Below are 109,618 nucleotides of genomic sequence, written 5' to 3' on the forward strand. Positions count from 1 at the left end.
AATGAATGAATGAATGAATGAATGAATAAATAAATAAATAAATAAATAAATAAAAGATTCTCTCTTTCCAAAATCTTTCAACTGCTGAGAGGATCAATCATGACAATGAACTGCTACTCAGAAATTCGGTTTTTATCACCAGTGCTTATGGAACTTTCTGGATCCTTAAAGGCAAATAATGTGGCCTGCCCAGTGGGACTTAGCTTTGACCAGAGCACTGCTTCCTTCCCTGGCTGGGGTCAGGGCTCCCTGTGGGGCCCACAGGTCTGCCCCTGTGACAGAGGACAGGTAGGGGGAGGAGGGAGAGAGGACCTTTACCTCAGCAAGTTTAGATCTGTGTGGGCATGAGATGACCCTCTCCCAAGTCAGCCACAAACCCTTCTGAGGGACTGACTCAAAACCCTGAAAGGTGGCCAACATCTCATTCACTGTGCACTGTGCCCTCAGGACCTGGATTCTGGACATGTCGGGCTCAGCCCATTACTGGAAGGAAATATAGGGACTTTGGGAACAAGAAATCCTGGGTTAAAACTCTTAGCTCTGGCATTTACTCGTAGCCAAATTGTGTCAGCATAGTGAAGAAATATGTGTACAGCACCTAACAGCCTTGCTCAGAGTAGAAATGCCAGCTTTGCTTCTTGTCCTTTCTGCTTGGCTTTTGGCATAAGAACTAGGCCAACAAATTCAGCCAAATGGCCAGAGTGGTAGGAATTATGACTGTATTCTCACCTTGCCCCAGAAATCTTCTGGCAAAAGAAAATCAAACATGACCTCCAGTGACAGCCTCTTGGTCTTTTACTTGCCTCAATACCTTTAATGACCTGGGAGGCTTGGGAGATAATGAGATATAACTGTGCCTTTAAGTAAGGAGATCTCCATCCCTGGACGCCTGGATGGCTGCAGTTGAGTGTCTGCCTTTGGTTCAGGTCGTGATCCCAAGATCCTGGGATCGAGTTCTGCATCGGGCTCCCTGCATGGAGCCTGCTACTCTCTCTGCCTATGTCTCTGCCTCTCTCTCTGTATCTCTCATGAATAAATAAATAAATAAAATCCTTTTAAAAAACAAAAACAAAAAAAGATCTCCATCCCAAAGAGCCTCACTTCCACAAACCAGCTGCCGGGGAGAAGAGCCCTGTGGGTCCTGTAACCTTGGGAGACATGATCCTCTCAAAAAGTCAAGGCTCCATCCTTCTCAATCCAGCAATGAAGATTATATACTGACTTTTTTCTCTGCTAGTTACTGGTAGTATGTCATTATTTAGAGATATATCAAAGTTCTCATCTTTCCTATTAGAATTTTCCTTAATTGTTCTCTATTGCTGAGATGCAGTTGAGAAGAGATCAAATACTGGAGGAGATATAAAGGGGAAATCACTAAACAGATGGAGAACGAGGTCTCTGGGGGCTGGGGGTTCACAAACAGAGCAGGCTGCTGTGCTACAGGAAGGAGCCTATGGTGAGGGCAAATGACAAATTAGGGAAAAATGTAGCATAAGAAACAGGGAAGCACTGCCCTTCACTGGGTAGTTAAGTCCGGGATAAATTGTGCATCAAAATACAAATATCCCAGAATTCTGTGTATAATGTATCAGAATTGTCCTAAGATACACATAGATACATGTTACCAAGGATCCTTCTTTATTAGGTCTGGTGATCTTGAGATCAACTAACAGACACACAAACAACTAAGCAAATGTCCAAGGGAAAAAGGACGTACATATGTGCTCAGTTTATAGCCTTCCCCGCTCCAGCATGCCTTGAGGGTCCCAGAGGCCAGGAGGCAGCTGATAGTTTGCCATTATCTGCCATTCCAGAAGAACAACTTAAAACAGCTGTTTTAGCCACTTCTGCAAAGTAAGGAAATATGGTTCCTGCCAGCTCCTTGTCTAAACAGAAACATTTCAGTGATGCAGCCAGTAAAATTGGTAGCCTTTGACTTCTGGAGGCTGGGACAAAACCTGCTTTGCTTGCAAATAACAGAGCTGATTATTGTCCAGCCTTTGATGGATATTTGGCTACTGCCCCAAACTGTATAATTGGTATCCTCTGCTTCTGTGAGCCAGAAATACTAGAGAGGAAGCCCTGGAACTACCACACAGGGAGGTGTATGCTATCTGGATCTGGCTAATTAGATAATTTTCATAACCTAAATGCATTGACCAATAACCCAAAAACTCACTCCAGGCTTGAAAGAATTCATCAATGTATTGTCTGTGCCAAGAGCCACGTCTCTGGCCTCTCGTTTGGTTTCCAGCTCTCCTTTGCAAGTGGGAGACATAGTGGTGAGTTCAGAGGGAAGGCAGGGAGGGCTGGGAAGAGGAATCCCAGAGTGATTGGCAGGTGCCAGGAGCAACACCTGTCCCTGTCACATGCGGTAATCTGGCCCTTGGTGAGTTCCCGATTGTACTGTGGAAAGACTTATCAACCAGCAAAGGGGGCCGCTGGGAAATAGTGACAATTCAATTGTCTTTGTCTCCCTTAGAGGTACTGTTTAATTAACAAATGAAAATAATCCAGAAATGGATACCAACTACTTAATACATAAATTAATAACATGCCATGAGTTGATTATCTAAGCAGTTCAGTCTTGAAATAACAGCTCTATTTGATGTGAGCCTGGGAATTCTAAATAAAGGCTTCTTTTTTTTTTTTCTTTTTCTTTTTCTTGTTTTCTCTTATGCCGTCAAATAGAAATCTGAAAGTTGACAAAGCCTCGGCAGATCCCAGTCTCGTGAACAAGCAAACCGACCACCAGGCTGGGGAATGCCTATTGTACGTCTCCTCTGCCCGGAGCAGATACCAAATTAAAGGGTGGGAGATAAACACAGGTACTTCCACCAGCTTCCCCGACCTGTGAAGGCAGCATGCAAGAGGCATGTGTAAATTCTGTTCATGAGGGAGAGAGCAAGAGAGTAATTTTCTACGTGTCCTTAAACTCATTATTTGTTAATTAGAAGAAAGTATGCCACGTTGAGGGATAAATCCCACCATCCTGAGAGGACCAGGAAAGAGGACGTCCCTTCTCTGGCTCTAGGGGATCCCATGATTTAGAGAGAAGCCTTCCAGCATGTTCACCATTCAGCCGGCTCATCAGGGAGTGCTTTAGATTAACAAATGCAAACATTCTAACATTACTGGAGGGATTATTACATCGTGTTAAATATTTCATTTGTCTGACATCACCCTACTGACTCACTGCTATAATTTATTAAACCTGCCTCCTGGTAAAATTATTTGATCGTTTTTCGCGGCAGGGCTCAACTTTCAATAACCTCTTCCTCCATACCTGCAAACATGTTTCTTCATTTTTGCTTCCATCAAGGTTCCCATAAGTGGGAGGTGGTCAATCCTGACTATGTGAGTGGAGCAGGTGGACAGGCTGAGAAGTCAATGGAAAGGGGCAGAGGCGGGGTGAGAGTACATCAAAGCTGGTATGGATGGACATCTGGTCTTCGTTGGACAGAGTCAGGACTCAGGCAATGAGCATGCAACTAAGGGGCAACCCACAGATGCAGGCAGAGAATGGACAACTTTCAGCCTTAGAGCTATCGGGACATCCCAGTCAGAAGTCATCAGCAGGGCTGGTCCCAATGAAAGCTTCTTGATACAACAGCAATGCATCTTTTACCTTTGTCCTCCAAGTTCATTCATTCTACACTTGAGTACTTTGCCCATTCATTTGATGACTGTTTATAGGACACCTACCATGTGCTAGCTACTCTAGAAACTATAATCAAGGAATGCCCCAGAACTCACAGAGTTACACAACCAGATGAAATCTCTACCTTGTACTTTGTGCTAGGTTCATGAGAGACATCATTTCCAATCCTTCCAGCAACCCTGCTATGATAGATATTATTATCACTATGTTATGGATGACATGTTAAATCCCCCTTTTGAGCTTGCCCAGTCAGGAAGCCACTGGCCTAGCATTTGGACTCAGATCTTTGTGATACAAGAGCCCGTGCTTTTTGCCATGGAAGGAGGTCCTACTCACCTGAAGTAAAGTGTAATGACTGCTATCCTTCACTTAGTTCCGCAGAGTCAAAGGACAGTGTATATTCACCTAGGACTTCCCGTTGAAGGAATTAAAAAACTGACATCATCTTTTGTGCTCATCAGGGTCTCAAGGTGTTCAGGGTTTCCTTGGCCTTGCTCACAACTACATCCTTGGTTTCTTTTGTTGGAATCCAATTCCATAGTGTTTTGTATCCCTTGAACTACTACCCACCAGGAGATTGGGTCCATGTTCACTGTAGGAGGCTCTTTTCCAGACTTTGGGAAAAAGGAAAAAGCATGGTTATTGAGCAAATTATTTCAGATCAATTGCGGATGTTGTCATTTTCAGAGTTTTTCAGTAACTTGTATAAAAAACCCCTATCTACCACCTCAAGTGATGATGGGCATGTTCAGACCTTTGTGTGGGGCATGAGGGAAGTGCAATTCTATCTGTGTCTCAGAGACAGGCCCACAGAGGTCTGAGCTCATGTGAAACTTCTGTAATTGTAACTACATTATTATACTGAAGCATTTTTATTTGTAAAGTACAAATGATCCTTTCAATCCCAGTTGCAATTTCATTGTACAACCCTTTCTGTTAAATGGAGCTCAAAAACAGCCTGCAGCAGTGTATAAGAGATGGCCTTGCCACTTCTGCATGGCCTTGGTCCTTTATAGCTGGGCGCCTTACTGCCCCTCCCCAAGTGGCACTGTTTCTTCCATTACTGCTCCCTTGTGGTTTCCCGAGTAGATTCTTTTGATTATATCCACCAGGATAGATTACGCAGAGCAATGTAGTTTATCTTACAAGCAGTTAACTGATCCACTATGACCTCAGAATAGACAGGGAGAAAAATAATGCTGTCCGGTGATTTACATCTCAAAAAAGAATGATCGTCTTCCAAGTAAACAAATCCACTTAAAACAATGTATCTCAAAAAAAAAAAAAAAAAAAAAAGGAAAAAGGAAAAAAAAAAACAATGTACTCTCAACTATTTAAAAATAGAATAGCATATCAAAAGCTGGATAAAAGTAGATTAAAAAAAGAATTTATGTATTTATTTGAGAGAGAGAGGAAGAGAGAGAGCATGAGCAGGGGCAGAAGCAAGAGGGAGAAGCAAACTCCCTACCGAGCAGGGAGCCCAATGTGGGGCTTGATCCCAGGACCCCAAGATCATGACCTGAGCCAAAAGCAGATGCTTAACCAATTGAGCCACCCAGCCACCCATGGATAAAAGTAGATTTAACAAAACATCAACAGAGGCCACTTCTGGATGGTGAGATGGGGGGTAATGTCAAGTTTCTCATTGATACTTTTCCATCTTATTTAGTGTCTGTGATAAGCATGTAAAAATATTATAATCAGAAAAAAATACAATAAATATTGTGGTAAGGCTTATTTATGAAATTTTACCCCAAAACATTTGCATTTAAAATGTATGATATGCACATATGAAGTCACTTGAGAGCTACAGATGTAAGTTGACATTTCCAGTCTCAATCCCAGGCTTTTGTCTCAGATATCCATGACAAAACTTGAGTGATGATCCTACATAAAACAAGTACAAATTCTGGGTATCATATTTTGAAGAAAATGTTTAAGTGCAGCAGTGACTTGGGAAGTGGGAATTCAAAGAGGGAAAGGAATCACCAAGGCAGGTATTTCAAACCAAAGTATTTGCCAAACCTAGAAGAAACTGAGCTTAAATTCTCATAGTTTTGAGGGCAAGAGGAAAAGGAGACAAAGCCTGGGGTCTGCCCATCGTGAGAGGTCTGCCCATTGTCCAGCAAAAAATGTCAACTCCAACCAAATGGCTGACCCTCAAGACAAAGGTGAACTGAGAGTAAATCCGTATTCCTTTCCAAGGGGATAGCTATAGAGGTATCCTGTCCTAAAGATTTGAACAGAGTAGTGAAACATATGTCCACCTTGGATTCATACTAACATGCCAGGTCTCCAGCAGGTGTGCAGCCAAATTTGCACATTATGGGAAGTCTAAAGCTCTAATCATATACATCAGCAGAAAGCCATCCCAGGCAGGTGAGGCATGCAAGAACCAGCAAAAGCAAATGCAAATCCTTTCTGGAGGAATCTCTTCCCCACCTTCAACCTAGGTTTCAAAGAATTGCTCTACTTCCTTCAGATAAAACTCCACAGTCAAAGATCACAGTGATGATCATTTCTGTTGCTTTGGCAAAAAATTAGCAGAACTGGAATAAGACAGTAGATATTAAAGTGACCAGATGAAGGATAGAAAATAAGTATGTTTAATATGTTAAATGACGTAGGAAGAAAAAGGATCAAAAATAGTAATAAGGAAAAGATTAGAAAGAAAGCCCTAGGAGATTGGACTAAGAACCAAGTAGAATATCTATAAATTAAAATAGAGCAATTGAAATTAAAAATTCAGTGAATGTTGTTTAAGAAATCAAGATTTAGCTAAAGAGAAATTAAGTAGGTGACATATCTGAAGAACTTTTCTTGAACTCAGCCTCGTGAGAAAAAGTGATGAAAAATATGAAAACAAGGTTACAATATGATAGAGTGAGAAAAATCTAACAAACTCTGGAGTTTCAGAAAGAGTAGCTAGCATAGAGAGAGGCAATCTTATCACTGCTGAGAATTTCCCAGAACTGAGGAAAAACATTTATCTACAGATCCAAGAAGCTAGTGAATCCCAACCAAACCTGGGAAATAAAAACACTAAGACACATCATCATGAAAGTAAAGAACAACAAAGTCAAGGGAAAAGATTTCATGAAATCTGCCACAGATAAAAGATGAACTGCTGGAAACAACAACAACAACAACAACAACAAACAAAAAAAACAAAAACAAAATAAAACAACATTCAGACTGACAGCCAACCTTTCAAAACAAAATAAAACAAAGCAATGGAAGACAGTATCACAGTGGAAAAAAAGATTCCAACATGCTAAAAGAAAATAACAATCAGCTTAGAGTTACATACCTGGCAAAAAATGTCATTCAGTAAATTAGGACGAAACAAAGATATTTTTAGATAAATAAAAACTAATAGCATTTTCAGTAATGACTAACATACTCTAACCAAAGGAAATTTGAAAAAAAAAATGTACACTAAAGAGGAAATATGATTGTCAGGTGGACATCTAAGCTGGGCAACAGAATGATTTTAAAAAGGGGGGCCTAAAATTGGGACAAAACTAAAGATAGACTGTATTAAGCAATAATAAGAGCGTCTTATGTAATTTATTTTAAAAAGAGATCAAACTAAAATACAAAATGTGAAAAACAGCACATAATAAGCAGGGAGAGGAGTGATCAGAACTATTTTAAAGACCTTGTATAAGACAGTAGAGACATAGATTAACTCTAGACTTTGATGAGTGTTAGTAAGAAAAATATGTTGCATAACTTCCCAACTAGTTGAAGGGAAAGTGAAGTGAGGGGGGAAATTTTAATTAAAAGGACGCAATAAAGGAGAAATTTGTAGATGGCAGGACAAGTAGAAGCACCCTTCAGAGATATTGTGGGTTTGGTTCCAGATCACCACAATAAAGGGAATATTATAATAAAGTGAGACAAATTAGTTTCTTGAGTTCCCAGTATGTATAAAGGTTATTTTACACCATTCTGTGATTATTAAGTGGGCAATAACATCATGTCTAAACAACAAAGTATGTACCTTAATTTAAAAATACTTAATTACTAAAAAATTCCTAACCGTCATCTGGACTTTGAGGGAATTTTACTCTTTTTTATGTTGGAGGGTCTTGCCTTGATGCGGCTGCTGACTGACCGGAGTGGTGGCTGCTGACAGTTGGAGTGGCTGTGGCAATGTCTTAAAATAAGACAACAGTAAACTTTGCCATGTTGATTGGCCCTTTTTCTCACGAACAATTTCTCTGTAGCATGCAATGCTGTTTGATAGCAGTTTACTCAGAGTAGAACTTCTTTCAGAACTGGAGTCAGTCTTCTCAAACTCTGCCACTGCTTCATAAACTATATTTATGGAATATTCGAAATCCTTTGTTGTCATTTCAACAGTCTTCCCAGCATCTTCAGCAGGAGTAGATTCCAAAGAAACCACTTTCTTTGCTCATCCACAAGAAGCAACTCTTCATCCATGGAAGTGCTATCATGAGATCACAGCAACTCAGTTACGTCCTCAGGCTTTATGTCCCATGAATCCCAAATGTTCTTAATGGCATCTAGAATGGTGAACCCTTTCCAGAAGGTTTTCATTTGACTTTGCCCAGATCCATCAGAGGAATCAGTCCATGGCAGTTACATTACATCCTTACAGAATGTATTTCTTAAATAACACGACTTGAAAGCCAAAACGATCCATGGGCTGCAGAATGGATATTGTTTTTTCAGGCATGAAAACAACATTAATCTTGAATATCTCCATCAGAGCCTTGGGAGATCAGATATATTGTTAGTGAGCAGTAATATTTTGAAAGGAATATTTTTTAAAGTAATACTTTAAAAAATAATATTTAAAAAATATTTTTAAAAAGTAATATTTACTTTTTGAAAGTAATTTTTTTTTCCTGAGCAGCAGGTCTCAACAGTGGGCTTAAAGTATTCAGTAAACCATCTTGTAAACAGATGTGCTGGCCTCCAGACTCTGTTGTTTCATTTCCAGTGAACAGGTAGAGACGATTTAGCATAATTCTTAAGGGTCCTAGGATTTTCAGGATGCTAAATGAGCTTTGGCTTCAGCTTAAAGTCACCAGGTTCATTAGTCCCTAACAAGAGAATCAGCCTGTCTTTTGGGGTTTTGAAGCCAGGCATTGACTTGTCCTACCTATGAAAGTTCTAGATGTAATCTTCTTTCAGTAGAAGGCTGTTTCTTCTACAATGTAAATCTGTTGTTTAGTGTAGCCACCTTAATGAATTATGTAAGCTAGATCTTCCTGACAACTTGTTGTAGCTTCTACACCATCACTCTGCTTCACCTGGCACTTTGATGTTACAAAGATGGCTTTTTCCCTTAAACCTCATGAACCACCCTCTGCTGGCTTCAAACTTCTCTTCTCACCTGAGGCTTCTTCACGTCTCTCAGCCATCACAGACTTGAAAAGAGCTAGTATCCAAGATCTATAAAGAACTTATTAAACTCAACAGCAAAGAAACAAACAATCCAATCATGAAATGGGCAAAAGACATGAAGAGAAATCTCACAGAGGAAGACATAGACATGGCCAACATGCACATGAGAAAATGCTCCGCATCACTTGCCATCAGGGAAATACAAATCAAAACCACAATGAGACACCGCCTCACACCAGTGAGAATGGGGAAAATTAACAAGGCAGGAAACCACAAATGTTGGAGAGGATGCGGAGAAAGGGGAACCCTCATTGCACTGTTGGTGGGAATGTGAACTGGTGCAGCCACTCTGGAAAACCGTGTGGAGGTTCCTCAAAGAGTTAAAAATAGACCTGCCCTACGACCCAGCAATTGCACTGCTGGGGATTTACCCCAAAGATTCAGATGCAATGAAACGCCGGGACACCTGCACCCCGATGTTTCTAGCAGCAATGGCCACAATAGCCAAACTGTGGAAGGAGCCTCGGTGTCCATCAAAAGATGAATGGATAACGAAGATGTGGTCTATGTATACAATGGAATATTCCTCAGCCATTAGAAACGACAAATACCCACCATTTGCTTCAACGTGGATGGAACTGGAGGGTGTTATGCTGAGTGAAATAAGTCAATCAGAGAAGGACAAACATTATATGGTCTCATTCATTTGGGGAATATAAAAAATAGTGAAAGGAAATAAAGGAGAAAGGAGAGAAAATGAGTGAAAATATCAGTGAGGTTGACAAACCATGAGAGACCCCTAACTCTGGGAAACGAACAAGGGGTAGTGGAAAGGGAGGTGGGCAGGAGGTTGGGGTGACTGGGTGACAGGCACTGAGGGGGGCACTTGACAGGATGAGCACTGGATGATGTGCTATATGTTGGCAAATTGAACGCCAATAAAAAAAATAAATTAATTTAAAAAAAAAAAAAAGGAATTGAAAAGAGTTAGGGCCTGGCCCTGGATTAGGCTTTGGCTCAAGGGAATGTTGTAGCTGGTTTGGTCTTCTATCCAGAACACTCAGACTTTCTCTGTATTGGAAATAGGGCTAATTTCACCTTCTTATCGTTCATGTGTTCACTGGAGTAGTCCTTAAAATTTCCTCCAAGAACCTTTCCTTCACGTTCATAACATGGCTGTTTGGGGCAAGAGGCCTAGCTTTCAGCCTATCTCAGTTTTTGACATGCCTTCCTCACCTAAGCTCAGTCATTCCTAGCTTTTGACTCACGATGAGAGATGTGTGAGTTTTCCATTTATTTGAACACTTGGAGGCCATATTATGGTTATTAATTGGCTTAATTTCAATACCGTGTTTCAGCAAAAAGGGAAGCCTGAGGAAAGACAGGGAAACAGAAACCAGGGAAACTGGTGGATGGAGCGGTCAGAACACATGCAACATTTATCAATTAAGTTTGCCATCTTACATGTGCATGGTTCGTGGTGCCCCATGACAATCACAATAGTAACACCAAAGATCGCTGGTCATAGATCACCATAACGAATATAATAACAATGAAAAAGTTTGGGATATTGTGAGGATCTCCAAAATGGGACACAGAGACACAAAGTGAGAGCAAAGGCTCTTGGAAAAATGGCTCTGGTAGACTTGCCCAATGCAGGGTGGCCACAAACCTTTAATTTGTTAAGAAAGAAAGAAAGAAAGAAAGAAAGAAAGAAAGAAAGAAAGAAAGAAAGAAAGAAAGAAAGAAAGAAAGAAAGAAAGAAAAAAGAAAAAAAGTAATATCTGTGAAGCTCAATAAAAGGAAGCACAATGAAATGAAGTGTAGAACCAAATAGATAGTAGAAAAAGATAATCTCAATTCCACATAGAATTTAGAGCATCAATTCTGGGCCACTGGGGTTATTAACCTTGGATGTAAAGGTAAATGGAAAAATCAGAAGTTGATTAGCTTCTTTCCTCAGGACACTGCTGGGTGGTTGATAGATGGAATGTCTGCCTCTTTGGGACAGATTAATCTTCTTTGCAAGCACCCTACCAACAAAATCCTACTGAAGCAAAGATTGAGTCCTGTGAGTACATTCATGACATTGTGGGAATCCAGTGTTCACAAAGGAACAAACCTCAAAGACACAGTCCAAGGGTCTGTGTTGCAACTGCTCAGCTCTCTTGTTGTCACGTGAATGCAGCCGGAGGCAGTATATAAAGGAACGAGTGTGCTGTGTCCCAATAAAACTTTATTCACACAAATAGGCAGTGAGTCGTATTTGATGTCTAGGTCATAATTTTCTGAGTTTGTTTTAATTCTAAAGGAATAAGAGATGCTGTACCTCATCTCACAGAATTGATTCCTGTTTGGAAAGTCCCTCCTGTAATACAGTCTCTGTGGCAACTGACCTGCTGACCACATGTAAGAACCACTTTAGGCAGTAGAGGGGCTGTGCCAGGGAAGTCACACATTGCCAGATGGTGGTCATGGTGCCACAAAGCCAATGTCACCAAGAGAAGGGATAGTAGGAGCTGGTCACTCAGTCAGGTGCCATCCTTTGCCACATGTATCACTCATACCTACAACTGTGCTAAGGTAATGCTGTGATGTCAGCCCTGGAGGCTATGGACACCCCCTGGGTGATGTCCCAGTACAGTAGAGGGATTAACTTTGTCTAAGTATATCGATTAATATAGTGGACGACAGGTGGCTTTACCTCAGGATCCTTGAAATTAGAAGCATGGCAAGAAGCCAAGAGGCCACTGACACTAATCCCCTTCAACCACTCACAGGGAATTCCAGAACAGCATTTCAAATGTGCAACCTGTAGGGATATATTATCCCAGAACCATGGGTACAGCTTAGAAAAGGGGAGAAGGGATCCCATGGAGGGTCCTGGGATCAGAGAAGGCAGTAGCTGACTTGGGTCTCAACCAAAATGCCACCCGGTGGAGTGAAGTAAGAGGAATCTGAACGGAAAGCAGAGGCAGATACTCAAAGGAGACCTTTGGGAAACGTGATGAGCACGAGCCCTGGAGGAAATGCAGTGGGCTCGGGGTGGCTGAGCGCAGCTGGTAGGAGGCAGGAAGGGGCTGAGAGTGGGGTTGGCACATGGGCTTCTGTGCCCCCCCCCCGTCCCCGCAGGTGCCCCCACGGAGCCACTGACCTGTCTCCCCTTCACTGTTGCTCTCTCGCCCAGAGGGGCGAACTGCGCAACAGCGTGCCTGGATTTGCACCGCTCACAAGAATATCCAGGCCATGGAAGTTCCCATGGGATGACACTTAACTGTGCCCCACATTTAATGCATTTCCCCCCTTTAGACTTGGAATACATAGTGCAAAAAGCGTGCGCTACGTCGGCAGCCAGAGCAGCTCCCGTGGAGCCCGTGGGACGTGCGGGCGTCATCCATCATCCATCACATTCGGCGTCTTGATCCAGTGTGTTCCGTCTGAGGCTCGAAATGACGGAGCTGCCACCATATGTGAGATCTGCCCTCGCTCTGTCTACTGTTTCATTTCATCCTTGATTTGCTATCACTTTAGAGGGACTGAGCGCGTTCGCGCAGGGCTGAGTGGGCGTCTAAAGCACGCCTTAGACCGCCTTCGACTTTCACAGCCAAACTTTGTTAAGAGCTGCTACCACTGAAACCAGAGTGTAAAAATATTTGTATTCGTTTGTTGGGGAAAAGTAATCAGTAGAATAGTTCTGCAATGTCTGGAGACCTGTTTGAATTGGAAATGATAGACTCGGCACCCTGGGGACAGACCTGCGCTCCGAGCTCTGGAGTGGGGAGCGCAGCGGAGCGCCCTGTGCGCGCGGCCCGGAGCGGGCCTGGGGAGCGGCTCCGCGCAGCCCGAGCCCCGGGACCCGCCGCCCAGCGGACAGGGTCCTTCCCGGCAAACACCCAGGAAGTCGGTGACCGTGCTCGCAGCAGCCGGGACACTCTGGAGCCCGGGAGAGGAAGCGCCCAACGAGGTCACCTGACTCCGCCATCAACCACCAGAACTCAAAGATCATCTCCGGAGAAATGTGACCTGGGGGACGCACTCCGCACAGCTGAAGCGCAAAGCCTGTCCTTGGACTTAGCTGGCGGCGATGGCGCAGACCTCATGGCTCTCCTAGAGGAACACACTGGTTGTGTTGCAGGAAGGGGCTGCTCTAACAGTGACACTGGGGACAGTGCAGGCAGGAAGGGAAGAAGCAGAATGTACAAGGGGGAGACTTCCCAGAAGCAGGATGGATTCTGCTCCCAAGGCTGGGCAGCTGTGGAATCAAGGATGGGCAGGGGTCAGTCCACCTGGGCCAGCTCCTTAGGGACCTTGACCCACCCCTGGCACCGGTGCTGGAAGCTTGTGACACCCAGCCTGGGTCTTATTCCCTCTGCTCCCACCCACCCCTCCTTTCTCGTATTTTCTCCAACTTCAACTCACACTGACTTCCAGTTCTCTCCACAAGGGTCCCTTCCTCGATGGCTTTAAATGACGCCTCCTGTTCCAGCGGATCCTGACAGTCCCCTGTGATACATTCACTGAGCCACAGCCCACGCGGGGAGAGGCATTGGCTTCCTCCAGGCTTGCTGCTCCTGACACATGGCTCTGGGCAACGCTGTGCCCCCCCCCCCCCCCCACACACACACACTTTCTTCATTTAAGGAAAATAACCAATTCACAGGGTTGTTGTAGAGATTATTTAGGAGAGATACATCACTACATGGTTCCTAGATGAGGATTCATATTAGGGGAACTGGTAGTAACCAAAAACTATCATGGGCATTCTGGAATATTAATGATCTCTTTCTTAAATACACGCTCAGCTTACAAACTAAATTTAACTGTCAGTAAACTGTATAGCTCCCTTGACTTCAGTCTTTTCTCATGAAGTTGTGAGTTGAGAATTCTTGTGTGTGCCAGTAAGGGGAGATATCCAAGCACAAAGGCAGCGGATCCCTGGCCTGCATGATCCCGATGCTCCCCGTAGGCAGATGAGTGTGACATACCTGAGAGACAGGACGGATGGCACAGCAGTTATGAGGGAGGTGACTGGTGTCAGACACACCTGGAGTCAACGCCCAGCTCCTTCAATTATTAGATTGACAAGTAATTTATGCTCTCAAGTCCCAGTGCCCCAACCTATAAAATGGGGGTAAGAAGAGTGCCTACATAATGGATAGACATCTTGTCAGAATAAAATAGACCTGATTTACGGTAAGTACTCAATAAGTGTTACTTATGCAGTGTTATGATCACATTTAATCTTTATTATTATTTATTCCGTGTACCACCAAGAAACATATGTAGCTAAACGACAGCAACTGGATAAGAGTCCTCTGTCAAACAAACAGTAAAAGAGATGATACTGCCTATGGTGGCCAGTCTGTCCCCAAGCTAATCATTTATTTATTTAACTCATGACTGCGAGTTTAATTATGCATGCACTGTTAATGTTAAAGTTAACCTAAATAAGTGATAAGCGCTTCCTATGTTTATTTTTTACTCCTCAAGTACAATATTTTTTAATGAGCATAACTTTGTTTTGTATGAAAAGGCACTATTAGGAGAGATATATCACTACATAGTTACTCGATGTAAATCCGTTCCTAGATGAGGATTCACCGATACCCATATTAGGGGAATTGGTAGTAATACCAAAAACTATCAGGGATACACATATGTCATTTGGTGGAATAACAATTTTGAACTAAGACACAATTTCCAAATTAATGATTTCTAATAATTAGGTGTGAATGTATTCTGTACAGTGTACTAAGTCCTTAATGTGGGCCAGGGAGAAAGTTGCATCTGGAATAATTTATCAGTGAAATAAGGCAGATATGCCACCCACTGTCCTGGGGTGGGAGATATTATAAATTACACATCAGTGTGTATATTATGTGTACTTGCATATACACATTACATGTGCACACAATCACATACACAAATACATATAATTTCGATTGTGGTGAGGACTATGAAGAAAAAGTCACAAAGGAAAAGGTCCTAGAAAGCTTTTCTGAGAAAGTGTATTTGGGCTGAAATCTGAAGGATGAGTAGCCGGGCAAGACCATCCCCAGGGGAGGAACCAATGTGTTTGAAAGCCCTAAGATAGGCCAGTGTCTGGCCCCTTCCTGAACTAAAGAAACCAGCATGGGTGCACATTCATGAGAGGACAGAAGGGAAGGTGCTGAGTCTGAAGAAATAGTTGAAGCTAGAGTTTGCAGAGCTTCCTAGATCATATTAAAGAGTTGGGATTTTATTGCAAATACATATTTTATTGAAGGACTTCAAGCAGCAGCCTACCATGATCCAGTTTACATTTTTAAATATCCCTCTTAATGCTTGAGTGGAGAATGCATGAAAATGAGGCCAAGAGAAGGAAAGAGGGGATCAGAATGAGGCATGATGATGGCGTGAACAGAAGGATAGCAGTAGAGGCTGGGAGAAGGGTTTGGGGGTGAGCTCTCAGGCCTGGGTGGTAGATGAGATGAGGATTAAAAGAGTCAGATGACTAGAATGAATCTCAGGTTCCGGGTGGATGGAGGTTGCTATTTACTGAGATGGAGAACAAGGCACAAGGATCGTATTTTATAAAAAAAAAGATCAAGAAATCAACAGACTGGACTGTTTACATGTGGGTGAGCCCCCAAGTTCCTGGATGTGTTTGAGCACAAATGTTTCTTAAAAATATGTGAGGGGGAGAAGTTTACATTTGATGAATTTTAAGATTTGTTTGTTCTAAATCTAGAGTTTGCAACTACAGGATAAATGTTAGCCTGGTAAGATTAAGACAAGAATATGCACAAAGGTTTGGCCATCCCTTGAACTATAGAATTATACACAATATACAATTTTTATTACCTTTGATATTAAACTAACTGACACTTCTCCACATCATACGATATTGTTACATTATATGAAAATTTGGATTTTAAAGATAGGAAATACTGTGGTAACATTACTAATAAGGCCTTACTTTTGTGCAAAATTCAAAATAATGTCAATCCTTTAGGTTAAAAAAATCAAGAATTATGATTTCAAAGCTGATAAATCCTGTGAATTTTGAAGTGTGTTTATATTGCTTTCCTATGGCTGGTAAACAGAAACTCTGATCATTCATTTCTAGAATTAGTGATGAATTGTGAAGTTTTGAACTAAGATACTGAGGAAAGCATCTTCACCTGCAGTGAGACTTTCAATATAACAGAATTACAGGATTTTAGCTTAGAAATGATCTTTTCACCCCCCATAGATGCAGCTTTATACAATGCTATGCACTCAGTAGAATTAGTGAACTGAACCATCTTTCCTTCCAAATATATCATATATATTCTCAAATGTATTCTTTTAAAAAGGATCTTTCTTCTCTTCCCCTTTGTTTTTTTCATTTTCCCAAAGTGTAGATTTAAAGCAGATTGTTAGCATGTTTGTAGATGGTGTTTAAACTTCGGTGATACGTGGGGAGAACAGCAAGTATCAAATCAGAAGTTATTCCTTACATTTCTATTCCCCCAAGGAGAAGAAGCTGCAAGATGGAGAAAGGCCTGTCATCATCAAAACACATTGGAGAAAATAATTTCCCAGTGAGAAGATAAAATTCTGTGGGTTGTCTCTGCAGTTTGAGCTAACAGTGTCAGATCTGTTCAAAAGACCTCCTATTAGCAAGATATAAATGACAATTAGATTATTTAACCAATATGGGGCGGGGGGAGTCTCACATACATGCCAGTAGAACTTTATCTTTGTTTTTCAAAATTGTTCAGCAGTTTTATTTTCTTTGAATATCCTGAGCAGAAAAAAAGAGGAAATAATGGATCACATCCTGTGTTGATCCCAAGTCCCCTTCTCTCCATGACTCGTGTAAAAACCCATCGTAACACATGGAGGAATTTTTCTGCCCCACATGTAAGAATAAAAATCTAAAGCCCCATAATCCCTCCTTGTGCATGACTTTATGGTGTTTCCAAGCCTGTAGAGAAAAAATGAGAGGAGGCCAAGTGGAAGATGGTATTTAGCTGGCATTCCAAAACAAAGCTGTTCCCTTCTACTTAACCTGGAGAGACATTAGTAATTCAAACCAAGGAAAGCAGTAGATACACAATATAACCGGCAGTAACAGAGAAGCTTTCTGAGGGGCCTTTGTCTTGCAGACCCATCAAGACGCCCTGGGGATAAAGCAGGTGTGAAGGGAAGAGAAACTGCAGAGGCAAACTCCAAAGTTCAGACAGAAAATCTAATGTGAATATGGGTCTGCTGTCCCCTCATTCGGATTTTAAGTGTGTGGCTTGCAAACTTACTGTTGTTCCCTAAGATCAAAACAAAATAAAGCACATGGAGAAGGGGAAAGAGGGGAGGAAGATGAATTGAGATTTAGCCGATTGTATTTCAGTGAAACTTGAGTGATACCCCAACAAATACGGTTCCTTGGTGATGGATTAAAATCATCTGCCAATTAGGAAGTAGACAAAGGCAGTTGGGGCATAAGCTTAGGGACATTTATCCTTCTATGATCTAATTTCTATGTGACTAGAGAATGTCTCTCTTCCTATCAACCAATAATTTCAGGGGTTTTCACAAACACAAGTCTGAGATCTAGACATAGTAATATTCCATTTATACAATATCTGGGAAAAAAACAAGCATTACCACCTATAGGAGTTTTCCAGATGACCAAGCATAGCACTTAGAGTACCAAAGGTTAAAGAAGAATTGCCAGTTCTGACTGAAACCCTTCACAGTGAATGCATCTTTCCCTGACTTCTATGTATTATGCTGTTGATTTGAAAATGTATATCTTTAATTGACACCTCTCCCCTGAACCCTAGATTCTTTATCCTACTGTCTCCTTGGCAGACTCAGCTGAAATCTATTTATCATCTCAAACTTAACATGGTCATCCTCTCCCCTGAACCCTTTCTTTCTCAACAAATGACAACTTTATCCTTCTAGTTGCTCAGGACAAACACACTGAATTTTTTCTGGATCTCTCTTTTTCTCTCTGTTTCTGTGTCTCCCTGTCTCTCTCTCCTTCTGCACATTCAACCCATCAGCAATTTCTGCTGGGGCTATCATTAAAATATCTCCACAATTGGATCACCTCCTCCACCACCACCCTGATACAAGCCACTGTCCAATATCTGTCACTTGAGATATTGGAATAAATATCTTCCAATATTTCTTGTTTTTAAGAGAGGGAGGAGGTGGAGAGAGGTAGACGGAGAGGGGAAGAGAAACTCTTAAACAGGCTCCATGCCCAGTAGAGAGCCTAACATGGGACTTGATCTCACAACCCTGGAGATCATGACCTGAGCCAAAATCAAGAGTCAGACACTTAACCGCCTGAGCCACTTGGGTGCCCTGGAAGAGATGTCTAACTAGTCTTTTCTTTTGACCCTGTTGTCTGTTCTCAATCCAGCAATTGAAGTAACTCCTCTAAAATGTTAAGTTAGTATGTGTTTTAAAAAAATTTTTTAGTATGTGTTTCTTCTCCATTTAAAACTTCCAATGCTTCTCACTTCACTTAGAGCAAAAGCTGAAGTTCTTCCAAAGGGCCTTCCATGAGCCATCCATACCAGCAGTATGACCTCAGTGTCCTTCCGGTACTCATTCCATTCATGGACACGCCAGGCACACTTCTGTCCTTCCACATGCCTTCTCTCCCACCTAGAATATTTTCTCCTACAATTCCTACCTGCCTTACTGTCTACCTACTTACCTACTGGTAAGTCTCTGTTCCAACATCATTTTCTCTGCAACTTGCCTGACAACCTGATAACAAATACCTTTCCAGTCCTATTCCTTCTCTCCTGTCACCTTGCTTTGTTTTTCTTCATACATTTATCATTGTCTAACATAGTGTGTGTGGGGGGAGGGTATGCATGCATTCATTCATTACCTGTTGGTTAAAGGTCTCACCCATGAATAAATGAATAAAATCTATGATACTAACTCTGGAATCTCAGCTATATGTTGAATAACAGAGATCGACCTATAAATGGCCTCCTAACAGAGTAGCCTTATTCCACTTGGGAGGACATTGTGATATGTCTAACATCTTGTCAAAGGGTTGTTTGAGGAGCATGAATGTCTAAAAATTAGATGGGGGCATCTGGGCAGCTCAGTCAGTTAAGCATCCAACTCTTGATATACGCTCAGTTTGGGATCTCAGGGTTATAGAATCGAGCCCCATGTTGGGCTCTGCGCTGTACACGGAGCCTATTTGGGATTCTCTCTCTCCCTCTACCCCTAACCCCTACCTCTCCCTCTGAAAAGCAAAAAATTACATGGGTTCTTCCCCTGGCTGGCCTGGACAATAAGTTAGTGGGGCCAGAGCTTTACCTTTCTTCCAGAGGAGGGAATGGTATTCTAGATTGTCTTCTCTGGAAACAGTAAGGTCCATCCTTGTGGCAAATCCATGATGGCCAAGGATTTCCGGTGCTCTATTGCTGGTTTTCTTAGAAACTCCTAGCATCAAAACCAGAGAGACAGGACCAAAGGGTCTGACTATTGTGCTCAAGATTTCCCTATGAAAAGGGAGAATAATCAGGGAGGTGAGTTCTCTTCCAGAAAGGCATACCAGCCACAGGTGGCCAGCATGGAGGTAGAATCTGAGGGCCTGTGGCTTCTCTTCTCTTCCTTTCCTCATAAAATCAACTCTCTGATTCATGCTTAGGGGCATCCCCAAGACCACTTTCAGGTTCAATGATTTGATAGAAGGACTCACAAAATTCAGAAAATCTGTTATACTCATAGTTATGGTTTATTATAGCAAAGAGACACGAGTCTGGATCAGCAAAGATAAGGGGGCATATGGCAGGATCTAGAAGAGACCAGGCACAAGTTCTCCATTGTCTTCTCCTACTGTACTTGTGTGACGGTGTCAAGTTCCCCTGGCAAAGATGTGTGACATGTACAGAGTATCTATAACCCCAGGAGCTCACCTGAGTCTTGCTGATTATTTGATTTTAGTGGGAGTTGTCATGTAGGCAAGGAGCTCCCCTGTGGCTGACTTAGCTCCTCTATTTCTGGCCTCTCCAGAGGGCACAATGACCCCATGTTGTGAAGGGCCACGCCATAAATCACAGTGTGAGCAAAGACTATCTGGGGTGGCCCAAGTCTATACAAAGACACCAATCAGACGGGGCACTCCAAGGGCTTAGAGGTTATTTCCCAGGAATTGGTCAAAGGCCAGGCTTTTCTTTGAAATGTGCAGCTTGAACACCCTAGCCCTGCTGAGTGGACACTTTGCTGCACACATGCCATGTAGCTTTGTCAAATTCATCCTTGGCCTTTGCACAGTGGGTGATAACTGTGAAGGAACTGGCCTCAGGTGGCATAAAAAAAAAAATGCATCTGTTCATCCTGACCTATCAGAAACAGAGTTAGTTTCCTCCTTCGGCTCTAGGAGAGAGTCCACAAAAATGCTATTTTAGATAGTGAATTAATAATAAGAGCCTGGCAAGTTCTTTTACAAACTAAGTGATTAAACTCAATTTTCTAGAGCCAACATATTACATGGCCAGATGAACAATGAAAATTTTCTATAACAAACATTATATACATTTCTGGGAGATTAAACAGATTTCTAGTTTATTTACAATAGACATTTAAATCATGATAATAAGAAAATATAAAATATGAAACCATACAGATTTGTACCCTTCTTGGCTAGATTCTTTGTTTAGACTACTTCTGTGGTTCCAGAATGAAAACATTCCCTAACCTTGTCGTTTGTATCTTGGCCTGGGAGGATCATACCGGAACTGCACTTTGAATTCTCTGTGTACTTATGGCAACAAAATTATTCAAGAATTCTCATCAAACACAACCATAACCTACCCTCTTATAAGGAACGTTTGTCAAAAACACATGCAGGTTGTTAATTTCCAATTTCCACAATATCGATATTATCAATTCATGGCTTTGACTAAAGCAGTGGAGGCACAGAGAGGACCACTAGTAAGCGGCAGAGAAAACCAGGGGAGAGCTATTTTGCAGCCTTATGTGGGTTCATTTGCAGAAGTTGCTGTTGAAAATTTATGCCAAAATTCAAATTTGACTCATCTGCACATGTGGACAGAGAAGTGCTATGGAAGAGGCATGAGTTTTATCACAAGAGTTCAAGTCACACTTTGGAACACAGATGTTTTTTTTTTTAAAGAGGAAAGATTACCACTCCCAAATGCTCAAGTTATGTTATTGAACCAAATCCAATAAGCTTTTTTTTTTTTTTAATGGAAAAAAGGACAATTATGAATTCTTTTCTCTTCCAGAAAAACAGGAGGAGTTTTAAATCAACCAGTCAACAAAGCCAAACAGGACTATTTCTCTGAGCCTCCAATCCAATAAAAAGTTAGAAGTGGAATCCAGACAATCTGGAGGTCTGCAAACTTGAATCAAAATTAAATGATATTTTCTGTGGTGCCGCAAGGAGATAATAAAACGCTCATACTGGTCTTGACCAATCTCCTCAATGTTTTTGCTTTTCTTGAGTAATCACAATGATTATAAGCTCAGCTGCCTATTCACTGAGGCATTAGATAAGGGGAAGACAAAGGAAAAAACAAAACAAAATACAAGCAGAATTTTAAGACTGAAGAAAGTTTAAAGTGAGTTCACATTAAAATAAGTTTAATGACTTCACTTTACAGAAAACCGAGGCCCCGGGAGGTTAAATCATCTGTGTGCACTGGTTCGCTTCCTTATTAACTCATTCATTCATTCAATACATTATCATTGAATATCTTCTGTGTCCCGGATGCAAAGATAAGAGTCAGCAAAGAGTTCCAAGTCTGATGGCAGAGCCAGGCAGGGAAATCGGCACACCCAGGTCGTCACTGAGTCTGGAATACAGAGCTTTTCCCATGTTCCAGTGGGACCCATTCTGCTAGCCCACGTTTTCTCCAGTCTGTCATGTGATAGGAATCACCTGGAGTGCTTGTCAGACCTACACATGCCGGGCCCTGCCCTGGACTTCCTGAATCCGAAGATACACCAAAGGGACCTGGGATTCAAAATTTTTAACAAGTGCCCAGATGAATCTAATCGCCCTGTGCCAGCCAGGTTCAGGGACCTCTTACCTTTAACTTCCCTCTCTCAGTGGGTAGGTGCCACCATTGGCTTAGGAGTCCCACATCACACTGTTTAGGAAAGAACCTACATCAGCATTTCTCAGCACAGCCTCAGCTACAGAATGACCGACAGAGTTTTAATAAAAATACCTAAGAGTAAGAAGCCCAGGCCCCACTTAATCCAGCTATATCGGAATCTCTAAAATTGAGGATTTCTTTTTTGAAGTTCCTCAGGGGACTCTGATGAACAGTCAGTGTTGAGGACCACAGCCAATCTGGGTCCTTTCGGAACCCTCCCCGCCCGTAATGAGGCTGGGGAGAGGCTTGGGAGTATCTCTGGAACCCATGGTACTTGGTGCTGCCATTACCAGGATATGCCCTCTCTCCAGCCCTGTGCTTGCCCAACATCTTAGATTCAGGTAGGAAAAAAAAAAAAAATCCAATAGGTGTTTATAAAGCAGACCTCTCTGAGATGGTAAGATTCACAAATTTTCCATCAAGACAAAGCAAAATGAAGGAGACATTGGCTCGATAGCTATCATGTCAGATGGTGTGTACCTCACACTACAGTAATCTATCACCCTCTGCCCCTACTATAATCTCACCCACATGCCTTTGTATTCATTTATGCATCTGCTAAGGCATCATCCTCCCAGGATTTAGCAGTTTAGCTGAGCCACATCTTCTTGGCCCTTGGACATGGGAGCCCCTGGAGGGTGGGACCTTGTTCCTTTGTCCCCAACGCTTGTACAGTGTCAGGATGCAGTGATGCTTGGTAAATGCTATGCAACTGACCTATCTGGCTCTCGGTGCAGAACTTTCCCTACCACCCTGCAGAGCCTCTCCCCAGGTGCATGACATTCAGGAGACAGAAGAACATAGGCTTCTCCCGAGGAGTGGCATGTCCTGGCACACTGGCTTCCGGGGAACTCCAGAAAAAAGAACATGGGTGATGACACAATGTTCCATTGGCAGCCAATAGCCTTGTAGCTTTCACAATGTATGTTTCTCTCCAGAGCATCAGGAATTACTTTGAGACTTTGGGGATGGACTCCAGTTCATCTTCCATTTTCTGTCTCGTGCTGAAATAAAGAGTGAGTCGAGAAGCAGCAGAAAATAAGCCTTCTCCTTGCAAGTAGATTCCTTTGACACCACTTCAAAAATCTGCATAGCAAGCTTCATGCTAATCGCTTTCAGTGATGTTTGCCTAATGACGCCCAAGCTCTTACAAATTCATTATGAGCCCTCTCTGCTTCCCTTTTATTACTATGCTGTCCTTTTCTTTTTAATTAGTAATGCTTTGGATTCAATGCATAACTTGACAGGTAACTTAAAAGGAACTCTTGTAAAAAGTTCTTTTCTCCACAAGGTCAAGATTGTTCCCGTTATTATTTATAATCGTTTTCATGTTCTCTGAATTTTATTTTGTTTTCTTAAAATATTTGAAGGTGCTGTATTTTGGTGTTCTTGGATTAATTATAATTACTGGGTACTGGTATTTAGTTGCACATTTCATCCAGGCTGGGTATTTTGTGTTTCTCAAGTGTATCTCACAGAGAACTGAAAAGAATTCCTTGGTGGAGTAATAAGATAGAACACATGTAGGTACTTAAATAGATATCGATGGAACAATTGAGTAGAACTTCATGTTAACTAAGTCTAACAGGTTGAATCTCTGCCTCTTTTGGTTTCTAGATCATTTTCTGAACTTATCTTCTATCTTTTCATCATTTGTAACAACATCTCAGTGACTCTATCCAGACTCCCCCTAGCCCATCTGTATTACTGAAGAGAAGCACCCCAGCCCAGCCTCATGCACCCAAGTAATCTCAGGATGCTGATACCTGCCTGTGTCTTCCAGGGACCAAGCCCATCGTCCTTTAATCTTCTTCTGTTTGTAATGCATAGCTACCAAAATGCATATTCAGTGTGTGCTTTGAGGCATATGAAATGGAATCTTAAAAAGCAATAATCCATCACCACAAGAAAGGGGCTTAGTTTAATGTGTCCCTGCAAATAATAACATAATTCCCTCTTTCCCTTTCCAGTGCCAGCATGACTTCATTGTGAGATACAGGTGCACCGCTCCGAAGTTACTCTATCTTAGGTTAACTACAGAAAGCCAGTCTATTAACTAAAGCCCAAAAATGGAGCACAATTCTTCTATTAACCATTTATTAAGTCAACAAGCAGAGAAATGGCTTCATTTTTCCTTCTAATGTGCAGCAGGTTTATGCATTTAGCGGTATTATTCCTTGAACAGATGTGTCTTTTCAAAGTCATCTTACTTTCCCATGAACGCAGGATTTTTTTCTTAATTGTACGCTTGTAGTCTGCAACAGCTTCAAAAGGTGTTTCTGAACACACCACTGAGATTGCTCCTTACAGAGAGCCAAGTGACATGAAAACCACAATATCATCGGGAATGCGAGCCGCCAGCTCCCCGCATCAAGCGCCCAATTAGTGCGTATTCTTTGGCTAAATACACTCCACAGCCAGTGCAGCCATCCTCAGCGCTTTGATTTCCAAAGCCTTAGAAATACCTGGGAGTTATTTGAATGTGACAGTATTAGAACTACAAAAGAGAAGCAAGAAGCATTCACAGTCAGTCAGCAAACTGCTGAATTTGACAGCAAAGACACTGAAGGTTGTGTCAAATTCCCTCCACATTGCCATTTTTGAACAACTATGCACGTTTACTGTTTTTTTTTTCTCAGCACTTCCCTTTATCAATAAAAAAGGAGCATTCACAAAGAATCAATATCTAAATCATATCGGGCAACTACTATTACTCGTATGATTTCCTCAACGCTGAGCATGAGAAAGAAACCCTTGCTACTATACTTTTGAAAGGTACCAATGCAGCTGGCAACCAAGTCGATACCAATTTTTTTTTTCCTATAAGGAAGTATAATCAGCTCTTGGGTCACCTTCAAAATATGGTTCCGTGCTTTCCCTGGAGTCGAGTTACTGTGAGATCAAGTGACTGAAAAAGCAAGGAGAGAAAATAAAAGGATGGTTCAGCAGGAAAGGCACAGTGCTGCTGTCCGGGCCCGCCTCTGCCCAGTGCAAGGTCATGGAAATTCAGTGTGAGCCCAAGTAGTTCTTCAGCAGCAGACAGCAACGGGTGTGATCCTGGCACATGCCGGTGTTTGTCTGACAGCTGCGTGCGCTCCAGCCAAAAAGCTGCAGTAAGCGATCTGCCCGGTTCTGCTCTGCGGAGGAAGGCTCGCCCTGCAAGTCCCACTGAGTCATGAGGTCAAGGAAGAATTCCACTGAAGTCTTTAAATAGCCTTGGCTCCAGCGGGCTAACGTGGGTGAGGCTACCGGAGTGTGCCTGTGTGCGCCTGGCAGGGACACACAGATCTCCATGCTGCAGGAGGGGGAGTTGAGAGGGGATTTCTTCAGCTGCCTCCCCGTGACACTGGTAAGATCTGTTTGCAGTGGTGCAACAGAAGAGCTCACGCATGAACGTGCTAATGGAACTCTGGTATCTGATGATAACAGCCAACAGCCAACAGGAACTGGCCTCCCTCTTTTGTGTATCGGAAAATTGACTTAGGAGTCTACTGGGAAAAGTGATTTTTCCATGGATAAGTTATGTGGACCCCTCTGAGCAGCTCCTTGCTAAAGTTGCCTGAGCTCAGAACCTGAGAGGGGGCTCCCCACTGCATTCTTTCCGGGTGGGGTGGGGGTGGCGGATGGGGAGGAAATAACTTTAGGGAACGGAGGGTGTGACTTGCTCGTGTCATGTCCTTCAGTCACCGTTCTTTGGTTACTGAGGCTTCGGGGCTCAGTCTAGTCCACACCGTCCAGTGTGTCAACCCTGCTGTAGACTTTGCTTACAATTCCCTTTAGCAGGGATCACAACCTGCCACATGTTATAGAAACTCACGTGGGTCTGTCTCTTTCTCCAGACCATGAGTTCCTTGGTAGAAGCAGCAGGACATTTATTCCTCTCAAGCTTCTAGCCCAGTGTTCAGCCTAAAGAAGGTGCTAAGAAATACATGTTTAACCAAGGGTATTAAGAAATTAGACGAGTCTTGGCAACAACCCCAAATCTAAGTCTTGACATCGTTTGCTATATTCTATAGACAAATCGGCCCCCAAACCTGAGCAGTTGGCTCTCCAGTGATCTGAAGGGACTGTGCTTTCTTCACTGCCACCTTTTCATTGGAATTTCTTTACCTCTGTATAAACTGTCATGTCTTAGGGGCTCTTGGCTGCTGTGACAGCAGTTAAGATCCGATGACCCTGGTGGCAGGAATTCTGTAATTGCTCATCCTAATGTCCATGTTTAACTAACAGCTGTGTACTCTTAGAATTAAAAGCAAAACAAACTTAATAGTTTTGCAGAGCCTTTTGTTCAAAGAACTTTTAAATGTCACCAAACTCATTTTTTAAATGTCCACATGCAAAAGCCAAGTGGCAAATATTACCCTCCTTTGAATGTGAAAAGGGTAATTACTTTTTGTGTGTGTCGCTTGCCTATGCCTCACCTCCTCTTTCCTGCCATTTGATAATTTTCTCCCCCAATTATTAGCTCACCCCTGAGACGGCAAATCTAGTAAGGGAGAAGAGAAATTAGAATTGGGTGATTTAACCATCATCTGGTGTCTCTAGAAAAGCAGAGGGATGTAACGGGGTGCCAGAGGATTGGGAAAGAAGGTTGAAACTGTTAAAATTGGTTTGTATTTATTATCCGAAAGCCATCATGCTATTCCCGTCACTCACCAGCAGACGTAAACATGAGCAGCTCGATTGTTACTCTACGGTCATTTTAGAGACACATTTCTTATGATTGTTCCCCCAGAACTCAGCGGGGGGGCGGGGGGGGGAAGCTCTGGTTGACCTGGTCCTTGCCAGCAGAGCAGGGCTCTAGCTTGCTCTTTGGTCCTCAGTGATGCTTGATGGAGGCTGATGCAGGAGCATGTCTCGGGGCTGCGCCCTGACTGCAGGCTGCCAATTCAAGGGTTGAAACCAGATGGTGTCAGTGTCTCATGCCACCCTTGGCCCACGGCACATACTTAGCAAATATCTGACTTCTGAGTCCCATTGAATCGGACCTGCTGTCAACTATCCCAAGGGCTGACTCCCACTGCTCCTTGGAAGAACTGGAATGGTTTCTCTTTGGAGAAAACCAAAGACATGTTTGGGATGAGATGAACATCACACATCATGGGGCTTCTTAGACACGTACAGAGGTAAAAGCAAACACCTCCGTAGAATGAGTGCTCAATACCATTCGGCAAATACGGACACAAACGCTAACCAACATGAACAGTAAGAGCAGAAAGCTGAGGCTGGAGCGGTACCCAGCCGACAGGTGTCCACGAGCCGGCGACCGGCTGCACCCCTGGGGCCCAGTCAGTGGTGCTTTTTGTCCTTCAGGTAACTGAAGAGCATGTCCAGCCCCCCCTCCACCAGCTCCGGCAGAGGCTTGGAAAGCGGGTTATGGGAAATGTGGAGCCCCTTGTCCATGGGGTTCCAGGCAATCCGCCCCAGTCTCCACAGCAGGTAGAGCTCGTCCGGCAGGGTCTGGATGTCGTTGTTGTTCAGGTTCAGCAGCTCCAGGCTGGTCAGCAGGCAGAGCGACCGTGGGAAGGAGTGGATGTTGTTGCTCTCGGCGATGAAGATCTGCAGGCCCACCAGGCACTGAATGCTCTCGGCGATGTTTTCCAGGCGGTTGGAACCCACATGCAGGAAATCCAGCTCCTTCAGCGCGAACACGCAGATGGGGATGTGAGCAAAATAGTTGTTGCTGAGGTTGAGCTTCCGCAGCCTGGAGAGGTCGGCGAGGCTGGCGGGGAGCTGGGAGAGGCAGTTGTGGGACAGGCTCAGGACCTCCAGGCTCCTGCAGGCGCTCAGCTCGGCGGGCAGCTCGGTCAGGCAGTTCATGTTCACGAACAGGACCTTGAGGCTCTGGAGGACGCTGATTTCCCGGGGCAGGCTCCGCAGGCGGTTCCCACAGAGGTTCAGGACCACCAGCCGGCTCAGCTTCCCCACGTCGGCCGGCACGGCCCTGAGCTGGTTGTGAGACAGGTTGAGTTTCTGCACCTCGGACAAGCCCCACAGGAAGTCGGGGACGTCCGTCATTCCCTTGGTGACCAGGCTGAAGCTGACGTGGCGCATGCCCCGCTTCAGCAGGGCCCGGGGGTCCTTGCCCGGGAGCAGGCTGTCGTCCCACGGGGCGAAGGGCTGCCTCCTGCGCAGGAGCACCATCCTCCGGGGGCCCTTGTCCCTGCAGGGAGCCCTTGACTGCTTGGCCCCCATCCTCCTTCCTCTTCACCCACTGGCCTTGGGCACCCCAGGCTGGGACAGTGTCCCCCGCAAGCTGTTGCCGGCAGGGAGCTCGCGGAAGGCGCTCAGTGGGGCCTTGCAGGTGCCCGAGAGTCCCCTCCCTGCTCCGTCCCCGAGGTGGGTGTGGGTGGCTTCTCTCCCAGCAGCTCGGCTGTAATGATACACTTGTCCCTGAGACCGCGGAACTGAACCGCTCGAGTCCCTCTGAATGCCACAAGGCAGCTGTCACTGTCATTCGGCCCGAGTTTTATTGGCCTGGTGTGTGCAAAGAGGTCACGGGGAGGCTGCATCTAACTGTCGCCTCTTGGCTTGTCTTGGGTATCGGAGCCGCCAGGTGGTAAACCAGCCCACCCCCCAAAAGAAGCAAAGCCAAAAACTGGAGCAGGCCGCGCGGGGGCCTGACTGTGCGCATGGTGGCGGGAAGGCCTCGGGAGCCCTGCAGCGGGACAGTGAGCCTCGTGAATGTAAGGATGGTCAGGTGATACCGTGCACGCCCGGTTCAAACTCTGATGAGTGGTGTAGCTGTGAGGAACTAATAGGGGGAGCCTGCAATCCTCGGGGCCAAAGGTTTCTGCAGGGTGCCTGTCACAGGTGCCGCAGTGAGGAGAGAGGGAAGGGCCCAGACCCTCCACGCTCATGTCAACCAGAGACGCGCTGCGGCCATCTCTTTCACTCTGGGCTTCTGGGTGGAGTGGGGCCCCCTTTAAATGTTTGAACAGCCACTTGAGTGGCTTATCCTAGTGAGGTTGGCCTTGGGTGCCCATGGTCCTGGAAGAACAGAGCCTCCCTGGAACATTCCAGTCAACCAATCAATCTCTCTGTCTCTCTCCCTGCCTTCCCTCTCTCCTCCCACCCTCTCTCTCTTAAATTAAAATGGTTAATTTATACCCCTAAGTATGTAGAGTTAATTATTGGCATCATGGGCTAAAAACTGCATCCCCCTGACATTTCAAATGTTGAAGTCCTCACCCCCATGTTGTGCCCAAGATCGCGAATCCGAGAAACCACCAAGGAGCCGACACCGATGCAAACACACGAGGGTTTATTTACAAGCTTGAGCTTGGGTCCAAGTGTACCGGACACAGCGGACACAGCGGAGCAGGGACTTGGACCCCGAGGTGGGTTTCAGCTTAGTTTTTTATTGGCTGGTCTAGGGGACCTCCAGAAGGGGTGGAGGAATTTCTCAAGTTCTGTTTACATTTTAATATGGGGCTTTCAATGGCATTGAGCTCTGTTCTTATTCTAATAGGGGATTCCTAGGACGTTAAGCTGTGAGCTGTTTTCTTCCTGTAACTGAAGTAAGGTAAAGTTCAGCTCTTATTCACAGGGGCCTGGGATGGCTGTACTTGTGCTAACGCTGAACTTAAAGTGCAATGGCCTTAATTTTCTCGGCCTCCACACCCCACTCTTCCCCTGGACCTCAGATGGGACTGTATTTGGAGACGGGGCCATGTGAGGACACAAGGAAGAGACAGCCATCTGTGTGAGCCAAGGACAAAGGCCTCAGAAGCCACCAATCCTGCTGACACCTTGATCTGGGACTTGTAGCCTCCAGGATGATGAGAAAATAAACTTCTGCTGTTTGAGCCACCCAGTCTGTGGTGCTTAGCAGCCCTGGTAAACAGTGGAGGAGGCAGACACATTTGCATAGGTGAAAAATCCTAAAAATAGGTAGTGATTAAGGAGAGAAGAGGTAGCAAGGGTGAGGACCCAGGCTGAGAGAAAGGGCTTGCGGTCTGGAACAAAGGCTGGCTTGGGCCGGAAGTGTGTGGCTTTTGCTGGCAGCCCTCGGCGCAGCACTTGTATATCCTGGAGAGCAATGCTGGTCCTATGACCGTGCTCTCAGAGCTGTGACCACCAAGCCAGGAGCTGGAGCTGAGCCCCTGCTGGGTGCCGCCTGCGGAATCTGCAGGTCTGTCCCCACAAGGGCCAACCTCCGGGCAGGAGGAGCAGCAGGAGGTTGTAAAACAATGCAAGGCCATTTCTCCTTCCACCTGGTATTGACCCAACAAGCCCCTGGGATTCTTGAATAAAGGGGAATATCTGGGGCTTTTTTTTTTTTAATTTTTTTTAATTTTTAATTTATTTATGATAGTCACACACACAGAGAGAGAGAGGCAGAGACACAGGCAGAGGGAGAAGCAGGCTCCATGCACCGAGAGCCCGATGTGGGATTCGATCCCAGGTCTCCAGGATCGCGCCCTGGGCCAAAGGCAGGCGCTAAACCGCTGCGCCACCCAGGAATCCCTGGGACTCTTTTTTTTTAACAGAGTACTTGAGTGTTCTAGCTCTTCGGTGGGGCTGGGTGGGTGGCGGGGGTGAGGGAGGTAATGTGGCTAAATTTGCACCCTAAGTTTTGGGAGCATACTAAGCCTTATATATGTAAATTTTATCTACAACAAGGTTCTGGTGTTAAAAAAAAATAGGTATGCATCCTCTTTCCCTCTTTCCTTCTGGGAGCATGAGAAATTATGTTAGTTCCTAAAATATAGGAGCTGAAAAGGTAGAAGCAAGAATCTACAGGTTGCTTCTTTGTGGTAATTCCCCTCCTTTCTCTTAATATGTTCTTTCTAGCTAAATACTTTTTAAGCATTTATCAGTAGCCAACATTTGTCAAATGTTTACTGTGTGAAAAGCATCCAGGGGTGGCTCAGTCGGTTGAGTGTCTGCTTTCTGCTCAGGTCATGATCCCAGGGTCCTGGGATGGAGCCCTTCATCGGGCTACCTGCTCAGTGGGGAGTCTGCTTCTCCCTCTGCCTCCTCCCCTGGCTTAAACTCTCGCAATCTCTCTCTCTCTCTCTCTCTGTCAAATAAATAAATAAAATATATTTTTAAAAGGAACAACACTAGGCACTGTACAAGCAGGATGGGAGGATGGGTACTGAAACCATCGCAGTTTTATAGGTGAGGAAGCGATGATAGAAAGAGGTTACTTAGGCACTATCAAGTCAGTTGCCCAAATTCAGGGATCTGGTCCATGGCAGAACCAGAATTCAAATCCAGTTATTCTGACTCCGTAGCTCAGACTGGAACCATCAAAAGATTCTCAGCTTACTCCTGTAGAAAGATGGAATGAATATGGCCAGGATATGGATTTTTGTTTGCAAGTTGCTAGGAAGTAGGACTGGAGGAAATAAAGGTAAAGGAAGTACTACATAATTACATGCATAGAAATAGCTATACAAATTGGCATTAATGCTTCTCACTCTACCTGCAGCACAAGTAGGAAAAGCAAAGTTAAAATGCCATTCCAGAAAACTCTAGCATAAGGGACTTAATCCTTTCCAAAACTAATTTGGTTCTTCTAGCAAAGTTGTTATTTATCAAATGAATGAGCTATGTGAATAACTGTTTCTTCTAAGTTTTTGAAATGTAGATCCTGCCATCTTAGTTAGCCATGTTTACCCAGTCTGAGAATAGTTCACCTCAAGGATGGTCATTGTGTCTGGGTAGTGTCCTCATCTGTGTAATGGGCCACTTGGGGGTAGAGATTTCCCAGAGCTCTTTCCCACTGTATCAGTGGGATTCTCACTACAAAACAGATCAGCCTAGGGAAGTGAAAGAGATTTAACCCCTTTTCTGGTGAAAGCATGCAAAATCCAAGGCAGTTTTTTTTTTAATTACAAAAAAATTTTTTTTTGCTTGCATTAATATTGGTCCCTGGAGAATAAACACTAATGGGGAATGGTGTTGGCTCTAGGATTCACTATGCAACACTTGGGCCAAAAGAGATTTCCCAAGGCTCTCTGAATGAAATTCAGTTTGGAATAAGTCTCAGAATGAAGCTTTGTTGAACAGACTTTTGAAACTCCAAGTCATGGTAAGTTGTGTGATTGTCTTTAACACCTAAGGAAGTTATGAAATAATTGAAATGTATTTAGTATGCTCGATGTGTTTACTACATTTTTGTATATTCTAATTGATGCCTCTTCCAACATATGAACTTCAACATTTAATTATTTCTTTAATTTCATTAAAATGATGAGAGTAGAAAATAGTAGATGATGAAGGTGCCGATAGCTCCCACTGAATTCATGCTAATGGAATATCTATTTTCATTATTCTTTTTATTCTCACTGTGGTTTTTCAGCTTATGTCTACACATCATATCTGTTGATTTGGGAAGAAACTAATGCATATGTTTAAATAGTATAATAAAACAATCATTTAGCTAATTGAAAATTTTAGAAATAGAAACTGTATAAAAGTATAGACAATTGGGTTATCCTCTTGTGTATGGAAATGGGGTTCTTTCTCCCACGCATATCTACCTCAATGTATTTTCTTTTACCAAAAAAAAGAAAAAAGGTCTGTCTTTGTTCTGGCTTTCTCAGAAGCAGTGCTTGAGGCCAAAGCTATGGGCTGATACTGCTTTATTGAGGAGTATAACCCAGGCAAGCAGACGTGAGTGGGATCCTGAGAAGTAGGACAGGGAGTGAGAGCAAAGTCAAGCAGTGCGTTCTGAGCTGGACACACTCTGTGTCAAGTGCAGCCTGTTCTTCAGTTCAGCAGACATTTGAGGAGAGGCTGTGTCCCAGAGCAGCCTGTGGTTAAGCATCTGTAAAATGCATGTAATGGGGAAACCCTACATACATAGCACAGTTCCCTAATTCATGGTTATTAATGGTCTGTGACTCACAGGATTGTGACGGCACATGGTACGATCTCAGTATAAGTGGCCCTAACATACACATGCCTCTGGATCCATTTCCTGAACACTCTCCATGGGTTTGATTTTTATTATACTCTTGTTAATGAACTTGACACTTTTTTTCAAGGCCAATCAAACCTGTATCCATGAAGCACCCCTCATTCATCTTTCACTCGGCTTATATCTACAGAGTATTTATTTAGTGTCAGGAGCTGTTTTGGAGACTATTTTTTTTTAAGATTTAATTTATTTATTCATGAAAGACACACAGAGGCAGAGACATAGGCGGAGGAAGAAGCAGGATCTCTGTGGGGAGCCTGATGTGGAACTTGATCTTGGGACTCCGGGATCTTGGGAGTCCTTGATCAGGACTCTGCCTGAGCCACAGGCATACACTCAACCTTGATCAGGACTCTGCCTGAGCCACAGGCATACACTCAACCACTGAGCCACCCGGGCATCCCTGTTTTATACACTCTTATAGAGTCTGTCTGATATTTAAACTACCTGAGAGGTCAATATTGCTAACCTCAAGTTCAATATGAGACAGCTGAGCTTTGGTGGGGTTAGCTGACACTTCAGGTTACAAAACTAGTTAGTATCAGTTACCAACACCACCTGGGTTGTCTGATATAAATTCTGTTCTCTTGGGCACCTGGATGGCTCAGTGGTTGAGTGTCTGCCTTTGGCTCAGGTTGTGATCCTGGTCTGGGACTGAGTCCTTCATCGAGCTCCCTGCAGGGAGCCTGCTTCTCCCTCTGCCTGTGTCCTTGCCTCTTTCTCTGTGTCTCTCATGAATAAATAAATAAAATCTTTAAATAAAATAAAATAAAATAAATTCTATTCTCTTTCTACCATGTGCCTACCCTGCTTGACTCTGCACATTTCTTAGTAAAGTGAACTGTTACTCTTCTGATTAGAATGTGCCCCATCCCTCTAGCCCTTAGCCAGCTCAGCAGAAGGCAGCACTGTATGGCAGCCAATGTCATAGGCCCTGGTTGTTGTGGCTGATGGCCTTGGGTTATAATCCTGAGTTTATTCCAGAAAGGCTGTGTGACGCTGGGCAAACTACTTAGCTTGTCTATATTTTCATGTCTTCATATGTGAAGAGGAGATAGTCATAGTACCTATAGATTGCTATGGGAATTAAATGCCTGTTCATAATAGAACAGGGCTCCGCACGTAGCCTGTGAATGGAAGCCCAACAGAGCATGGGGAAGATGGCCAATTCCACTGCCTCGTCCAGGGGTTCCATTGCGAGGAACTTCACCAGGATAAGGCCAGCCTGGTCCATTTCCTCTCCTGGAAACTTCCCTTAGCCAAACTTTACAGCAATCAATTCTTCCCATAGGAAAACGGGCTTTCCGGGGATCCCTGGGTGGCTCAATGGTTTAATGCCTGCCTTCAGCCCAGGGCATGATCCTGGAGTCCCAGGATCGAGTCCCATATCTGGTTCCCTGCATGGAGCCTGCTTCTCCCTCTGCCTGTGTCTTTGCCTCTCTCTCTCTCTCTCTCTCTGTCTCTCGTGAATAAATAAATAAAATCTTAAAAAAAAAAAAAAAAAGGAAAATGGGCTTTCCTAGAGAGGGAGAGGTGAGGGGCAGGTCCTCAGGCACATCCAAAATGAGCTGCTTTTCTTTCGAGGTCAAGCTCCTCTTGCAAAAGTGAGGATCACAGGTTTCAAGTTCCTCATCTCCCCCAGAGCCCTATGAGGACGTAAGAGGTGTCCAGTAAATGCTTGCTGAAGTAAACAAACATCTGGGGCCTGATGAAAGTGTGATGTGAGAAAAGAACAACACAGGAGGCACATTGCTGTCCTGCTTCTCAACGACTGCATATTGACCTATGTCTGCCTAACGAGTCCCAGGGAGGATCCCCCCACCTCCTATGTGCGTGGGCTCATCGCAGAAGCCCTGACATCACCTCCTTCACAGCAGATGCCAAACAAAACTGTCAGATAAGCCAGGCCCAGTTCATCTTGCAAAAGAGGCCTCTGTACCATCTCACTGAAGGTCCTGGTCCTGCTCTCCTGCAAGATGCGCAGCAGTGAGTGGGGAGTGGGGAGGCCTGGCTCTTTTAAATCCCTGTCTATATAAATGGGCTTCCTTCTCCCAAGCCTGTTGTGAGGACTGAGTGGAAAGAGTGAGGTGAGTAGCACAGCACCCCATGCATTCGAGAGCCCACTGTAATCTATCTTTGACACCGTGGCCAGAACGATCAGAAGTCTGATCCTCCCAACCCACTGCTTGCAGGTCTGGCAATGACACACCTGTGTCCACAGATACTCCTCGCAGCCTATGGTGACACACTTGCCTTTTCACAGTCTCATGTCCTACCGTCCACTATCCCAACATACACACCCTTGACTTCCCGGCAATACTGAGGTAGAGACTGACTGTCCTGCATACCCTCTGCATGTTCAGGATGCGGGTGGTCCTTTGTTATGCTGGTCTTATTCCACATGTTAGCGCCCCTCGTGCTTCACACCAGACACAGTGTCACCACCTCAAGGGAACTTTCATAACCACCTCACTTTATTCCAAGGCTACCTGGGCATCCTTCCTCCCTTCCTAGAGCATTCTGGACTTTCCCTTGACACAAACAGTGCTCACCAACTCCCTACACCAGCGGTTTTCAACGAGGGCAATTTTGCCCCTCAGGGGACACTTGGCAATGTCTGGGGATAGGTCTGCTTGTCAACCGTGGGGTTGTTGGGGGTGCTGCTGGTATCTTGTGGGTAGAGGCCAGGGATGCTGCTAACATCCTACAATGTAGAGAACAGCCCTGCAGTGAAGAGTTATCTGGTCCCGAATCTCAACAGTGCTAAGGCTGAGGAAACGGCCCATATGGGGATCATCAACTTCTGTGCCAGTCTCCTCCCCTGGACTATAAATATATTTGCTAGGGCTGGAGCTAAATCTTACTCCTCATTGTTCGCTACCCTTGAGCGCAGGAGATTGGCCAATAGAAGCTACCAGTTCACTGGATCGTGGCTCCTCCCCTGCTAAGTCTTCCTATTCATGAATTGAGCCCACTATATTCTGAGAGGGTTACTGCCCCTCTACTATGTGACCCACGTTGACCAGAAATGTAAATAAACCCTGCCTCACTTATCAACTGTTACCCAACTTCTATTTTTACAGAATTACCCTGTTAACATTAACCATTCAGGAACAGAAAGCCCGCAGCAAGGCCACTTCACTCTAGAATCTGAACATCAAGAGCTCCAGCTGGTCCCAGAAATCAAGCACTGTGCAATTCTCAGAAAACATTGAGTCTACTCTTGCTGGCCAGCTGCACTTTATTAAATCATCCCCACAAATTAAAACTGAGTTTTTAAAAAGGTTGCTTGCAGAGAGAGAGATCTATTTTGTTATTGCACACTTTTTCCTTTCAGGAAATCCCTCTACAAGGCTACCCTCAGTGCTCTCCCAGCTTGGTCTGCCCAGCATCTTCCTCTCTGTCCTCATGGAACTAAGTGACAGTGAATGCTTTTATGATCCTGCTCCTTTGGGCCCGATCAGCAAAGCACACTTCATGCTTAAACGGCATGGAAGCAAAGAGGAAATAAAAAGATGTTTTGATTAAAAGTCGAGGGAGTAATCAAACACCAAATCAGCATTCTGCACGTTAAATTTTATCAGAAAGCAAGGTCATGAATTTGAGAGCAATGAGATTCTATATAATATCCTCAGACCAGAGTAGCAAAGCTCATTAAAGATCAAGTCTCCTTTTAAGAAGTTTTAAATTATTGGAGGTATTTTAGGATAATAAATTTTAAAATTGCAAAAAACCAAAACAAAACAAAAAAAGATAGAAGCAGAGAGACTAAGTTCAGTGAAGTGAACCATTCAGTCCCAATCTGAGATGCATGCTTCTCCCATAGGAAGTTTAAAATATGCATGGGTGTGTATTTAAGATATGGGTTTGATAAATTAAAAGTTTAAAAACTTGTTTAAAAACTCCTCCAACAGGGCACCTGGGTGGCTCAGTTCATTAAGCTTCTGCCTTCTGCTTGGGTCACGATCCCAGGATCCTGGGCTAGAGCCCCACGAGCCCCGTGTTGGGCTTCCTATTCAGTGAGGAGTCTGTTTCTCCCTTTCCCTCTGCCTCACCTCCCTTCTCATGCTCTCTCTCAAAAAATAAATAAAATCTTGAAACATATATCTATATTGATCTGTCTATATATGTGTATATATAGATATATAGTATAAATATATGAGTGTATATATATATATATATATATATATATATATATACTCCTCCAACAACTTATTACTGTTTTCATTTCAGATTTTCACCCCCTCCCTGTCAAAGCAATAAGGTCAAATATAAAGGGGAAGAAGCCCTGTATCTTAGGGAGTCCACATCCAGTTTCAAATCCACGGTTACAAGTCAGGCTTTGCAGTCAGAAAGCTGAGGGTCAATTCCTAGCTCTGCCATTTTCCACAGTGAGATCGGGGCTGATTACTTAGGCTCTCTAAACCTCAGTTTCCTCCTCTGGGGGTGGGAATAATAATAATAATGTGTCATTGTTATGAGGATTAAATGGGATGATGCAGGTAAACTGCTTAGCTGGGGTCCTGGCATAGAGTAAAGTAATTGGTAAGGATTAGTGATGACAAGTATTATTACTCTTCTACTGGTTTTGTGACCTTAGACATGTTCTCAGCCTCACTGAGTGTGTTGTGGGGATTAGAAACAGAATGTGAATGGCAGTGGCTCAGAGTTGGGCTCTATTAGATGATAGCCATCACCATCAACACCATGGACATCACTGTCTTGTAGTTACCTGACGTTTTAGTGACTGCCCGGAAGCTGAAAGAGAGTTAAGGTAAGAGGCCTATATGCTTAGAAATATATACATAAATGATTGCAACTACAAAAATTATATAAGCGCATGGGCAAGAATTGAGACAAAGCAAGGAAGAATAGAAACTGGTTTTGGTGTCAGGCATGCAGATGAAGGTTTTTCCTTTTTCTTTGATTTCTACTAATGTTATAACTGTGCGATTATAATGCGCAGTTTATTATAAAATATTTACATAAAATAATATGTTTATATAAAAAATGTAGTTCATTATAAAAATTTAGTAAATAAAAAAGTTTCTTATATAAAGGCACAATAAATCCCCATATACCTATTAGCCACTGTCAGCAATTAAAAATGCCTTTCTTAATCAGGAATGAAAAAAAAAATCATGAATGAAAAATCCAAGTCAGCACTGTTGCCAATGGTCATACCTTTCATAAATAAACGAGACAATAAAATTGTCCTGGAATAAGCAGGTGAGGAATACCGAACAAAAAAGAAAAGGGTCTGGCTCAAGTCAAAACTTCACTCCAGCTAGCTCAAAGTAATCAGGATCGAGCCCCGGTGTGGTTATGCTATATCATCCCCTGCATTCATTTGACAAGCATTAATAAAACGCTTGCTGTCTACCAGGCCAGGTGCAAGGTCCTATGAATGCAAAGAAGAGAAAGCCACTGGGAAACAGCAAAATGAAGCCAGCTCCACCGAGTTCTTACTGAATTCCCACCATCAATCTAACATAGTAGTTCAATGCATGGTTACAAACAAGGGCTGTAAATCTGTCTAGGGTGTGACAGGGAGAGACAGAGGGAGGAAGAAGCTCTGTGAAGGACAGGGAAGATGGAGAGAGGTTCAGGGCAGGCAGGAGCCTGGTGTGGCTACATGGGGGCTAGGCTGAGCTAGGAGAAGAGGAGCTAGCAGAGCAGAAGGTGCTAGCACTTTGCAATGGAGGCCCAGATCCACACAGGTGAGAGGAGCAGCAGTGGATGGGGCAGAGGAGGTAGGAAGGTGACTAGCACGGACAAAAAATGGGCAGTGCACCCTTGCAGTGTTGCTCTTCTCAGAATGAATCATCTTTAAAGAGTTACTTGACTTAAAAGTTAAAGACTTAACTTTGTATAATGATTATTCTGCTCAACATAAGTGTGAAGAGGGTTTCATTGTTCCAGTGTCATACTTTTAAAAAAATACATGGCTTTGGCTATAGGTCCCCAAGGTCCAATGAGCATGCATTTGGGTATTTGCAAAATTTAACGATTTAATATTGTAATAGATTTTAAGTATCTCTTAAAAATAATTAAAAAGAATGGAAATAAGTCTATTTTTTTTTAATTTGAATTCAATTAGCCAATACATAGTACATCATTAGTTTTAGATTTAGAGGTCAGTTTTTCATCAGTTTCATATAACACCCAGTGCTCATCATATCACGTGCCTCCTTAATGCCCACTATCCAGTTACCCCTTCCGCCACCCACCTCCACTCCAGCAACAACCCTCAGTTTCTTTCCTAGAGTTAAGAGTCTCTCATGGTTTGTCTCCCACTCTGATTTCTTCCCATTCAGTTTTCCCTCCCTTGCCCTATGATCCCCTGTGCTGTTTCTCATATTCCACATATGAGTGAAACTGTATGATAATTGTCTTTCTCTGGTTAACTTATTTCACTCAGCGTAGTACCCTCCAGTTCCATCCATGTTGATGGAAATGGTAAGATTTCACCCTTTTTTATGGCTGAGTAATACTCCTGTGTGTGTGTGTGTGTGTGTGTGTGTGTGTATGTGTATCACATTTTCTTTATCCATTCATCTGCCAGTGGACATCTGGGTTCTTTCCATAGTTTGGCTATTGTGGACATTGCTGCTATAAACATTTGGGTGCAGGTACCTCTTCAGATCACTATATTTGTATCTTTGGGGTAAATACCTAGTAGTGCAATTGCTAGGTCATAGGGTAGCTCTATTTTTTTAGGTCCTTTGTGACAACCCTCTATACTGTTTTCCAGAGTGGCTACACCAGTTTGCATTCCTACCAATAGTGCAAGAGAGTTCCTCTTTCTCCACATCCTTGCCCACATTTGTTGTTTCCTGACTTACTCACTTTGACCATTCTGACTGACGTGAGGTGTTATTTCATTGTGATTTTGATTTGTATTACCCTGATGCCGAGTTGAACATTTCTTCATGTGTCTGTTGGCCATTTGTATCTCTTTAGAGAACTGTCTGTTCATGTCTTCTGCCCATTGAAGGAAATCCTTTTTTGGAAAAATACATATTTATTTATTTGAGGGAGAGTGAGAGTGAGGGGAGGGGCAGAGGGAAAGAATCTCATGCAGACTCCTCCCTGAGCTCAGAGCTTGACCAAGGGCTTGATCTCAAGACCCTGAGACCATGACCTGAGCCAAAATCAAGAGTCAGGCACTCAACTGGCTGAGTCACTCAGGCACCCCATAGAAAGAAGTCTTTAGTACTACAAATGCTTTATAATCTTTCTGTTATATATCACATCCAACTAAGTAAACTTTATTTCTACATTAACACCTTTCCTGTGTGGCATATTCTTGTCTCCTTTGCTTGTCCCCTTGCAAGCTCCACTCAGGTGTGCAGACTTCTTTCTCACACTCCCTGGGCTGGCCTGACGTCGAGGCCCATGGTGCACTGATAGGAGCCCTCATCTTTGCAAATTCCTGTGCAGTGCCTGCCTCCCTCACTGAGTTCCTGAGTGTGCAGCTTGCTTGAAATACTGAGAGTTGATGGAATCACCACCCAGTCCAGATGCTGGAAGTACAGAGAGTGGGTGGCCCAGCTTCCAGTCTAGTTGCCTTGCGGGGTAGTTAGGTGGTAAATCCAACAGCCATCTCAGGACCAACCAAGGGGTGGGGAAGAAGATATTTTGAAATTTGATTGAGTTTAAACCAAAAAATACAGCAAAATCAGTGATTTAAATTGCATTTATATGGATGAGTTTGTGTGAGTTTTCAGTTTCCAAGCAACTATGAGAACTTGGGATAGACTTAAGTTTAGTTATAAGAAAACAAGAAAGTTACTTTTTTTTTTTTTTTTTGCACAACTCAATTTGGCCAAAAATCATGCATACTATATACCTACAGAACTTTTTAAAATTCCAAAGCAAAATTAATGAAAACATTATGGGAAAGAAAGCAAAACATGCTTTTTTGAAAGGGAAAGAAATCAACCTTTGCTGTGGTTCGTGGCTGTATAAAAATTTGTGTATTTGGATTCAATTTGTTCTGCAGTTCAGTAAGTTGGAGCAATTTATTTTGGCTTTTGGTTCAGGTCATATACTTATAAATATATTTGTCCTTTGAGAAGCAAATATGCTCCAAAAGAGTAAGTCTAGAGTGGTTTTTCATGCCTCTTAAAATCTTCTTTGTTTATACACATGTGAAATACCTAGGTATAATACTCTTTTTAGAAGCTTCTGCCTCCAAAGGCGGTCTTAGAAGAGCAGGATCTCCATCCTCACCTGAGATGTTCTGGTGAACTCTCAGGCAAAGATAGGCCTACTGTGGAGCTGTCAAAGCTTAGACTTTCCTCACTTGCCCAGAGCGCCTCCAAGGCACTATTTAAGACCTAATGATGTGTTGACACTGTGGCTTTTTAAAAATAAAATGTATAAAAGTAAGGCATTTTTAGCTACGGTCCATTTGACTTCCCCTCCACTATACTTCCTCCCACTTCAGGTGGCACTAAAGTGGCAAAACATTTTTAGGATCCAGAGGACAGGAATTTGGATGCACCTTGCTTGGGTTGAACGAGTATTTATGCTGTTGTTTAAAGCCATTAAGTTTTGGAGTGGTTTGTTATACAGCAACAAATAACTGATACATGCATGTAAAGTTATACCCAGTGGATTTGGTTCCCATCAGGAATGTACTCAGTAAGGCAGTGTATTAAATTAGAAATGAGTCATACATTTTCTTTCCTTTTCTTTCCTTCCCTCCTTCCCCCTTCCCTCCCTCCCTTCTTCCCTCCTTTCTTCCTTCCCTTTTCTTCTTTCTTTCTCTCTTTTGTTGCATGGGAATTACATATTGATAAAATTCAAATAAGCCTTTTAAAATGTAAATTGGAAGATGTTTTAGAAAGTTTCAATATAACCAGTAAGAATTCATAGACTCATGATTTTAAAGTATAGGAACAGTACCTTCTTTGTTTTGTCTTTAACTTTATTTCCTAGAGAACAACAGAAAATTCAGATAAATGTAAATGGAATACTGCATGCTAATTCAGCAAATTCTACAATGTAGATGGCCTATACTCTTCAAAAATGTCAAGATCATAAAAGTTACAATTAAAAAAAAAGTGAGTCAGGACTTGTTCCAGATAAAAGGAGCCTAAAGAGAAATGACAACTAATTGCTGTGTGTAATCCTTGACTGAATCTTGGAACAGAAAAAGTTAATTTTCTCATTTTAATATAAGGACATTAATGGGATAAATCTGAAATTTGAATAAGGTTTGTAGATTAGATAAAATAGTATTTCACCAGTGTTAATTTTACTCTTTGCAAATCATACTGTGGTTATATAAAAAAATGTCATGTGTTTTTGGTCTTTTTTTAAAGATGTATCTATTTTAGAGGGAGAATGTGTGTGCACACAGCAGAAGAAAGGCAGAAAAGGAAGAGAAAGAGAGGAAGAATCTCAAGCAGACTGTCCACTGAGCATGGAGTTAGACGTGGGGCTCAGTCCCACGACCCTGAGATCATGACCCGGGCTGAAATCAGGAGTTGAAGACTCAAACAACTGAGCCACCCAGGCGCCCAAAGAGAATTTCATGTTTTTAAAAGAAATGCCCACTGACATATTCCAGAGTAAAAGGATATTATGTCTACTCTGAAATGGTTAAGAAAATATATGCAAATATATTATATATTATATGTATTATATATATATATATATAACAGAATAATGAGGCAAATAAAGTAAAATATTATCATTTGGAGATCTGGGTTAAGGATATGTAAGAACTCTATGATTTTGTACCTTTTCTCTAAGTCTGAAATTATTTCAGTTAAAGTGTTTAAAATATTTTCTTTTAAAGTAATGGAGGGGGCGTCTGGGTGACTCAGTTAGTTAAGCACCCGGCTCTTGATTTTGGCTCAGGTCATGATCTCAGGGTCATGGGATCGAGCCCTGCATGGGGCTCCACACTGAGTGTGGAGTCTGATGGAGATTTTCTTCCTTCCTTTCCCTCCACCCCTCCCCCACACACTTATGGGCTCTCTTTCTTAAATAAATAAATAATATATATATTTTTTTATTTAAAATAATGGAATTTGAACAAAATGATCAAAAATGACTACTTAAGTAAGTCGAAATTATTGTGTCTATGAAAAGCAAATGGTAAGAATCACATAGCAGTGGGAGGCAAGAGGATAGGAGCTTAAAGCTTTGAGTTGGAATGGACATTTTTTTAATGCCTAAAATGAATAAAAAAGCTGAGGAATTCACCCAAGATGTGTTTGAGCGATAGGAAAGGGGAAGTATCACTGAAGGCAGCAGCAGGAGAAAATAAAACCATTTTGCTTTTGTACCAAGCTCAGATTGTTCAATACACGAATCTCACTTTTGTGACCCAAAGAGACTCGAGAATGGGAACTCTAGAGGCACCAGGAAGGCAGAGTGGCTACAGAGGAAGAGGATATGGAAAATGTCTCCTCACAGCATGAAAACTCGCCTTCCTCTCCTTTCTTTGAATGGCCTTTGTTAGTGTTTTTAATTTTCTTCTTTTTGAAGAAACTCTTTCTTTAGAGTGCCCTAACTCCCTTTTCTGGGAAATGCACACTCCATCTCAGGGAAGTTTGCTGCTCAGTCCTCTCCTGTCCATGCTTTTATTTGATGAATCCAACCTTTGGCAGGAGGGCACTCGGTTTGCCTCATGTCTCCAGGATTCAAGCAGAGACTCCAGATGAGGAGGATTTGAAAGCTGGCAGAACTTGAAGGACCATCCAGCTAAACTGAGGAACCTCAGGGATCAGAGAAATTAAGTGAGTCACTCAAGGTCAAACAGGTCTGTAGAGGTAAAGCTGAGTCAAAAGCTTGGAGCTCCAGACATCTGGTGCATTTGCCCTCAAGGACATGATATTCAAGACCTCACAAGAGCTACTTTTTCCCCATGAACTGAGGGAAAAGCTTGGAAGGCAGTGTGTAGGGGTGAGGGGAGGAGGTGCTGGAGGCCAAGCTGCCATCAGAGCCCTGGACAGCCCCCTAGAGTCCAGGGCCTCCTCTGTGCAGCTGACAGTTGGGTTGTTCCAAATGCATTTCAAGCTCAACCGCCATTTGTAAAAGGACTTCTATAAGTTTGTTTCCTCTGCTGTTACTTGATCATTTTCTTTAAAAACACGGCATTTTACATATAGAATCATAAACCAAGAAAGAATGGAAAAGATTTGAAAAGCAAGTTCACAGAGCCCAGAGAAGAAGGAAGAGGAGGACGTGGGAGGAGGGGGAAGGAAGCTGTTGCATGAGCTTCAAAATCAAGGCCACACTTTTCCTCCATAATTTGGAAAGACTGCTTTGCTAAGTGGGGGAACTGGACTGCTGGACAGAAAAAGCTTCCAGGTAAAACCTGAGGGAGGCGGTGAACATTCAGCAGCAGACCAGGAGACTACCACCCCCATGGGAAGATGTTGGAGCCACAACAGCAAGGCAAGGGAGGCTGCACCTCTGATTATCATGTGGAAGATGTTGTTTACCAGGACCACGGCTTGCATCATTTCTTCATGCTGGCCCCAGAGTGAAATTCCCACATACCCTGCTATGAAATAACAGTACTGTTAACAGCAATTTGCCATTACTTTGTGAGTCTCTCCTTTCTCGATTAACCTCCCATCTCCCCACTTCCCTTCACCTTGCCACCATGTTTGTCTCCAAAGAGTTGTATTGATTTTTAGTAGAAGGGTGTGGGGGAGGGATGGAATGGGAGGGCTAGGGGTGATAAGCAGGGGGAATGTTCTTCACATGTAACCTGAAAAGTTTTCTTTCCAGTCCGGGGAGTCTAAGTGACTTTCTAGCAATAGCTTGGGAATTGCATTTCTGTTTCTTTTATGCTCCTTTCAAGACCCCAATTCTTTTGAAATATGTACAAATGTGTGTGTTTTCTTCCTCACCCTTGAGAATTACTTTCCTATAAACAAATTTCCAATTTAAAAAATTACTTCTTTGGGGAATCCCTGGGTGGCGCAGCGGTTTAGTGCCTGCCTTTGGCCCAGGGCGCGATCCTGGAGACCTGGGATCGAATCCCACATCGGGCTCCTGGTGCATGGAGCCTGCTTCTCCCTCTGCCTGTGTCTCTTCCTCTCTCTCTCTCTCTCTCTCTCTCTCTGTGACTATCATACATAAATAAATAAAATTTTAAAAAAATTACTTCTTTTCCAAAAAAAGTAGAAGTGAAGTGACTTTGCCTTTAAGAGACTGGCTGTGCATCTGGGGGCCTTGAATTCTTTCTGCAGATTAAATAATTTCTGTAAGGACTGGGTATGCCTCAGCTCAGAGTCTGGCTCATAGGATGTACCTGTAAGTGACAGCTGCTGTCATTTTCAGTATCTTGCTTCTCCTTTCCCATATACAAATATAGAGGTGCCTTATCTAAATGAAATCAGGGTAGGTGTAATGGACAACAGGAAGCATGCTAGGAAAATCAGGCAGTCAGCATCATAGTGAATCTGGGATCACTGTATTGTCCACCTGAAACTAATATAGCACTGTATGTTCAGTATACTGGAATTAAAATTAAAAACTCAATATAAAAAAGAAAAGGAAAGTGAATCTGCTTCACCTTCCCTTACTCTTCCCTTTCCAATATATTTGTATATATTTACATGAAATTCCAGTGTTTCTCTGTCTCTTATTCAATCCAGCATTACTGCTACATAGGAGACACTTTGGCATCTGCTATGGGGGAGGCACCAAGGTATGGACACTGTCCTTGAGACACAGCCAGGAGGAGGAGGGGGGTGATGGGGAAGGGCTTTTGCAACTGCAAAAGTTGGAAGATTGGATAGATTTTTTGCAGTGTAGTGATTTTTTATTAACTAATTACAAGGTTTACCATAATCCCAAGAATGACATTTTTCAGGTTTAACAGAGTCAGCAGATCTATCAACCAGCTAGTTTAGCCCCAATTACACCGTAGAACTCTTCTGTTTACTGGAAGTCTATAAGACATTGAGCTCTAGGCATTTTTCCAAAGAGTGGGATAGACAGTGAGAGTGAATGGAATAGAAAATAGATGGACAGAGAGAAAAAAAATGGAAAGAAGAAAGAATTATATATGGAGAAAATATGAAAAGAACATAGGGTTTAGTGACTACTGAGGAGAAGAGCTGGGAGGGGTTTGGGAAGGTTATCCTTTCTGAAAGTTATCATAGGAGAGTGACAGCTCTCAGAATCAAGTTGACACAGCGTCACCTATTTCTAAAAGAGTATTCAAGGAAGATTTTGTTTTCAGCAACTTCAACACGTATCATTTGAAATGGGCTAACCACAGTCAGGCCTTTCCACATGAAGTCCTGCCAGAAAGTTTCATAACTATCTTTTTAGAGCCAAGCAAATTATTTTTAACCAGTAGACACTAAAGACTCCCTAAAGTATGTCATCAACAGGAGTCTGTACTCTCCCATTGTTGATGCCAACCTCATAATTCAAAACAGCTGAAAGGCCTAAACATCAACAAAGGACATACAACAAAACTTAAAAATCTACCATGCTAAAGCTGGGGGGAAATCCCAGGTCTCTGGTTTACTGCCTCTGAATTTGTAGATAATTGGACAGAGATCTGGTGCCATTGAGAGATGCCCTGTGATATCCACCATCTACCAGACAGTAGAGCCTGGGCTGAACCCCAGTGTCTTGACTTCAGGTTCAGCACCATCCCACTCTCCTACATGGCCCTTTCTTGAAAACACCTGAAAGTGTAACCTTTCTTGAGGACATTATATTCTAAGCCAGAATTGAATCCTCAAAATAAAAGGACTAAGACAGTAATTGGTTGACTTCCAGGCTTTAGTCAGTAAGTAGAATTATTCTGGTCACCAGTGTGGCCTGCCTTATGTCTCAGAGATCACCCCATGAAGAGAATAGTTGCCTGCTCCCCCATACAACTAAGGTGAAAAGCATCTGGGTGGCTCATTCAGTTAGGCGCCCAACTTGTGATTTTGGCTCAGGTCATGATTCCAGGGTCTTAAGATCGGGCCCTGGTTGTCGGAATTTGTACTCCGCAGGGAGTCTGCTTGGGATTCTCTCTCCCTCTCCCTTGCCCCTCCTCATACTCTCTCTCTCTCTCTTTCTCTCTCTAAAATAAATAAATAAATCTTCAAAAAAAATAAAAACAGATGAGCTTTGGGAGAGGGAAAGGATAATTTGAGTGGCACACAGAATACCAGGTATCAGTGTGGTGCCTCGTAACCTCTCTGCCCCTCACAGAAGACACTGGAAAAAATATGTCATCATGACATTGGGGGCTAGACGGAAAATTCAGTCCACAGTGAGGAAACTTGGCTTTCAGAACCAATCTTCCACTGATTGCCTGGAGAACTTGCCTTCTCGCTCAGCCCTTGAACCTCGAGTAGAGATGCCATCTACATCAGAAGATTATGGAAGTGATTCAGTGAGATAACAGGTGTGATTGCTCATTGTAAACCAGACTTCACCACACAGATTTAAGCTATTATTATCATTATTAATTAGCACACTTTTTTTCAAAAATTCATCACTCTGAACCTTGCTACTTAGCCAGTTAGCAAATGCTGAGATAGACGTATTCAGTTTGACCAGGTTAGTATAAATTAATGGTTAAGAGGAAAGACTTTGGACTTCAGTTATTTACTCTTTCCCAGCCTTGGCTTCTTCCTGTGTGAAACGGAGATGGAAAAGCCACTTCTCTTTCAAGTCAATGTGATGGCTAAAGGAGTTTACACATGCACCGTGATTAGTACACGGCTTGCCATATGCTTAACTGCCCTCAGAATGTTATCTGAATTTATTAGCAAAAGAAGTTAAGTTTTCTCTTCCCCATGGAAAATAGACAGAATTTTGTCCTGAGGATTAAAATCTAAAGGAGATGCTTGCCTGGGCTGGTCATAGGGCCAAGCAGATGGGAATCAAGATGCTTGTGGGCTGTGCACTGGGCTACTCCAAGGCTTCTAGCACAGTGTTCCAGAGAACACTGTGAAAGCTGCAAGATGGAGACACAACCCACTCACATGTGCTGTTCACTCTAGAATCTTTCCTTTTAATCTCACTTCTCAACACAGGGCAGGGGCTCGTGGACCTCTGTACAGTATAATAGGGAATTCATAAAGTGAAGTTAGGAATATAAATTAAGATGTATTCATATCATTTGATTGGATATATTCTGTAGCTTGGAGATTTATTACTTGGTGATTTTATTTTATTATTTTTTTTTAAATTAACTTTTATTGGTGTTCAATTTACCAACATACAGAAAAACACCCAGTGCTCATCCCGTCAAGTGTCCACCTCAGTGCCTGTCACCCATTCCCCTCCAACACCCGCCCTCCTCCCCTTCCACCACCCCTAGTTCATTTCCCCGAGTTAGGAGTCTTTATGTTCTGTCTCCCTTCCTGATATTTCCCAACATTTCTTTTTCCTTCCTTTATATTCCCTTTCACTATTATTCATATTCCCCAAATGAATGAGAACATACACTGTTTGTCCTTCTCTGATTGACTTATTTCACTCAGCATAATACCCTCCAGTTCCATCCACGTTGAAGCAAATGGTGGGTATTTGTCGTTTCTAATTGCTGAGTAATATTCCATTGTATACATAAACCACATCTTCTTTATCCATTCATCTTTCGACGGACACCGAGGCTCCTTCCACAGTTTGGCTATTGTGGCCATTGCTGATAGAAACATCGGGGTGCAGGTGTCCCGGGGTTTCATTGCATCTGAATCTCTGGGGTAAATCCCCAACAGTGCAATTGCTGGGTCGTAGGGCAGGTCTATTTTTAACTCTTTGAGGAACCTCCACACAGTTTTCCAGAGTGGCTGCACCAGTTCACAGTCCCACCAACAGTGTAAGAGGGTTCCCTTTTCTCCGCATCCTCTCCAACATTTGTTGTTTCCTGCCTTGTTAATTTTCCCCATTCTCACTGGTGTGAGGTGGTATCTCATTGTGGTTTTGATTTGTATTTCCCTGATGGCAAGTGATGCAGAGCATTTTCTCATGTGCTTGTTGGCCATGTCCATGTCTTCCTCTGTGAGATTTCTCTTCATGTCTTTTGCCCATTTCAGGATTGGATTGTTTGTTTCTTTGGTGTTGAGTTTAATAAGTTCTTTATAGATTTTGGAAACTAGCCCTTTATCTGATATGTCATTTGCAAATATCTTCTCCCATTCTGTAGGTTGTCTTTGAGTTTTGTTGACTGTATCCTTTGCTGTGCAAAAGCTTCTTATCTTGATGAAGTCCCAATAGTTCATTTTTGCTTTTGTTTCTTTTGCCTTTGTGGATGTATCTTGCAAGAAGTTACTGTGGCCGAGTTCAAAAAGGGTGTTGCCTGTGTTCTCCTCTAGGATTTTGATGGAATCTTGTCTCACATTTAGATCTCTCATCCATTTTGAGTTTATCTTTGTGTATGGTGAAAGAGAGTGGTCCAGTTTCATTCTTCTGCCTGTGGATGTCCAATTTTCCCAGCACCATTTATTGAAGAGACTGTCTTTCTTCCAATGGATAGTCTTTCCTCCTTTATCGAATATTAGATGACCGTACATTTCAGGGTCCACTTCTGGGTTCTCTATTCTGTTCCATTGATCTATGTGTCTGTTTTTGTGCCAGTACCACACTGTCTTGATGACCACAGCTTTGTAGTACAACCTGAAATCTGGCATTGTGATGCCCCCAGCTATGGTTTTCTTTTTTAAAATTCCCCTGGCTATTCGGGGTCTTTTCTGATTCCACACAAATCTTAAAATAATTTGTTCTAACTCTCTGAAGAAAGTCCATGGTATTTTGATAGGGATTGCATTAAACGTATAAATTGCCCTGGGTAACATTGACATTTTTACAATATTAATTCTGCCAATCCATGAGCATGGAATATTTTTCCATCTCTTTGTGTCTTCCTCAATTTCTTTCAGAAGTGTTCTATAGTTTTTAGGGTATAGATCTTTTACCTCTTTGGTTAGGTTTATTCCTAGGTATCTTATGCTTTTGGGTGCAATTGTAAATGGGATTGACTCCTTAATTTCTCTTTCTTCAGTCTCATTGTTAGTGTATAGAAATGCCATTGATTTCTGGGCATTGATTTTGTATCCTGCCACGCTACCAAATTGCTGTATGAGTTCTAGCAATCTTGGGGTGGAGGCTTTTGGGTTTTCTATGTAGAGTATCATGTCATCGGCGAAGAGGGAGAGTTTGACTTCTTCTTTGCCAATTTGAATGCCTTTAATGTCTTTTTGTTGTCTGATTGCTGAGGCGAGGACTTCCAGAACGATGTTGAACAGCAGTGGTGAGAGTGGACATCCCTGTCTTATTCCTGATCTTAGGGGAAAGGCTCCCAGTGCTTCCCCATTGAGAATGATATTTGCTGTGGGCTTTTCGTAGATGGCTTTTAAGATGTTGAGGAAAGTTCCCTCTATCCCAACACTCTGAAGGGTTTTGATCAGGAATGGATGCTGTATTTTGTCAAATGCTTTCTCTGCATCTAATGAGAGTATCATATGGTTCTTGGTTTTTCTCTTGCTGATATGATGAATCACATTGATGGTTTTACAAGTGTTGAACCAGCCTTGTGTCCCGGGGATAAATCCTACTTGGTCATGGTGGATAATTTTCTTAATGTGTTGTTGCATCCTATTGGCTAGTATCTTGTTGAGAATTTTTGCATCCATGTTCATCAGGGATATTGGTCTGTAATTCTCCTTTTTGGTGGGGTCTTTGTCTGGTTTCGGAATTAAGGTGATGCTGGCCTCATAGAACGAATTTGGAAGTACTCCATCTCTTTCTATCTTTCCAAACAGCTTTAGTAGAATAGGTATGATTTCTTCTTTAAACGTTTGATAGAATTCCCCTGGGAAGCCATCTGGCCCTGGACTCTTGTGTCTTGGGAGGTTTTTGATGACTGCTTCAATTTCCTCCCTGGTTATTGGCCTGTTCAGGTTTTCTATTTCTTCCTGCTCCAGTTTTGGTAGTCTGTGGCTTTCCAGGAATGCGTCCATTTCTTCTAGATTTCCTAATTTATTGGCGTACAGCTGTTCATAATATGTTTTTAAAATCGTTTGTATTTCCTTGGTGTTGGTAGTGATGTCCCCTTTCTCATTCATGATTTTATTAATTTGAGTCTTCTCTCTCTTCTTTTTAATAAGGTTGGCTAATGGTTTATCTATCTTATTAATTCTTTCAAAGAACCAACTCCTGGTTCTGTTGATCTGTTCCACAGTTCTTTTGGTCTCGATATCATTGAGTTCTGCTCGAATTTTAATTAACTGTCTTCTTCTGCTGGGGGTGGGGTCTATTTGTTGCTTTTTCTCTAGTTCCTTTATGTGTAAGGTGAGCTTTTGAATTTGAGATCTTTCCAGTTTTTGAATGGATGCTTATATTGCAATGTATTTCCCCCTCAGGACTGCTTTTGCTGCATCCCAAAGATTTTGAACGGTTGTATCTTCATTCTCATTAGTTTCCATGAATCTTTTTAATTCTTCCTTAATTTCCTGGTTGACCTTTTCATCTTTCAGCAGGATGGTCCTTAACCTCCACGTGTTTGTGGTCCTTCCATACTTCTTGTTGTGATTAAGTTCTAATTTCAAGGCATTATGGTCTGAGAATATACAGGGGACTATCCCGATCTTTTGGTATCAGTTCAGACCCGATTTGTGACCCAGTATGTGGTCTATTCTGGAGAAAGTTCCATGTGCACTTGAGAAGAATGTGTATTCAGTTGCATTTGGATGTAAAGTTCTGTAGATATCTGTGAAATCCATCTGGTCCAGTGTATCATTTAAAGCTCTCGTTTCTTTGGAGATGTTGTGCTTAGAAGACCTATCGAGGGTAGAAAGAGCTAGATTGAAGTCACCAAGTATAAGTGTATTATTATCTAAGTATTTCTTCACTTTGGTTATTAATTGGTTTAAATATTTGGCAGCTCCCACATTCGGGGCATATATATTGAGGATTGTTAAGTCCTCTTGTTGGATAGATCCTTTGAGTATGAGACAGTGTCCCTCTTCATCTCTCACTATAGTCTTTGGGGTAAATTTTAATTTATCTGATATAAGGATGGCAACCCCTGCTTTCTTTTGAGGACCATTTGAATGGTAAATGGTTCTCCAACCTTTTATTTTCAGGTTGTAGGTGTCCTTCTGTCTAAAATGAGTCTCTTGTAGACAGCAAATAGATGGGTCCTGCTTTTTTATCCAGTCTGAAACCCTGCGCCTTTTGATGGGGTCATTAAGCCCGTTCACGTTCAGAGTTACTATTGATAGATATGAGTTTACTGTCATCATGATATCTATTCAGTCCTTGTTTTTGTGGATTGTTCCACTGAACTTCTTCTTAAAGGGGAATTTTAAGAGTCCCCCTTAAAATTTCTTGCAGAGCTGGTTTGGAGGTTACATATTCTTTCAGTTGCTGCCTGTCTTGGAAGCTCTTTATCTCTCCTTCCATTTTGAATGAAAGCCTTGCTGGATATAGTATTCTTGGTTGCATGTTCTTTTCATTTAGGACCCTGAATATATCCTGCCAGCCCTTTCTGGCCTGCCAGGTCTCTGTGGAGAGGTCTGCTATTACCCTAATATTCCTCCCCATAAAAGTCAGGGACTTTTTTTCTCTTGCTGCTTTAAGGATCTTCTCCTTATCTTTGGAATTTGCAAGCTTCACTATTAAATGTGGAGGTGTTGAACGGTTTTTGTTGATTTTAGGGGGGGATCTCTCTATTTCCTGGATCTGAATGCCTGTTTCCCTTCCCAGATTAGGAAAGTTTTCAGCTAGGATTTGTTCAAATACATATTCTGGCCCTCTGTCCCTTTCGGCGCCCTCAGGAACCCCAATTAAACGTAGGTTTTTCTTCCTCAGGCTGTCATTTATTTCCCTTAATCTATCCTCATGATCTTTTAATTGCTTGTCTCTTTTTTCCTCAGTTTCCCTCTTTGCCATCAACTTGTCTTCTATGTCACTCACTCGTTCTTCCACCTCGTTAACCCTCGTCGTTAGGACTTCTAGCTTGGATTGCATCTCATTTAATTGATTTTTAATTTCTGCCTGATTGGATCTAAATTCTGCAGTCATGAAGTCTCTTGAGTCCTTTATGGTTTTTTCTAGAGCCACCAGTAGCTTTATAATAGTGCTTCTGAATTGGCTTTCTGACATTGAATTGTAATCCATATTTTGTAACTCTGTGGGAGAGTGGGCTGTTTCTGATTCTTTTTTTTGAGGTGAGGTTTTCCTTCTAGTCATTTTGCTCAGTGGAGAGTGGCCAAAAACAAGTTGTATTGGGAAAAGGAGAAAAAGAGAGAGAAGGAAAGAAAAGAGAAAAAGAAAACAGAGAAAGAAGAAAAAAAAGGGGAAAAAGAGAAGAAAAAGAAAAAGAAAGAAAGGAGAAAAAAGAAAAAAATAAGGGGGGGTGGGGGAAGCAATCAGAAATCAAGAAGAAAGAGAGAAAAAAAAAGCACAAAAAAAAAAAAAACACAAAAAAAAACACGGGGGAGTATCTTCCGATTCTGTATACTTTAAGTCCCTTGACTTCCCTTGGAACTGGTCCGTGTCGCTGGTCTTCTGGGGGAGGGGCCTGCTGTGCTGATTTTCAGATGTTAGCACTTGGGGGAGCTGCTCTGCCCCTGCCTGGTGCAGGGCTCAGTGGGGGTTGTTCACCCCGTGAGGCCCCGGGAGGAAGCCACAGTGGCGGGGGCAGCTCTGGGACCCTGGAGTCAGCTCCGGCAGTAACTCCGGGCTCTCTGTCTGCAGGGCCCCGGGGCTCCCGGGCGGGGCCGCTGATCTGCTCAGCTCCAGGCAGGAGCGTCCTCGCTGTCCTGGGCCCTCCCGGCCTCTGCCTGTCCCGGGGGAGGCCGGATCCTGGGCTGTGTCCCGGCGCCCTGTGCTCCGGGGCCTGCGCTGTTGGATTCGCGCTCCCGGCCGCAGCCCCCTCCGCGGAGCCGCCGCCCGAGCCCCTCCGAGCTGCTCCCGGAGCCGCGCAGCCCCCTCCGCGCGGGAGCTTCTTCCTCTGCCCGAGCCGCCGCCGCTGAGGCTGTTCCCGGAGCCCCCCGCATGCCCCCTCCGCGGAGCCGCGCCGCCCGGAGCCCCTCGCGAGCGCCACCGCCGAGCTGTTCCCGGAGCCCCGCAGCCCCCTCCGCGGAGCCGCCGCCCGAGCCCCTCCGAGCTGCTCCGAGCCCCGCCGAGCGCTGCAGCCCTTAGGGAGCTCGGCGCACTCTCCAGGGCGCGGTTCCTCTGTTACTGTCCCAGGGAGCCCGAGGGCGTCCCCGCCTTTCTGGGATCCTGCTCCAATTCCCGGGGAGCCCCTTTCCGCGGGGAAGGTCGGTGCAGCTCCTGCTCCTCCGGGACGGGGCTCTCCTGTCCTGGGGACACTCGCCCCGGCCTCAGCCCGGCTCCTCGCGGGGCCCCTCCCCCTTGGAGGCCTTTTGTGTCTTTATTTCTTTTTCCCCGTCTTCCTACCTTGATAGAAGCGCGAACTCTTCTCACAGTAGCGTTCCAGCTGGTCTCTCTTTAAATCTCAGGCCGAATTCGTAGATTTTAAGGGTGATTGGATGGTTTTCTAGGTAATTTGTTGAGGACAGGTGACCTGGAGGCCCTGCTCCTCCGCCATCTTGCCCCTCCCCCTACTTGGTGATTTTAATTTAAATTGAAAGACCTCCTTATTTCCTTAGACTAGACATACTTAAAGATGAAGCATTTGTCAATGATTTTCTATACATAGTGCAGTCTTTTAGGGGGAAAGATGGGCTTATAATCCTTGCTTATAATCTAGATATTTTAATCTGAATATTTGATACCAGGTTAAGAATGGAATTTTTTGAGAAATGTTAACAAGTTGGCATTCTGTAATTTTCTGGGCCACACGTGTTTATGTGGGCACGTGTGTGCATATGTATGGGTGCTCTTTTGCTTCATATAGTAAAGATGCTAGCATTTTGCTTTGAGAGCCTGGGATCAATGGTCAAAGTGTGCTGGGTCAACTGGAATGGAATGTGAAGGTGCATTGGAAGCTCAGACATGCTCATCACAGAGCTGTTCCTGCTTCCAAATCTCAACCATGCCCTGAGAATGAAGACAAAAATCCTTCACCAGGCTCAGCATGAGCTGATTTTGTCCCTCCCCCTCTTCCTTGACTCTCCACTGTATCATCCATTTCCTTCTGTGACCATGCCCTTTCCAACCCAGTCACCCAGAAGGTTCTCCTCTCCATGCCCCCTCATAGGCTACATTCGCCAAACCTGCTGGTCTCCACCTGAACAAGAATATAGGCATTTTTGGTTGGGCCCCCCCCCAAATTTGTAGTCTTTTGAATATTCAAGGAGCCAAGTTAAGGTTATCTGTATTTTAGAAATTATCCACCATGATCTGGTTTCATTCGGCTGTAAAGTTGTTGTGGTTTGGTTTACCTAATTGCTTTTGCTATTTGTTTTATATTTTATGTCATTCTTTGGGAATGTTATTTTTTTAAATTCCTCACTGGCTTTCAAAAAAAACCAATTAAGGGCCTTGGGGGTGTGAAACAGAGGTCAGATGTCAAAGCCAGTATTTAAAAATTTATGAAAAGGAAATGATGAAGGAAGAGCATAAATAAGTAGTGACTGATGGTGCAAGGCTGGAAATCAGAATGATGGACAAGAGAGCAAAGCAGCACTAAGCAAGGAGAAGAGTATCTGCATGGACTTCAGAATGTTAAGTGGATGGATTCACTGGAGTATAGGCCATAAATAAAGCAATGGAGACTAGATGTCCTCAGACAAACATCACCAACCATCAGGGAAACACAAATCAAGACCACAAGGAGCAATCACCTCACACCTGTCTAAAAAAAGACAAGAGGTAACAAGTGTTGATGAGGATGCAGTCGTGCACTGTTGTGGGGGATGTAATCTGGTGCAGCCACTCTGAAAAACAGTATGGAGATTCCTCAAAAATTAAAAATAGAAATGCCTTATGATCTAGCAATTCCACATCTGGGTGTTTCTTTGAAGAAAATGAGAATAAGACCTCAAAGAGATAGCTGCACACCCATGTTCATGGCAGCATTATTCACAATAGCTAAAATATAGAAACAGCCTAAGTGTCCATTGACAGATAAATGGATAAAGAAGATGTGCTGTGACAAAGAAGGAAATCCTGCCATTTACAACATGGGTGAACTCTGAGGCATTATGATAAGTGAACTAAAGTCAGACACAGAAAGGCAAATACTGTATAATAGCACTTATATGTGAAATCTGAAAAAGCCAAATTCGTAGAAATAGAGACTAGAGTGTTGGTTACCAGGAGCTGGGGTGGGGAGGATTGGAATATTTTGGTCAAAGGGTACAAATTTCCATTATAAGACAAATAAGTTCTGGGGCTCTATTGTAAAGCATGATGATTATAGTCAATGATACTGTATCATATACTTAAAAGTTACTGAGAGAGTAGACCTTAAATGTTCTCACCACAAAAAAGAAATGGTAATTAGGTGACATGATGTAGGTTTTAGCTAACGATATGGTAGGAATCATTTTGCAATACAAAGGTGCATCCAATCAATACACTGCACACCTTAAACCTGTCCAATGTTATATGTCAATTATATCTCAATAAAGCTGAGAAGACAAATCCTTTGAACAATGGTCTAATCTGCACTATTTGATTATCTACAAGATGGACGGGGCACCGTGAGATCTGTATGGCCTTAGGTTACTGAGATGCTCCCTTTTTTTTTTACATCTTTTGCCCTGACAATCCCTAGAAGCAAACTTTTTGTTTTGTTTTGTTTTGTTTTGTTTTTTAGTGTGAAACTACTTGTGATAAACAGAAGGGAAATGGCAAAGCAGCAGTACAGGAAAGCATGAAAAATGATGCATCTCTCTAGATAAGTAGTATGTTAGAGCAATCTTTGCTTTTATGACTTCCATGTTTTGAATCCTATTTTTTGGTATGATTTCCTTCTCCTTGTGGAGGCCATAAAATTTTTTTCACATATTTTCTTCTAAAATATTAGTACAAAGTTTCAGTTTTAACTTTTTAAACCTTTAAATTTTGGATCCAATTAGAAGTTGTTTTATTTATTTTGTTTTAAAGATTTTATTTATTTATTCATGAGAGACACAGAGAGAGGCAGAGACACAGGCAGAGGGAGAAGCAGGTTCCCCACGATCCCTGGACCCTGGGATCACGCCCTGAGCCGAAGGCAGATGCTCAACCGCTGAGCCACCCAGGCGTCCCTGAAAGTTGTTTTTTGTTAGGTGTGAGGTAAGGATCCAACTTAGTTTTTTTTTTTTCCAAATAGCTCTCTGGTTACCCCAAAACAATTTAATAAACAGAAAACAATTTTCTCCAGGTTCAAAATGATCCGGGCTTTTTTATCTCTTGGTTTTCCCCATGGGAGAAGTCCATTAAATAGGAATTTCAGATCACCTGACCTCATGTTCCTGGTTGATGCGTTAAGTTGAAGGGGTGGGGGGCATGTCTTAGCTGGGAATGTTTGTCTTAGCTAGCCTTGAATGCACTGGCATAAATTTCAGGACACTTGTGCTACGAAGAAAGGAGAATCATGCATGGCAACTAGCTGGCCGCCATGCTTTGAATTCATGTGTTTGATTTCTGCATTCTTGCATTGCTATGCCAATGCTGCAGGAAAATTTAGTCGCGTTCAACACATTTAGGGTACCTTATTGAAGTGTTGTCAGGGCCGGGGCTGGGGTATATGTAATTTTACATGTTATTTGGCTATACTAGTATAATTTTTGCCTTGCAGGTTACCTTCGTAATTTGATTCCCATATATAATGTGATTCTATGATATAGTAGGAGAAATTACACGTATGTTTAACTTGGTTTGAAGGGGCTAAAGGAGGCTTTTGTTGGAAGTGTCAGTGAAGCTGATGGGAGGAATTCAACTAGATGAGGGGCTGAGGCAGAACTTTCCTGACGAAGCCGTGTAAGAAGAACTTGAAATGAGAGAACATGCCATGTTCTAGAAACCTACAAGTCTGGGATGGTTGGGATATTTGAATGATAGCAATGATTAGTAACAGAATAACTAACATATATTTGCTGTTTACTGTGAGCCAAGACCTTTACATCTTTATCTCTTTTAATCCCCACAAATGCTTTCTTTAAATACAATTATCTCTATTGAACCAACAAGGAGACCAAGACTTAGAGAAATCAAATAGGTTGTCTTAGGTGGCATAAATATTTACTGCAGAACATTTACTTTGTGGAGGAGAAATTAAGAATGATTTTGTCAAATTCTAAAAGAAATTGTGACTTGGTTGTTTGCTCTGTTTTTTCCACAGACTTCTTTATGACCAAGTGCAGGTCACTTTGATTCTCTGTGTGTCTCCTCCTGTGTAGAACGAGTGTTTGACAAAGGTTGGATCCTCCATTTGTAAACACGATGCCTGTCGCCTGCTCTGATCCTGCAAAGCAGAGAGCTCTGCCAGCAACTTAAAGAATTTTCCCTTTCTTTCTGACTCACAACTTGTCCCTGGCACATTTCCTATTTTGGGGGGCTGGCCTCCTATTACTACAGATACTATCCTACTTTCTACCTTCCTTTTGCTGCTAAACCACTGGACTAATTGGCAAATAAAGCTGGCTCCAGTTTGCATCACTGGCTTAAAACTCACTTTTACCCAACCTGTTACTGAGCAGAGTGAATGTATGGTTAGACACTTCTGGGCAATCTCAATTCAATGGCCATTTCTTGAGACTCATTTTCTTTTGTATCTGATACTATAAATTCTTTTTCTCCTTGACTCTTAGCTTCATTTGGTTTCCACAACTGTACTGGTTGTCCTCACTCTCCCAGAAACTCATTTTTCAATGTGTTCTGGCTTTTGTCCCACACTCAAATTGTGGGCCTGGTGAAGCTTTCAATCCCCAGATAAGAGCTCTTCTCTCCATTTCTCTCTTGGGATTTTACTGTCAGTGCTACATGCATGACTCTGAAAAGGCAGTCCCCTTCCTGGCCACTTTCTAAAAGTTCAAGACCACATTTTTGGCTCAGTCAGTTCTGGATGTCCACTCGCACTTCACTGAAGCATTTCAAAATGAATATAGTTAATATTGAACTTATTTCCCTAACTCTCTCTAAACCCAGATTTCTAATTTGTTATCATCATTTTACTGGGAATGGGAGCTGGTAAACTATGAGCATTCTTATGTTTTCCATCTTCCTAATCCATTAATCAATCACTAGAACGTTCTTTCTATGGATTGTTCCTTCTTTCCTTCTTCCCTCCTTTTTATTTTCACTCTTTCATTCTCTCTCTCTCTCTCTCTCTCTCTCTCTCTCTCTCTCTCTCTCTGTTTTAGTCTTACTTGTCATTCCTCAACAAATTGGTTCTAACTCTTATTGTCTCATGCCTGGGCCTTAGCTATAGTCAACTATCTAATTTCCTTGCCACTCATACTTGAGCTGTTCAATCTATCCTTCAAAGAGTTGCCAGATTAACATGGTTAAACCCCAGAAGCGTTATGTTAAGTGAAAGAAGGCACAAAAGGCTACATGCTGTATGATTCTATTTATCCAGAAGGTAAGACCATAATGATAGAAAACAGATCAATGATTACTGGGGCCCAGAGTGCGCAGGAAGAAGATGGACTGTAAGGGAGCACAAAGGAACATTTTTGGGTTCTGGCACTATTTTATATCATGATCACATGACACATATATATTTATCAAAATTCACTGCTAATTGGTAGATTTTATTCTATGAAATTTATACCTGATTTATAAATATATATCTCAGCTCAGGACTCTATGCCTTACATTCCCAGTTGATATTAATTCACTTTTGCCTATGTTACATGTATGTTAGTGTGATTGTCTTTACTGTAGTGGTCACTATCACATGAAAAACACCCATGCCTCTCCCATGTGCTGTTCTGGGTTCAGATTTGAAATCTTCCTAAATGACTTAGAAATCATCATAGCCAACTTCTGTGTAGAATGTGATAAGAGCATCTTGCTCTTATCTCTTATCACAGTTCTGCTATGCTTTTATTTAGAAAGAGTTAACATATTAATAGCTTGGAAGTTCTGAAAATAGGTTGCAATGGTCTCTCTTTTCATCTCCGTGCTGTCTACTCTTGTGTCAAGGTCCAACTTCATTTCTTTTTTTTTTTTTCCCAACTTCATTTCTACCTTCTCTTCTCTGATTGTTCCATCTCTTTGTGATCTGCTCTGATACTTTGAACTCTGATGTAAAGTGATGGAGATCTATTCCATCCAATTCTTTTGGGGGGAAATCACTGTATACGTTTGAAAAGAATACTTTGAAAATCTTCTTGATTAAAAGTGAGACTCAAAGAGAAAGAATAAGTCACAAAGAGTGGCCACCAAAATGCCTTCCAAAGAAGTTGGAATCTGTTACCTGGAGAGCTCATAGTTTGGGAGAGCAACAGTAATAAGTTTAGGTGTGCAGATTTGGAAGGCAGTTACTGGTACAGTCATTCCCATTATAGAAGAGAAAAGCATTTGAAACTCCCTTTGAAAAGAACTTTCAGAATGAGGGGAGAGAAATCAGAGAGGCTGATATGGTTGGTGGAAAGATGAGGGACAAGTCTGCGGCCAGCTCTGCCACTGAGTGATCACTTCGGAAAACACCAGTGTCTAAGTAGGACTTTCAGGTTGTTTGCTGAGGAGCATTTGATCCAACCTGCCTCCTACATCTCTGCCACCCAAGGTTCACTGAGGTTAACAGTGCTCTGGGTTGGCTCAGGGGATGGAGACAGCACGTGCAAACAGATGCCTGGAAGATGAAAGATGCCATTTGGGTTCCCTTGAACAATGCTCTGTGTGTGAGCCACTGCTCTGGGACCTCACCAGTCACATCAAGCCATATAGTCTTGTCTCAGTCTCTAGGAAGATACAGACAAGGTACATAAACAAAAGGAATGCAATTAAAGATCAGGTCCTAACTGTAGCCCAATGTGAACTACATCTCCCAGAGGATTCTCACCAACCTTGTTGCTTTTCTCGCTTTCATTTACATTAAAGGCAGCACATAACTCCCCCAACCCTTTGTTGTAAGAAGAATAATTCTAATTTCCTTCTATTTTGAAGGACAGCCTCGGACTAGGGAGTCTTGGAAGTGGGAAATAAGTGAGAACGGCGCAGTCTTAGCTTTAGGGGATTGTCCTTGTCTGGTTGGCTTTTCCATTCTGTAACAGAGTCCGTGAGAACGGTGTGTTGGTCAGCTGGACGGACGTGTGTGTAGTGGACCCAGGGAGTAATCCCGTCGACCTTGAGAGTGGTGGGAGTGGTCAGGATCACGAGGTAGGGTCCCTTCCAGCGAGGTTGAAGTGTCTGGTGTTGGTATCTCCGCACGTACACCCAGTCACCTGGCCAATATCGATGGGGGTCCAGGGGTGGCCCAGTCTCGTAGAGGGCCCTCAGCTTAGGCCACACCTGCTCATGGGTTCGTTGTAACATTTGGAGGGAGAAAAGAAGTTGGTGGTCATCAAATTCAGCAAGCACCTCAGGTTTTAAATTGGGGATAACAGGTGGAGGAAGACCGAACATGATCTCGTAGGGAGTCAGTCCCATCTTATATGGGGAGTTCCTCACCCTATATAGGGTGAAGGGGAGGAGAGTCACCCAGTCCCTGCCAGTCTCCAGGGCTAATTTAGTTAAGGTCTCCTTTAATGTTCTGTTCATCCTCTCTACCTGTCCTGAGCTCTGGGGCCTATGTGCACAATGTAACTTCCAATCTGCCCCAAGTACTAGTGCCACTCCCCGTGTTACCTTAGATATGAATCCTGGGCCGTTGTCTGACCCAATGCTAACGGGAAAACCATACCTCAGTATGATGTCTTCCAGCAGTTTCTTGGTCACGATCTGTGCCGTTTCATGTTTGGTGGGAAATGCCTCTGTCCATCCTGAAAAAGTATCTACAAATACTAGTAAATACCTATACCCGTATTTTCCAGGTTTCACCTCAGTGAAGTCCACTTCCCAGTAGGCTCCTGGGCAGTCCCCTCGGAGCCGGGTGCCCAGGTTAGATCCATGGGCGGAGGTATTTGTTAATTGGCATGCGTGGCAGCTTGCCACAATCTGTTCGATCTTTGCTCGAGAGTTTTTAATAGTGATCTTTGCATGTCGTATGAGGTCTCCCATCTTCCTTGTCCCCATGTGAGTACTCCGATGCATTTTGGATAGGACTCGCCGTCCTAGTTCCTCTGGCAGGATGATGCTGGAGTCTGCGGCCCTCCACCAGCCACGCAAGCACTGGGTCATGGGCAAGCGTTTGATCCAGTGTAAGTCAGCATCCGTAGAGTTGGGGGTGTCAGGCAGGGTCGGTGCCCCCGAATCAGGTAGTGTGGTAGCTAAGACCTGGGTCACCAGAAGGGCCACCTCTTTTGCTTTTAAATCAGCTAGCCGGTTTCCCCTGTCTGCCTTTTGGTGCCCCGGACAGTGGATGATGGGTAGGGCCTTGGGCAGCCAGAGGGCCTTTAGGAGTTCAAGAATCTCCGTTTTGTTTTTAACAGTCTTTCCCTCTGCTGTCAGCAGCCCTCTCTCCCTGTAAAGGGCTCCGTGCATGTGAGCGGTGGCGGGGGCGGACCTGCTGGCGGTGTAGATGTTTACTCGTTTACCTTCCCCCATGGTCAGCACCTTGGCCAGTGCGATCAGTTCTGCCCGTTGAGCCGACGTTCCGGCTGCCAGTGGCTCTGCCCAGACAGTCTCCATCTCCGTGGTTACGGCTGCCCCCACATATCTGAGTCCTTCTTGGTCAAAACTGCTGCCGTCCGTGTACCAGGTGGCGTCCGCATTCGGCAGTGGCTGGTCCTGGAGATCAGCTCCGATTCCGTGCACCTGTGCCAAATTTCTTGACAGTCATGCAGAGGGGGGGTCCCAGACTGGGTTAGGGAGTAGTGTTGCTGGATTCAGGGTTGTTGGTGGCTTGAATAAAATTCTGGTGGGGTTTAGCAGTAGGCTCTGATAATGGGTCAGATGGGCATTGCTGATCCAGCGGTCTGGGGCTGTCTGAGTACCCCTTCAATAGCATGTGGGGTGGTGACATGCAGTTCTTGCCCCATGGCCAGTTTGTCTGTGTCCTTGACCATAATGGCCACCACAGCAATAATTTTTAAGCATGGGGGCCGCCCAGCGGCCACCGTGTCCAGCTTTTTGGAGAGATAGGCTACGGGTCTCTTCCAGGGACCTAAGTACTGGACAAGGACCCCTTTTGCCACCCCGTCTTTCTCGTCCACATACAGGTAGAAGGGCTTGGCTAGATTGGGCAACCCAAGGGCCGGGGCAGACAGCAAGGCCTTTTTAAGGTCATTAAAGGCTCTGTTCATGGCCTCTGTCCATTCAAAATTTTGCTGGTGCCTGGTGGCCTCATAGAGGGGTCTGGCCATCTCGAAAAAACCCGGAATCCATAAATGACAGAACCCTGCTGACCCCAGGAATTCACATACCTGGAGGACAGTTTGCGGCTGTGGGATTCTTAAGACGGTTTCCTTCCATGCATCCGTCAACCATCTTTGTCCATCTTTTAATTTGTACCCAAGGTAGCTCACCTCTGCTCTGCAGATCTGGGCGTTTTTAGCTGAAACCCGGTATCCTAGGGCCGCTATGGTCTGGAGCAAGTCCATGGTGCCTCGCAGGCATGTGTCCTGGTCCTCTGCCACCAACAGGATGTCATCTACATATTGTAATAAAGTCAAATGTGGGTGTTCGGAACGGAACTCACCCAAGTCTTCGTGTAAGGCCTCATCGAAGATGGTCGGTGAATTTTTTTTTTATTTATTATTTATGATAGTCACAGAAAGAGAGAAAGAGAGAGAGAGGCAGAGACACAAGCAAGCTCCATGCACCGGGAGCCCGACATGGGACTCGATCCCAGGTCTCCAGGATCGCACCCTGGGCCAAAGGCAGGCGCCAAACCGCTGCGCCACCCAGGGATCCCGTTCGGTGAATTTTTGAATCTTTGTGGTAGACGAGTCCAGGTGAGCTGGCCATTGATGCCTTTCTCAGGGTCCGTCCATTCAAAGGCGAAGAGGTCTTGGCTCCTGGGCACTAAAGGCAGGCTGAAAAAGGCATCTTTTAAATCTAATACTGTATGCCAAGTTTTGTCTGGAGGCAGGGTAGAGAGGAGGGTGTATGGGTTTGGGACCGTAGGGTGCATATTCTCTACTGGCCGGTTGACTTCCCTCAAGTCCTGGACTGGCCTGTAATCGTTAGAGTGCAGTTTCTGAACCGGCAGCAAGGGAGTGTTCCATGCCGATTGGCAGGGCCTTAATATGCCCGAGTCCAGTAGACACCGTATGTGGGGTGTGATTCCCTTTCGTGCTACTAGAGGCATGGGGTATTGGTGGACCCTGACAGGATCTGCCCCCAGTTTTAGTTCTATGTATATGGTCAGTTGATGCTGGGCCAGCCTGATTCCCCCAGTTTCTGCCCATGCTTGGGGAAATTCCTGCAGCCAACAGTCAATGTCAGTCCTTGGGGCTGAGGGCATTTGGTGGAGAGGATATTCGTCTTCTAAACTCAGGACAAGCACCTGAATCGGGTGCCCCTTTTTGTTTAGGACTTTTGCCCCTTCAAGGTAGAAGCAAATTTGTGCCCCCATGTTGGTGAGCAAATCCCGACCTAACAATGGGTAGGGACACTCAGGGATGACCATGAAGGAGTGGGATACCCGGCCCGTGCCGAGATCCACAGTTCTTCGGGTAGTCCATGAGTACTGTTTGGTGCCCGTGGCCCCTTGCACCCATGAAGTTTTGTTTGCCAATTTCCCTTGGGGTTGTAATAAAACCGAATGTTGTGCCCCAGTGTCCACTAGGAATTCAACAGGTTGCTCCTCCACTTTAAGAGTTACCCTGGGCCCGGGGAGGGGTGCCGAACCCCGACTCCCCTAATTGTCCAGCTCCTCCATTTCTAAGATCTTGTCAGGGGCCTTAGATCTTTTGTTAGGGCAGCTTTTCACCCAATGGCCCTCCTCTTTGCAATAGGCGCATTGGTTGTTGTTCATCTAGGGTGCTCCCAAGGGGGACCAGGGCCATCCTCCTTTCCTGTCCCTGAAACCAGCTTCTTGAGGTGCCTCTGTCTTTCCTGTGGGTCGTCCATGGTTGTGGCCAGTAGGATCTTGGCCAGATTTCAGGTCTGCCGGTCACTTAGTTTGGTTTGTTGTTCTTCTGGACTTTCTCTATTATTATAGACTCGTTCTGCCACTATCACTAAGTCCTGCAAGCTCTTCTCTCCCAGTCTCTCTACTCTTTGTAATTTCTTTTTAATATCCGGAGCGGCCTGGTTAACAAAAGCCATGATAATTGCGGCCTTTGTTTCCGGGGCTTCTGGGCCCATAGGGGTGTACTGCCTAAAAGCCTCCATGACTCTAAGAAGCCTGCTGGACTCTCATCCTTACCCTGCCTCACATCATAGACCTTGGCCAGATTGGGAGGCTTGTGCGCGACAGCCTGGAGACCTGCCATTAGAGTCTGGCGGTAGACCCGGGGTCTCTCCTTACCTTCAGCTGAGTTGTAGTCCCAGGTGGGGAGGGATAAAGGGAAGGCAGCATTTATGAGGTCTGGGTTTTGAGTCAGCTGTCTGTCCTCTCCCAGGACAGACTTCCGGGCTTCCACCTGAATTCGTTCTCTCTCCTCGGTGGTGAAGAGAACCTGCAAGAGCTGTTGGCAGTCATCCCAAGTAGGCTGGTGGGTAAAGAGAACAGTATCTAAAAGCCCGATTAGATCTCTCGGATTATCAGAGAACTTTGCATTTTGGGTTTTCCAATTATATAAATCACTGGTGGAGAACGGCCAATATAACATTAGCTGTTTGCCAGTCTCATCCGGGGGGGGGGGGGGGGGCATGGCGTGGAGAAGGAAGGGCGGTGGAGTCCGCCGGCCTCGCATTTGGAGGTGGGACCATCTGGTGGGTCCCACCGCGTGTCCCCGCTGCTGGCCCGTGCACAGGGACTCCCTCATCAGGGAGGGGTGGCGCCCCTTCTGCAGCCCCCGATGCCTCCAATGGAGGGGCAGAAGCGGGGAGGGATGCCCAGGAGGGCGGCGGGAGAATCAGGTCCTCCAGGGAGGGATCCTGGAATACCGGACAAAGGGGTGCTTCGGGCATAGAGTCGGTCTCCTTTTTGGCTTTCCGCAGGGCTAGAATCTCCGTGGGTCCTTCTTTGGGGGATAAAAATGGTTTTAGCCAAGGAGGAGGATTCTCCATCATGTCCTGCCAGATCAGGATGTAGGGCATCTGGTCAGAGTGGCCGTCAGGTTTGTCCCTGAGGATCACGGTCTTAACCTGTAAGATAATAAGTAGGTGGAAAGTTCCTTCCTGGGGCCATCCCACGTCAAAGGTTGGCCATTCTGATATGCAATAAATTCGGAATCTCTCTCTCTCTCCGTATGTCTATGCTCAGAATACGAGCTCTTTCCCTAACATCGGAGAAGTGGGAGAGCATAAGAGACAGGGGAGTGGTTTCTGTCTCCCCCATTATGTCCCCAATCCACACCAAGACACAGACAGTAAACACTATTAACAAGGACCCAACAACACAGACAAATGCACAAATAGTTAGCAAGGACATAGTAACACAGACCAACCTGCAAACAGTTAACAAGAACACGGTAACAGACAAACGTTCTGAGCGGCCGCGGAGACAAAACAGAAAGTAACCTGAAGGGCTGGCAGCCGGCCCTCCTTACAGGTGAGGACCACGTCCTCCATACAGGTGAGGACCCCGTCCTCCTTACAGATGAGGACCCCCGTCCTCCATACAGATGAGGACTCCCGTCCTCCTTACAGGTGAGGACCCCCGTCCTCCATACAGGTGAGGACCCCGTCCTCCATACAGGTGAGGACCCCGTCCTCCATACAGGTGAGGACCCCGTCCTCCATACAGATGAGGACCCCCGTCCTCCTTACAGATGAGGACCCCGTCCTCCATACAGGTGAGGACCCCCGTCCTCCATACAGATGAGGACCCCGTCCTCCTTACAGATGAGGACCCCGTCCTCCATACAGGTGAGGACCCCGTCCTCCATACAGGTGAGGACCCCGTCCTCCATACAGATGAGGACTCCCGTCCTCCATACAGATGAGGACCCCGTCCTCCTTACAGATGAGGACTCCCGTCCTCCATACAGGTGAGGACCCCGTCCTCCATACAGGTGAGGACCCCGTCCTCCATACAGATGAGGACTCCCGTCCTCCATACAGGTGAGGACCCCGTCCTCCATACAGATGAGGACTCCCGTCCTCCATACAGATGAGGACCCCGTCCTCCTTACAGATGAGGACCCCGTCCTCCATACAGGTGAGGACCCCCGTCCTCCTTACAGGTGAGGACCCCGTCCTCCATACAGGTGAGGACCCCCGTCCTCCATACAGATGAGGACCCCGTCTTCCTTACAGATGAGGACCCCGTCCTCCATACAGGTGAGGACCCCGTCCTCCTTACAGGTGAGGACCCCCGTCCTCCATACAGGTGAGGACCCCGTCCTCCTTACAGATGAGGACCCCCGTCCTCCATACAGATGAGGACCCTGTCCTCCTTACAGATGAGGACCCCCGTCCTCCATACAGATGAGGACTCCCGTCCTCCATACAGATGAGGACCCCGTCTTCCTTACAGATGAGGACCCCGTCCTCCATACAGATGAGGACCCCGTCCTCCATACAGATGAGGACCCCGTCTTCCTTACAGATGAGGACCCCGTCCTCCATACAGGTGAGGACCCGGTCCTCCTTACAGATGAGGACCCCCGTCCTCCATACAGGTGAGGACCCCCGTCCTCCTTACAGATGAGGACCCCGTCCTCCTTACAGATGAGGACCCCTGTCCCCCTTACAGATGAGGACCCCGTCCTCCATACAGATGAGGACCCCGTCCTCCATACAGGTGAGGACCCCTGTCCTCCTTACAGATGAGGACCCCATCCTCCTTACAGATGAGGACCCCGTCCTCCATACAGGTGAGGACCCCGTCCTCCATACAGGTGAGGACCCCCGTCCTCCTTACAGATGAGGACCCCGTCCTCCATACAGGTGAGGACCCCGTCCTCCAGACAGGGGCAAGGGACGTCTCCTCAAGACCCCCGGTCGCCGGCCCGCCAGCGCGTCCGCCTAAGCCAACGCCGACCCAATACAGATGGGAATTCCTACAGGTTAGAGCTCTCAGAGAATGGAGAAAGGTGGAAAAGTTGAGTGCACTCAGCACGCGTGGAACCCTCCGGATGGGGTCCTGGAGGTCTCTCGGATCCCAGACGAGCCCCCAAATGTTGTGCCCAAGATCGTGAATCCAAGAAACCAAGGAGCCGACACCGATGCAAACACACGAGGGTTTATTTACAAGCTCGAGCCTGGGTCCAAGTCCCTGCTCCGCTGTGTCGGGTACACTTTGACCCAGGCTCGAGCTTGTAAATAAACCCTCGTGTGTTTGCATCGGTGTCGGCTCCTTGGCGGTTTCTCGGATTCCGATCTTGGGCACAACAATATTTAGCCTTTCTTTGGCTAGACTTTTATTAAGAAGAGGTTGCTATTTGATTCCATTAGAAGTTCAAAAAAATAAGCAAAGTCTAAGAATTAGCTCAGATTAGATTTGAAGTCTGCAGAGATAGTTAGTATCCTGGTAAAAGCTGGTAGCACCTTCTAATGAAATTTTTCTTAGGATTGTGGTTTTGCAAATGGCAAATCAATTTAAAGTAATGTTTCTTCCAGAAGGTGGAAGAGCACAGTGGAGCTTCACACCCATCACAGACTGACATTTCCTTGAACCTCCTAGCTTCAGCCTTTCATTGTGTAGCAAATATGTGACACAAATGTAGCAGAACAGAATGCTCCTGCAAGAGCACAAACTGCTCTAAAGAGGCCAGTGCAGCTGCCCACGTGCCCAACATAAACAAAGCATCAGCAAATCCAGGAAAACAAAACACATAATTGAAATGAGATGAGGACAAGAGTCAAGCTTTGTAAAATCATCCCTAAGTGGATGCAGCTAATGGATTTATCATTTCTTCTCGAATCAGGGCTGAATGAATGAGTAGGCAGTCTTAGGAAGCCCATAACAACAGGAAAGGATCACAGATACCCACAACTTGCAAGCAGCAAACACAGGTTTTCTGGTTGGGGAAATACTTATACGGGAGGCTTGGGAAATGAATGGAGGGAGAAGCAAAGAACAAAAGCAATGGTAGGAGTGTCCTCTAGTTTCACAGAGAAATCCTGAAGTCTTTCTATAATTCCCTATGGGAGAATGTGGCTTATGCAAATGTGTAATACCTGACTGGCACGAAGCACAGTGCCTCACAGAGGGAAACTAGTGAAGGTGTGTTGCACTATTTTGGGGTTTACCTTTGTTAACCCCCTGTTCCTTCTTTCCTCCAAACCATGGATTCTCATTTAACATGGCTTTGGTTTCATGAAATCCTAACATTGAAGTGGAAAGGCAAGTAGAAAAGACAGAATTAAGGAAATCAAAATTATTAATATAAACCGTAAATTTGAGATTTTCACTTTTGGTCAAGATGTGATATCTGAAAAACAGGACAAAATACATAAGCAATGGTTTTCAGACACTGGACATTAAGGCAGGGGTATGATTCCTGAAATAGGAGAAACAAACATGGTAGGAGGGCAACCAGGAATAGACAGGCAGTCTCCCTGAGTTCAGGAGACGATGCTAGGAATATGGGGCTGGAGTTTGCAGGGCAGGAAACCAGACAGGTGGGAGCTATATACAGAGAGAGTTCTGGAGGTCTGCAAAGGGCCCCCTCCAGTCTGCAGCTGAGTACTGATCCATGTGTGCACGTGATAAATCCATCCCAAGCCAGGAAAAGAACTGCCCAAAAGGGTTAAGAGAACAACTGCATCAACTCACACAGGACCAGCAAGAGTTTGCATTCCAGAGTGGAAAAACCTTGTAACTTGGCAACGTCAAGTAGAGTGCGCATAAGGTACTGCGCTGTAGTGAAAAACACTTTTATTTATTTATTTTATTTTTTATTTTTTTCAATGTTCAGTTTCCTTTAATGACCCCCATCTCCCTGAAGGGCAGGTACAGGCAGCTAGGCGATGATGACAAGAGATGTTTACTTGAAGATCTTGCCCTGATTGAAGGTTTTGCCCACATGCTGGAAGGCCCCCTCCCAGGAAAAGTACTCTCGAACCAGCGTCTGGGTCTCCTCGCTGCCAGGATCCAGTTTCCGCCACGTATAGGACTCGTAGTCCAGTCTGGACTCAGCGGAAAGGCAAGCTCCCGGCCTCAGAAGACCCAGACTCCAGAAATGGAGCTGCTGTTGTTGGTTCCAAAGAGGATGACACTGGCAAAGGCATTCTTCCTCAGCTTGTCCAACCATTGGAACATTCCAGTGATGAGGTTACAACTCATAAAGGTCTGAGTGAGCTCCTCAGGGAAGTGGTACTCAGCGTACCACAGGGACCAGCCATCCTTATCGAAGTGCTCCCAGAAATACGGCAGTGCCACAGTGAGAGTGTCCTCATTGGAGTACTTGCGCTTAAATTCGTCCAACACAAAGGTACTCTTGGGCAGGTGAGCAAAGGGGTCTTTGGCCTTTGGCTCAGCAGCCAGTGCCTGCTCACATTCATCCATTTCCTCCTCAGGAGCAGGGGCAGCAGCCTTCTTCTCCTCTTTCCGCTCAGCCTGGGGCTTCTGCTTCTCTTCCCAAGAACCCTTCTCTTTCCGGGGGGTGGCTTTTTTAGGTTGGCTCTCTGCAAACTTTTTAGCATCAAACTGGGCCATCTTCTCACAGAGTTTCACCTCCCCCAAGACAGCCCAGAACTGGGGCTGGTTAATGCAGGTAAGGAACCAGTGGTTGGTATTGGGGAAGGCCTGGCGGAAAGAAGGCTCCAGGACCTGTTTATAGAGCCACAACAGGGTGCAGACCACTGTGATGTCAGCCAGTGTCACATGTTCGCCCACCAGAAAAGTCCTCGTCTTCAAATGAGTATCCAGGAGCCCCAGAATTCGCCTCACTTCCTCCTTTGCATTCTCTGTGGCCTGCTTGTTGTGGTGCATGATGCCCAAGGTAGGAAACACCCAGGTACTGGCTGGGGGCACTATGTCGCTATCAGCAAAGTTCACCCACTGCACCACCTGGGCTGCTGCCTCTGGAGTATTTCCCCGCAGCTCCTCATTGCTCACATAGTAGGCAATGGCATTGCTCTCAACACACAGAATCCATCGTCACCCTCAAATGCTGGAACCTTGCCGGCAGGAAATTTACGGAGAAATTCAGGGGTGCGGTTGGTTAGGCCAAAGTGGAAGTGGGGTGGTGCGGAGAGCACGCGGACCTGAGCCCCGCTGTACTGAGCAGCAATGAGAGCCTTGAAGGCCCTCCAGTTTTCAGGATATGTGTACAGGGTCCCGGCCGCCATGGTGATTCTGCAGAGAAAGGGGGTGAAAAACACTTTTAGATGAGATCTACTTATTTGTTTTTTTGGTGTTAGTTGTATAAGTTATTTATATATTTTGGATACTAACTCTTCATTGGATGTATCATTTGCAAATATCTTCTCCCATTCAGTAGGTTGTCTTTTATTTTTGTTGATTATTTGCTTTAAAAAAAATGGGTAGAAGACATGAACAGATATTTCTCCAAAAAAGATATACAGATAACCAACATACAAATGAAGAGATGCCGAACATCACTCATCATTAGGGAAATGCAAATCAAACCTACGATGAGATATCACCTTACATGTATCAGAATAGCTAAAATCAAAAACATGAAAACAACAAGTGTTGGTGAGGATGTGGAGAAAAAGGAACCCTCTTGCACTGTTGGTGGGAATGCAAACTGGTGCAGCCATTATGGAAAAGAGTATGGATGTTCCTCAAAAAAATTAAAAATAGAACTATCCTACAATCCAGTAATGGCAACTGAGTATTTACCCAAAGAATATGAGAACACTAATTTGAAAGGATATATGCACTCTTATGTTTATAATAGCATTATTTTCAATAGCCAAAATATGGAGAAGCAGTACAATTGTCCATTGATAGATGAATGGATAAAGAAGATGTGATATATATATATATTTCAGAATATATATATATATATATATATACATATATATATATATAACATAATATTTTTTAGCCACAAGAAATAATGAAACCCTGTCATTTGCAACAACATGGATGGCTCTAGATAGTACAGTGCTAAGCAAAATAAATTAGTAAGAGAAAGACAAATCATATGATTTTACTCATATGTAGAATTTAAGAAACAAACTAATGAACTGAGGGATAAAAAGAGACAAACTAAAAAACAGATTCTTAACTATGTAGAACAGATGGTTAGCAGAGGGGAGATTGGGTGAGGAGATAGATGAAACAGGTGAAGGGGATTAACAGAACATTTACCTTGATGAGCACTGAGTAATACATGGAATTGTATCACTATATTGTATACCTGAAACTTTATGTTAACTATATGGAATTAAAATTTTTAATAAAAGAGATATGCTTAGATTTAGTCAATAAAGCTTAGAATATATGTAAGTACCATGTTTCCTTGTGGTGTGCGCTCTGTTCTGGTTTGTTTTTAAATCAAATGCCTATTTGGGAGGAGATGAACATATTCAGTCTATTAGATCTGCCTGCTGGATTTTTTTTTTAAAGTGTAACCTTGACTAGCTGTCTTATTGTTTATCCTGTAAGATTAGTCTATCAATTAAAGTTTGATAATTAATTGCAACTCCTTTTCCTTCTAATTTTTCATGCACCTAATCCATACTGGGGATTGACCGATATTTGGGATGGGCCTGGGGCTGGTTGTTTTGTTTTATTTTGTTTTTTTGCCAGCTTTGTTCTACTCTATTACGGTCTTTATATATTTGGCTTAAAGCATATTCAAATTTGTTCCTGCGAAATACAATCGATACACTGAAAAAAAAAGGGGGGGATCCAACCCTTTTCATGGAAATAAATGGCATTCCAAAATTCAAAAACATATATAGTAACACAAAATATCCAGACTCTAACAAGGTAAAGTAAACAATGTTTTTTTGTTTGTTTTAGGTTTTTCGGTTTTGTTTTGTTTTTTTTTAGTTTCAGAGGTAAAATTTAATGAGTCATCAGTTGCATATAACATCCAGTGCTCATTACATCACATGTGTCCCTTAATGCCCGTCACCCCATTATCCTTTCACCCCAGCCACCTCCGCTTTAGCAACTCTCAGTTTGTTTCCTAGAGTTTAGCCTGTTATCAAATCAGAAAATGCTATGCAGGAGAAGAAGCAAGAAAATATGACTCTGTTGCATATTGGGAGGAGGCCCTTTCACAGATCTTCAGGGCTATCTCTATGCAGCACTCGCCTCTCTGGTTAAAATCCATCAAATATTTAAGGAAGAAATAATAATACCAGTTCTATACAAACTCTTCAATGACATTGCAGAGGAGGGAATACTTAACACATTCTATGAGGCCAGCATTATTCAGATACCAAAACCAGACAAAAGTATTACAGGAAAGAAAACTATCAACCAATATCCCTCAAGAATATGAATGTAAAAATCCTTAACAAATAAATCTGTAATAAATTTAACCAAGCAATATACTAAACAAGCTAATACATCATGTACGAATGTGGTTGTTTCTAGAAATGCTAATTGATTTTCTTCTGAAAACCAATCAGTATAATTCATATATTAACAAACTAAAAAAAGAAAATCTACACAGTCATCTCAAAATAGACACAGAAAAAAATCATGTGACAAAAGTTAACATTCTTTCCTGATTTAAAAAAAAAAAAAAGCTTTCTACAAATAAGAAACAGAAGGAAACTTCCTTGATCTGATAAACAGTATTTACAAAATACCTACAGCTAACATTGTACTAGAGGTCCTAGCCAATGAAATAAGAGAGAGAAAAGAAAGCCAAGTCTTCTAGATCAGAAAGAAAGAAGGGAAACAGTTTTATTCTCAAACAACACAGAAAATTCTACAAATATATAAGAAACTAAAATAACTAATGAGTAAGTTTAGCAAGGTTCCAGGATACAATGTCAATGTACAAAAAATATTTTATTTCTTAGCCTAGCAATAAATATACATTTAAGTGAAGCAGAAAACACTATTTACAATGTCATTAAGATTATGAAATATTTAGGGATCCCTCGGTGGCTCAGCGGTTAAGCGTCTGTCTTCGGCTCAGGGCGTGATCCTGGAGTCCCAGGATCGGGTCCCACGTTGGGCTCTCTGCATGGAGCCTGCTTCTCTCTCTCTCTCTCTCTCTCTCTCTCTCTCTCTTTCTCTGTCTCTCTGTCTCTCATGAATAAATAAATAAATCTTTAAAAAAAAAGAGAGAAAACCACAAAACATTGCTAAGAGAAATGATGTTCATGGATTTGAAGATTCAACTGATGTTAAAACATCAATTGTACCCAAAATGGTCTGTGATTTGATAAATCTCAACAAGCATTTTTTTAAAGATGTTTTAAATTATTTATTTATTCGTAGAGACAGAGAGAGACACAGAGACACAGGCAGAGGGAGAAGCAGGCATCATACAGAGAGCCTGATGTGGGACTTGATCCAGGGTCTCCAGGATCACACCCTGGGCTGCAGGAGGCGCTAAACCGCTGCGCCACCGGGGCTGTCCTCAACAAGCATTTTTTTATTGAAATTGACCAGCTAATTCTAATATTTGTAGGAAATGCAAAAAACCAAAACATCTTTGAAGAAAAGGAAAAAAGTTGGAGGACTTAAACTGATTTTGAGATATATTATAAAGCTACAGCAAACCAGTCAGTGTAGTCTTGGCATAAAAATAGACAAATAGAGAGTCCAAAAGTATTCCAAATATGTACACATATATATCCAACAGATTTTTGACAAAGGTGTAACTTAATGGTGAAAGGATAGTCTTTTCAACTGATTATGCAAAAGAAGAACAAGAATAAGAAGAGGAAGAAGAGAGGAAGAAAAGAACAAACCTCTACCCATAGCTCATGCCATATATAAAAATGCATCATAGACTCAAATGTAAAATGTAAAACTATAAAACTTTTAGGAGAAAATATAAAAGAAAATCATTTGTGATCTTGTATTAGACAAAGACTTCTTACATAACACCAAAAACACAACTCAAAAAAAAAAAAAAAAAAAAACCCTGACAATGGACTCCATAAATGTGGGGAATATCTACTCTTTGAAAGACACTATTAAAAGAAGAAAAAGATAAGGTATGAATTGGAAGAAAATATTTGCAAGTCACATATCCAATAAAGGACTTGGAGCCGATTATATAAGGATTCTCAGAATTCAGTAATAAGAAAACAAACAACCCATTAAAAGATTGGCAAAACATTTGGACATCTCATCAAAAAGATACGTGCATAGCAAATCAGTGTGTCAAAATATGTGCAACATCATTAGGGAAATGCAAATCAAAGCCAAATGAAATATCACTATACAACCACTGGAATAGCTGAATTTCAGAAGACTATCCACACTCAGTGTTGGTGTGCATATGGAACAACTTTAACCCGTATACACTGTTGGTGGGACTGTAAAATGGCATAATCATTTTCTAAAACACCCAGATAGTTTCTTAAAAACTTAAACATACACTTACCACTTAATCCAGTTGTTCCACTCCTAGATATTTACTCAAGATAAATGAGTGCATATCTCTCCACAAAGACTTATACCGGAATATTCATGGTGGATTTATTCATAATAGCCAAAAACTGGAAATTCAAATGTCCACCAAGAAGTGAACAGAGAAGAGAATTAGAGTATATACGTACGACGCAATAGAAATAATTTTCAGCAATAAAAAGTAACAAACTATGGATATCCATAACAAGATAAGAGAATCCGAAAGTAATTATGCTAAGTGAAAGAAGCCACACAAAGGAGTGCATACTTTTTGATCCCATTTGTATACAACTGACTATGCAAATTAATCTATAGTGACAGAAAGTACATTGCTGATGACCTGGAGGTGTGGTGGCAGAGAGAAGGGCAAGAAAGATTACCAAGGGGTATAAAGAAAGCTGAGGAGATGTATATACATGATGTGTGTGTATGTATGTATATAATGCCAAAATTTATCAAGTTGTCTTTTAAACATGCGCTTTTATTTCCTATCAATTTACCTCAAGAAAATTGGAAAAGTTTGGGCAGCCCGGTGGCTCAGCAGTTTAGCGCTGCCTTCGGCCCAGAGTGTGATCCTGGAGCCCCGAGATCGAATCCCCTGTCGGGCTCCCTGCATGGAGCCTGCTTCTCCCTCTGCCTCTCACTTTCTCTGTGTCTCTCATGAATAAATAGATAAAATCTTAAGAAAAAAAAAATGGAAAAGTTGATTCTTTTTCTAAATTGTTCAATTAGGAAAAATAATACATTTCTTTGCTGGGCCTTTTAGTTTTCAAGCAAATACTACTTTCACTTTCTGATTTTCACGAGAACCCTGTGAAACTGGGAGGCACAGAGGTGCATTATTTAGAACATAATTCTGACCTCCGAGAGGTGAGGTGTTTTGTTTAAGTTCCCATGCCCACACAGTGCTAGATCCAAAGTTACAATTCAGGTTTTGTGACTACTGGACCAATCACAATACTTGCTCTGTTTAGTATCCAAGTCTCTTGGGAAACACTGCAATTGGCCTATTAGAGATTCTGTTTCTATTGGCCCAAATTCAACCAATAAATCCCCCAAATCATGGAACTTTAATAGGTTACTAGAATTAAAATAAAACCAAAGTTATAAGAGACAGTTTGAAAGGATTTTCAATCACAAAATGCAAAGTACCCCGTACTCCAGCCAACTCGGGTGAGTTGTGGGCCAGTTTACTGATCATGCTGGATAATCACTGTAAATCCCTGGAAGCTCCAGGACTGAGACTGCCTATGGAGCACATGTAATTCCCAATAAAAAGAGTCCATAAAAGAGTTTTCTTTGTAAATGACTCACTCTCCACTGACTCTCAAATTCCTAGTGACAATCTCATTGTTACTAGGGGTATGTTTTCTTTCCACATATATCTTTGACTTTTTCTTTTATCTAAAATACATCTGATAGCCATTGAAGGACATGGGTTGCTCTGCAATGCAAAGCTTTATGCTGTAAGGTTGGAAGGTATACAGAAAATATAACATTCCATGTCCTCACCAGCCATTTGTCTCGGGTGGGACTTTCACCTGAGCACCAGCTTTCAAGTTGTAGTTAAAGGCAGATTACCTGCTCCACGAGAATGTGTAAGGACAGAGCAAGGTTGGCCTTCCAATAGAGTCTGGCTAAGCAATAAAGAGATGTGCATAAATTACCATTCACAGTTGGTGCTTTTATTTTCAATTTCCTACCCTAAACTCTTACAACCAACATTTGAGAAACAGATGAAATGTCCATGCCTTCCGTGTGTTTTCAGCTGGAATCCTGTCTGCAGTGATTGCTGTCTCCTGTGCCCTTCTCTGTGACTTCTGGTCCCAGTGCTAAGCCATCCCTGGCTCTCCTCACCAGGATTCACCTACAATCAGCATACACTCTTCCTCCAAGCTCCATCGTCAGTGCCACTCCTTTTATAAACCTTCTCTGGCCATTTAATGTGCTCCATTTAGCTCTCTGTCATTTGATGTGTAAGATTCCTATGTCCTTTTTAATCTCTGCTTTGTACTATGATCATTTAAGGACATGTCTGCTTCTCTCACTAGCCGGCAAGCACCTTGAGGGCACTATTGTATTTTACTCAACTTTCTATTTCACATAAATCTCCCACCTGAGTAATTCAACAATTTTGAGAGGCACCTGGGTGGCTCAGTAGGTTAAGCATCTGCCTTCGGCTCAGGTCATGATGTCAGGGTTCTGGGATTGAGCTCCACATTGGGCTCCCTGCTCAGTGAGGATTCTGTTTCTCCCTCTCCCTCTGCCCCTCCCCTTGCTCATGCTCTTTCTCTCTCTCTCTCTTTCAAATCTACCAATAAAACTTTTAAAAAATATGTATTGAGCAGATACAAAGACAGGCAAGGGAAAAGAATGTGGCATAATTCTGTGTTCCCACAGGTTAGATAAAGAAATGGCTTGTTGTCATGACCTTGAAAGTCCCACATTTGTCCCACTGCCTTCCCTCTTCACTTAGAGGGAGCGGTGATTTTTCACTTACAACTAATTAATTCCAGTGCTTTCCTACATTATTTTATTATACATGTTCACATTCCCAAATATTTTATAGTATATGTATACATAGTATGTAAGTATTCTTTGTGTGTGTGTGTGTGTGTGTGTGTATATATATATATATACATAAAATATATAATCAACTGTTCTTTTTTTTTTTTTTTTTCTGGGACAACTGTTCTTAAATGTCATGTAAAATTGGAATCACACTGCATGTATCTTGTGACTCCCTTTTTGGGTCAAAGTTGTGTCCTCAAGGATTATGCACCTTGCTGTTTCTGTAAACACACACACCGAGAGACAGAGCAGGGATCCCCTTGAACTGTAAGTCACCATTGCTGCAGGACGCTTTGGGTTCCTTGTGCCTGGGGAAAGGCAGGCAGGCAGAGGAATCACCTGATTGCCCGGCAGAACTAGAGCCAACCTTACCCAGTGGGGCAGGAAGGAAACCAACCATGTGGGACTCGGATGATCCGATCCATGAGTCCTGTTTGGCCATCGGGATTGTGAGTGGATAGCACAGCATCTCATCCTGAGAAGTGGTGGTGGTCAAGGGTGCCATCTCCTCAGGAGCAGAGTTGGCCTCACACCACCACTCAAGCCGCCAGGTCACGGGTGCTCGGATAGACTGGCACACCAGGAAAGAGAGAAGGTTCCTGTCCTCATGGATCTTATATCTCAGTGTGTGTGTGAGAGAGAACTGAAGACAGAAACGATAAACAGTAGATACAATAAATAAGCAAATTAAACAGCATACTCAAAGTGGTAAGTACTAGAGAAAAGCGGAAACATGGAGCAGGGTAATGAGGTTAGGAGTGCCAGATGGCTGGAGCGGGGAGGCATTTGCAATATTAAAGAGAGTGGGGCTCAGAGAAAAGGGTATATGAGCAAATCTTGAAGACAATGAGGGGTTAGTCCTGTAAATGTCTGAAATAAGTGCATTCAAGGTAGGGAAACTACCAGTGCACTGCAGGAGGCAGAAGTGTGCTTGGCACACCAGGAAGAGGAGGGAGCACAGTCCTGGGAGGACAGGAGATAGAAGTCAGAGCAGCCAGGGAAGAGAGGGGCAGGGGAAGCAGAGCCGGAGGTCATGGGGGGCTTTTGTAAGGATGATCCTGCGGCCTTTCACTCTTACTCTAGGCTGAAATGGGAAGCCATTTCAGGTTTTTGAGCAGAGGACTGTTATGATCTGACTTAATATTTTTGAAAGGATTACCCTGATGCCATAAGAGAAACAAAATCTAGGGTTCCAGTGATAGAGGTGGGGAGACAGAAGCCTATTGCAATAATACAGGTGAGAAGCAATGCTGGCTTGGAGCAGGGTGTCAGTGGTGGGAAGTGGAGAGGATGATCTGGAAATAGTTTTAAGAGAGAGTCACCTAGTCTTCCTGATAAATTGAAAAAGGGGGTTTTGTATTAGGCAAGTGGAAGGATGGAGTTGCAATCACATGAGATAGGAAAGCTTGCAAGCAGGATCGGGTTTGTTTGGGGACTTTGGGAGGATGCCAACGAGGAGTTACCTTTCGGACATGTAAATTTGGCTTATCTAATAGGCATCCAAGTAGAGATGTCAAACAGTTTGATGTATGCACCTGGAGTGCTGAGCAAACCAAATATTGGAGTCTTTGGCATATAGGTGGCATATAGCAGCCATGTCAGAAAATTTGACATATTATTTAACTTAACAGAGTTTAAAGTCAATAGATACTTCTATAGTTTTCTTAAATGACACAAGGAATTTGAAACACTGTAATTTGTAATACTCCTTTTGTGGTGCATTTTTTTCCCTGTTTTTGTTTAATCTTACAGGATGTATGGCTATTATTTTATACAGCCAGGGCTTACATTTATCTTTTCTCAGCATCCTTTCTTTGCATCTCAGATCTATATTTTGGAGTCACTTGCCTTTTCCTGAAGTGCATTCTTCAGAATTTCCTTAACAAAGGTTGGTTTATATTGGTCTGAGAACGATTTTACTTTACAATCATTTCTGATAATTTTTTTCCAAGAATACAATTCTAAGTTGACATCTATTTCCTCTACACACGCTAAAAATACCATTTCACGTCCTGGGCATCCCGCCGTTGCCTGTGGAAAAATCAGATCTCAGACGAAATGTCATTCAATTGTAGTTAGTCTGTGTTTTCTCTCTGGCTTTTTCAAAGATCTGTTTGTCTCGCCATGATACAACTAAATGGGCATGTCTTTTTCTTTTTCTCTTAATTGTACTTGGAAATTGTTGGGTATAGTCTGTGAATTGAAGATTTTTATCAGCTTTAAAAAAATCCACAGTTATTCTCTTTTCAAATATTGCCTGGGATGCATTCCTACAGGGGACCTTGCCCGTCTAGCTACCGTGTCTCTTAACATCTCTGTCAGATGTGCCAGCAGGTGCAGGTCCCAAGTGCTGAACTCTGGATAATGTCTTCAGAATTGGCTTCCATTTTGCAATGGTCTCTTTAGGTATAAACTGCTGCTAAACCAGTCAACTGTTTTCCTGCCAGTTATTATACATATCTTGCCTAGAAATTATTCAGTTACTTTTAAAACTGCTTTTTAAATTATTTTTTTAAAGATTTTTATTTATTTATTTGAGAGAAGGAGAGAGCACATGAGTGGGGAGGAGGGGCAGAGAGAGAAGCAGACTCCCCACTGAGCAGGGAACCCAATGCGGGGGCTCTTCCAGGACCCTGAGATCATGACCTGAGCTGAATGCAGACGTCTAACCAACTTGAGCCACCCATGCAACCCTGCTTTTTTTTATTATTATTTTAGGCTCTCACTTTTTTTTCCTTTAGAACATATTAAACACTCTTACATTATGTTTTGCATCTGATAATTTCAGTACTTGCTATCTCTCAGGTCTGGTTCTGCTGTGTTTTTGTTGGCTCTCAATCATGACACTGTGACTCCTTGTGTGTTTTGTGATCTTTATTTTGAGCCATTCCATGTTTTCTGGAATTTTCTTTGAGGGAATCCTTGGAGGCCTCACTTGAAGGTAAATGTTTCCAGAGATCACTTTGGTCTGCTTTGCCAGTTATCCCACCAACAGCCCTGGGTAGACTATAAACTAAATTATGGTTCAAAAAATTCTGGACCACCAACACTGGCTGAATCCAAGGTGTAGGGCCCCTGGTAGTGATTACTTCTCAGGAAAATCTGTTCCTCTCTCTAGCTCAAGGACTCAAGCTAGTCAGTTGGCCTCACCCCCCTCTGGGGGCAGGGGTCAGCACTTACAGCCCACACTGTCACCAAGTAGGTGATTGTTTGAGGTTCTAGCTTAATATAAGGGGGTCTCATATTATACTTTTCTTGGATCAACCATAAAAACCAAAGACCAAGCCTCTAGGTTCAGCAAGTGTTCTCAAGGGCTAAACTCCTGTCTACTTTCTATTTCACGTTGCATTCTCACTTTGTTTCTGGCCTATATATTTGCCTCAACTGCTTGTGGGCATAACTGGATGTTCTAGTCATCCTGTACTCTAGCATATGTGGCATATATCAGCAGAAAAACTGGTCAGGGTATCTGTCCCCAGGCTGGTGGAATCACAAAATCACACTCTCTTCTGTCTTTTCGCCTTATTCTTAACAACAGTCATGTTATATCCACATAGTCTCACTTACAATGATTGAAAAGATGCTACTTTTGGAGAACACACTTCTGTTTTTAATTATTGTTGTTCGGGGATCCCTGGGTGGCTCAGCAGTTTAGCGCCTGCCTTTGGCCCAGGGCGGGATCCTGGAGTCCCGGGATCGAGTTCCACATTGGGCTCTCTGCGTGGAGCCTGCTTCTCCCTCTGTGTATGTCTCTGCCTCTGTCTCTCTCTCTGTGTCTCTCATGAATAAATAAGTAAAATCTTAAAAAAAAATTATTGTTGTTCTTTTTTGACCTCATAGCTAAGTTTTTGAGAGTCTCTACATAGGGAGAGGAAAAAAAGTAGAATCAAAAAACAAGGTCACTAAGGAAGCACAGAGGGTTTTGAAAGTAGGCAAATGAGAGATAGGATAGCCTGTCTCCTAAGCCGGAAGGAGTGGGCTCAGCTCCTGTCCATGCAGTTCTGTGGTTGGGACAGGTGCAGCTGAAGAGGCCTGGGTGGGACAGATAGGCCCAAATAACCACTGCTGGACAAAAGCAGGACTTTACATTTAGATCCCTCCAGAAATTATACACATGAAGATATATTAGTTGAAGACATATTGAAGACATGAACCATTCAGGTTCTGTTAATAAAAACTGATTTCTCTGAAACTTGTTTTTCTAGGTATTCATAGCAGAAACTCTGTTAGCTGACCATGAACAGTTAGATTTGGATTTTCTGCCTGAAAACCCAAACGACTTTGAATTTTCACTTCCTGGTTCAATTTTTTTTAAATTTTATTTTATTTTATTTATGATAGTCAGTCACAGAGAGAGAGAGAGAGGCAGAGATACAGGCGGAGGAAGAAGCAGGCTCCATGCACCCGGAGCCTGATGTGGGATTCGATCCCGGGTCTCCAGGATCGCGCCCTGGGCCAAAGGCAGGCGCCAAACCGCTGCGCCACCCAGGGATCCCTCACTTCCTGGTTCAAAGCTTGATCTTCTCTTTGTTCATTTTATTAAATGCAAAAAAATGATGGGCTTATAGTAAATGTTAACCAACTCTCCGTGGCTTACATTTTAAAATTTAATTTGATACTTGTTTGCCTCTAACCCATAATAAATGAGTGTGATTAGACTGTGAATGAGTACCACCAATCCGTGTTTCTAGTCAGTGACCAGGAGAGTCTGAAAGAAGTAATTTCTTCTGAAAGAAGATTTCTCTTCTGTCAAACCTTTTCCATTAGATTATCAAACCTTATTGATTTGATTTCTCTATGCAATTTGCGGCTCTGTGTAACTTTGGCCTTTGGGTCTCTTTCATTTAATTTTCAGAAACTTCTGGGAATCTCTTCTCTCTCATTGTACATTAACTTAAAATTATGCAGAATAATTTTCCATTTAGCTGAATGAGGCAACTAGGAAAGACAGTAATGAATGTCACCAATCTCTACTAAGCATTGTTCACACTTGCAGAAAATTCTGAAAAGAAAAATTAAATATATATTTCTTTCTTGACAGTTTCAAATTTCTCTCAAGGCCCCCCAAATTAACCATATTTAATAAATCTTCATGAAAATCCAGTCAAAATATTTTGGTCTTACCAATAGTACAGCAATATCTGCTCTTCTTTTGATAAATACTTCTGATTATGTTTTGATAAGCTAAGATGAATGATTGTTCTGAGATCATTAGATTCACTTTTATCTGTGTTTTTTTTTTTCAGGTTTAAGGCTATTTAAATAAATGTGTCATATCATAAAGTCTTTGAGTTACAAAAAAGAACAATTGATATATTGTTTTACTTCTTCCGGATAATTAGAACCTGCACTTACCATTTTTTATTCTACTTGTGAAAATCTGCAATAAAATGAGGCTTACACTGGCATTCGGGCTGATTGAACGGGGTTCCTGGTAGCTAGCATAAACATTTGGTAGCTCCCTTATTTCACTAGGGGGAGCTGTTGGTCCTTCCTTATTCAGTAAACCAGCCTTTGTACCAAACAACCATGTCTGTACAGCTACTTTCTGATTAGGAGTGTTTCATTATCACTTCAAGCTCAGCACAATTTTGAAAGAACTCTTTAATCATTCAAAGAGGCCGTAAAGAAGCTATGAAAAAGAAGCTGATAAACTCAATCAGATACCTTGAAAACTTCTAAAGAATGTTCAGCTCGCTTCAGGCTCAACATCAAATACTGACAACTACTCCAATACAGAAAGAAAAATTATAAAAATTCCACCCAAGAAACAAATTTCATTAAAGTTGAAAGGGATCATAGGTCAAAAGGTACATGATAAACCGCTTATTTAAGAACAAACGGCCATGAAAATATTGTCAATTAACCAGGCCTTCCTTTTTTTTTTTTTTTTTTTCCTTTTCAATCCAATTCAAAGAATCTGGGTATTCCCAGCCCTCATGGCTTGAGGGTGCAAAAGAAGTCCCATTATCACCAAGATCTGAATGTTTGTTAGCTTGCTAAACCCACTTTGTCACTGCAGAATCTTTACCCTGTTTAGAAATTATCCCTTTCTTCTGGAATCTCAGAGCCCCAGGGAGGCTCTCCAGTTGGGGAAAGGGCTCCTTCTCCTATGGTTCTGGCTTCTACTGGAGTCCCAATGGTTTAGAGTCAAGGAGCAAACTCTCTCAGACGGCAGGGGCCTTTCTTCCTCAGCATGTAAAGGCTGAGGAAGCAGTCCCACGGCATCCCTGGAGCCTTGGTGAATCCACTGCATACACACCCTTTCTTTCTGGAGGTATACTGGCTCACAGGTGCCTTGATGCTCCTTCTGCAAATCAATGTTTTCAACTCCTTTCCTCACCCAGTTTGCCAGGCTTATCCATAATATCCACATAAAGGTAAGAAAGATAATACTTTGACAATGTTAAACTAATGGATTTCTCATTTCTTTCCCCCTGGAAACCATGTGTCCCATAATAGCAATTTGCCATTTTGGAAGGGGAGACAGTAGATCAGAAAGGGAAAACGGGAACATCCCCATCTGGAAAGGAAAAGGAAACACACAACTGGGCTTCTGGCTCCTGGGAATTGCACAGAGAACAGAACAGAGCATGCAGGACACACCAGAGAAGGGCCCTGTAATGGACTAAATTGTGTTCCCTCATCTCCCTGTGGCCCCAAATTTCATATGTGGAAGCCCTAACCCCAGTACATCAGACTGTGACTGTGTTTAGAGAGAGGGCCTTTAAAGAAGTAATTAAGGTGAGAGGCACCTGGGTGGCTCAGTCGGTTAAACATCTGCCTTCAGCTCAGGTCATGATCCCAGGGGCCTGGGATGGAGCCCCCAATTGGGCTCAGCGGGGAGCCTGCTTCCCTTCTCCCTCTCCTCCTGCTGTGCTCTCTCTTTCTGTCTCTGTCAAATAAATAAATAAATAAATAAATAAATAAATAAATAAATAAAATCTTTAAAAAAAATAATTAAGGTGAGATGAGGTCATATGGGTTGGGCTCTAATCCAATGTGAGTGGTGTTTATAAGAAGAGGGGTTTAGCACACAGCCTGACACAGGGGGAAGACCACGTAAAGACAAAAGACACACAGGCTGAAGAGAGGCCCCAAGAGAAACCAATCCTAGTGACATCCCAATCTTCAACCTCCAGCATCCAGAACTATGAGACAAGATATTTCTGTTGGCTGAGTCTCCCAGTCTGTTTGGTTACGACAGCCCTGGGGTAAAAAATACAGGCCCTGACTTCCTCTCTGGGCTGATGTTGTGCAGGAGGGTGGTCATGTGAAGAGTTTAAGGGACATGGAGAGAGGTCTTTAGTCCTACAGCCCATGTAGGACTCTGGGCAGAAAACATCTCGGAGTCCTCAATCCAACACAGAGTGTCCCATCTGTGTGCAAGTAGTGAAGTTGGGCATGGAAGGACAAATGCTGGGGAGGTCACTCCCAGCTGTGTGGGTCTCGTGGAGGGCACAGAAAGTTGCTCACATGTCAGAGGACTCCCTGGGTAGACGGTGGCTGCTGTGAAGGAGAAATCCGGACCCGGCAGGTAAACCTGCCTACTGTGCTCCCTGCAGGAGAACAAATGGGAGTCAGACTGTGTCCCTTGGAGAGAGACATGAGGCAAGGCCAGCAGGGAGCATCCCCTGCTGAAGTGGCCAGTAAGTGAGTGGTGGCCCTTGTTGAGAGGTCATGGGTCCTGGCTGCTGCCTGGAGGGCTCAGTAAGCTTGGCTCACCCAGACACCATCTTGGGAAGGGAATGACACGGGGGCTGTAGAATCAGAAACACTGAACCTTTTCCTGAAAGGACAATGAACCTGAAAGACCATTCTTAGTAAATGTAACCTTTCCTTCTACCTGGGGGGTGGGAACCAAGTTTACAACACATCCAGGTGGCATGAGAGCAGCGAATTTAACCCTGGCATGACATGCTGGCCATGGCCACCATTTCTCCTGCTGTACACGTAAGTCTCATGTACCATGTGGGTGCTGGGCCCTGGAATGTTCCTGCTGCTGCATGGTGGCATTACCTGTCTCTAGTGATGTCTCTTCTCTTTCACCTCTTTTTCTTTGTTATCAAATTCCAGATCCCTGAAATATCACCCAAATAATCTGCTGATACACAAATGAAGCTGTGTTTACCCTTGCGGGGCTCAGGGAGGAGATCCATGGGGAGGAGGCAAAGGCAGGAATCTTCGTCAGGATTCTGGAGTCTGGATGAAGGTTGGTTTTCAAGCACAGGGGCCTTCATTAGGATGGGGTAACATCAGTAATGCAATGGATAAGACTGGTGACCACGGCAAGACAATGATTTTTGAAGCAGAGCGGTAAACCATCTATGATGCTTTCTATTGAGAAGCTGATGGGTCTTTCAGGAAGATTCTGGAAAGCCAAAGTAATTTGCAACTTTTGGGGCAAGAGTTTTCTGGAAGAGTACACTCACCTCGAGGAAGACAATGGAGCAGTGAAGTCACATCAATGCAGACAGCAAAGTGTGCTGCCACGTGTAGGACACATATTTGCAACCTTGCTCCTTCCCAAAGGCAGTCACCGAATAAAATAGAAAAGCAGCAGATGCGGGGCGAAGAGCCCTGGGCTCACCTTGGGTAGGTTCTGGTATCCCAACCGAAAGCATGTGACCTTGGCCAAGCAGGTCACTTAACACGCAGCCTCTCCTTTCTCCTCTGTGCCAGCCGTGCCTGGTACTTCACAAGGTGGTACTTGAGACAACTTTTTACAGTCACTTCTACAGCACTCTGCTGGAACATTCCTCTGAGGCCCCCTCCCCACCACTTGCCCTCTCTCCTGCCCCTCATCCTTCCAGCACCCCTCCTCCAGCCTCTTACCCCTCCCCTCCCACACTCACCCTCACTCCCCTGTGCTTCTATTTACCCCTTCCTGTATCTCTGGCTTCTGTGCAGGCTGAAATCTTTGTCCCAGGCCTACAGGTATCTAGTTTCAGTTCTAGTTTCACACATACTAAATGTGCTTGCCATACACACCAACACTCCAACACTCCAAGGGGCCATGGGAACCTTGGGCAGAAAATCTAAGGGGGCATCAAAAAACTCATTAATCAAGATAGATTATATTTTGGTGCAATAGTTAAAAAAAAAAATCCAATCAGCAAACTCTGGCCCCTAGGCTGGCCACTTCGTTTTGTAAGTAAGGTTTGATTTCACCGCTGAGATCAGGATGAGGTGAGTAAGGCCAGGTGGTACAAGTACAGGGACGAATCTCTCTTTGTTGACAATTTTATTTTTATTTTACTTATTTATTTTATTATTTAGTTATTTATTCCTGAGAGACACACAGAGAGAGGCAGAGACACAGGCAGAGGGAGAAGCAGGCTCCATGCAGGGAGCCTGACATGGGACTCGATCCCAGGTCACCAGGATCACACCCTGGGCGGAAGGCAGATGCTCAACTGCTGAGCCACTCAGGCATCCCTTTATTGATAATTTTAATATTTTGTTCATCCTGAACTTTACGTTATTTTTTAAATTTATTGTATTTTATTTTAGAGCTTTTTTAAATTTAATTTTTATTTTCATAAGACTGCAATAAGACACAGTCTAGCTTACCGACTCAGTGTTTGGGGCATTCCCTTTCGCTTTGTAGAAAGGTGAGGGTCTCACTAGGCCCACCCTCGTCCCAGCCCTGCCACCACTTCCTTTGCTCTGTGATCTCTGGGAAGTCACTTTCATTCTCTGCGTCTCAGTTTCCTACTGTATCAAGTGGGGATGGCAACAATAGTACCTATCTCACAGAGTTATTGAGAAGATCAAATACACTGGTAAGTGTGAAAGCATTTATACCAGGGACTATGTACTCACTAGAACTATACTCCTGGGGCGGCATGCGTATGAGGTGACCTCTTCCACTGTTTGGCATCAATCCCCTGTTTCACTCAAGCAACATCCCTTCAGCAACTAATCTGTAAAAGACAATCCACTAGGCACCATACAGAATTGAAAAATGTGTAAGACACATTTAAAATTTAAAATCTACCCACAGATAGAGTTAGGCTGATTTCAGCTGCAAATGGCAGGATACAGGATGAAAAAAATTGCTTACTAAATAGAGGTTTTTTGTTTTTTGTTGTTTTTTACAGAACAGGACATCTGGAGATACAGGGGTACAAAATTATCCAATCCACAAGATCAATGGCCTCAGGACTCAGGGGCAGCTTCTCTGTGCTGCCCTTGACCATTTCCTCAGGATGGCACCATGGTAGCAAAGCCTCCAAACACAGCCTCACCTGGCGGCATGCAAAAGCAAGAGGAAGGGGGTGGTGTGCATACACATCAGTGTATGTATCATTGTGTGGCATAAATTGAGTGTGTGTGGTGTGTGTACGCACAGTCGTGTGGTCTATATTGTACTGTTGTATATGCATGTTTGTGCTTTGTGTGTTTTGTATGTGGCATGTATTGTGTGTTCTCTGTAGATGTGTGCGCGTGTTGTGTGTGGTATGAGTTGTATATATGCGTGCTGCATGTGTAGTGCGTTGGGTTAGGGTACGGTATGCTGGTCTGTAGTATGTGTTGCATGTGCATTGTATATGATGGGTGTTGTGTGTGGTCTGTATTATGTTGTGTGTGCATGTGTGAATGTGTTGTGTGTGGCATGTGTTATGGATATGTGTCGTACGTGTGGTATGGGTATGTGTGTTGTATATGGTGTGTGGTCTGTGGGTACGTGTTGTGTTGCTGTGTGTACGTGTGTGTGCACTGGGGGTAGACTGCCTTCTCTGAGTGTCCCTCTCATCGGGGAACACAGCCATTCTCCATGCGCTCCCATCCGGCACCCCAGTCCTCCCCTGAGTGGGGTGGCTGGGAGGAACAGAACTGGCTTAGACTTGGGCAGTGGGCCCCTCCTTTCCCCAACTGGCATCCTGCTACAGGGAAGGAGGGGACAGGCAGGCCTTTGGGCAAGCCACCAACAGTTCCTCCTACAATAAGAAATGTTTCCCTGGTGGATTTATTTTTATAATCACCTGGATGTATGCTAGTATGACAGTTTAAGGAAGGATTGCCTGAGCAGAGAGAAGCTTCATTAGCTCAGCATGTTACGCTTCACTGATGGAGATCATCAGTGTCTTCCCCAGCTCAGTCCTCACCTGGGTGGAAACTCTGCTCCATCCTGTAGGGCATGAGGGGCGCAGACACAGCTCTGGTGAGAGCCCGGGGTTCAGGGAGGCTTTGCTATGAGCAGCCTTCCCTGAGACTGGCTACCCTTCCTGAAGGCAGAGGTTGGGAGCCACCAGGGAAGGTACTGGTGAGCACTCCCTGCAAAAGGAGGAAGGAGAGAGGACTTTCAGCAGACAGGACCAAAGGAGGCCTAGTGGGAGGGCCTGTGGTCCCTGTGGGCTTCAGAAGGGGAGGATGGGGAGGTCAGTTGTGGACCTGGGGGGTGGGTAGGGGAGATGTGGACCTGGGGGGTGGGGAGGGCAGATGTGGACAGGGTGGGAGGGGAGCTGTGGATCCCGGAGGGCTTACAGGGCAGTCTAGGAGTTGTAGGGTGTCTTTGCTGTATGACTTAAAATATTTGGTTCTGCTACAGAAAATAAGGGAAACAAGCAAAGCAGGATGAAAGTGATGGTGGAAGCAAGTGGCTTGGGAGTCACAGGCATACGAGAAGCACAGCCGGCCCCATCCCTCTGGAGGGCCCCTGCCCCCTCATGGTGTTCAGGGGGTGTATGGGGACCACTGTGTAAACTCCTCCCCACAGGCCTTCTGCTCAAACAGCTGTGCCTGTCCCTGTGTCTCTGTCCAGCAGCAAGTGTGAGTCGGCCCCAGAGTCCCAGGACCCCCACAAAAGCCCCCCAGAAAGGCGAGTGGTGGGGTGGTGGGAGCAAGAGGGCAGGAGTCTGGTGGCTGACTCTCTGCCAATCCTTGGGGGTGGGGGGCTCCCCTACTCCTCTCTGTTTTCCTCCCTGCTTTTTATCCTGGGTGTAAGGCTGATGGAGCCCCTGAGCCTTCCAGTCCTCGGTCTCTGGAGCAGCTGCCTGCTGACTTGGAAGTGACTTCCCACAGGAGGGGGTTTCACTTCCTTCAGCAGGATTGGGTTGATCCAGACCTTCCTTGTTGTAGCTCTGCCTGGATGCACAGGTCTCCAGGCAAGGCCAGAGAACATACGGGCTCATTGCTGAACGAGAGCAACAGATCTGAAAACAAAACTTGGCTCTTCTTCCTTTCTCTTGCTCCCCACCCCTCGCACTGAAGATTATAAAGCACTGCTGGGAGCCCTGCCCTTCCTTCTGTCCACCCTGCTGGTGCAGGGGTGAGGTGGGAGGGTGGACCCAAATATGTATCAGCCCCTAAGTGTCCTCCTCTATTATTAGGAAGGAGAACAACCCAAGCTGGCATCATGAATGTGGACATCCCTGCATTTCCTCTCTTTCCCTGGTTTCACAACATCCCACCAATCGCCGAGAGCTTTTGTTTGTACAGAAACCTGAACCTTACAAATCATTTTCATAACAACTTCTACCCTGCTTTGGTTCCAAAACTCCCCTTTCATATGGGAGATCAGTATTGATGTTGTCATTTAACTGCTGACAAAAAATAAGTCTCTGAAATGTGAGATCATTTGTACCCTGTCACGTGAGAGAGTGGCGGATCGGAAAGCTGGATCCATCCTCACACCTGGCCTGAACAGACTTTTCTATTCCTCTTATCTGAAAACACAATTTTCTTGAAGGAAAAAAAATTCAAAAGACAGAGAACGCATGTGGAGGAGCTGGGCCCTAGTCAGTAAGGGGGCCCGGTGGAGGGTTTGGGTCATAGGCTCAGGTCAGGCACCATGTGTTTCACCCAAAACTGCCTCATTTGAGTGTACCAAGCCTTTATTTTTTTTTTTTTTCCAAGCCTTTATTTTTTTTTTTTTTCCAAGCCTTTAGATCACACTGTCATTACTGGATGCACTGAGGGCGAAGAGCAAAGTATCTCTGTGGAGTGACCCCCCCAGACACTCCCCTGGGGCAGGGGACGTTCTACAGGGCCCCTGACAGGGGCCTCTCAATAGTCTAGCTTAAAAGAGACCTAGGCAAAATAAGAAGCAGGTGCTCAGATTGGGCCTGGGTCAGGATAAACAGGCTACGAAGGACTTCTGAGTACTGGGTACTGGGTACTGGGTACTGGGTACTGGGCCTGGGTACAGTCGGGAAACTGGAATCCAGAAGGGTGGTGGGTGAGGTGAAAATCCATGGAAAGGTGGAGACTGTTCATTGAGAAAAGCAGGTCACAAAATGGCATGAATAGGACCAGCTCATTTTGGTACAAAATATGTCTGTAGAAAGGATACACAAAAGCATGGACAGCAGGAATCTGGGTTGGGGGATGCCGGCTCATCGGTTAAGTGTCTGCCTTTGGCTTGGGGCATGATCCCGGAGTCCCAGGATCGAGTCCCCGCATCAGGCTCCTTGCAGGGAACCTGCTTCTCCCTCTGCTTATGTCTTTGCCTCTCTCTCTCCCTCTCTCTCTCTGTGTTTCTCATGAATAAATAAGTAAAATCTTAAAAAAAAAAAAAAGGAAGGAATTTGGATTGGTGTAAACTTGGCATTTTATTTCCTGATTTCTGCTTCTCTATTCCTTATTTCTTTGTTTTCTCATATAGATATATCCATCGCCTAATTTCCTCTGTCAGGGAAGCTCAGAAAGCAAAGAGAGGAAGGCACTGTTACTCGCTATATACTTCGTAACTGTGAAAGGCTGTCTTATTTAAAAAAAAAAAAAATAACTTCCCTTAGGAAAAGACGGGAGCTTCTTGCACCAGTGCACCTGTCTGCGTGGATGCTGACCTTGGGGGACCCCAGTCCCGCTTCCAGTCCTGCTCCCTCCTGCTCTGACCTCCCAGGACCCTGTATGGCAGCAGTTCACTCTGCCCACATTTTCCAAATCAAAGTCGCCTGGCAGTGCCTCCTAGCTGTCCTCCAGGCCTCGGGCTGCCAACCATCTGAGAAGTATCCTGAAGGGCCTCTATTGTGTTTCCATTTGATTTTCTTTTTGACCCAAAGGGTGAATCTTCAGTGGTAAAAACTCAGCCATCACACACACACACACACACACACACACACACACACACACACACACAATCACTGTCAGTTGTTCCAAGAAGGTAAGTGTGGGGGAGAGTCCCTGGATCCTGCCTCCCCGGCATCGGCATCGCACACCTAAGCCACCCTGCTGTCTGGGGCCAGTGCCCGGATACCAATTTCAATATTTCGTGTTAGCCGAATGATTTCAAAGAGCCGCCCCCCTCCCCGCCAGAGTATCAAAGAAGTTGGCGCCCCGTTTTTTACACTGCTATGCCAAAGCATTCACACAAAACTGATCTGGGCTCCAGAAGGTTGTATCCTCTAAAATAATAGTGTGATATTCCAAAATGCAGCTGGGATTTCTCTTTTCCCCAAAGCTTTCTCAACCTGGGGAGTATTAAGCTGATGCTTTAATTTTCCCCCAAAAGCTTACATGCACCTACCCCCACCCCCACAAGAGTCTGCACAGGGCGATTCTTGTTCTCCAGCAAAATTAAAGTCTTGAAAAGCCAGACGACTGTCTTGAGAGAGGAGTTTCCAAAGGCCTCCAGCTCGGTCTTCGCACAGAACCAGAAGGGAGCCTGTGCCACTTGGAGCAATTCCCTGGGTTTGCGAGTGGGGAAGACAGGGGGGAGGCAGGCTGGGCTGCTGTGCCCAGGTTTCTTCATCCATAGAAAGAAGATGATTTTTTTTTTTAAGATTTTATTTATTTATTCATGAGAGACACAGAGAGAAGCAGGCTCCATGCAGGAAGCCTGACGCGGGACTCGATCCCAGGTCTCCAAGATAAGGGCCTGGGCCAAAGGCAGCGCTAAACCGCTGAGCCACCCAGGCTGCCCTGAAAGGAGATGATACTCAATCACCTGAAAAAATATCTGTGAAGGTTAAATGAGTTAATATACATTGTCCAGTGAGCACTTAATAAATGTCAGCCCTCGTTACATGAGGTAGGGGGAGAGCTATGCTTTATTCCAAAGGGAGCTAGTAGAGAGATATCTAGAAAGAAGCAGAAAGACATCTCCTAATTTCCTCTGTCAGGGAAGCTCAGAAAGCAATGAGAGGCACTGTTGCTCTCTCCCCACCACCCACTCCTGGCCCTCTGAAGGAGACTTCCAGAAAAGCAGTAACAGCAGTCACCTCCAGAGCGCTATGGCTGAGGCGGCTGTTTCAGACAAGGATCCCGGTGGTCTGCCCAGGAGGCTTGCCAGGGGCTGGGTGAGGAGCGAGGAGATCTCCCACAGCATTTCGGGGGAGAGGCGCCATGCAGGAGGGCAGAGGCCCAGGCCCAACGTGTGTGTGTGTGGAAGAGATGGGGGCTGATGATGCCAGGGCACTGGGGCGTCCCCTGATCTCAGCAAGGCAGGCGGTGTGGGCCGCAGGCAGCCCCAAGGCCTGAGAGCCCAGGGACAGTGCCCACCGGGAACCAGCCTGAAGCAGAGGTTCTGCTCCCTCAGACATGTGTCCCCTGAACCCTTAGTAGGGCCCCCAAATGTTCACAGCCTCCCCAATGCCACCTAAATCAAAAGTAAGTTCTGGAAAGGGCAAAATGGAATGAAAAGATAGGATGCTTGGACCCACTGCATCTTAATTCTGGGCACCGGCTCCACCATTTACTGCCATGTGGAGATATCGCAGAGTCCCTCTGAGGCCGTACAAGGGGCCTGAGCAAGGAGCCTGACTTGCATCCGCCTCCGGAACGTCCTCCTGTGTTGGAAGCTGGAGAAATGATGAATCTCCTCCCAATTACATCTCGACTCAATTCCATTAGACTCAAGATAGGGTGTCTGTGTAGGGGAAGGATTAACCACTTTCTCGGAGAGATAAAGCAGATAATAAAAAGCCCCATATTCATGAATTAAAGCTTGCTCAGAAAACCCTCATCATCAAAAATTAGATTTGAAGCGGGTTAAAAAAAATACAATTTATCTTCTAACATTAAATTGGAAATGATGTGCGCAGAATATGAACATTAATCTCTGCAACCTTGCAGCTTTACATTCTTAATCTAGCTGTTGCCTGTTTTCTTAGTCTTCCTGACCTTTCATCAATGAGCAGTTTATTGCTATAGTTTTTTTCTTCTTCTTTATGGTGTGATTTTTTTTGTTGTTGTTGTTGTTGCTGCTGTTTTTCACTCTTCTGGGATTGCATTGCGGAGGATACCTCCTAATGGTTTTGGAGCACACTCTTTGGCAAAATAAAGTCACTGCAGGTTAATTAAGAAATTTAGAAAATTCTTCCACTGACAACTCTGTGTCCCTGAGAGGAAAGTTTATAATTAGGATAGATTTGGTGTCATTAGGATCATTTAAAATGCCAACTCTTCAAAAACTGAAGGTAATCAAGACTGCAGGGAGCAAGCACTCTATATGTTTACCTGGTTTATTGGATGTGCTGACCTTGTGAGGAACAAGTTATTTTTCTCTTCTGTCTTTACACCTGTATAGTTTGATCTTTATTTCCAAGGCCCAAGAGATACCTTAAGGCTTCCTGACCACTTTCAACGCTAGAACCGTCTTATTTTCAGAGATTGTGAAGTCCAGACCCTCACGACTCAAAATGCACATCTCTCATCCATCCAGTTTCCCAGAGCTCGGGCCTGATGCCGGTTCTGTAATGCCTTGGGGCAGGTGCTAGGAGTGTGGGTGGAAGGGGAGGCTGAAAGGTGCTGCTGCTTGCATAGTGTCCACAGCCTCCCCCCAGCTGTGTAGCAGTGCTCCCATGACGACCGTGTGGCTCTCGGGCTGTTCTCGTGGGTTCCTCTGGTACATGCATGCCCAGCTGGGGCCATCCGATCCTGCGGCTCTCTGGAGGGGGCAATGATGAGGAGGTAGGCTTTGAGTCAGTCCTTGAAGCATGGGTGGCAAGGGCCCAACGAGGCAAGGGCCAGGGTGTGCCTTCCAGGCCAGGCTCAGCTGGCTCTAGTGAGATAGGGCAGGGACACAGGAAGGACCTTGTATTACCTTCCTAGGGCTGCTGTAACAAAGCACCACAGACTGGTGTGTGTGTGTGTGGCAGGGGGTGGGGGTGGAGAGGTGGGGGGGTGGAGGCCAGAGGTCCAGAATCAAGGTGTTGGAAGGTTTCTGTGAAAGAGGCCCTGCCTTTCACAGCTCTGATGGTTGAGGCCCATCTTTGGCGTCCCCTGGCTCTCACTTACATAACTCTAATCTCTGCTTCTGTTGTCACATGGCATTCTCCCGTGTGCCTGTCTCTTCCCCTATGAGGACATCAGCCATGTTGCCTTAGGGGCCGAGCTGCCCCCGAATGAACTCATCTTACCATTACCAAGCACATCTGCAAGGACCTTCCTTCCCAATAAGAGTATTGAGGTTCAGACTTGATTCTTTTTGGGGAGACACAGTTCAACCCTTTGCAGACCTGAGAAACCTTTGCCAGCTCCTCATAGCCCCATGTTTCAAATCTAAATATCAGCGGGGCATTCATGGTCCCTCACAGGCCGTCCACTCTCCCTTCCAGTCTCATGGTCGCTCAATTGTCCTACATACTCTATGCTCAAGGTTTGTGAACTTGTTACTCGGCGGCCTGTGATGGCCTCTGTGGGCCTCCCCATGCTTCCTCACTGCTCCGCTGCCCCCAGCTAAGTGAACTCTTTGTATTTCAAGCTCAAAGTCACTTGCTCTGTAGGACCTCCTCCAGCCTTCAACCACTGATAAGAATGAACCACCTCTGCCCCACTATATTTTCTTCAGTGCCCCATTGCACACAACAGGTTATCCTCCTTAACTAGTTGTGATCCCTTTGTGATTCTGTTAATCATCCCCTATAGATCTGGGGCTCCTTAAACAGTAGGATTATTAGGATAGGCGATTGTATTCTCAACAAGCTCCTCAAAACTCATTTAATCCCTAGTTGAAGTTTAACACCACATTTGGCAACTGGCCAAACAATGTTTATCTGAAAGAAGACTTGAGATGGTAGGATCACCTCCTTCCCATGCGGTAAAGAGAAAGAGCCGAACTCCATCTCCAGGTCTTTGATGACGGCTTCCAGAGTCAGGGCAGGTGCTAGCCAGTGGGGTCTGGCAGGTAGCCAATGGAAGGCGTAGGTCTCTGGAATGAGAGATCAAGGTTCTGGCTACTTAAGAACAATAGAGTTGTGAGGAAGAAGGAGACAGATGGGAAAGAAGGCAGAGAAGGAAGTTCTAGGTGTCTGCTATTGGAGGGAGGGAGGGGAAGAGGAGATCTTTTGCTCCTACTGTTCGCCTGGAACCCTTAGAAGGACCCAAGGTGGGGATGGGATTTGAGGGATGGTTGAGCACATTCTAAGTGTGCTCACGTAATCCGGGGATGGTGGCTTTTTTTTTTTTTTTTTTTGGTTAGTGAAAGAGTAGTTACAAAGACAAATGGAATGGGAGAATGAGTGTATGGTTCCTTACAGGAGTCCACCCTTGTCACTTCCCAACACCACGATTAGAAAGCAGCTGGGCCAAGAGCAGGCTTCTCCTGCTGTGTGGGTGAGCGGCGCCATCTAGTGGCGCTCTGAGCAAACTGTTGGTGGTCTGGGACACAGCCACGTTTTCTTTCACCTCAAAAACTCCATTTGTGTGTGTTTGATATAATATATTCCAAATCAAGGATAGTATTTGAATGAGAAAATGCTTTTTGCATGGCTATCATGCCTTTAATGTAAAACTTTTGGGATGAGCGAAAGGAGGAAAGACTATCTTTAGCTCCAACGACATTTGAACATTTCACAAATACTACCAAGTAACCCACCATGCCCTGGACACACCGGGAGGTCAGCATGGGCACAACCCTGCCCTCATGGGATGTCTTGTGGGACATTCATAGTCATTTAGACACACTCTCATATTTTAGAGGATCAGTTTCACACACGGGTACTCTAAGAAATTTAGGGAGAGAAACTTGAATTTATACAACTGTCCAGAACACTCAAAAGTCTATGCTTTTTGATAGATGAGGAACTTCCTTATTTTTTTTTTTTAATCTTGGGGTATTAGTAAACACCACCTCTGCCATCCCAATGGCAAGCTCATTTTTGTTCCTCCCTCTTCCCCTTTGACTATAGGTACCCCCTTGGGGACTGTGCTCAGGCCCTGTCCCTAGAGCCCCATGACTAAGTGTCTGGTCGATGTTGATGACTCATATATCTGCATCTCCTCCCTGATCTCTCGTCTTACCTGCAAATCCACATTTCCAGATGCCTATCGTTCATCTCCCCCTAGATGACCTGCAGGCACCTAAAACTCAACATGTCCAAACCACAATCATTTTCTTCTTAAATCTGTTCCTCCTCTGTTTTCTCCTTTGGTTGATGATTTAGCATCCACCATCTCTCCTGAGCCAGAGACTCCAGTCCCGCTCATCCTTCATTTGTTTCCCTCCTACAACTATTAGGCACGGACAGTACTGGGTATGCAGAGTCTCATATAAATAATTCAGGATTCCAGTCGGTGTGTTTGCTGAAAACAACAACAACAAAGCTATTTCAAAATAGAAACAGATAAATGTGTAAATGATTACCAAACTCAGGTCACATTAACTTCAGAAATTGTTATATTTAGTATTCATAAATATTTGATTACATTAACATTGTAAGTTAGTTCATCTTGATAGTTTCTTTGTAAGAATTCCTAAATAACAGGGGAATGATTTGTGAGGATTTAGAGCGGATTAAAAATTGAGTGCATGTTGCCAAATAATTTTGAAAATAGCAGAATAAAACATACTTTCTCAATTTTTACAGTAGAAAAATGTGAATATCTTTAATGTGGGAGGCAACACAGGGAAAGAGAGGTGTCAAATGCATTGCCAACTGCAATAGGTGGACGGAAACGTGTAGTACTCCGTGTTGGCGAGGATTCTGAGGCTGATGCCTAGTTACGTAAGCCCGCTGAGTTGCATTGTCCTTTTTGGGAATGGGGGGCAGCAGTATAGATGCAGTGTGCTGAAGCTGGCTCAAGTTGGAATTTTGCAAGCCAGTTGTTAAAGTGACCTCTATCAAAAATTAAACTACGTAAACTTAAACTCAGATAAATCCCATTAAAAACAAAGATACTAAATACAACTTATCATTTCTTAATGTATTATCTATGCACTTAAAGTGTTACCGAGTCTACTGGATTGTGTGGTAGAAGGTGTCACTGGGCATCTCTTCTCAATTCTGCATCTAGTGACATCATGCTGATAGCCTGAAATCCATCATTGGGGAGCATTTACACCATGAAAATTGGCAAACCCTATAAATCATAGCTTTCCCCTCAACTTCCCAGAGGTAATTTCAGAAGCAGGGTACCCCAGGCAGGAATAATAAAATAAAAGCTAACACTTACATAGTGAGTTTTATGTGGCAGGCACTGTTCTAACAGTGGTATAAATGCTATATAAATATATTGGCTTGTTTAATTTAATGAAATCCTTGCTATGGGTCTGGGCTAAGTGCTATTAATTTGGCCAGTTTATAGATGGGGAAACAGAGGCACAGAGGTGTTATGAAACTTAATTAAAAGTTCCTTGGATGGGGCATCTAGGTGGCTCAGTTGGTTAAGCTGCTAACTCCTGGTTTTGTCTCAGGTCACAATCTCAGGGTCATGGGATCGACACCCACATTAGGCTCCTTGCTCAGCACAGAGTCTGCTTGTCCCTTTCCCTACCTGTCTGCTCCTCTTCTCTCTCAAATAAATAAATAAAACATTTAAAAAAAAAAAGTTTGATGGGTAGTCAGGTAAAAGTAGACACTTGTTTTTTTCTAGGAGCTAACAGTTGTAGAAGGTAGGCAAACGTACAAGAACAACCAACTATAAAAAGGCTGGAACTAAAGTGTGGAAAGTTCAATAAGAACATGGCCATTACTTATGCAAACTTTGCTGAGATTTGAAGGATGAGTAGGAGTTTGTGTATGGGGTGCTACCATATTTATTTCAAGCCTGGTTAGGGAGCATGTCATTCAAGACAGGCTCATTATGCTGCAAGGACAAATAATCCCCAAATCTTAATGACATACCGTAAGGGTTTGTTTCCATTCACACTGCATGTCCAATGCACGTCACCTGGGGTTCAGCTCACTGCCACCTCTGAGGATTCTGGCTGGTGGAGTTTCCAGTCTCAACTCAGAGGTTCACAATCACCACAGCAGTGATGAGCGGATCTAGCAACTCGTGAATGGCCTCTTCGAACATCCACCAGGAAGTGATACAGTAACTTCTGCTGTGTTTCATTGCCCACATCAAGGAGGTAAGGAATCGTAATCTTACCTTAGCCCCTGAAGAAGAAGAAATGGAATATGTGTGAACTGCCTGTAATGACCACCGTGGGGTAGGGGGACCTAAAGTGTGTTGCCTGAGGATGGGGGACAGCGCATGCCTGGTGCCTTGGCATGGGCCTGAAAACCAAGGCATCTTGACAGCAGGACTGTGGCTGTGGTGAGACTGGGGTGCCTCCCACCTTGTCCAGATAAGGAGTGCTGAGCCTAGAGACAACAATAACCAGCATGGAGCTCGCTCTTACCATGCACCCATCACTGTGCTAAGTCCTGTACATACATCAACTCATGTAAGCCCAGACCCATGGCCCTAATCACTCAAGAGTTACAGGCATCATCAGAAGAAGTCTGTTTGGATGGTTTCTAGTATCTATGCCCTTCCAGAATATTGTGCAAGTTGTTGAAATGCTGGATGCCCCCAGCAAGATTCACAGACCGAGTAACCACATTCTTTTGTAATAGATCATCTTAGATTAGTGGGATCTTCCTCTATTCCCATTTTCCTCCAATTTCCAATTTTATAGTACACCTAAAGAGTGAGGTTGGCCAACATTCTGTCTCCAGGACAAACGTTTGCATCCCTGTATTTGCATAGTGGCCACAGAGCCACCTGGGTGAAGTACTTGAACTTACCCATCATTGGGGTTCAAACTTAAACAAAATTGTGTGATAGGCTGAGTGGGCTTTGATGGAGACCAGAGTGTAGAAGGAATAGTTGGCGTCCCAAGAAAGATCTCATTCACAGTACCTGAGTGTGGTGGTAGAGAGGATTCGTTTAGGGTACCAGGTATCTAGTCTGATGGATAGGGGTTTTGTGTGGGGATTGAAAATGCTGTAACTCCTTGGGGGCAACAGTGAGGGTTTCAGAGCTCCAGCTCCTTAGAGCAGCATCTTCATAGAAGTCTTTTAGCTTGGCCTCTCAAAGCTAAAAGAGGGCTGTATTATCATCATTATCATCATGATTAACACATAAAGAGCTTTGCACAGCTCTAAATCCTTCATGTACACTAACCACCACTACTATGTGAAGTAGGTACTGTTATTATAATCATTTTCTGGATGAAGACCCTAATGCACAGAAAAATGAAATGATTTGCAAAAACCACACAGACACTAAGCGGAAGAGTCACATTCCAACTCAATCAATCTGGTTCCAGACATTGGAGAGCTGTGAAAATAAAAGAAAAAATGATTGGAACTACATCCTAAAGAGCAAAGAACCCCATATGTGTAGGCTGAGATTGTCGCATTTTCTTAACAGGGTGCATTGTTAAGTCTGGGCACAGGATTGGCCAAGGCAGAGAAACTTACTGAGGCAAAGGAAATGAAGCAGAGTTTTTATGGCCTTATGAGTTGGCTTGACAGATTTAGACCTGGAGAGAACACAATGAATGGCAGATTTTCCATTTCCTGAGTGTGAGGCTGGCATGTGAGGCCATAGGGCTGAGCAGGAAAGGCAGAGCAAACTCTCCCACAGTCTCACTTTGCTAGGGAGACAGGTTCCACTGGGAGGGAGAGCCCTGCAAGGAACGTGCAACAGATCTCAATCCAGAAACACCTGAAACCAGAAGTGTCCCAAGTCTAATACAGGTAATACAGTTCTTTTAAACAGAGAAAGTTATGGTCAAAATTGAAACTCCTCAACAGAGAATGTAGATTTATAAAAAATTAAGTGGGCATATTAGAACTAAAAAAAAAGTGCAATTAACAATGCATTGGGTAAGATTAATAAGCAATTGGGCATAACAAAAGATCGGAGTACTGAACTTGTAGAAAGGTAAGCAGAAAATACCTAAATTGAAACATAACAAGAAAAAAAGAGTAGAAATAACAGAATAGAGCAGAAGAAACATGGCAACATAATCAAATGGTCTAAAATAATATGTAATTAGACTTCTAGAAGAAGAGAGAGATTGGGAGAGAAGTCATATTCAGAGATAGCATCTTGAGAATTTTCTAAAACTGAGGAAAAAAAATATCAACCAGAGTCAAGTAACTCAATAGACCACAAACACAAGAAGAATCACAGATAGCAAGTAAGTGTATAAAGGGATGCTCAACATCACTCATCATTAGGGAAACACAAATTTAAAAAATGAGATACCACAACACACCTGTCAGAATGGCTAAAATCTGAAAAACCGACAATACCAAATGCTGACAAAAGATGCAGAGCAACAAGAACTCTGAATCATGGCAGGCCGGAAGGCAAAATGGTACAATTACTATGGAAGACAGTTTGCCAGTTTCTTAAAATGCTAGACAAGCTCAGAGCACCTGGGTGGCTCAGTTGGTTAAGCATCTGACTCTTGGTTTCAGCTCAGGTCATGATCTTGGGGTCCTGAAACCTTGGGGTCCTGACCTTATGGGGCTCCCTGCTTAGCAGGGAGTCAGCTTCCCTCACCTCTTTCCCTCTGCCCCTCTCCCACTCATACATGCCTCCTTCTCTCTAGAATAAAGAAATAGATTTTTTAAAATACAAAACACAGTCTTACCAGACAACTCAATGGTCACGGTCCCAGGCATTTACCTAACTCACCTAAAAAGTGAATGTTCACACAAAACCAGAACCAAATACCCAGTGAAGAAGGAGCACACTCAAAACAGTAGGAAATTCTGTTGGATTTTTTTCATTGCCCCTGCCCAATTCCCTGCCCAGCAGAGGACGACACCCTTAGAGGGGAACTTCCTAGTTCTGGTTGGAAAAGAACTTGTTTGCAAAGTTCAGGCTTCTCAGAGGAGCCTCTGGAGGAGCTGGTTTCTATCCTGATTGACTCCCAGAGGAAAGGGGAATAGTTGCTAGTTCAGATATCAGTTTGGAGGCCACTAAAAGCAGTGGTGAACACCAGGGCACATGAAAGCCAAGGAGCACTTTGGACCCATAGGCCCCAGGGGACATGAGATTACAGGCAGGGGAACACAGTGAAACGGTGAAGGCCCTGAGCGAAGCAGGGCTAAGCTTTCCCCTTCCTTCCTTCACCAGCTCCTAGGAACCATCCTGCTTTTTGCCTCTATGAACCTGACTACTGAACATACTTGATAGAAGTCGATTCATGTAATCTTTGTCTTTCTGTGTCTGGCTGACTTCACTTAGCATAACATCTTCGAGGTTCACCCATACTTTGGCATGTGTCAGAATTTCCCTCCTTTTTAAGTCTCAAGAGTGTCCCACTGTTTGTATAGACCACATATTGTTTATATCTTCTTCCATCAGTGGATATTTGGGTTCTTTCCACCTTGCAGAAATTGGCCGGTATGGGGAGTGAGGGGAGTCCAATGGAGGATGATGCCCTTAACCTCTGAAGTTTGGCCTAATTCCAGGTACCCCTGTAGTTTATTTATTTAATGTAAGTCATTTAATTGTCTTTTGGTTTTATTTTTGGTAAGTACTTTGGCATTTGGTCTTGACATATAAGGAGAAATATTGGAATAATGAGAAATTTGTTCCTGGTTAGCATTTTCTCACAAACATTTAAATTTCAGGTATCGATCACCCCTGAGTAATTCGTCTTTGGAAAAGTCTGTAAATGTACATGTTTAAGGATGTTCATCATGGACTCTTTTAATATGCAAGTTTTGGAAACAATCTACACGTCCATTCATGGGAGCATAGACAAGCAGTGGCTTTTGAAGAAATGCACATAGCAAGCCCATCTCTAGAGGACCCTGAACATAAAGATACATTTCCAGGTGAAAAGAAGAAGAAGAAAAAATGTGGTTTAGAAAGTTTTGGTTCCCCTGTTAAAGAAAAAGGAGAATTTTTTTTTCATCTCCATCCACCTATCTACCCCTTTCCTCACAGAACAGGAAATACCAATCCCATAGGTCAAGGTGTTGGTGAGGTTACATTTGTAGGTCAGCAGAGGCTCTGGGCATTAAAAAGGCCTATACTCCTGTGGGATTGAACTGTTAAAATTGTTTTAGGGAAGCCCCGGCTAGCTCTCTGCTCTCCTCTCTCTCTCTTTTTCTTGGCCTTCTTTTCTGCTGATTCTCCTCTGTGAGCTCCCTGCTTATTCCATCAGCAATCTAACCCAAACCTAAGTGTCCTCAAGGACTAGTCAATTCTTTTCTCTTCCTCTTTCTCATCCCAATCTGAACATGCCCATTCTTGCAGAGCAGAGTTTGAAGAATAATTCTCAGTGACCATTAGCCCTGCTGGGGTAAGCATAATAAATATGATAAAATATTATTCCTGTGATAATAACATGTTATATTGCCAAGGAGAGGTTACCTGGATGAGCCTGATCTAATCATACAAGTTCTTTAAAGTAGAGTTTCAGGGAACATAGGTGGCTCAGTGAGTTGAGCCTCTGACTCTTGATTATGGCTCAGATTGTGATTTCAGAGTCATGGGATTGAACCCTGCAATGGGCTCCTTACTTAGCAAAGGAGTTCACTGAAGATTATCTCCCTCTCCCTCTGCCCTTCCCTATTATTCTCTCTCTCTCTCTCTCTCTCTCTCTCAAATAAATAAAAGATAAATCTTTAAAAAAATCAAAGAATAGTTTCCTCAAGCTGGATATAGAAAGGGAAATCAGAGGAATTTGAAGCATGAAAGTGGTGCACAGTTGCTGGCTTGAAGATGGAAGAGACCATGTGTGAGGACCAGAGAGTGGCTTCTGGCACTGACAGTGACATCAAGCCAATGTCCAGCTTGGAATTGAGGACCTCAGCCCTGCAGCCAAATAGACCTGAATTCTTCCAATGACTGAATGAGCCTGGGAGTGGATTTCCACCTCAGAGTTTCTAAAGAGGAGCCCAGCCTGGCCAGCACCTCGATTACAGGCTTTGAGACCCTAAGCAGAGAGTCCACTTGAGTCCATCCAGACTACTGACCTACAGAATTGTGACTTAAATGAGTATTGTTTTAAGCTGTGAAATTTATGATAATGAGTTACACAGCAATAGAAAACTTATATAAGCTGGGGGTATTCCACTAAGACTCAGTTTTTTCATCTATCAAATAGAGGCCATCATGCCAGATGGGTTTGGTGTGGCTTGAACGAGATAGTGCATATGGGGAAAACTTTGTATATTGAAAAGCACTAAATAAAAATGTGAATCTCTCTGTTGACAGTACTGAGCATGTACCTGAGCTGGACCCAGATGGCCTGGTGTTGGCACTTTTCCAAGGAAAAATAAGGCAGTGTAAAGTTTGTAGAGGTGAAGAAATCCTGCATTTCCATTTCTCTTTGCTGTTTCCAAAGGCAGATTGTTCTTCTAGGCATTTGGAATGTAAATCATATCAGAGAATTAGAGCATCTTTGGGAAGTACACTCTTCTTAACTGTCTTCTCCCCTCAAAAAAAAAATGTAAGAGGGAGATTGTCCTGCTCCTTGCAGTTTAATTGTCTGTGTGTCAGAGATGATCTTTCATAGCTGTCTACTTCCGCGTGCCCTGTGGCATTACTGCCCAAATCTCCCCTTTCTTCCCTCACCAGGCCTTCTCGTGTCTCAATCAAGGGCCTCTCAGGTTTTGTGGCTATTAGTTACTCTTTCTCCTTGCCCTTGGGTGTTCATAGATAGTCCCATTTAACTTATGACTCTGGTTATTTTCTTGTCACATTTTCCACATCATCTAATGCACGTCCATAGACATGTTTCAACCAGTTGTACATATAATGGGACAAGAAGCAGCATTGTTTCGAATAGGTTCTCAGGATAAGCAAAGTCCAACTCCTTCATGTTTGTCAAGCAGATTTTTTTTCCAAAAAAGGAATTTATTACATTCTTGACCATGCCTGATTTAGGAAACAATAGGGTAACAGTAATATCTTCTGAAATAAAAATGTGTACACTTGTATCCAAAAAGTAAAGGATCTCTTCAGGATTTTTCCATCAACTGAAAAAAAGAAAAAAAGGTAGTAGCAGAGAAAGAAACATATTTGAACCAGATCTCTCTGACTCTTTCCCTCACTCCTTCACTTTCTCTCTCTCTGTATATAGATGGAGAGATATAGATAGATAGATGATAGATAGATAGATAGATAGATAGATAGATAGATGATAGATAGATTGATAGATATCTGTGTTTATCTATATAAGTATTTCAATCTATTATTAAGCCAATGTTTGAAGTGAAAGTATATTATTACTATGACTGCATTTATTATTTGGGAAGATTTTTCTCCTTTGTTTCATTTTGCTCTCTCATTTAATTGAAATATGCACAGCATTTAATAGAATGTGCCAGATAACACAGAAGGGGGCTTGTTAGAAATCAGGTCAGTTAATGTCACCTAACTTTTTTTTTTAATATTTTATTTACTTATTCATGAGAGACATAGAGAGAGAAGCAGAGACACAAGCAGAGGGAGAAGCAGGCTCCATGCAGGAGGCCCAGGTCTCCAGGATCAGGCCCTGGGCTGAAGGCGGCATTAAACCGCTAAGCCACCTGGGCTGCCCCTCGCTTAACGTTTTGACTCATGCAGACATTCCTGAAAACTCAACTGGATTCGCTTAACTATTCACTAAAAAGGTTGATTAACCACTTCCTTTATTTTTTTTCTTCTTTTATGACATGTGTTCTTTGTTCCTTTAGTATAGATCCTACCTTGTTATCTTGCTTTTCCTGTATGAGGATATAAGTACATTGAAGGTGGGAACCAGGGAATACTCATCTCTGCATGTCTTTTAATTCTTGGCACAGCATCTCACTCAATAAATCCTCATTCAATTCAGTATTTTAAAAAAATCAATCAAGATGACGAAATCACCTAAAGGAACCAAGCTGGCAGAAATCTGGCAATACATATATTTAAAAGAATGAGTCAGTCAGGATGGTTTTATGACTGCTTGTAACAGAAAATACAACTAGAATTTGTTTCAATAATATTCAGAAATGAATCTCCTATAACAAGCAGTCTGGAAGGCAGCTCGGGTGCCTCAGCGGTTTAGCACTGTCTTTGGTCAGGGGTGTAATCCTGGAGACCCGGGATCGAGTCCCACATCAGGCTCCCTGCATGGAGCCTGCTTCTCCCTCTGCCTGTGTCTCTGCCTCTCTCTCTGCGTCTCTCATGAATAAATAAATAAAATCTTAAAACATACACACACACAAACAAGCAGTCTGGAAGTAGCTGGCTCCAGGTTATTTAATTCATTAGCACTTGATGGGATGAGCACTGGGTGTTATACTATATGTTGGCAAATCAAACTTCAATTAAAAAATAATAAAAATAATAAATTTAAAAAATTCATTGGCCCAGCAACATCACCAAGGACACAGACTCAAGGACCCAGACTCTTGGCTAATTTCTATTTGCTTTTCTTGGTGTGTCAGCTCTTATGGTCACAGGATGGCTATACAATTCTAGGTACTGTGTTCTCACACAATAATGTCTACAGGCTGAAATAGAAGATATTGCTTCCTTTGTCCCCTTTTTAAGACTGAGGAAAACTAGGTCAAACTTTCAGCAGACTTTTCAGGAAACAGAAATTCAGGATTTCTGTTTCTGGCCATGATCTAGTAAAAGAGACTAGATTCAACTTCCCACATCAAACAACCAGAAAATTGGTCAAAGTATGTGAAACAATATTTTTAAACATTAAACAATAGACAATGCAGAACTTGAATCCATGAGGGGAGGGAAATCAATGAAGTGAGCCCTCCATATGCTCAAGATTACTGCATGGAGATCATCTCCAGGACACAGCACAGGAAGACAACTGAAATAGAGTCTGCTGGCCTTACTGACTTGAGGAGACTGACATTGGGTATGGATGCCAGGCCTGCCAGGATTTGTGGGGTAGGATTCTAGACAGGAGGCCAGAATTACCCCAATACCACAACCATAAAAATCCTCTACAATAAAAGAACACTATCCACTGATATCACTTGAAAGTATAGATACAAAACCCCTCAGCAAATTTCAGTAAACTAAATCCAGCCTAGATAAAATGTGACACATTAGCTAATACATTATACCTACATGGAGTTTCCTCGAGGAATGCAAGGTCAGTTTTTCTTTTTTTTTAGATTTTATTTTCATTTATTCGTGAAAGACACAGAGACAGAGAGAGAGGCAGAGACACAGGCAGGGGGAGAAGCAGGCTCTATGCAGGGAGCCCGACGCAGGACTCAATCCCGGGTCCCCAGGATCAGGCCCTGGGCTGAAGGCGGCACTAAACCTCTGAGCCACCCGGGCTACCCCAAGGTCAGTTTAATACAGTGGAAGATTAAAGAAAAAAAAAAAAAAGAAAAAATATATATGATTACCTCAATAGTTACAATAAAAGTATTTCAGAATAATCAACATCTATATGATAAAAACTCTCAACATACTAGGAAGAGAAAGAAACTTCCTCAATGTGATAAAGTACTTGTACAAAAATCTTACAGCTAATGTTGCTCTCAATGGTGAAAGACTCATTGCTTTCCCAATCTGCTTATGAAGAAGGCAAAGATGTCCACTCTCATCAATTCTATTAAACATCACACTAGATCTTCCAACCTGGGCAACAAGGCAAGAAAAAGAATAAAAGTTTTTAAGACGGAAACAAAGTGAAACTCTTTTTTTTTAAGGTGACATGTATTCTACATTCTACATTTTATGTTTATGTAGAAAATCCTACAGAATCTGCAAAACACAACTAGTATCAATAGGTGAGTTTAGAAAGGTCACAAGACACAAAGTTAATAGACAAAAAATCATATGTACTCCTAGCAATAAATAGTTTGGAATTGAAAAAAAAATAGCATTGAAAAGCCATAACATAGTTGGTGATAGATTCAACAAGAAACAGTATGTGCAAAACCTATACATTGAAACTATAAAATGTTGCTCTGAGAAATCACAGAAGACTTTTGTAAGTAGAGATTGGCTGCTTTGTGGATTGGAAGACTTAACTTTATAAATGTTAACTGTCCTAAAACTAATTTGTAGATCCCTGCATTCTGAATCAAAATCCCTGTAGGCTTTTATGTGCATGTATGGTAACTGACCAACATATTCTAAAATGTATGTGGAAATGCAAAGGACTTAGAATAATAAAAAAATTGAAAATGGAGAATAATTTCACAAAATATATTCTGTCTGATTGTAAAACTTAATGTAAATCCATGGCAGCCAAGACACTGTGGCATATGCATAAGGATAGAGATATAGACCAATGGAACAAGATAAATTATCCATAAATAGGCTCATCCATCTATCAGCAATTGATTTTCATAAAGTTCCAAGATAATTCAATGAAGAAAGAATATTCTCCTCAACAAACAGTGCAGAACAATTAACCATCCAGATTTTTAAATATGCACTTCAACTCTTACCTCATAAAATACACAAGATGTAACTTTAAATGGATCATAAACCACAATACAGGAAATAAAACTATAAAACTTAGAACAAAATATAGGAAAAACTTTGTGACTTTAGGTTAAGCATGATGTCATAGGCAGGACACAAAAACAGGAATTATAAGTGAAAAAAACTGACAATTTGAACTTTGTTGAAAGTTAAAAACTTTTGCTCTTAAAAAGTCACTATTAGGATAAAACTATTCTGTATTATACAGTAATGACGGATATGTAACATTTTGCATTTGTGAAAACCAATAAAATTTTATAACACAAGGGGGGGATCCTTAGTTTATAAAAGTTTTAAACAATTCTTTAATAGGTTGGGGGATTCTAAAAAAGAATGCAGACTGAGACAACAGAATCAAATGTACTATATAGGTCTGAAACTGCCTCACTGAGCATGGTGGGAGACAAAGGTGCTGACCTAAGTAACTTTGGACATGAATGTAGTCTGTAAGACTAAGGGTAAAAGAAACTTCAAGCTCCAGTTGATACAGTGATTTCCCATGGAGGTGAGAGCTAACAGTTCTGATATTGCGAATCCACGTACACATCCTGACACATGGGTACTAGAGTCGGACAATTAAGCAAATAAATGATAAATGGTGGTAGTCAGGTTTCTAACTATTGGAGAATTCGGGGCAAACCCAGAGGAGAAACTAGAATGATCCACGTGGTAGTGGATTAAAATTGGAGACATTGGTAAGAACTCATGTTTAACCTGACATAAAAATAAATGGTTACATGTAGAAAAATGTATAGGTTTGTGTCTACACACAGGTTAAAGAAACTTTGGTTTCTTTTTTTTTTTTTTTTAAGATTCTATTCATTTATTCATGAGAGACACAGAGAGACAGA

At 43.5% G+C, this 109,618-nt stretch overlaps 1 protein-coding gene, 1 long non-coding RNA gene and 1 pseudogene across 2 annotated transcripts; 1 reads left to right on the top strand and 2 right to left on the bottom strand.

Moving 5' to 3' along the window:
• Positions 1-19,840: 19,840 nt before the first annotated feature.
• On the top strand, positions 19,841-89,499 carry LOC121472679. Its single transcript, XR_005982976.1, has 4 exons — positions 19,841-25,519; positions 32,093-32,212; positions 86,271-86,406; positions 88,298-89,499. It is a non-coding gene; the product is annotated as an uncharacterized LOC121472679 (long non-coding RNA).
• LRRC30 (leucine rich repeat containing 30) lies at positions 25,511-29,138 on the bottom strand. The gene has a single exon (XM_041723967.1). It carries the CDS (start codon positions 28,363-28,365, stop codon positions 27,460-27,462), a length of 906 nt encoding a protein of 301 aa, XP_041579901.1. The 5' UTR covers positions 28,366-29,138; the 3' UTR covers positions 25,511-27,459.
• Positions 70,001-71,407, bottom strand: LOC121472668 (annotated as a pseudogene).
• Positions 89,500-109,618: the final 20,119 nt, after the last annotated feature.

This window comes from Vulpes lagopus, chromosome 1, assembly GCF_018345385.1.
Source record: "Vulpes lagopus strain Blue_001 chromosome 1, ASM1834538v1, whole genome shotgun sequence".
In the NCBI taxonomy this organism is placed as follows: Eukaryota; Metazoa; Chordata; class Mammalia; order Carnivora; family Canidae; genus Vulpes; species Vulpes lagopus.

Coding starts and splice junctions, on each gene's coding strand:
- LRRC30 (XM_041723967.1), bottom strand. CDS start 28,365: ATGGGGGCCAAGCAGTCAAGGGCTCCCTGCAGGGACAAGGGCCCCCGG.